Source organism: Salvelinus namaycush, chromosome 18 (assembly GCF_016432855.1).
Source record: "Salvelinus namaycush isolate Seneca chromosome 18, SaNama_1.0, whole genome shotgun sequence".
NCBI lineage: Eukaryota > Metazoa > Chordata > Actinopteri > Salmoniformes > Salmonidae > Salvelinus > Salvelinus namaycush.
The window spans coordinates 14502365-14646543 of record NC_052324.1 but is presented as its reverse complement, the minus strand read 5'-3'; the positions used below and the strand labels follow the sequence as shown (position 1 = coordinate 14646543).

General features: G+C 42.7%; 6 protein-coding genes and 1 pseudogene across 9 annotated transcripts; 6 read left to right on the top strand and 1 right to left on the bottom strand.

Moving 5' to 3' along the window:
* Window positions 1-22222: 22222 nt before the first annotated feature.
* Window positions 22223-27539, top strand: LOC120063120. 3 transcript variants are annotated; one of them, XM_039013294.1, is made up of 5 exons: window positions 22229-22328; window positions 22461-22609; window positions 25290-25374; window positions 25500-25707; window positions 25869-27539. In XM_039013294.1, exons 2-5 carry the CDS (start codon window positions 22558-22560, stop codon window positions 26379-26381), a joined length of 858 nt encoding a protein of 285 aa, XP_038869222.1. In that variant the 5' UTR covers window positions 22229-22328; window positions 22461-22557; the 3' UTR covers window positions 26382-27539. The 3 variants fall into 3 exon arrangements, with proteins under 3 accessions (XP_038869223.1, XP_038869221.1, XP_038869222.1); XM_039013295.1 differs by having other exon boundaries at window positions 22223-22609; window positions 25305-25374; XM_039013293.1 differs by having other exon boundaries at window positions 22223-22609.
* Window positions 27540-33045: 5506 nt separating this feature from the next.
* Window positions 33046-61013, bottom strand: LOC120063119 (prostaglandin G/H synthase 1-like). The gene is made up of 11 exons (XM_039013292.1): window positions 60756-61013; window positions 60593-60682; window positions 58471-58587; window positions 57904-58044; window positions 54382-54525; window positions 54057-54238; window positions 41776-41859; window positions 37411-37657; window positions 36604-36890; window positions 34356-34503; window positions 33046-33594 (listed from the first exon to the last, which is right to left on the bottom strand). Exons 1-11 carry the CDS (start codon window positions 60871-60873, stop codon window positions 33245-33247), a joined length of 1908 nt encoding a protein of 635 aa, XP_038869220.1. The 5' UTR covers window positions 60874-61013; the 3' UTR covers window positions 33046-33244.
* Window positions 61014-77925: 16912 nt separating this feature from the next.
* Window positions 77926-81063, top strand: LOC120063570 (LIM/homeobox protein Lhx6-like). Its single transcript, XM_039013922.1, has 8 exons — window positions 77926-77934; window positions 78020-78202; window positions 78407-78528; window positions 79523-79743; window positions 79990-80090; window positions 80311-80406; window positions 80571-80751; window positions 80981-81063. The coding sequence occupies exons 1-8, from the start codon at window positions 77926-77928 to the stop codon at window positions 81061-81063; spliced, it is 996 nt and encodes a 331-aa protein (XP_038869850.1).
* Window positions 81064-90370: 9307 nt separating this feature from the next.
* LOC120063569 lies at window positions 90371-103655 on the top strand (annotated as a pseudogene).
* An 864-nt stretch (window positions 103656-104519) lies between these two features.
* Window positions 104520-111223, top strand: LOC120063118 (UDP-glucuronosyltransferase 2A2-like). Of its 2 annotated transcripts, none has more exons than XM_039013291.1 (2): window positions 104520-104708; window positions 109553-111223. In XM_039013291.1, exon 2 carries the CDS (start codon window positions 109567-109569, stop codon window positions 111148-111150), a length of 1584 nt encoding a protein of 527 aa, XP_038869219.1. In that variant the 5' UTR covers window positions 104520-104708; window positions 109553-109566; the 3' UTR covers window positions 111151-111223. The 2 variants fall into 2 exon arrangements, with proteins under 2 accessions (XP_038869219.1, XP_038869218.1); XM_039013290.1 differs by lacking the exon at window positions 104520-104708 and adding an exon at window positions 108479-108619.
* A 13534-nt stretch (window positions 111224-124757) lies between these two features.
* On the top strand, window positions 124758-126297 carry LOC120063568 (zinc finger and BTB domain-containing protein 26-like). The gene is made up of 2 exons (XM_039013921.1): window positions 124758-124898; window positions 125080-126297. Exons 1-2 carry the CDS (start codon window positions 124758-124760, stop codon window positions 126295-126297), a joined length of 1359 nt encoding a protein of 452 aa, XP_038869849.1.
* A 16053-nt stretch (window positions 126298-142350) lies between these two features.
* LOC120063567 (probable G-protein coupled receptor 21) lies at window positions 142351-143415 on the top strand. The gene has a single exon (XM_039013920.1). It carries the CDS (start codon window positions 142351-142353, stop codon window positions 143413-143415), a length of 1065 nt encoding a protein of 354 aa, XP_038869848.1.
* Window positions 143416-144179: the final 764 nt, after the last annotated feature.

Genomic DNA, 144179 nt, shown 5'->3' with positions numbered 1-144179 from the left:
TCAGAAATGAGAAAAGCATAGATACATTTGATCCTTTGTTTGATACTGTGTGTGTAGAGCTGGAGGCAGTGTTATTTAGTCCTCAGTCTCAGACGGTCAGTGAGGGTCAGGCAGTGTTCCTCCAGTGTGTCTCAGGGAACAGCTCACCCCCTGCACACATCACCTGGCTCAAAGACAACACACTCTTCACCAAAGGCACTCAGATTCAGGTATTGAATGCATTAGTCTGTGCATGGATTTGATTGCATGCCTTTTTTGTGTCTTTGTATATGTGGAGATTTGATTGTGTGTGGCTGTGTGTATGTCTAAATGCACACTGTGTTACTCCAGGGCCAATATGGAGGGGCTAACCAAAGGAAGACCTCAGGCACTCTGCACCTCTCTAATGTCTTAGTAGAGGACGACGGGGAATACGTCTGTGTCACACACAACGCCTTAGTGAACAGCAGCCTGGAGAGCAAGGCGGCTACACTCACTGTACAAGGTGAAACAATGCACAGCCTCTTCCCTACTTCCTGCTTACCCCCTCTCTCTGCCCTGTCTTCTTAGAACAGCATGGATGACGGAACTAGAGTTGGTGCCAGTCTTTTTCTGTTTTAGCCAGCTCCTGTGTCAATCTACACCGCCTTCAGAAAGTATTCATACCCCTTGACTCATTCCACATTTTATTGTGTTACAGCCTGAATTCAAAAAAAGATTAAATAGATTTTGTTCTCATCCATCTACACTCAATACCCCATAGTGACAAAGTGAAAACATGTTTTAATATCTAGTCTACTAAACTATATGGAAATGTTTTAAGAAGGTCATACCTAGGACCATTTAACTATTTGATTGTGAATTCTGGCGTTTTAAAAACATATATTAAAAAAATATTTGATAAACCGTGTGTATGTGTATGGCCTTACTGCTATTAGCCCATACACAAGCACGGAACAACAGATAGTCCCAAAAACAAATCAAAAGGAAGTTTGTTCTGAAGAGGCTGTCCTTTATCTTAGAGATATAAGAAAGATCAGAAAACACTTGTTTTAGTTTTTTTCTTGTATATTTAACCCCATATTTTTGGCACTGAACAGTCTCCATGTATACTTCCATATATTTTTTCAACTGGTACCGGGGGACCTTCAGATGAGTCTTGTGAGGCCTGTTTCAAAACAACCCACATGTACATGTTTGTGAGTCTCAGAGGGGTCATAGTGTGTAGCCCAAATTGTTCGGACGGTACTGACCGAAGTTGGCAGATCGGAGGTACCGACTTCAGAGGAGTCCCAAGACGCTTGTGGGGGTCGTAGAACAAAACAGAGAACCCCATCGTGTTCGTGATAGTCTCATATTTTCATAGAGTGGTAATTTGTAGACCAGAATACTTTGTAGGCTAAACCGACGCTACAGGTAATTTTGTGAGAAGACTGATTTTCGGGATGTCTCATGGTCAAATAAAATGTATTGGTCACATGCACATATTTAGCAGATGTTGTTGCATGTGTAGTGAAATGCTTGTAATAAAGTATGTAAACATTATTAAAATGACTAGTGTTCCATTATTAAAGTCACCAGTGATTCCATGTCTATTTCTATAGCGCGGCAGCCTCTAAGGTGCAGGGTTGGATAACCGGGTGGTAGCCGGCTAGTGATAGCTATTTAACAGTCTGATGGACATGAGATAGAAGCTGTTTTTCAGTCTCTCAGTCCCAGCTTTGATGCACCAGGCAGTGGCTCGGGTGGTTGATGTCCTTGATGATCTTTTTGGCCTTCCTGTGACATCGGGTGCTGTAGGTGTCCTGGATGGCAGGCAGTGTGCCCCCGGTAATGCGTTAGGCAGACCGCACCACCCTCTGGAGAGCCCTGCGGTTTGCGGGTGGTGCAGTTGCCGTACCAGGCGGTGATACAGCCATACAGGATACTCTCAATTGTGCATCTGTAAAAGTTTGTGAGAGTCATAGGGGCCAAGACAAATTTCTTCAGCGTTCTGAGGTTGAAGAGGTGCTGTTGCGCCTTCTTCACCACACTGTCAGTGTGGGTGGGCCATTTCAGATCGTCAGTGATGTGTACGCCGAGGAACCTGAAGCTTTCCACCTTCTCCACTGCGTTCCCATCAATGTGGATAGGTGTGTGCTCCCTCTGCTTATTCCTGAAGTCCACGATCAGCTCCTTCGTTTTCTTGATGTTGAGGGAGAGGTTATTTCCCTGGCACCACACTCCCAGGTCCCTCACCTCCTCCCTGTAGGCTGTCTCGTCATTGTTGGTAATCAGGCCTACTATGGTTGTGTCGTCTGCAAACTTGATGATTGAGTTGGAGGCGTGTGTGGCCACGCAGTCATAGGTGAACAAAGAGTATAGGAGGGGGCTGGGTACGCACCCTTGTGGGGCCTTGTGTTGTGGATCAGTGAAGTGGAGGTGTTGTTTCCTACCTTTACCACCTGGGCGCAGCCCGTCAGGATGTCCAGGACCCAGTTGTACAGGGCAGGGTTCAGACCCAGGGCCCCGAGCTTGATGATGAGCTTGGAGGGTACTATGGTGTTGAAGGCTGAGCTAAAGTCAAAGAACAGCATTCTTACATAGGTATTCCCCTTGGCCAGGTGGGATAAGGCAGTGTGCAGTGCAATAGTGATTTCATTGTCTGTGGATACATTGGGGCGGTAAGCAAATTTGAGGTGGGTCTAGGGTATCAGGTAAGATGGAGGTGATATGATCCTTAACTAGCCTCTCAAAGCACTTCATGATGACATTTAGTTCAGTTACCTTTGCTTTCTTGGGTACAGGAACAATGGTGGACATCTTGATGCAAGTGGGGACAGCAGACTGGGATAGGGAGAGATTGAATATGTCCGTAAACACTCCAACCCACTGGTCTGCGCATGCTCTGAGGACGCAGCTAGGGAAGCTGTCTGGGCTGGCAGCCTTGCGAGGGTTAACATGCCGGCAAACACCGCTCTTGCTCTGTCACCTTTCACCGGAGATGCGGAAGTGCAATATCGGCGGATGCGGAGGATTGAGACACATCCAATACAAACATATCTCTAGCTTAAACTGACATGGGGATTGTTTTATTATGCTAATTTGATTTCGGTGGGGGAGTGGACATCGACTCTAGTCTTATTTTTCACCATTGGCCTCATGGTGAAATCTCTGAGCATTTTCCTTCCTCTCCGGCAACTGAGTTAGGAGGGACGCCTGTATCTTTGTAGTGACTGGGTGTATTGATGCACCGTCCAAAGTGTAGTTAATAATTTTACCATGCTCAAAGGCATATTACATTTTTTGACCCATCTACCAATAGGTGCCCTTCTTCACGTGGCATTCAAAAAACTCCCTGGTCTTTGTGGTTGAATCTGTGTTTGATATTCACTGCTTGTGTGGGGTACAGAGATGAAGTAGTCATTCATAAATCACGTTAAAGAGTGTTATTGCACACATAGTCCATGCAACTTATTATGTGATTTGTTAAGCACATTTTTACTCCTGAAGTAATTTAGGCTTGCCATAACAAAGGGGTTGAATACTTATTGGCTCAAGACATTTCAGCTTTTCATTTTCAATTAATTTGTAAAAATGTCTAAAAACATAATTCCACGTTGACATTATAGGGTATTGTGTGTAGGCTGTAACACAACAACATGTGGAACAAGTCAAGGGGTTAATAATTTCCAAAGGCACTGTATATCTGCTGTACTCTGCTGTACTGCTGTACTGCGTGGCGAAGTACAACACCAACTCCATCTTCAAGTTTGCGGACGACACCACAGTTGTAGTCCTCATCACTGACAAGGAGTCCGCCTACAGGGAGGATGTCAGAGACCTGACAGTGTGAGGCCAAAACAACAACTTCTGCCTCAATGTCAGCAAAACGAAGGAGTTGATTATCGACTTCAGGAAGCAGGGAGGAGGACACGCCTCGATCAACATCGACGAGGCTGTAGTGGAAAGAGTCAGCAGCTTCAGGTTCCTCGGCGTCCACGTCACCGAGAAGATCACATGGACTGACAACACCACAGCCCTGGTCAAGAATGCGCAACAGCACCTCTACTTTCTCTGACGGCTCTCCAAATTCTACCGCAGCATCATCGAGAGCTTCCTGACCGGCTGCATCACGGCCTGGTACGGAAACTTCTCTGTTCACAACCGCAAAGCCCTTCAGCAGGTGGTAAAGACAGCCCAGTACATCACTGGAGCCGTGCTCCCCACCATACAGGACATCAAAGGACCTCGCTCACCCCAGCCACGGACTATTCACTCTGTTACCGTCTGGCATACGGTACCAGAGCATCGGGTCCCGTACCTCCAGGCTCAGAGACAGTTTTTACCTACAAGCCATCAGACTATTGAACTCTTGAACATGGACTGACCGTCGGCACAACAACAGTCTCTTGCACTGTCTCCCTGCACCTTAACCAGTTAAATGTAACTAAATGTAATTTATTATGTCATCTAAGTAATCACCAAAAGTAATTACTCATCATGAGAGGGCCATAAACAATAACTAGTAATGCTGCATACTCAAAGAAAGATTAAAATCTCACCTTTCTGGAGAAAAATTTTATATATTGAGGTGTAGTCACTTTTCAGGACACTCAAATCTTTTTAGAAGGCTGAAGTACACAGTAGAAATATAATACAAATATAAAATATTTTATATGATATATCTCCTATTCAACTAAAGTGAATGAATAAGGCTTGAAATTACTTATGTGCTTTCTAAATATAGCATAATCAAATTTATAAAATGACTAACTATAAGATTTCACCTTCCTTATAACTGTACAATACATATTTGTATGTTTAGTGTTAGAGAAAATGTGCATATTTTCTAAAGGTCTCTCTTGATCACTGTGAACGTCTCACAGAGCTCTAGCTTGGCTTGCTGAACTCGTTAGGAACTCGTTGTTTTTGTTTAATATTAACGGATTAATGGATAATAAATCAATTTCTGAATGTGCTTCTGTGATGAAACCACTCTCTCCTGCTGAGCTACGATGTAATGATTGCAGGCATGTGCTTTGTCCGTGGCTGTGATGTAGGGTTTAGCCAGGAGTTGATGGACATTCAGAAGAGCAAATGAAATGGTAGGAGGGACATCCCAGCTTCAAGTGGTTTGGGATTTCACATCCTACGTCACACAGGCTCAGAAAAAAACAGGGGCAAACTTTAAGTTCATTACTACTGGAACTACACACTACTGCCTAATTCTCACTTGAAACATTGTGTTTGTGTTTAATTGGCTAAATTATACATTCTGTTAACATTATGACACCAACGTGATCTGTTCATGAATTTTGTAGTCTATGACATTTACATATGATCATTTTTCACTAAGTAGTTGGGTGTAGTGGACTACTTTTTCAAAGTAACTTTAGTTAAGTAAGCTATATTATTCTTAAGGGTCTTTCAGTGTGAAATAATTGGTAGCTTGGTAAACTATATTTTCAGAGTAGCTTCCCCAACACTGACAGGAAGCCACTGTAGAGTGTTGAGACACACCCCCATGTTTATCTGTTGAACATTACACAGGAAGTCTGTGTAGAGTTGAGACACCCACCCCCCACAAACACATGTACTGTATCTATTGCTCTTCAGGAGTCCCTACAGGGCTGCAGATCACCCAGGGCCCTGACAACCTCACCATCGCCATAGAGACAGAGGTCTCCATGTGCTGTGCTGCCCGAGGCTTCCCAGCTCCCACAGTGCAATGGTTCAAAGACAGTCATCTCCTGGTGAACAGCTCCGGCTTGAGTTTGCAGAACAAGGGACAGCTGCTTGTGTTCAAGTGAGGAGATCTTGAGGACATTATGACATTATCATTGTTTTTTAAATCTTTAAATCCAATGTAAAAAGTATCTGTGCTCCTCATTCCCAGGAATGTGTCTGAGGAAGATGAGGGTTCCTACCACTGTGAGGCCAGGAATGAGAGGGAGACTGTCAGATCTCAGCCTGCCTATCTCCTCCCAGCAGGTACTGTATACCATGCTCTGGTTGTTATTATTCCAACCTAAATATCAATACTATCACCTTAACTGACATACAATACCTCTCTCCCTCTCCACAGAGATGGAATGGAACTTTGTCCTGCAGCCCACCAACCAGACAGTGAGGATGGGAGACTCTGTTACTCTGGTCTGCAGACCCCCCTACAGCAGGCCTCCAGCCACGGTGTCCTGGTTCAAGAACAACCGCCTCCTCACTCCCAAGACACACTTCACTGTTGGGCCTAATGGAGACCTCATCTTCCACAGGTGTGTGTGTGTGTGTGTGTGTGTGTGTGTGTGTGTGTGTGTGTGTGTGTGTGTGTGTGTGTGTGTGTGTGTGTGTGTGTGTGTGTGTGTGTGTGTGTGTGTGTGTGTGTGTGTGTGTGTGTGTGTGTGTGTGTGTGTGTGTGTGTGACTATGTTAATGTATTGTATGATCAAATCAAATCACATTTATTTATATAGCTCTTCTTACATCAGCTGATATCTCAAAGTACTTTACAGAAACCCAGCCTAAAACCCCAAACAGCAAGCAATGCAGGTGTAGAAGCACCTAGAGAGGAACCAGTCTATGAGGGGTGGCCAGTCCTCTTCTGGCTGTGCCGGGTGGAGATTATAACAGAACATGGCCAAGATGTTCAAATGTTCATAAATGACCAGCATGGTCAAATAATAATAATCACAGTCGTTGTCGAGGGTGCAACAAGTCAGCACCTCAGGAGTAAATGTCAGTTGGCTTTTCATAGCTGATCATTGAGAGTATCTCTACCGCTCCTGCTGTCTCTAGAGAGTTGAAAACAGCAGGTCTGGGACAGGTAGCAGGTCCGGTGAACAGGTCAGGGTTCCATAGCCGCAGGCAGAACAGTTGAAACTGGAGCAGCAGCACGGCCAGGTGGACTGGGGACAGCAAATAGTCATCATGCCAGGTAGTCCTGAGGCATGGTCCTAGTGCTCAGGTCCCCCGAGAGAGAGAAAGAAAGAAAGAAAGAAAGAAAGAAAGAAAGAAAGAAAGAAAGAAAGAAAGAAAGAAAGAAAGAAAGAAAGAATTAGAGAGAGCATACTTAAATTCACACAGGACACCGGATAAGACACGAGAAATACTCCAGAAATAACAGACTGACCCTAGCCCCCCGACACATAAACTACTGCAGCATAAATACTGGAGGCTGAGACAGGAGGGGTCAGGAGACACTGTGGTCCCATCCGATGATACCCCCGGACAGGGCCAAACAGGCAGGATATAACCCCACCCACTTTGCCAAAGCACAGCCCCCACACCACTAGAGGGATATCTTCAACCACCAACTTACCAGACAGGAAGACCACGTCAGTGACTCAACCCACTCAAGTGACGCACCCCTCCTAGGGACGGCATGGAAGAGCACCAGTAAGTCAGTGACTCAGCCCCTGTAATAGGGTTAGAGGCAGAGAATCCCAGTGGAGAGAGGGGAACCGGCCAGGCAGAGACAGCAAGGGCGGTTCGTTGCTCCAGAGCCTTTCCTTTCAACTTCACACTCCTGGGCCAGACTACACTCAATCATATGACCTACTGAAGAGATGAGTCTTCAGTAAAGACTTAAAGGTTGAGACCGAGTCTGCATCTCTCACATGGGTAGGCAGACCGTTCCATAAAAATGGAGCTCTATAGGAGAAGGCCCTGCCTCCAGCTGTTTGCTTAGAAATTCTAGGGACAATTAGGAGGCCTGCGTCTTGTGACCGTAGCGTACGTATGTACGGCAGGACCAAATTGGAAAGATAGGTAGGAGCAAGCCCATGTAATGCTTTGTAGGTTAGCAGTAAAACCTTGATATCAGCCCTTGCCTTAACAGGAAGCCAGTGTAGGGAGGCTAGCACTGGAGTAATATGATCACATTTTTGGGTTCTAGTCAGGATTCTAGCAGCCGTATTTAGCACTAACGGAAAGTAGAGCATTGCAGTAGTCTAACCTTGAAGTAACAAACGCATGGATACATTTTTCTGCATCATTTTTGGACAGAAAGTTTCTGTTACGTAGTTGGAAAAAAGCTATCCTTGAAACAGTCTTGATATGTTCGTCAAAAGAGAGATCAGGGTCGAGAGTAACGCCGAGGTCCTTCACAGTTTTATTTGAGACGACTGTACAGCCATCAAGATTAATTGTCAGATTCAACAGAAGATCTCTTTGTTTCTTGGGACCTAGAACAAGCATCTCTGTTTTGTCCAAGTTTAAAAGTAGAAAGTTTGCAGCCATCCACTTCCTTATGTCTGAAACACAGGCTTCTAGCGAGGGCAATTTTGGGGCTTCACCATGTTTCATTGAAATGTACAGCTGTGTGTCATCCGCATAGCAGTGAAAGTTAACATTATGTTTTCGAATGACATCCCCAAGAGGTCAAATATATAGTGAAAACAATAGTGGTCCTAAAACGGAACCTTGAGGAACACCGACATTTACAGTTGATTTGTCAGAGGACAAACCATTCACAGAGACAAACTGATATCTTTCCGACAGATAACATCTCAACCAGGCCAGAACTTGTCCGTGTAGACCAATTTGGGTTTCCAATCTCTCCAAAATAATGTGGTGATCGATGGTATCAAAAGCAGCACTAAGGTCTAGGAGCACGAGGACAGATGCAGAGCCTCGGTCTGATGCCATTAAAAGGTCATTTACCACCTTCACAAGTGCCGTCTCAGTGCTATGATGGGGTCTAAAACATGACTGGAGCATTTCGTATACATTGTTTGTCTTCAGGAAGGCAGTGAGTTGCTGTGCAACAGCTTTTTCTATAATTCTTGAGAGGAATGGAAGATTCGATATATAGTTTTTTATATTTTCTGGGTCAAGGTTTGGCTTTTTCAAGAGAGGCTTTATTACTGCCTCTTTTAGTGAGTTTGGTACACATCCGGTGGATAGAGAGCCGTTTATTATGTTCAACATAGGAGGGCCAAGCACAGGAAGCAGCTCTTTCAGTAGTTTAGTTGGAATAGAGTCCAGTATGCAGCTTGAAGGTTTAGAGGCCATGATTATTTTCATCATTGTGTCAAGCGATATAGTACTAAAACACTTGAGTGTCTCCCTTGATCCTAGGTCCTGGCAGAGTTGTGCAGACTCAGGACAACTGAGCTTTGGAGGAATACGCAAATTTAAAGAGGAGTCCGTAATTTGCTTTCTAATGATCATGATCTTTTCCTCAAAGAAGTTCATGAATTTATTGCTGCTGAAGTGAAAGCCATCCTTACTTGGGGAATGCTGCTTTTTAGTTAGCTTTGCGACAGTATCAAAAATAGATTTCGGATTGTTCTTATTTTCCTCAATTAAGTTGGAAAAATAGGACGATCGAGCAGCAGTGAGGGCTCTTCAGTACTGCACGGTACTGTCTTTCCTAGCAAGTCGGAAGACTTCCAGTTTGGTGTGGCGCCATTTTCGCTCCAATTTTCTGGAAGCTTGCTCGGGTATTTTATGTATACCAGGGAGCTAGTTTCTTATGACAAATGTTTTTAGATTTTAGGGGTGCAACTGCATTTAGGGTATTGCGCAAGGTTAAATTGAGTTCCTCAGTTAGGTGGTTAACTGATTTTTGTCCTCTGACGTCCTTGGGTAGGCAGAGGGAGTCTGGAAGGGCATCAAGGAATCTTTGGGTTGTCTGAGAATTTATAGCACGACTTTTGATGCTCCTTGGTTGGGGTCTGAGCAGATTATTTGTTGCGATTGCAAACGTAATAAAATGGTGGTCCGATAGTCCAGGATTATGAGGAAAACCATTAAGATCCACAACATTTATTCCATGGGACAAAACTAGGTCCAGAGTATGACTGTGGCAGGGAGGTCCAGAGACATGTTGGACAAAACCCACTGAGTCGATGATGGCTCCGAAAGCCTTTTGGAGTGGGTCTGTGGACTTTTCTATGTGAATATTAAAGTCACCAAAAATGTGAATATTATCTGCCATGACTACAAGGTCCGATAGGAATTCAGGGAACTCAGTGAGGAACGCTGTATATGGCCCAGGAGGCCTGAGTAGGCTGCATAGATTTCATGACTAGAAGCTCAAAAGACGAAAACGTCATTTTTTTTTTTTGTAAATTGAAATTTGCTATCGTAAATGTTAGCAACACCTCCGCCTTTGCGGGATGCGTGGGGGATATGGTCACTAGTGTAACCAGGAGGTGAGGCCTCATTTAACATAGTAAATGCATCAGGCTTAAGCCATGTTTCAGTCAGGCCAATCACATCAAGATTATGATCAGTGATTAGTTCATTGACTATAACTGTCTTTAACAGCCAGTGTAATAGCCATTTTTAACTGCTTGTTTCTCCAGTGCCCATGACACAGACAGGGGAGTGTACTTCTGCAGAGCGTCCAACATCCACCTGTACAGATCTGTGACCTCTAGAACAGCCAGACTGACCGTTTTTGGTAAGACATCACACATGACGTAGGTTTATTATTCACTAGCCTTGTGTCTGTATAGGAGATATTATATTCTGTGTCTGTATAGGAGATATTATATTCTGTGTCTGTATAGGAGATATTGATAAAGCATGTTTACATTCAGTACGCATATACAATTGCAATCATCATCTGAGACACAGTCCATTGTCTGAGATATATTGATACAGAAGTAAGACGTTCAGCCTACTCTTCCTCCTCCCCCTGATCCACTATTGTCCTGCCAGCCCCTCCCTCGGTGAGGCTGTGGCCCCCAGTGGTGATGGTCCCTGTGGGGGCCCAGGTGGTGTTCCACTGCCAGGTTTGGGGACATCCCCTTCCCTCCATCGTCTGGTCCAAACAGGGACGCTCTATGCAGACTGGTGGAAAGATCACTGTGGGGTACGTTCAGTGTAACAGAACTGGTTCTGTGAGGTTTTAGCTCAGTGGGCCAACACAGTCTTGTGTTACTGTACACTAGAAAACATTTTTGATGTCATCAACCAATCTTTTGTCAGGAACCTTTAGCTTGACAAGGACAGGAGACCACTTTCCTTCCTGTGATAATGACCGAGCAACTTCTCTGTTCTCAGGGTGAGAAACGCTACCCTCTACATCCTGTCTGTCAGGAGCTATGACGAGGGCACTTACACCTGTGCAGCCTCTAACACTGTGGGGCATGCCCGGAGCACAGCTACTTTACGTGTCGCTGGTAACTTCCCTCACCCAGTACAGTACACACATTCTGTTTGATGTTAAACTATAGTACTGCGTGGCTCATGCATTTCTGGATGCCAAATAGAGCAGACTAATGTAGAGACACAGGAGAGGAGTTCTTCTTTGGTTGATAGTTAATCCATGAGGTGCTCTTTGATCATGGAATTAAATACTTCCAGAAGTAATCAAGGCACTGTAATGTAGTGGAACAATGTAAAAGCCTTTATTGTTTTAATTTAAAAAACACCGATGTGTTTCGGCTACAACAGCCTTCATCAGGGTGGCAAAGAATAGTGGTGGACAAACGTGTGTATCCCAACTCTAACAGGAAGTGACTAAATTCATGACCATATGTACACTGAATAAAAATGTAAACACAACATGTAAAGTGTTGGTCCCATGTTTCATGAGCTGAAATCAAAGATCCCAGAAATGTTCCATACGCACAAAAACCTTATTTCTCTCAAATTTTGTGCACAAATTTGTTTACATCTCTGTTGGTGACATTTCTCTTTTGCCAAGATAATCCATCCACCTGACAGGTGTGGCATATCAATAATCTGATTAAACAGCATGATCATTACACAGGTGCACCTTATGCTGGGGACAATAAAAGGCCACTCTTAAATGTGCAGTTTTGTCACACAACACAATGCCACAGATGTCTCAAGTTTTGAGGGAGTGTGCAATTGGCATGTTGGAATGTCCAAATGGAATGTCCACCAGAGCTGTTCCCAGAGAATTTAATGTTAACTTCTCTACCATAAGCCGCCTCCAATGTCGTTTTAGAGAATTTAGCAGTAGGTCCCACCGGCCTCACAACCGCAGGCCACGTGTATGGGCGAGCGGTTTGCTGATGTCAACGTTGTGAACAGAGTGCCCCATGGTGGCGGTGGGGTTATGGTGTAGGCATGCATAAGCTACGGGCAACGTTCACAGTTGCATTTTATCGATGACAATTTGAATGCACAAAAATACCGTAATGACCCATTGTGAGGCCCATTTCATTTAAGGTACTATATCTGTGACCAACAGATGCATATCTGCATTCCCAGTCATGTGAAATCCATAGATTAGGGCCTAATGAATTTATTTAAATTGACTGATTTCCTCATATGAACTGTAACTCAGTAAAATCAATGAAATTGTTGCATGTTGCATTTATATTTTTGTTCAGTATAATTGATTAAGTTAACAAAAACTTGATCATGCTGAATATATTGGCCTATATCCCAGGTATGGACAACAAAGTTAACTTGATCAACATTACCTGGAAGTGAAGCTCGGGCATATGATTAAGGTGTTTATTACCTGAATTAATGTACTGAGACGATGATAAGGATTGTCTGATGTGGTGCTCTCTCCCCCTTCCCCCCCTCTCTGGCTCAGTGAGCCCCATCATAGTGTCCTTCGTTGGAGCAGTGAGCAGCTCAGAAGGGTCCTCCGTGGTCCTGCCATGCAGAGCAGTGGGGGACCTCCCCATCAGGTACACCTGGACCAGAGGACACTCTCAGACCTCCATCACCACAACCCTGGAGAGGCATGTAGATGGTGAGCCAGTCACATTTAAAAAGTACACCTGCTAAGAAAGAAAAACAAGCACATTCCCCTATAGAGGCAAAGCCCTTTCTACTTCTATAGAGGCAAAGCCCTTTCTATCTCTATAGAGGCAAAGCCCTTTCTACTTCTATAGAGGAAAAGCCATTTCTACTCAAGTAGAAGAGGTCAGATTAGTGAAAGCAACATGTTGAAGCTCTCCTTAGCTTTTTAGTGGTCTGAACAGCTTCTGCAATATTGGTTAGGGGAATGTGCTATAGGCTAGGGGTTATTTTTGTACCTGGCTATAAAGGCTGTTGTTGCAATGTTCATTAATTGTTAGGTGAATGTGTGACTTTGTGCTTTCATGTGTGTGCAGATGAGGGGGCTCTGCATATCTCCAGTGTTCAGTTGTCTGATGCAGGGGACTACCACTGTGCCGCTGAGAACCGAGCGGGACAACAGCAAAGAAGAGCCACCCTCACCATCTCTGGTATTATCCATGTCTTTATGATATCTACAGTAGAATACACACACACTGTCAACCTATCTATGCTCATCATTATCTCCTCTATCTAAAGCTGAAGATGACCAGGCTGATAGAGACAAGCAGCATAGACAGATTGTGTCTGCAGTGAGTAATAATGAGGTTGATGTGAAAGTCTCTAACGCTTGTTTGCTGAATTGTTTACCGTTGTTGAACATCATGAGTCACATCTTTGTTGCTATCTCCAGTTGTGTGTTTATTTCTAACGGCTTTCAGTGGTTCAGTTGGTATGCGTTTCTGACAATGTCACATCATGAATCTGACAAACATCTTTCCACAAATTGCAGGTTCCAAACACTGAAGCAGAGCAAAGAATTCCCCTGCCCAGTAACGTCCTGAGTTTAGCTCAGCGTTCTGAGATGACCCAATTACAGGCAGGACGCACAGGTGTGTACAGCCCAAAACTTAAATCATAGTATGCTATGCATGCGAATCCTTGTACTAACTACCTTTTTCAGTATTTACAAGGCTGAGGCCATATTGTAATGTGTTATGTTATGTAATATGCATGTGTTGGGGTTCGTTTCCTTGTTCCTTGTGTCGTGTCTTTGGCTATGCCGGATTAAGTGATATGACATGCTATTCTATAAAATCCTTTCTCTGTAATTAATATTACCTGATTGAGCTAATCATGTAAATGTAATTAACTAGAAAGTCGGGGCACCACAAAAAAAGTGTTTATAGAGCTGTTATCTTCCGAATAAACTCTTAAAGATCTAGTAATATTTTACATCAATAGCAGTCAATATTAATCGTCACCTTATTTCAGTCTCATCTGAAAGTTGTAAATTCTTGGTTATCTTCACGAACTCTGGCTAACAAGTTGAATCAGCAATACAAAATTGGGTTGAATTATTTATTTACTAAATACCTAACTAATCACACAGAATTACATATACACAGAATGCAAATTATGTCATACAGAAAACGTCCATGGTGGACGGAGCCGACATGACGGCTGGTTACACAAAGGAAAGGGGGTTGGGTTTGAGTGAAAGAGCGGGAAGACTGAAGAACAAAGGGAGAAGCCATGCTATCGTAAATACAGTATCTTATGCATTCTAAATTACCGCCCATTTGGAAAAGGAAAATACAATAAATATTTACTCTGAGCTGCGCTTCGGTAGGTTGGTCGTAGGTGTTGGCCAACAGAGATCTTCATGTCCTCAGAAGAATGTCTCTGTTGGTAAATTAGATACGTTGTAGTATCGTCGTTGTGTGTTAGACTGGATACGACGTTCGTCCTTTCCTAGCCCACGTTTACAGCTGCTGTTGCTAACTCAACGGCTAGGATGTCTCACTTCTTTAGTGAATAAGAGTTCAAAGTTCATACCATTCACAACCAAAGCTCACGCTGAGGTTGGCTTAGTTCTGTAGTTGACATGTTAGTCCTTTTTAATGTATGGACCGTCATCCTCTCGTCCTCGGAACAGAAGGTTACATTTTCGTCAAGGGCTTATATAGTTGAGGGAGAGAAGGGTGTGTTTCATAGTTTATAACCAATGTCTCTTCACAGGGGTGGCTCACTGATTGAGCAGAGCTCTAACCTTATGAAAACCCAATTCTCTCATTTGGAAGCAAAAATTACATTTCATCTTTTCACAAATAGTTTCATATTCAAACATTTAAATTGCACAACAATTCCATGTGAATCTGATAACTAGAATGTGTAGACTTTCCCAGATACAGTTTATGTCGTCCTGTCATCAGTCATAATGTCTCAGATGACAACCGAACTGACATCATATTCATTAAGTACCAACGCATATTTTCCACTGGTTGGATTACCGAAATATGGTTCCTTTCCCCCCACAGTTTGATGTTCCCAGACTCTCTACGTTTAACAAAGGCTATTCAAGAGTACTTCAGTAGAGTCAAGAGAGAGAGGGGAGAAAGGTATTTATGGGGGGGTCATAAACCTTACCCACAGGCCAACGTCATGACACTTGTCAATCATTGACTCATTGGTGAAATTAGCATTTTGACAATATCTTTAATTAAATCATTCAAAAACCTTTATTAATGCAATTGCAGACAGAAGTTGACAACAGGAACATAACGCATGTTTCCGAGTAAGTTCTGCATCAAAGAAAAGGTCCCAAGTTATTTTATTAAACCCGAAGTCCAGCCCTAGTGATGTCACTGCCTACGTCATTATCTTCTACTCCTGAGACCAAAACCATGCCTACTCAACACTAAAACTCTTGTTTATATAGCTATCTAAAAGCTTAGAAGTAAATGTCCAAGTTGATTTATGGTGGAATGTCTGACTAATCTCTTATCTCTTACACTCCCCTGCAGAGTTCTGTCTTCACAGTCACACATTTCTCAGACAGTTTCTTCATAAGAGGCAGTGAGCCTAGAAAAGTACTGTGGAACAATATTAAACCTCATAATGTATATATATTGTTAATCTGTAGTCTAGGACCCTATAAATGTAAGGAGGGAGGGGTCGTATAACCCTTCTATTAATACAACATAAGCATAATCAATTATTATAATACATGCTTTAGATTTAGAACACTCTTTGAAAGCAAACTTTATACAGTCAACTTACAGTTTTTTTCCCAATCACTCCCACATAAAAAATGCCACAGTTTACTATAGAATACAACAATACTTACTATAGAATTCTGTAGTAAACTGCAGTATACTATACTACACACTGTAGTAGCCCTCAATCATGTGTAGTACTTAGTGTAGAATTTTGGAGTTTACTGTAGAATACTACCCACAGGTTATGGAAGATGTGCTTCTTTAGTATTTCTCCAGTAGGTTTCCTCAAGGAAAACCTCAAAGATAATAAAACAGTAACACTTCATTAAATATTACAGTAATGTCCCCTAAAACACTACAGTAAATACTACAGTATACTACAGTCTGCAAAAATACTCCAGCAAATACTACAGTATACCATATTACAGTCTGCAAAATTACTATAGTATATACTACAGTATACTACAGTCCGCAAAAACACTACAGTAAGTACTACAGTATCTACAGTCTGCAAAAACACTACAGTAATTACTATAGTATATGCTACTCTTTTTTACTATAGCATTTATACTATAATAAACTGTAAATACTACAGTAAGTCTGTAAAAACACTACAATGAATACTATAGTATTCCTACCATAGTATACAGTATAGTATTTTTCATGTGGGCTTTGGTGCAATTTTCACAAGTATGTGGTACATTGTCACAACTCTAAGCACACAAATCAAAATAGATCATCAAAATGGCTTGCATTTCAAAACTCTAAGCACATTTTAAATTGACTGAGTACAAGAAACAAATTCACAAAGTCACTTGTTCATTGCACCAAATCACTCTTTCAATTTGTATACATATTCAATCCAGATATCTGCTTTTCAAAATGCTATACCTTTTGATACGATTTTTTTGTAATTTGTAAACAATACAATTAACTATCACTTAATCAAACTGCTCGAAACGGATAACTACTGAACCAAAATAATGTAGTGCCTAGTTAACGTATAGTGCTGTGAAAAAGAATTTGCCCCCTTTCTGATTTTCTAAATTTGTGCATATTTTTTTACACTAAAGGCTATCAGATCTTCAACCAAAACCTAATTTTAGGGAACCTGAGTGAACAAAATATGATACTTATTTCATTTATTTAATAAACAAAGTTATGCAACACCCAATGCCCCTGTGTGAAAAAGTAATTGCCACCTTACACTCGATAACTGGTTGATTGCAACAAAACAATTCCTGTAGTTGTTGATCAGTCTCTCACATCGTTGTGGAAGAATTTTGGCCCACTCTTCCATGCAGAACTTAGCGGTATTTGTGGGTTTGTGAGAATAAACTGCTTGTTTCAGGTCCTACCACAATCGGGTTTAGGTCTGGACTTTGACTATGCCATTCCAAAACGTGAAATGTGTTGCTTTTCAGCCATTCTGATGTAGACTTGTTTGTGTGTTTGCCATCATTGTCATGCTGTGTGACCCAGCTGCAGCTCACGGACGGATGGCCTGACATTCTCCTGTAGAATTCTCTGATACAGAGCAGATTTCATTTAGCCGTACATTTATATTTTTTACCTAATAAATGTATCAATTTGATAAAGATAAAACCAAATCATATATGGATGTGGCTGTAAATACTACCTCATAATTCTCCATCAGCCAGGCTCTAAAGTGGAAATTGTCACTATGTGCTACAATTTGGAATTATATTGTGGTGTACAATGCACTGCTGAAATACCTGGGTTGTACAGTTGAAGTCGGAAGTTTACATACACCTTAGCCAAATACCTTTAAACTCAGTTTTTCACAATTCCTGACATTTAATCCTAGTAAAAAGTCCCTGTCTTAGGTCAGTTAGGATCACCACTTTTATTTTAAGAATGTGAAATCACATTCATCACATTCCCAGTGGGTCAGAAGTTTACATACACTCAATTAGTATTTGGTAGCATTGCCTTTAAATTGTTTAATGTTTCAGGTAGCCTTCCACAAGCTTCCCACAATAAGTTGGGTGAATTTTGGCCCATTCCTCCTGACAGAGCTGGTGTAACAGTCAGGTTTGTAGGCCGCCTTGCTCACACAGGCTTTTTCAGTTCTGCCCACAACTTTCCTATAGGATTGAGGTCAGGGCTTTGTGATGACCACTCCAATACCTTGACTTTGTTGTCCTTAAGCCATTTTGCCACAACTTTGTCCATTTGGAAGACCCATTTGCGACCAAGTTTTAACTTCCTGACTGATGTCTTGAGATGTTGCTTCAATATATCCACATAATTTTCATTCCTCATGATGCCATCTATTTTGTGAAGTGCACCAGTCCATCCTGCAGCAAAGCACCCCCACAACATGATGCTGCCAGTCTCGTGCTTCAAGGTTGGGATGGTGTTCTTCGGCTTGCAAGCCTCCCCCTTTTTCCTCCAAACATAACGATAGTCATTATGGCCAAACAGTTCTATTTTTGGTTTCATCAGACCAATGGACATTTCTCCAAAAAGTACGATCTTTGTCCCCATGTGCAGTTGCAAACTGTAATCTGGCTTTTTTATGGCAGTTTTGGAGGCGTGGGTTCTTTCTTGTTGAGTGGCCTTTCAGGTTATGTCGATATAGGACTCGTTTTACTGTGGATATAGACTATTTTGTACCTGTTTCCTCCAGCATCTTCACAAGGTCCTTTGCTGTTGTTCTGGGATTAATTAGCACTTTTCGCACCAAAGTGCGTTCATCTCTAGGAGACAGAACGCGTCTCATTCCTGAGCAGCATGACAGCTGCATGGTCCCATGGTGTTTATACTTGCATACTATTGTTTGTACAGATGAACGTGGTACCTTCAGGCTTTTGTAAATTGCTCCCAAGGATGAACCAGACTTGTGGAGGTCTACATTTTTTTCTGAGGTCTTGGCTGATTTCTTTTGATTTTCCCATGATGTCAAGCAAAGAGGCACTGAGTTTGAAGGTAGGCCTTGAAATACATCCACAGGTACACCTCCAATTGACTCAAATGATGTCAATTAGCATATCAGAAGCGTCTAAAGCCATGATATCATCTTAGGGAATTTTCCAAGCTGTTTAAAGGCACAGTCAACTTAGTGTCTGTAAACTTCTGACCCACTGGAATTGTGATACAGTGAATTATAAGTGAAATAATCTGTCTGTAAACACCTGTTGGAAAAATTACTTGTGTCATGCACATTTTTACAGTAGCCAACTGCTTTACAATACCCCATACTGTGTTTGATCTTGTCTAGACATCTTGTCTCAAGAGGACCACAATGGAAATAAGTCCCAGACTTTGTGTGTTATCCTCAATGATTTTATTCATGTGCATGTATGGCTTTTAAGTTTTATGTGTGCTTGTTTTTTTAAATGGTCGAATTAATAAACTAAACTAAACTAAACTGATCAACAAGATCTCACGGTTTGACTAATTTGACTTCAGATTCTGACGCTTGTCAACATTTCTCCAAATGTCAAATTTCGAAGTTGCTCCAAACGTTTCGAGGTGTTTTGGACACCCTGGGTTTCTCCTTCTGCTGCAGCTGCACCCCACATTGTTAAGGCATTCATTCCGAATGGTTCATTTAACAGTTAAGGTTTGGGACATTACAAGTGTTATCAGTTTAGAGCTTTGTACTTAGAGAATATACCACTGAAAAATATGCTTAAGTGATTGACTATTGTGCCTAGAAACCCACAGGAAGCAGTGGTACTCTTGTTTTTCGACTAGCATGCATTGTTTTGTTTGACACCATTCTTTTCATTATTTTCTTGTTTCAGTCCAAGCATCTCAAAAAGACTTGAGCAACGACATCACCCAAGTGTCTACCCCTGGCACGTTACGACTGCTCTCGTCTCTCAAGAAGACAGCTTTAGGACTAGCAGGTCTCAGCGGAGGACAGACAGGATTGCTGGTACTACCTGACCTTCACTCCCAGCTCCCATTGGACCAGGCCTCGGCCAAACCAACCCAGCCCACAATCACACATATCCAGCTTCCAGTACTACAACCCCCACATCCACCTCTATATCAACCCTTAGACCTACTAAGCCAGCCTTCAGTAACTCATAGAGTCCTCTCACTTACCCAGCTTCCAATAATACATACCCAGCCAACATTAGCACATAATCCACCCCCAGTGACACAACGGCAGGTTTTAGTCCCACATAGCCAATCTCAATTAACACAGTTCGTATCCCAAAGCATCTACAACCAGCCATCAGTCATGCATATCCAGCATCAAGTCCCTGACCAACCAATTAAGCCACTAAAGCTCATTGCCAGTATTACCCAGTCTCTGGTCCCACGCCCACAACCTTCTCCAGACTCTCCCACCCACCTTTCAAACCCCTCTACCCAGAGTCCTGATTGTCCTACCCAGCCCAGAGAACCTGTGACTCAGTCTCTACTCATGCAAACCCTGCATCCTTCTGACTCAATCACTCAAACCCACCGTCCTGTAACGCACATTTATCCACATATACAGCATCCTAGCCCTGTCACCCTGTTTTCAGTCACACAAATCCAGCCTGAACCTACACAAACGCAGCCTGAACCTACACAAACTCAGTCTGAACCTACACAAACTCAGCCTGAACCTACACAAACTCAGCCTGAACCTACACAAACTCATCCTGAACCTACACAAACCCAGCCTGAACCTACACAAACTCAGCCTGAACCTACACAAACTCAGCCTGAACCTACACAAACTCAGCCTGAACCTACACAAACCCAGCCTGAACCTACACAAACTCAGCCTGAACCCACACAAACTCAGCTTGAACCCACACAAACTCAGCCTGAAACTACACAAACTCAGCCTGAACCTACACAAACCCAGCCTAAACCTACACAAACACAGCCTGAACCTACACAAGCCCAACCTGAACCTACACAAACCCAACCTCAACCTACACAAGCCCAGCCTGAACCCACACAAACCCAGCCTAAACCTCAACAAACTCAGCCTGAACCTACACAAACCCATCCTCTACCTAAACAAACTCAGCCTGAACATACACAAACCCAGCCTGAACCTACACAAACTCAGCCTGAACCTACACAAGCCCAACATGAACCCACACAAACCCAGCCTGAACTTACACAAACCCAGCCTAAACCTCAACAAACCCAGCCTACACATCTCCTGACCCAGCCTTCAGTCTCAATCACACATTCTCCTGACCTGAGCACCATACCACCCACCCCTGACCCCAAGGGCCCTAGTGCCCCATGGACCTCCACACCAGACCTCCTGCAGCAGAACATGAGTCAGCCCGCTAAGCCAGTTCATCCAGCCAAACCAACCAGGCACAATGACACAGAGCCCACAGAGTGGCTGAAGAGGAACACTTCTCAGTCCCCCATCAGGACCAGTGAGGACCCCAGGTAGGGCAGCATGTGGTACAGTGGCAAGAGGTGGGAGACGGAGTTGACTTTTATTTTGAAATCATCCCAGTCGTCTGCTTACAGCATAGATAGTTTATACTGTATCTGCCAGTGGTGGAAAAAGTACCCCATTGCCATACTTGAGTACAAGTAAAGATACCTTTAATAGAAAAGGGAGAGTCACCCAGTAAAATAATACTTGAATAAAAGTCTAAAAGTATTTGGTTTTAAATATACTTAAGTATCAAAAGTAATGTAGTTGCTAAAATATACTTAAGTATCAAAAGTAAAAGTATAAATATTTTCAAATTCCTTATATAAAGGACATAATTTACAAGCAAAGCATGTGTTTAAGTGAGTCCGCCAAATCAGAGGCAGTAGGGATGAACAGGACTGTTCTCTTGATAAGTGTGTGAATTAGACCATTTTTCTGTCCTGCTAACCATTAAAAATGTAACGAATACTTTTGGGTGTCAGGAAAAATGTATGGAGTAAAAAGTACAGAATTTTCTTTAGTAATGTAGTGAAGTAAAAGAAAAAGTAGTCAAAAATATAAATTGTAAATTACAGATACCCCCAAAAAACGACTTAAGTAGTACTATCCAGTATTTTTACTTAAGTACTTTATACCACTGGTATACTTACAGTGTGCATGCATTCTTTGCAAAGCAAAATATACAGTAATACTCAATGTTTTGAGTGATTGTGTGCTATGTGGACAATGGTGAATAGGGGGAATGCAACAGTAAGGCTTAATCAATGGAAGAACTTTCAAGACATAGCTTTCTGTGAATCTGAGGGGTTGTATCAGGATCTACAAGATCATTTACCACTTTATATATGGGGTTCACAGGCTTAAACTGCTGACAAGACTCCAGATAAAACTCTGCAACCACCACAGCTGCTATCACACTTGGGGATCTATTCAATTTGCATCGTGGAAGTTCAGCTTTACAGCGTGACTGAAATTTACAGGCAATTTTCCTGCTTTAGCGGAGACTGCATTCACGGTAAATGCTGCATATCTAGGCTCAATCGGAAATGACCTTTACATTTCTGTTGCCGAATCTGTAACTCTTCAGTAGTACAGACTGAATAGAACCTTTGGTCTTGCTTAAATATTTGCACAGTTGCGACAAAGATGTGGGTGTATTATTCTGTTGGCTGTAATGACTAACGTTTTTACACAGGAGGCCATGAGTTTGTTTTACTCCTAATTATTTTTATTGGATAATGTTGTACATCACAACTGAACCTCCTAATATCCAAAGTCTGTCTTTTACCTATTATATTTGGAGCTACTTCGACTAAATGCTGCATTTGGACATAATTATGATCACCATTAAGACAACAATGGAACAATCTTTCTCTTGCTCTCTGTCTCACTCCCTCTCTTCCCCAGAGTAAAGCCTCCTCCTCCGTGGCTCCCAGTGCTGGAGAAACATGACATCCCCATCGTGGTGGGAGTGGGCGTGTCTCTGGCCTTCATCTTCATCACCATGGCCTTCTACTCCCTGGTCCAGAAGAACGAGCCTGTCCCCGTGATTAGAGGTCAGTGGACTGACCAGCTCAATCTCTGCTGGATCTCAACCCTAATGCCTATCTTTTACCATACTGTTTTCATGGTTCAAATTACTCATGGGCAGGACACTTGTAAAAAACCAGGGCACCGCCTATTAAATGTGAGCACACCTACAATCATAAAAAATCTTAACAACCAGAAATTGCAAGATTCTGACAGTGAGTGTTGTTCCAATGTTTCACAAAAAGCTTATTTCTCTCAAATTTTGTGCGCAAATTTGTTTACATCCATGTTAGTGAGCATTTCTCCTTTTCCAAGATAATGCATCCACCTGACAGGTGTGGCATATCAAGAAGCTGATTAAACAGCATGATCATTACACAGGTTCAATTGGCATGCTGACTGCAGGAATGTCTACTAGAGCTGTTGCCAGCGAATTAATGTTAATTTCTCTACCATAAGCCGCCTCCAACGTCGTTTTAGAGAATTTGGCAGTACGCCCAATCGGCCTCACAACCGGAGATCACGTGTAACCACGCCAGCCCAGGACCTCCACATCCAACTTCTTCACCTGCGGGATTGTCTGAGACCAGCCTCCTGGACAGCTGATGAAACTGAGGAGTATTTCTGTCTGTAATAAAGGCCTTTTAAGGTGAAAAACGAATTCTGATTGGCTGGGCCTGGCTCCCCTATGGGTGAGCCTGGCTCCCAAGTGGGTGTGTCAATGCCCTCATGGTTAGTCAAGGTAATTGAGGTAATATGTAGGTAGAGTTAATACATGTAGGTAGAGTTATTAAAGTGACTATGCATAGATAATAACAGAGAGTAACAGCAGTGTAAAAGAGGGGGGCAATGCAAATAGTCTGGGTAGCCATTTGATGAGATGTTCAGTTGTCTTATGGCTTGCGGGTAGAAGCTGTTTAGAAGCCTCTTGGACCTAGACTTGGCGCTCCGGTACAGCTTGCCATGCGGTAGCAGAGAGAACAATCTATGACTAGGGTGGCTGGAGTCTTTGACAATTTTTTGGGCCTTCCTCTGACACCGCCTTGTATAGAGTTCCTGGATGGCAGGAAGCTTGGCCCCAGTGATGTACCCTCTGTAGGGCCTTGCGGTCGGAGGCCAAGCAGTTGCAATACCAGGCAGTGATGAAACCAGTCAGGATGCTCTCGATAGTGCAGCTGTAGAACCTTTAGAGGATCTGAGGACCCATGCCAAATCTTTTCAGTCTCCCGATGGGGAATAGGTTTTATCGTGCCCTCTTCACGACTGTCTTGGTGTGCTTGGATCATGTTAGTTTGTTGGTGATGTGGACACCAAGGAACTTGAAGCTCTCAACCTGCTCCACTACAGCCCCATCGATGAGAATGGGAGCGTGCTCGGTCCTCCTTTTCCTGTAGTCCACAATCATCTCCTTTGTCTTGATCACGTTGAGGGAGAGGTTGTTGTCCTAGCACCACACGTTCAGGTCTCTGACCTCCTCCCTATAGGCTGTCTCGTCGTTGTTGGTCATCAGGCCTACCACTGTTGTGTCATCGGCAAACTTAATGATGGCGTTGGAGTCGTGCCTGGCTGTGCAGTCATGAGTGAACAGGGAGTACAGGAGGTGATCATAATTGCAACTGAGCAACTACCCTTACCACCTGGGGGTGGCCCTGTCCATGAGAATGGGGCGTGCTCGGTCCTCCTTTTCCTGTAGTCCACAATCATCTCCTTTGTCTTGATCACGTTGAGGGAGAGGTTGTTGTCCTGGCACCACACGTCCAGGTCTCTGACCTCCTCCCTATAGGCTGTCTCGTCTGAGCAATTACTTTTACCACCTGGGGGTGGCCCGTCAGGAAGTCCAGGATCCAGTTGCAGAGGAAGGTGTTTAGTCCCAGGGTCCTTAGCCTAGTGATGAGCTTTGAGGGCACTATGGTGTGGAATGCTGAGCTGTTGTCAATGAATAGCATTCTCACACAGGTGTTCCTTTTGTCCAGGTGGGAAAGGGCCGTGTGGAGTGCTATAGAGATTGCATCATCTGTGGATCTGTTGGGGTGGTATCCAAATTGAGTGGGTCTAGTGTTTCTGGGATGATGGTATTGATGTGAGCCATGACAAGCCTTTCAAAGCACTTCATGGCTACAGACATGACTGCTACGGGTCGATTGACATTTAGGAGATTACCTTAGTGTTCTTGGGCAGGGACTATGGTGGTTTGCTTGAAACATGTTGGTATTACAGACTCAGACAGGGAGAGGTTGAAAATGTCAGTGAAGACACTTGCCAGTTGGTCAGCGCATGATCGAAGCACACCTGGTAATCCGTCTGGCCCTGCGGCCTTGTGAATGTTGACCTGTTGAAAGGTCTTACTCACATCGGCTGCAGAGAGCGTGATCACACAGTCGTCCGGAACAGCTGATGCTCTCATGCATGTTTCACTGTTACTTGCCTCGAAGCGAGCATGGAAGTAATTTAGCTTGTCTGGTAGGCTTGTGTCACTGGGCAACTCTCTGCTGTGCTTTCCTTTGTAGTCTGTAATAGTTTGCAAGCCCTGCCACATCTGATGAACGTGGGAGCCGGTGTAGTACGATTCGATCTTAGTCTTGTATTGACGCTTTGCCTGTTTGATGGTTTGGTTACATTTAACTGTAACTCAGTAAAGTTGTTGAAATTGTTGCATGTTGCGTTTATATCTTTGTTCAGTATATTAATCTTATTGAATCCCATTAGCCTTGTCTTCCACAGTTCCCAGGAACCTGGGAGTCCCCTTCAGACATGCTGAACGTCTGGCCACTGGGAGGACTTATGAGAACAGGTGATTGTTGTTGGCACTATTATTATGTTTGTTGTTCTTGTTGTTGTTGAGGATATCTCTATGAAAATAGGACTGTACTTCCCCTCATGGCTAATGTACAGTATATGTATCCTCGGTTCTGGAAGGGCGTTTGAGGATGATGATTTGGTGGCTGTGATTGAACAAAGCCCCAACACGTCAGATACATGTACCAGACTTCCTGCCCCCAGCCCAGTCACTGTGATGATAGACCCTGCCATTGATGAGACTCAGGAGACACAGCCTTGCCCCCCGCCCACTCCAGAACACTCAGTCATAGCAGAGACCTACACTGAGCCCATCGAAGACACACAGGTCAGTATATGTGTGTGTGTGTGGTGTGTGCGTGTGTGTGCATGTGTGCTTGCGCGTGTGTGTGTATGTATGTAAAATCATGTCCAACATTTCCCACACATTGCCATGCCAAGATATTACAAATTCAGGAGTAGCAGCTGTCTGGATCCTCTCCACCTCAGGTTGACCCCTTCCAGGATGAAGAGAAAGACTGCAGCCTGTCTCACCCCAGCATCCAGCTGCAGTGTGTGGAGGACTGGGGGGGTGGAGGAGTATACGGACAATGCCAGGGCCAGGACTTTCTCCCTGAGCCCCCCTCTCTCACTCCTTCACCTTTCCGCTCCCCGTCTCCCTCCTCCCCTCCTCCTGTGCGTGAGGAAAGCCTGCGCTCCTCCCTGACACTCCAGACCACTGAGCCCTGTGCCATGCCCGTCCGCCACAGCGTCAGCATCTCCCACGGTAACGCCCCCCTCCTCCTCTCCCACTGCGTCTCCCTAGGCCTCACCACCGTCGCCGTTGATGTTCACTTCTACCCAGCAGCTCTTGCGTCAGCCACCGCTGCCATGGCGACCGTGACAGCCGCCACACAGGTTAATGCTACCGCCGCTGCTGCTCCAGGGCCCCAGCTCAGCTCTCGATTAGCACAAGGTCAGGAGCATGACCAATCGGCTCCCAGCATGTGCCAGAGTAAGTAACTAGATAGAGGGAATGCCGGATGGAGAATTGGTTCCAACACAGATGTTGCAATTAGTCTCCACTTTGGACAGCTTGGCTGGATTGTTGGTTGTCTTCACGTGTCTCTCTGTGTTTATCAGCCTGTTTCCTCTGCCTTGATCTGATGCTGGTGTGGAGAATGTGTTTGTGTTGGAACCATCCACTGAAGACTATAGGACAACATCCTAAATGCACTACACATACTGTACCACAGTCAGCTATAAACATGTCAACTACAACTACATATTCTGTTTCTGTCCTTCATAAAGAAAAGTCATGAGATTTTCATTATTGATCATGTATATTATGGCTTCATTGTGTATTACAAATGTCAGTTACATAATGATGCTTGAGGCCTAAAATAATGCATTTATAGGAAGCAAAAACAAGAATATCTATAACTGCTTTCATAATCTTCTTTTACATGCCAATGTTTCTCTTCCTTGACTGAATATATAGCTCATTATATTTATATATATACACTTTATAAACTCATGTGTCAAATACATTTTATCAGTTGAATATTCTACAATGAAAAAGCCAAGGAGAAAACAGCTGTGTACAAAATATTGCAATCTTTGTTACTTTACACTTTCTAATCAGGCAATCCACAACCTCTCTCTGTTGCACCATAAACCGACTGTTATTTCTGTGCTGAAACCAAAGGAAGACGACGACAGGGCTTAACTTACTGTAAGTCTCAATTGACCTGAAATTTAATTTATCTGGATCAGTTCACTTTATGATCAGTGAAATGTCTATAACTTTCATGAATTTCCCTTTCCTTTGGTACTGCCATGAATTTCTTACTCTTAAATTAATGTGTTAAACTGAAAATTATATATTTTTTCCTGTATTTCTCATCTTATTTGTTTCAATAACATGTCCAGTATCAATTGTTGCTAACAAAAGTTAATGTATTTTTCTTTTTTTTAATCTTACATATTTATATTTGAGTGTATTAAATCAGTGAACTTATTACCTTTGTATGGGTGATAAAATGCCAACAAAAAAATATAAAAAGTTATTTGACACAGATCTAACATTCACATACTGTGATAATTATATATTTTTTAAGTATTGTATCAAATGGATTTTTATTTACTCAACAATGGCCAAAAATAAAAAGGGAAATAATACTGCTGTATTGGTTTTTGTTTGGTAGCTTCTGCAAAAATATAGTCAAATCAATTATCATAGCTATATCACTATGGATGTACTGTAATGTAGACCTAAATCAATGTCAAATAAACCTTATTACAGAGTGGATGGTTCCGGATGGATCCCACTTTCTCATACATAGGGCCGTTACTGAGCTAAGCAAGACCGCCTTTTCCTATTGTGCACCGGAGGCATGGAACCAGTGGAGGCTCCTCAGAGGAGGAAAGGGAGGACCATCCTCCTCAGTGAATTTCAAAAAATTTGAAATGGATAACTTTTTTTAAAATGTTGCAATTTCTTAGATAAAACTATACTAAATATATTCACATCACCAAATAATTGATTAAAACAATGTTTTGCAATGAAGGTCTACAGTAGCCTCAACAGCACTCGGTAGGGTAGCACCCTGGTGTTGCCAAAGGACAGTTAGTTTGGTTGACTTCAATACAAAACCTAGAAGGCGCATGGTTCTTACCCCCTTCCATAGTCTTACACAGTAATTATGAGAACTTCCGGAGGACTAACTCCAACCTATCAGAGATCTTGCAGCATGAACAGACATTAATCTAGTACTGAAAGCATAAGCTACAGCTAGCTAGCACTGCAGTGCATAAAATGTGGTAAGTAGTTGACTCAAAGAGAGAGAAAGACAATAGTTGAACAGTTTGGAACAAATTCATTTCTTCAAAAAGGAAGGAGACGCGAGAAAGAGATTTAATTTTTTTCACATTCACTTTCACTTGGCCAGCTCTAGCTATTGCTATCCAACACTGGAGCGCTTCCAAGCCAAGATAAGCTTTTGGTTTTATTAATTTATTGCCACCGGGGCCCGCTGGTGTAACTGCTAAACTGCTTGCTTATTGTACAATGTACTTCATGATTGTAGCGGGTTAACTGCGTTATTTCTGGTAGCTATGTTGACTATGGCATTAGCTAATACGGTGACAATGATGTAGGATGTGTGTAGCGTTTAGCGGTTATGATTCAAAGTTTTTTTTGCCTGGTCACAGGCAGATGTGTTGTGCAATCAAGTCCACAAGCAAAGGGAAAAGGTGAGAGGAGGAGAGTGCGTAGATGCAAGAAGGAATTATACAACGAGCAAAATGATCATGCTGTTTGTTGGTGGCTGCCATGAAAGTGAACTATGTTTGCAAACAGACCGAAACTGGGATAAACATAACTCGTTTGCAACTGTTGCACTAATGATTACACCCTAGATCAGCGAGATGCAGGCAAGAGTGTGCAAGGCAATATTGAATGTGTCACTGTCTATCACCATGATTACTCAAATTTCTCTCACAACCGGTAACCCTACGTTGTAAACTTTAATTCATAGGCTAGGTTGTAGCAAACTCATGATGGGAGAAGGGAAATTCATGTAGTAGCCTAAACCTATCGATCTTACATTGAGCTGGGTGAATGGATATGAATGATAGTCTTCCAGTATACTGTAATAGAAATAAGGCCACGCTCATTAAAAAAAAAATATCGTCCTCCCTCCTCTTAAACGTCACCGACCACCACTGCATGGAACAGTCTGCAAAATACCCTTCACCTAGATGTAAACTCAGCAAAAAAAAGAAACGTCCCTTTTTCAGGACCCTGTCTTTCAAAGATAATTCGTAAAAATCCAAATAACTTCACAGATCTTCATTGTAAAGGGTTTAAACACTGTTTCCTATGCTTGTTCAATGAACCATCAACAATTAATGAACATGCACCTGTGGAATGGTCGTTAAGACACTAACAGCTTACAGACGGTAGGCAATTAAGGTCACAGTTAGGACACTAAAGAGGCCTTTCTACTGACTCTGAAAAACACCAAAAGAAAGATGCCCAGGGTCCCTGCTCATCTGCGTGCACGTGCCTTAGGCATGCTGCAAGGAGGCATGAGGACTGCAGATGTGACAAGGGCAATAAATTGCAATGTCCATACTGTGAGAAGCTTAAGACAGCACTACAGGGAGACAGGACGGACAGCTGATCATCCTCGCCGTGGCAGACCACGTGTAACAACACCTGCACAGGATCGGTACATCCGAACATCACACCTGCGGGAAAGGTACACGATGGCAACAACTGCCCGAGTTACACCAGGAACGCACAATCCCATAATCAGTGCTCAGACTGTCTGCAATAGGCTGAGAAAGGCTGGACTGAGGGCTTGTAGGTCTGTTGTAAGGCAGGTCCTCACCAGACATCACCGGCAAAAACGTCGCCTATGGGCACAAACCCACCGTCGCTGGACCAGACAGGACTGGTAAAAAGTGCTCTTCACTGACAAGTCACGGTTTTGTCTCACCAGGGGTGATGGCCGGATTCGCATTTATCGTCGAAGGAATGAGCGTTACACCGAGGCCTGTACTCTGGAGCGGGATCGATTTGGAGGTGGAGGGTATGTCATGGTCTGGGGCGGTGTGTCACCGCATCATCGGACTGAGCTTGTTGTCATTGCAGGAGATCTCAACGCTGTGCGTTACAGGGAAGACATCCTCCTCCCTCATGTGGTACCCTTCCTGCAGGCTCATCCTGACTTGACCATCCAGCATGACAATGCCACCAGCCATACTGCTCGTTCTGTGTGTGATTTTCAGCAAGACAGGAATGTCAGTGTTCTGCCATGGCCAACGAAGAGCCCGGATCTCAATCCCATTGAGCATGTCTAGGACCTGTTGGATCGGAGGGTGAGGGCTAGGGCCATCCCCCCCCCCCCCCAGAAATGTATGGGAACTTGCAGGTGCCTTGGTGGATGAGTGGGGTAACATCTCACAGCAAGAACTGTCAAATCTGGTGCAGTCCATGAGGTGGAGATGCACTGCAGTACTTAATGCAGCTGGTGGCCACACCAGATACTGACTGTTACTTTTGATTTTGACCCCCCCTTTGTTCAGGGACACATTATTCCATTTCTGTTAGTCACATGTCTGTGGAATTGTTCAGTTTATGTCTCAGTTGTTTAATCTTATGTTCATACAAATATTTATATGTTAAGTTTGCTGCAAATAACCGCAGTTGACAGTGAAAGGATGTTTCTTTTTTGCCCGAGTTTACTAGTGCCCCTTAGTGAGTTTAAAACTCTGGTAAATGTTTTCTGTAGGCCGTGGTTTTGTGGTTTTTGTATTGTAAATTGTGTAATGTTGTATTGACTACTGCTGCTTTCTTGGCCTGTGTCTAAACGGGTTTTTGTTTTCTCGTGCAATTGCATAGCCTATAGCAATGTTGCGCAACATGAGTTCATGGGATCTCATGAAGTGTTTGATTAGATTTTCGATTACATTTGCATTGATGTCAGAGTGATTAGACAGACACGAGTACTGAGTACCAGGCAGTTAGCAAGTTTGGTAGGCTAATAATGACCATCAGCAGCATCAGAGCTTGGAGAAGCCTAATTACCGTGACTAAACAGTTACGTGGAATTTGACTGCCTTCATGGCAATAATATGGTCACCGCACAGCCCTAGATGCGATGACCTATCTTCCACGAGAAATTCCATCATTTGATGTTTTGCTGATGGTGGGACTTGATCCAGCAACCTTTCGGTTACTATCCCAACGCTCTAACCACTAGGCTACCTGCCACCCAGGTGGGTTGATATACAGAAAGGCCAAGTCCATGTTATGGCATGAACAGCGCAAATAAGCAAAGAGAAATGACAGTCCGTCATTACTTTAAGACATGAAGGTCAGTCAATCCGGAACATATCAAGAAGAACACTCCTAAAGTGCAGACGCAAAATCCATCAAGCGCTATGATGAAACTGGCTATCATGAGGACCACCACAGGAAAGGAAGACCCAGAGTTACCTCTGCTGCAGAGGATAAGTTCATTAGAGTTACCAGCCTCAGATTGCAGCCCAAATAAATGCTTCAGAGTTCAAGTAACAGACATCTCAACATCAACTGTTCAGAGGAGACTGTGTGAATACTGCCTTCATGGTCAAATTGCTGCAAAGAAACCACTACTAAAGGACACCAATAAGAAGAGACTTGCTTGGGCCAAGAAACACGAGCAATGGACATTAGACCGGTGGAAATCTGTCCTTTGGTCTGATGAGTCCAAATTTGAGATTTTTGGTTCCAACCGCTGTGGCTTTGTGAGACGCAGAGAAGGTGCACGGATGATCTCCGCATGTGTGGTTTCCACCGTGAAGCATGGAGGAGGAGGTATGATGGTGTGGGGGTGCTTTGCTGGTGACAGCGATTTATTTAGAATTCAAGGCACACTTAACCAGCATGGCTACCACAGCATTCTGCAGCGATATGCCATCCCATCTGGTTGGTACTTAAGGGGACAATAATTTGTTTTTCAACAGGACAATGAGCCAAAACACACCTCCAGGCTGTGCAAGGGCTATTTGACCAAGGATTGATGAGTGCTGCATCAGATGACCTAGGCTCCACAATCACCAGACCGCAACCCAATTGAGCTGAATTTTTTTTGTCATTTAACCTTTATTTAACCAGGGCAAGCCCATTTGGGATGAGTTGGATTGCAGAGTGAAGGAAAAGCAGCCAACAAGTGCTCAGCATGTGGGAACTCATTCAAGACTGTTGGAAAAGCATTCCAGGTGAAGCTGGTTGAGAGAATGCCAAGAGTGTGCAAAGCTGTCATCAAGGCCATGTCATGTTTCATGTTTTGTGTGGACCCCAGGAAGAGTAGCTGCTGCTTTTGCAACAGCTAATTGGGATCTTAATAAAATACCAATACCAAGGCAAAGGGTGGCTACTTTGAAGAATCTCAAATATAATATACATTTTGATTTGTTTAAAACTTTTTTGGGTTACTACATGATTCCATGTGTGTTATTTCATAGTTTTGAGGTCTTCACTATTATTCTATAATGTAGAAAATAGTAAAAACAATGAAAAAGAGTGGGTGTGTCCAAACTTTTGGAACTATATAATGTACTGAAAATAAAGTTTGACCTTACTGGTATTAGCCAATACAAAAACGCATTGAATAACAAATTCACTACATGGAACAACAGAGAGTCCTCCCCAAGAAATCTAAAACGAGTTTGTTCGGAAGTGTTTGTCCTATATCTGAGATATAAGTAAGATCAGGAAACATTTGTAAAAAAATATTTTAAATGTATTCAACCTCTTATTTTTGGCATTATACAGTCTCCATATATACTTCCGTTCATTTTGTCAACTGGTACCGGGGGACCTTCAGACGAGTCCTGAGGCCATCCTAAAGCAAAATGTGAGAGTCTCACCTTTGCATTGAGGGGTCATAATAGTTTGTACAGTAGGTCAAACCCTTTAGACACTACAGAGGACTTTGTGAGAAGACTGATCATGGTTTGACAAACACCGCTCTAGCTCTGTCACAGATGCAGTGGACTGAGACTCATCCAAAAAAAAGATATCTGTAGCTTAAATTGACTGATTATTATGGGGATTATATTTCTACTGGGGTGCGGACATTGACCTTAGGGGGTTAATTAACTCCGAAACCACACTGCTTTCAACATACTTGTATTCCTCATTTACTCAAGTGTTTCCTTTATTGTGGCAGTCACCTGTACATAGGACATAAGCAACATGGGAATGATTCATAAATGCAGTCTATGCATTGTAAACATAGTATACAGTACAGGCATCCTAGGTGGACAAGGGCATTACAGTAAGACCATACCAAAAAAACTAACGTAATCATGGATACAGTAATTACAATGGCTTACAGTTCAGTGGACTGTTTCCTTGGTGGCGGCTCCTGCCCGGCTGGAGGGACATTGAAGGCTACGTACGGACACCAATTAGTGTTCAGACACACCAGTCTCTCAAGCGAGGCTGAGTTGACTATATCAAAGCCTGTCTGGCCTCCAAATGTGCTGGGCTTCCAGTACTCAGGGGAACAGATGGGGTTACCCAGAAGGCCTTTCAGGGAGAACGGAGCCCCCATCTCCACCATGCTCTCACCAAATATGGCGTTGGGGCGTGTCTTCTCCAGCATGAGGGCGGGGTAGAACTCCAGCGCATCGATGTCACCATAGAGCTCCTCCAGCTCCCTGGCCATCTCCTCCTCACCTGCAGGACAATATAAAATATAATTATTGTCCCAGAAGGGCACTTCGGTTGCAGCAAACTACACAGATAGGTCACATTTAAAGTAAATTAATACAAATACAATACAGAAGAGTAAAAGAGTTAATTAGAAACACATGATCAAGTTAAAGACTGGTTTGAGATGAGGACAACAAAGAGTGCAGTTGTCTTCTTAAGAGGCTAACCCATGTCAGGATGATGCTGTACGCTGAATGACAGCTGCTCTGAGAGAACGTTGGTATTTTACATATTTTCAATTTGCATGAGGGCAATTACACGGTGACAGAGTGATGCTGAGACTCTGATTTGTTACTTTAAAATGTATGCAGAGCTAAACTAATCGTTGCAAAGTTAAACAAGCCATACAACTCAATGCACAAGGATGACTTAATTTCCACTGAACATTTTATAAAAACACATTTACTTGCAGAACAGTGCAGATACAAAGTTTGGTAACAGAATGAGTTCATCCTTGTGCATTGAGTTCTATGGCTTGTTTAACTTTGCAACGATTAGTTTAGCTTGGCATACATTTTAAAGTAACAAATCAGAGTCTCAGCATCACTCTGTCACCGTGTAATTGCCCATGAGCATATATAGGAATATGTGGTCTTAATTATTATTATTTTTTTTAAATGTGATGGTGTAACAGACGTTCAGCTGCTTGCATAGAGAGTACCTCATTCTATAGAAGCCTTTTGTGGTGCCGGCATTTCTAAACTCTAAAATACATGTGGTCTTACCAGTGAAGTCAGAGAAAGATGTGTAGGGCTTCAGGTTGAACCTCTTCCTGTACTCGTTGAAGGGTTGGAGACGCAGAGTCCTGGACTCTTCAATAACCCCCTCGGCCACATTGGTCACCACTGGGTGGATGTTTCGACCTCCTCCTATCTGAGAAACAGGATTAAAATCAGCCAGACCGCATACACATTGTAGGCAATGGTGTACACTACACTAAGGGCTCGATTCAACCTGCTTCGTGGAAATTCAGCTTTACACTGTGATTGTAATTTAAAAAGGCAATAATCCCGCTTTATCGGAGACTGCATTCCGGTAAATGCTCCTTATGTCGGCTCAATCAGAAATGACCTTTACGTTTCTATCGCGGAATCTGTAACGATTCAGCTTTCCTGATTGAATAGAGCCCTGAAAGGATCAAACAGACATCCCCTGTATAAATATAGGATGCATGGGAACTACATGAAAAAAAGTCATTAAAATAAATGAATGACCCACCTATGAAGGGCCCGAAATGTGTTACTCCATATACACATAGGCACCTACTACCATACCACGTTCAAAGGCACTTGAATCTTTTGTCTTGCCTATTCACCCTCAATGGTACACAAACACAGATATCATGTTTCTACTCTCTAATACTGCATAGATAGCTGCTGCTCTGCTGACAAAGATTGATATCAATAAGCCACAGAGAAAAAACATTAATATCAGACAGATAGCATCTTGGTTAAGCCTCCTGTCATGATCTATCACAGCTTCTAATCAACAGAAAACCGCTCTGTAGTTGATTCTGTAGATGCCGAATGCAGAGCACTAACAAGTTTGCAGGGCTGTGGTAACAGTTACAACATGTGCTATTTTACTGCACACGGTTATGGACTTCACACCAAGTAGTGTCAAATTTACCATCAGGTTACTCAATCTTGCCTTGTTATTTGCCCTGTCCCAACCTCCCTTTCTCCTACCTCCATCTCTCTTACACAACATCTGCCTTGCTCAAAAGAAGAAGTACCAGAACACACAAATCAGGCCAATGTGTCCATTTGAATTCAAGTCACTCACCAGGTGACGTGGAGAGGATCTGTGTCTGCACCACGTACTCTCACTACTGGTGTCCCCCAGGGCTTGGTTCTAGGCCCTCTTCTTGCTATACACCAAGTCACTCGGCTGTGTCATATCCTCACATGGTCTCTCTTATCATGGCTATGCGGATGACACTCAACTGCTTTTCTCCTTTCCCCCCTTCTGACACCCAGGTGGCGACACGCATCTCTGCGTGCCTGGCAGATACCTCAGCTTGGATGACGGCTTACCAACTCAAGCTCAACCGCTACAAGACGGAGCTACTCTTCCTCTCGGGAAAGGCCTGTCCGCTCCAAGACCTCTCCATCCCGGTTGACAACTCCATGGTGTCCCCTACCAGTGTGTAAACTACCTTGGCATGACCCTTGACAACCCCCTGTTGTTCGCTGCAAATATCAAAGCAGTGACTCGCTCCTGCAGGTTCATGCTCTACAACATCCATAGAGTTCTCCCATGTCACCCCGCTCCTCCACACACTCCACTGGCTCACATCCACTACAAGACCATGGTACTTACCTACGGAGCAGCAAGAGGAACTGACCCTCCCTACATTCAGGCTCTGTTTAATCCCTACACCCCAACCCGAGTTCTCCGTTCTGCCGACTCTGGTCTCTTGGCCCTCCCACCCCTACAGGAGGGCAGCTCCCACTCAGCCCAGTCCAAGCACTTCTCTGTCCTGGCACCCCAATGGTGGAACCAGCTTCCTTCCCTCTGAAGCTAGGACACCAGAGTCCCTTGCCCATCTTCTGAAAACATCTGAAACCCTACATCTTCAAAGAGTATCTTAAATAATCCCACAGCAACCCCAAAAAAAGACTTTTGTGAACTAACACTCACACTTGACTTTTCCCCCTTTACTAGCTCTGACTTTGCTGATAGCTACTTTATTGAGGAAAATGTACTTACTATGACTGAGATATGTGGTTGTCCCACCTAGCTATCTTAAGATTGTCTGCAAAAATTACAAAAAAACTAAGATTTTAAATTCAGGAAGTGATTTCAAATAAATAGCTTCTCCTTGTCAGTTTATTGAGAACTCTTAGAAAATAAGTGCCATATTATCATTGACCCCAACCGACTTATGTATGGTATGACAACATTATCGAGACCAGGGTTTATCATTACACCACTTCATATGAAATCCCGTAGTCACCACACAGCCCATACCTGTCCAGCATACTGGCGTGAGAAAGCGTCCACCAGTTTCTCCACCCCGTAGTGTGTGACGATGGAGGTGTTGAAGATGAACTGGGAGTAGGACACCACGTCTCCGTCTATGTGGAAGCTGTCTGGCATCAGGGGGTGCCAGTGGTACAGCTGGTTGAACTCCACAGCGATGCGGTTCCTGTACTGGAACGTGGACTTGAAGAGCAGGACTGGGTCAAACTTCAGATCCAACAGGTAGCCGCTCAGGTGCTGCACGTACTCCTCAATCACTATCCGGATGGTCTCACCTGGAATATAAACTAAATATGGATCTACACCCAAGAAAATACATTTTGGGGAGAATCTACTAGAGAAGTGTGTTGATTCTTATTCCTCCCAACTATTCACACAACCAAGCAGGGACAGCTCTAGTCTTTTGGGGGTCCTAAGCGAGATTTGGTTGGGGACCTCCTGAAGGTCAGGTCACTTGTCCTGCGTGACCGGTCGGTATTCGGCCATGAGTACTACAAGTTTAGATAGCTGGGAATAATAACATACCAATCTAAAAACTGTTAGCTGACATGGCTAATTGAGTGACTGTCAATGACTGACAAAACAAGAGTAAAATTGCTGATGCACAACCAAATTTCGAACTTGCACCTACTATTCTAACTCGCAACAGTAAGTTGAGACCCCGCTAGGGGGCCCTAAGCAAACATTTCCTAGAAATGTATATTCTGCCTAAAGCACTTGAGTGTCTAAAACGGGCAATCTCTGGTGGTATGAAAGGCTAGAGAGACATCCCTATCCAGTCAAGTATGTACTTACCTATTACGATGAGCCTGGCGGTCTGGAAGAGCTGCTCGTCCCCCCAGGTGGGGTGCTCTGCCTTCAGGATGTCACAGATGCGGTTGTGTTCTCTCAGCCACAGGGTGGCGTACATGGTGAGGCCTGGCAACAGCCCAAACACCTCCTGCCCGATGGCCATACGCTGCCCCACGGGAGTCCCTTGAGGGTATCTCATATTCACCGGTGCCTCGGCCACCGTAGGAGGGTACACCTCACCTTTAACCACCTGGAAGAGAAGATAGTATTAGCCCTCAAGAGCTTTACTGATCCATTAGCACAATGTAGTAACTTGTGAGCATGCTTAAGGAATTGGTGTGCATAATGGAAAAAATTCAGTTATGTGGTGTCCCCTTTGGGTTTTTGTGGAAAAGCGATGTCAAAAGGTTTCAAGCGAGTCACTGTCAGGACTGACCCTCCCGAGTTAGATAATGTGAATTTTATTGTGTGGCCTTTATACAGAAATGATGCCTACAGTAAATGAGTTGTTCACCAATGTCTATGCAGCGACTCAATTTCCCCAGCAACCTGCCAAACCAAATCAAATGAACATGTCTTGCCAGAGCCCAGTCTTGAGCAGTGGAAAAATGGGTCATGACCCCAACATTTTGGAAACACTACTGTAAATAATGACTATCTGACTATCTGAACCCATACAGTGCCTTCGGAAAGTATTCAGAACACTTGACTTATTCCATATTTTGTTACGTTACAGCCTTATTCTAAAATGGATTACATTAATAAAAACTCCTCAATCTTCACACAATACCCCATAATGACAAAGCGAAAATAGGTTTAGAAATGTTTGCAATTGTATTAAAAATATCTTATTTACATAAGTATTCAGACCCTTTGCTATGAGACTCGAAATTGAGCTCAGGTGCATTGTTTCCAGTGATCATCCTTGAGATGGTTCTGTAACTTGGAGTCCACCTGTGGTAAATTCTACTGATTGGACATGATTTGGAAAGGCACACACCTGTCTATATAAGCTCCCACAACAGTGCATGTCAGAGCAAAAACCAAGCCAGGAGGTCGTAGGAATTGTCTGTAGAGTTCCGAGACAGGATTTTACCGAGACAGGATTATACCGAGGCAGAGATCTGGGGAAGGGTACCAAAACATTTCTGCAGCATTGAAGGACCCCAAGAACACAGGGGCCTCCTCTATTCTTAAATGGAAGAAGTTTGGAACCACCAAGACTCTTCCTAGAGCTGGCCGCCCAGCCAAACTGAGCAATCAGGGGAGAAGGGTCTTGGTCAGGGAAGTGACCAAGAACCTAATGGTCACTCTGACAGAGCTCCTCTATAGTAGAGTTGCCAGGCAGAAGAGACTCCTCAGAAAAAGGCACATGACAGTCCGCTTGGGAGTTTGCCAAAAGGCACCTGAAGACTATCAGACCATGAGAAACAAGTTTCTCTTGTCTGATGAAACCAAGATTGAACTTGGCCTGACTGCCAAGCGTCACATCTGGAGGAAACCTGGCACCATCCCTACGGTGAAGCGTGGTGGTGGCAGCATCATGCTGTAGGGATGTTTTTCAGCGGCAGGGACTGTGATACTAGTCAGGATCGAGGCAAAGATGAATGGAGCAATGTACAGAGAGATCCTTGAAGAAAACCTGCTCCAGAGCACTCAGGACCGCAGACTGGGGCGAAGGTTCACCTTCCAACAGAACAACAACCCATGGCACACAGCCAAGACAACGCAGGAGTTGCTTCGGGACAAGTCTCTGAATGTCTTTGAGTGGCCCAGCCAGAGCCCGGACTTGAACCAGATCAATCATCACTGGAACGACCTGAAAATAGATTTGCAGCAACGCTTCCCATCCAACCTGGCAGAGCTTGAGAGGATCTGCAGAGAAGAATGGAAGAAACTCCCCAAATACAGGCGTGCCAAGCTTGTAGCGTCATACCTAAGAAGACTCGAGGCTGTAATTGCTGCCAAAGGTGCTTCAACAAAGTACTTAGTTAAGGGTCTGAATAGTTATGTAAATGTAATATTTCTGATTTTTATTCTTTAAAAAAAAACTTTTTGCAAACATTTGTAAAAAAAACTTTTTGATTTGTCATTATTTGGTATTGTGTGTAGAGTGATGAGGGGAAAAAACTATTTAAATCAATTTTAGAATAAGGCTGGAAAAACTGGAAAAAGTCAAGAGTGTCTGAATACTTTAAGGCACTGTAAATAACCAACAGTTGCTCAGTAATCTCATCCTGAGTTTCACAAACATACCACTGCCAAAAGAGACAATCAATGGCGTTCTTACAACACAACCTCTCCCTGATTCTGAACCAACACCTTTGCCAAAAACAGATACCATTCCCTAACATCCTTCTTTGGAGTCGAATTCAGCTTATTCAACAGATAAAGAAAATGGGCCTCATGGGTGTACTTCTTTATCCTGACACGAATCAGGATTTTTGGTCACTCAAATGATACACTAACTGGCATCTGGTCGCTGAACAATGGCTATGCGGTTACCTGCTACCTCTGTGCAGTGGTGGGAGAAGCACCCAATTGTCATACTTGAGTAAAAGTAAACATACTTTCAGACTTACTTACTTTGCTGACTTTCACGTTTACCTTAATAGAAAATGACTAAAGTATCTGGTTTTATATATACTTAAGTATTAAAAGTAAATGTAATTACAAAAATATACTTAAGTATAAATCATTTCCCACTCCTTACATTAAGCAAACCTGAGGGCACAATCTTCTGTTTATTTTAAGTTATGGATAGTCAGAGGCACTCTACCAACACTCAGACTTAATTTACAAACTAAGCATTTGTGTTTAGTGAGTCCACCAGATCAGCAGCCTGGATGTAACAGAGTAAACGTAAATCCGTGACACCAAAATTAGTATGATATGTTACATTTGGTATGGTTACATATGACAGATGGTTACTTAAGACAATGTGAACGTCTAGCAAACCAACGTTTGCGAGTTCGAATCTCAGACAACTTTTGCAACTTTCAACTACTCTGCAATTACTTAGCATGTTAGCTATCCCTTCCCCTAACCCTTTTAGCTAACCCTTCCCCTAACCCTTTAAACTAACTCCTAAACCTTAACCCTAACCCCTACACTAGCTAATTTGTAACATACTGTACATTTAGAAAATTGGTAACATAATACGAATGGTAATTTGTAACCTATCATACGAAATGGGTGATAGACATTCATGATTTGGAAATGTGAAGTTCACATTTCGACTCACGGGTGTTTGGCTTGCTTGTATGATATCATAGCAGTATCTTTTATAATCCTCAACTTCAAATTTTTCAAAATACATTGAGTCCTCAATTTACAGCACTTCCCTCCCTCAGAGAACAAAAAAACATGCAAAAGCTGCCCAATTAGCGGGAGGGAATGAGGCAAATTCTTGTCGCACAAGGTGCTCAAGTTCAGAATGGCAGTCAGTCAAAATCCATACAGAGCTGTGAAGCGCAGTGCCAGACCTCTGACGTCATACAGCCACTGCGTTCCAATGTAGGTGTTAATCGGTGCCCAAATCTGCCATTTTAAACCTGTATATAGAAGAGCAAATCCGTTTTGAGATTTTTCTTTAAATGCAATTTATGTTGGTTCCACCTTCTTTTGATATATTTAACCACATTAGTATGAAAAGGGTTGGAAAGGGTTAAAAGTGTAAAGAGTTGAAAGCACATGTACCTCAGAGTGGAACACAGAGTGGTACCGTGTCTACAGTAACATTCCAGTGGAGACTTGTTGTTAAAGTAATTTAAATGTTGAAAGATAATGATGAAATAATTCCACTCTGAAACCTTATAACTGTATGAAATTGATTAGAATCATACATTTATTATCTGATGGGTTTGTTTAGGTTTAGTCAATAAAAGTATATATCTGTACAATATATCTTTATAATATCTTAAACACATATATCTGTACAATAGATCTTTATAGTATCTTAAAAACACAGACTGTCTGAGCAAAATTCGGTGCCGACCTTGGCTAGGGGCCGCTGAGAGATTTGGGAAAGGACAGGGAGTGCTTCTCACGGTCTCTCTAATCTTTGTCGGCTGGGTAGTGATACAGTATGTGCGTAGGACACCTACTGTTTGTGTGTGAATGTAAGTGCGTAAGGAGCCAGTATAAAATGAATGGTTTTGTACAACGGACTAGCGCTCTCGTAAATAAACATTTTTGACTATCATAGCTGGGCCTCCGTCTGTTTCATTCAACCAGAATCTTACAAATTCTGGGTTGCAGACCGAGTAGTTTAATTGAAGTGGTTTATGAACATTGAGAACATAATTCTCGTAACACTTGTTCGTGCTTTCGCAGAGCTGGAGTGGAGTTACGCATTACTCCACATACCTGATATTTCATCTTTCCGTCTTTAAGAAGCCGGAGGTTCAGTTGACGCACCAGATTATCTCCGTAGACATTGCCGGCATCCACCTGGTTAGAGATGAATAACATGAGATTAACATGAAATATGAGATTAAAAAAGAGATTCACATTCGTGAGACAGGATGCATGCAAGAGACATAGATGAATATGACTCCCATGTATCTCGCAGAGCGTGCAAGACTTGGTTCCAGCAAGGAACAAGATTATATTGCGGCTGTTTGAATAGTATGGAGGGGGGAAAAAGTATGGAAATGTATTGACTCACTACTGTAAATCGCTCTGGATAAGAGCATCTGCTAAAATGACTGAAAAGGTAAAGGAAAAAGTGCTCTAAAGATTGGAGTTGTCCACCTCTCCCTAACACCTAAATACATCACTTACTGGTCATCCTCCCCTAAATATAATAGAATAAATACAATCATTCTATCAAATTGAATAATATAATATACAGTGCATTCGGAAAGTATTCAGACGCCTTGACTTTTTTCACATTGTGTTACGTTACAGCCTTATTCTAAAATGGATAAAAAAATATATAAATTCTTAATCTACACACAATATCACAATTACATAAGTATTCAGACCCTTTACTCGGTACTTTGTTGAAGCCCCTTTGGCAGCGATTGCAGCCTCAAGTCTTCTTGGTTATGACGCTACAAGCTTGGCACACTTGTATTTGTGGAATTTCTCCCACTCTTCTCTGCAGATACTTTCAAACTCTGTCCGGATGGATGGGGAGCGCCGCTGCACAGCTATTTAAGTCCGAGCTCTGGCTGGCCCACTCAAGGACATTCAGATAATTGTCCTGAAGTCATCCCTGTGTTGTCTTGGCTGTGTGCCTAGGGTCATTGTCCTGTTGGAAGGTGAACCTTCGCCCCAGTCTGAGGTCCTGAGTGCTCTGGAGCAGGTTTTCATCAAGGATCTCTCTGCACTTTGCTCCGTTCATCTTTCGCTCAATCCTGACTAGTCTCCCAGTCCCTGCTGCTGAAAAACATTGCCACAGCATGATGCTGCCACCACGCTTCACCGTAGGGATGGTGCCAGGTTTCCTCCAGTTGTGACGCTTGGCACACAGGCCAAGTTCAATCTTGGTTTCGTCAGACCAGATAATCTTGTTTCTCATGGTCTGAGAGTCCTTTAGGTGCCTTTTGGCAAACTCCAAGCAGGCTGTTATATGCCTTTTATTGAGGAGTGGCTTCCGTCTGGCCACTCTACCATAAATGCGTGACTGGTGGAGTGCTGCAGAGATGGTTGTCCTGGAAGGTTCTCTCATCTCCACAGAAGAACTCTGGAGCTCTGTGAGAGTGACCATTGGGTTCTTGGTCACCTCCCTGACCAAGGCCCTTCTCCCCCGATTACTCAGTTTGGCCAGCTCTAGGCAGCGTCTTGGTGGTTCCAAACTTCTTCCATTTAAGAATGATGGAGGCCACTGGGACCTTCAATTCTGCAAAAAACATATGTGGTAACCTTCCCCAGGTCTGTGCCTCGACACAATCCTGTCTTGGGGGCTCTACGGACAAACCTTCGACCTCATGGCTTGATTTTTGCACTGACATGTACTGTCAACTGTGGGAATTTATATAGACAGGTGTGTGCCTTTCCAAGTCCAATCAATTGAATTTACCACAGGTGGACTCCAATCAAGTTGTAAAAACATCTAACGGAAGATCAATGGAAACAGGATGCACCTAAGCTCAATTTTGAGTCTTATAGCAAAGGTTCTGAATACTTATGTAAATAAGGTGTTGGAATCGGCTAAACTTTGAACATTGAGATATTAAATAAATGATAGAGACGTAGCCATGAATAGAAAGAATCTGTAGCAACCCAGAAATCTTTGGAATGTGTTTGATGGAGGAGAGAAGAGCGATGTGTTGATATAGGGAAGACAGATGGATATCTTTGGATTAGGTGAAGGAGGGGTTGAGGTCAGGAGGTGAGGGGTGAGGTCAGTTCCCCTTAAGGGAGTAATCAGGGTTTGTCATCCTGTTACCCTCTTTATTAGTTTCCTGTGGAGCCATAAACTGTAAGGAGAAGGAGTGTCTTAAGTAGGATGTATATAACTGTGATGGAAAGAAATGTTTTGCTGTCTGATTACAGCTGTACAGAACCTTTGGGAACGATTAAACTCGGTTAAAGCGTCTCTAGTGTCCGTGAGTTATTTACTCTGAAAAATTAGAACCTAACAGATGGTACTGCAAGCAGGGTTCACCACGATTTCAATCAATCAATCAAGTTTATTTTATATAGCCCTTCGTACATCAGCTAATATCTCGAAGTGCTGTACAGAAACCCAGCCTAAAACCCCAAACAGCAAGCAATGCAGGTGTAGAAGCACGGTGGCTAGGAAAAACTCCCTAGAAAGGCCAAAACCTAGGAAGAAACCTAGAGAGGAACCAGGCTATGAGGGGTGGCCAGTCCTCTTCTGGCTGTGCCGGGTGGAGATTATAACAGAACTATGCCAAGATGTTCAAATGTTCATAAGTGACAAGCATGGTCAAATAATAATCATGAATAATTTTCAGTTGGCTTTTCATAGCCGATCATTAAGAGTTGAAAACAGTAGGTCTGGGACAGGTGGCGGTTCCATAACCGCAGGCAGAACAGTTGAAACTGGAATAGCAGCAAGGCCAGGTGGACTGGGGACAGCAAGGAGTCATCATGCCCGGTAGTCCTGACATATGGTCCTAGGGCTCAGGTCCACCGAGAGAGAGAAAGAAAGAGAGAAGGAGAAAATTAGAGAGAGCCAAGATTTGTAGTCAAGCCATGGAGTCCAGATTAGTGAAGCAGAGCTGGCAACAAACAAAAGGTAGGTCAAGTTCCTATATCAGTTTACACTCATTTTGACATCTTGGGGAGATGAGAATCGTTGGCTGAACTAATTATGGGATACGGACCTGGAGAGCCTAAGTTTAATTCTATAGGTCCATTGTGTGACGACCGGTCATAGCTTTGTGGTATAGGCTAGTACCATATAAGTTCAAGAGTAAGTCCCGAGCAGAATAGATCTGTGGAGGGTAAGTCTCATGAGTCCCGAGCAGGATAGTTCCTGTGGAGGGTAGATTCTCAAAGTTCCGAGCAAATGCCTGTGGAGGGTAAAATCTAAGAGAGAGGGGAAGTCCTGAACAGGGTAATCTTGTGGAAGGTAAAACAATCGTGTAACGGTATATAGACCCGTAAGAAGGGCAAAAGGAGGAGTAGCAGTGGCCGTGAGGGTGTAAAAAAAGTTTGGTATGGGGAAAGGGTGCGATGAGAGATGATGTGGGTTATCAATAATAGTGATATTTGAGGAAGTACTGGAATAGGACATAAGTTCCTGTCCGTATTCTCCAGTAATAAATTCGCAGACGCTACGGTATTGCTACTAATAGAAGGTATTAAGTGCCGTGACCAATTAACTTTATCCGGGGAAAAGTGTGTAGTGCTATCTTAGAAAATAGTTAATAATATTAGTAGTGTGTAGTGTGTATTATAGACGGGAGTGAAGAAAGCTAAAATACCCTGAACACCGACGGGAGTGTTTAGGAATAATAACTATTGGCAGGGCAACAAACGGACCCGTTTCTCCCTGTAATATAGAGATAGCAGAATTTAATAAAGCCATGGAGGTGCTAAAAGATGTGCACGAGCATTCTACCAATTCGTCTGGAATATGGCAAAAGTTTTGCAAATTAGATAAAATTGGACAACATGTGCGCTGACGGTGAATTCAAATCATATAAATAATTCAGGGAGGCAATGATGACTTGGCACAAGGACATAAAACCAGAATCAAAAGCTCAATATACCAGCGTTGATGTCAGCATTCTATCAACAGAAAATGCATAATGATAAACCCATGAAGTGTAACACCAGTACTTTACTACAGAAGGCCTGGGAACGGGAGTGTATTGAAAAAAAAATTGCGCTTCTGCTTTGATGACGGGGTTGAACGCTGTGATCAAAACGGTAATTGCGGGGGTAGATTTGGTTTGAGACGATGTTTTGAGAGTGGAATATGACTCCGCTCACCTCGCAGACGTGCGAGGGGTTAATAAGGCCATAGAGAAAATCACTAACTATGGTTTCAATGGTCAGGATAAAACTAAGAACCGTAGCGGGAAAAAAACATCAAAGCGTAAGGAGATAGTCCCACATCTAAAACAGGGAGCTATCGGGCATCAGAAGAATGAGTGTAAGGTGATACTGGAACCTAGTGCATTAGCAGGAAATGCAGCTATACAAGAGTTTGCATCTTTTTCAAAAGAGCAACAACTACTCGTTTTGAAGTTAGCAAGAATGGAAATTTCACAAAGCGGTGAATAATTCCGTTTGATCAAATGTGGTTCATAGAGATGACGGTTTTTATGTGAAAGGAGACGTAGGAGGTCACGTCTCATACAACTTTCTAATAGATACAGGTGCTCAAATATTTGCGACAGGGAAAAGTATCACGGGGCACAATCTAAGGCGATACAACTATACCCATGTCATTACATGGCTACGGGTATAGAACCGATTTTGGGGTTGGATAAGGTTTGCGAGATGCCGAGGGAATGGATTCTGAAGGGTAACAAATTAAAATTGGCAGTAAGAACGGTGAAAGTCGAGCAATTGTTGTTTCAGGACCATCCATTACAGATTTTGGTCTGTGCCGGTGGCTGAGGAGTCACGACACTGGTTTGGGTTCTGTAGCCAGGGGGAGCAATTTACGTGGGCTAGAGTACTGATGGGATTTACAAATAGTCCCACTTGGTATCATTCTGCATTGAAACAATCGTTAAAAGGGTGTACATTTGAAGATTCTAGGCGAAATGCCAAGGGAATGGATTCTAAAGGTAACATTTAAATTATATGACCGAACACTCATTGCAAATGCAGAAGGCCTTAGGGTATGTCTAAATCATTAGACAGTTTGTGGTTTTATTTTTAAATACATTTAATGTCGTCTTATTCTGGAATGGGATTCTAGAATGGACGAAAGGTTGGGGTGGTCACGAGGAATTAGCATTGAGGTACCAAACCTAAAATGAACTTACATGTTTTTTTGATATGGTATGATGGTTATGGAGAATCATGGGGAAAAGGAGACCAGTGAATCGTTAGACTCGGTGGAGAGACACTATCGCCGTGTTGTGGGATTTATTGGAAGGAGTCTTTTCAATTCAGTTAAAATTGTTATGCAGGAGGATGAAATGATTTGAAGAGGTATTTAAATGGTTTCCGAAGGACAGGGATAGAAAGGGAAAACATTTTAAATTGTACCATTACTTCAGGAGATTATTATTATTTCTGTAGGGAGTTATAAAGAGTTGTAATTCTAAATTGTTCATTTTTGATTTAACGTGTTTGAACGGGGTACTGTGTTCAGGCTGCATATAGAAAGGGACATATGTTAATAAGGGATGACAGTAACTTCCAATGGACTGTGAAATATGTGTTGCTATCTTCATGATCTGGTAACCATCATAGAGGTCGCCAATAGAATAAGGGAGTATGACTCATTTAGATTTATTTATATATATTTTTTGCAGTAACATTATGTTATGCTTTTTGACATTTGTCTTAGTATAAAGGAAAGGTTAATGTCATAATTCGTCATATAGTCAATGTTTGTCTAATTTACTGAAACAGAAATGTAATGAACTTAACTGTTGTTATGATCTGTGTTGTTTTTTTTTTAAATTTAGGTTATCATGGAAGGTGACGTCAGATCGTGTTTCAATGCATGGTAGAAATACTTTGACCATAGACGGTGGGTGTTAACCTCACAACCCTCCTTAAAAACGGCTGAAGAAAAAGCGACGAAGGCGTGCTATAAGAGACAGTGACTTTTACCACTCCTATCTGAGTCCGAGCCATAAAACAGGGCCGGGGTGCTGAGAGACAGTGACTTTTACCACTCCTATCTGAGTCCGAGCCATAAAACAGGGCCGGGGTGCTGAGAGACAGTGACTTTTACCACTCCTATCTGAGTCCGAGCCATAAACCAGGACCGGGGTGCTGAGAGCGCGTGTGGAGTGAGCGTAGAGAGAGAACAAGCTCAGGTGAGAGACTCGTGTACGTGGGAGAAACGGAAGTATCTACTTGGATATTAAAATCGGGACATTATCAAGGGCCATGAAATGTGACAGGCAAAAGTTAAATGTGCCGTTGGGAAAATGAACTGTAAACGATATCTGAAGACGACACGATAGAATGATAAGTGCCGGGTGAAGGAAGGAAGGGGGGGGGGGGGGCTGGAATACGCCCTGCTAACTATTTAAACTGAAAATGCATTGAGATACTGGTCTTTCTTTACCAGGCCACTCATGACAGGAAAACAGGGAAAGGGGGGCTGTAATGAGAAGAGTTATGTCCAGCAATAAAAGGTGGTTTATAAATGTGTTCTAACAGGGATGATGTGTGCGGAGTTGATAAACTGGAAGTTGAGCCTTAGTCTCAAAGTAAGCACTGAGGTCAGTCATTCTAAATTCAGGTTGGATAAGTTATAAAATGTTTTCGTTGTGATTGGACTACTGAGAGAGAGAATGGATAAAGCACGATGAGGGGCTGGGCACTGCTAACATTTATGTGGCCGAAAGGGTTTCAAGAAACCTATCTCTAAGTGTCATCGTGAGGGGAGGTAATTTGTGTGGGAGACTCACTGGATGACAGCATGGGACAACCATGAAAGTTTTTTGTTTTATCCTGTATTCAGAGTTTTTATGTTACGTCGCATCAATGAGTGGTGCAAAGTTATTAAACATGTACTTTGTTTCTCTTTTCTTTTCAAGTCAATATGTTTTTAGGTTTTGTGGAACATGAGGGCGTTTCATTGTTCCAGAGGGGGGAAGGATGTATATTGACTAAATTGATTTGAGAATGTGTTAGTAGGTTTGTAAATGTAGAAAATGCATTTGGATTATAGTGTGTTATGGGTTAGATGTAATGATATAGGAGTATCATTCCCAGAGACTGAATACTGTTGCAGGAGATAGCTCATAGAAGGAGAGTAGCTAACTGTACACAATATGGGGATTTAATTGAACGTTACACATACCCAGATCATGGTGAAAGTAGAAGAGATAGTGTTGTCATTTCAGACACTATTGTCAACTTTCAGTAATGAGTTTGTCACAGAAGGCATAACACTTGAAAGAATAGCAACTGATCCCTGTATACAGGAGGCCACATCGCCAGAAGGACTAGCTACAGATCCCTGTATACAGGAGGCCACATCACCAGGAGGAAAGTTTGCTGTGATAATAGCATCACATCTCCTGCAGAGTGTGATTAAGAAACATGTGACTCAGAGTTGTGTACGGTTGGATACTCTTCCAACGCCACTAATCTCGCCCCCATTTCTGACAGATAGTAAACACTTGACATGCCTCCCAGTAGATTGGGACCGAACCACGGTAAATGGTACGTGTCAGAAGGTGGCTGCTTATCAACCGTTGGGACCCAAAGTCTACACTGTAACAAAGGTGTTTACAAATGGGTGGGGGGTAGATTGGCCTTGGGATGAGAGATGTGTACCTAACTTGAGCACAGGGATGTATTATCCATAGGTACCAACTGTAGCAGAATACAGGAGGTCAGTGGAGATGTTGGTGGCTAGAGAGCAAGGGATAAACTGGGAAACAGATAGGGGGTATCTGAAAGTTCAGTCCTAGTCTTATCAGTAAAACACGAAGACAGTAGGAGAGCAGGAGACAAATTCCAGGCAATAGCTAGTCTCACAGCAGTCCCTGTAGGGACAGTAACAGAAGGAGCAGTAGAAGAAGCGTAGAATGCTATATTGATAGCATGGAATTGGACTACTGCACAAATGAGGGGTATTGTGAGACTATAGTCATGGGCCATGTTGGAAGTAGCAATGGTTACTTGTGTGGCATTGTTGGGATATCAGTTTATGACGACTTATGTCACATGGATTGGTTACTGGTAACTAGGGGACCGGTGGGAGAACAGGGGATGCGGTTATTCAAATATCACAAATGATGTTGTCAGGAAATAACCCATGTGTTGCAGTATGCATATCCTCAGGTGGAACCAAGATATAACCAAGGGTACGGGCTGAATTCTGGAGATTGAGTGTACATCAAGAGACGCCAGGCGGGGGTGTTGGAACAGCATTGATTTGAGAGACACACTACTTCGAACAGTACCTGCAGTGGTTAAGATCGTCATGTCTCTCCTTGGGGGGTGCATAGATTTCACGTGAAGTGAGGTCCAACTGCATAATGGGTGAGTGAAGACACCATGACAGAGGAAGCGGAGCGAGAGAGAGAGAGCGAGATAGCGAGAGAGACTAGATTCCACTGTAAGACATACAGATGGGTGGGGTCTGGGAGCTACTATAAACATCATAGTTGGTTTGGGATTTAGCTGCTTTATGGGTTAATGCATCATATGATAGAGGATAGAGGGGTAATTGTACTGTGAACAAAATGTTGAAGGCATTGATGTAAAAGCAGATAGTGCTGAGGTCCCTCAAGAGGATGGAACGTGGATTAGGGATAGACACTTGCATATCAGGTATTTGTGCCTATCAGGTGAAACAGAGAAGATGGGGAACAAAGTGAAAATGACATGGGAACACTTCTCGGAACCTGGGGCCTAAAGGGGAAGACTGGGCGAAAGCATGAGGAAGCTTTTTAGAGCTTTCATTTTTGTGGAACCCAGCAGGAAATTCTTGGAGGCATAGAGTCAGGTGAAGAGAGAGTGGGAATTTTCATGGTTTCAGACTTTGGTTTTCATGCATATATAAATATGTAAATCACATTCTTAATACTGTTATGTTTTTTTTTTTACTTTCCAAGTCTTGTGCTATCACTCTCGTAGGAAAGTGGATAAGGGGAAAGTTGAGAAACCAAAGCTGCTCCATCTGACATATAACAAGACTGCAGATTCAGCTGGAATGGCATTTTGTTATGTGATGATAGATGGGAATAAAATTGTGTGATCATAGTACAGAGGCCATAAGTATCTTACATATGTAAACCTCGCGGGGACGGTTTGTTCAATGTATGTTCATTTGTTTGTTTGTTTAATTCATGTTTTATAATCATTTGTTCGTTTGTTTAATTCATGTTATTATTATTGTTCATACTTTTAAGTAATTTCCAAGTTTATGTAAATTGAACATTAGGAAGCTATTGTTCAAGAGCAAGTCCTGTTGGAATCGGCTAAACTTTGAACATTGAGATATTAAATAAATGATAGAGACGAAGCTTTGAATAGCAATAAATCTGTAGCAACCCAGAAGGCTTTGGAATGTGTTTGATGGAGGAGAGGAGAGCGATGTGTTGATATAGGGAAGACAGATGGATATCTGTGGATTAGGTGAAGGAGGGGTTGAGGTCAGGAGGTGAGGTCAGTTCCCCTTAACTTCTTTCAGCTAGGGGGCAGAATTTTTATGTTTGGAAAAATAACGTTCCCAAGGTAAACGGACTATTTCTCAGGCTCAGATATTAGAATATGCATATAATTGACAGATTAGGATAGAAAACACTCTAAAGTTTCCAAAACCGTCAAAATATTGTCTGTGAGTATAACAGAACTGATTTTGCAGGCGAAAACCTGAGGAACGACAACCCGGAAGTGCATTTTCATTTTTTTAATCCCTGTTCCATTGCTTGCCCCTCCTCCATTTAAAGGGGTATCAACCAGATTCCTTTTCCAATGGCTTCCTCAGGCTGTGACCAGGCTTTAGACATAGTTTCAAGCTTTTATTTTGAAAAATGAGCGAGATTTATCAAAACGCGTCAGGTGTCCTTTGATTAGTTCCTGCGCAGGAGAGATGTGGCTCGACATTTTCTTTCTCTGTAGTATTGAACAGTTTACCATCCGGTTGAAATATGATCGATTATGTATGTTAAAAACAACCTGAGGATTGATTATAAAAAACCTTCGACATGTTTCTACGAACATTACGGATACTTTTTGGAATTTTCGTCTGCCCTTCAGTACCGGAACGAGCTTGTGGATTTCTGAACATAACGCGCAAACCAAATGGCGGTTTTTGGTTATAAAACTAACCTTTATCGAAGAAAAAAAACATTTATTGTGTAACTGGTAGTCTCGTGAGTGCAAACATCCGAAGATTATCAAAGGTAAGCGATTCATTTTATTGTTTTTCTGACTTTCGTGACCAAGCTAATTTAAGGCTAGCAGTTCTAGCAGTGATTGATACACTCAAACGCTTGGATTGCTTTCGCTGTAAAGCATATTTTCAAAATCTGACACGATAGGTGGATTAACAACAAGCTAAGCTGTGTTTTGGTATATTTCACTTGTGATTCCATGATTATAAATATTTTTCGTATTATTTTTGAATTTGGCGCTCTGTAATTCAGCGGTTTACGAAAATGATCCCGTAAAAGGGATCCGTGCGGCAAGAAGTTAAGGGAGTAATCAGAGTTTGTCATCCTGTTACCCTCTATTAGTTTCCTGTGGAGCCATAAACTGTAAGGAGGAGTGTCTTAACTTCTTTGGGGTAGGGGGCAGTATTTTCACATCCGGATGAAAAGCATGCCCAGAGTAAACGGCCTGCTACAAAGCCATAAAAGCTAGAATATGCATATTATTAGTAGATTTGGATAGAAAACACTCTGAAGTTTCTAAAACTGTTTAATGATGTCTGTGAGTATAACAGAACTCATCAGGCAGGCAAAAAACTGAGAAAAAATCCAACCAGGAAGTGAGAAATCTGAGGTTGGTCGATTTTCAACTCAGCTCCTATTGAAGATACAGTGGGATATTGGTAATGTTGCACTTCCTAAGGCTTCCACTAGATGTCAACAGTCATTAGAACCTTGTCGGATGCCTCTACTGTTTAGTGGGGCCGAAGGAGAGAGGAATGAGTCAGGTCTGCCATGACTTGAACATGCTCTGACCATGCGCGTTCACGTGAGAGCGAGCTCTGTTCCATCACAATTCTGAAGACAATTCTTATGTTAAAAACATCCTAAAGATTGATTCAATACTTCGTTTGTCATGTTTTTACGGACTGTAATATAACTTTTTTAACTTTTCGTCAGTACTTTCCGCTGGACGTGCCCGTGCGTCGTGAGTTTGGAAAGTGTACTGAACGCTAGAACAACAAGGAGGAATTTGGACATAAATGATGGACATTATCGAACAAAACAAACATTTATTGTGGAACTGGGATTCCTGGGAGTGCATTCTGAGGAAGATCAAAGGTATGTGAATGTTTATATTGTTACTTCTGACTTCTGTTGACTGCATAATATGGCGGCTATATTTGTGTCTTGATTGGGCTCTGAGCACCGACTCAGATTATTGCATGGTGTGCTTTTTCCGTAAAGTTTTTTTGAAATCTGACACAGCGGTTGCATTACGGAGAAGTGCATCTAAAATTCCATGCATAACAGGTTTATCTTTTAGCAATGTTTATTATGACTATTCCTGTAAATTGATGTGGCTCTCTACAAAATCAAAGGATGTTTTGTGACTTCTGAACGTAAGGCGCCAATATAAACTCAGATTTTTGGATATAAATATGAACTTTACCGAACAAAACATACATGTATTGTGTATCATGAAGTCCTATGAGTGTCATCTGATGAAGATCATCAAAGGTTAGTGATTCATTTTATCTATATTTCTGCTTTTTGTGAATCCTCTCTTTGGCTGGAAAAATGTCTGTGTTATTCTGTGAATAGGCACTCACCTAACATAATCGTTTGGTTTGCTTTTGTCATAAAGCTTTTTTGAAATCGGACACTGTGGCTGGATTTACAACAAGTGTATCTTTAAAATGGTGTAAAATACATGTATGTTTGAGGAATTTTAATTATGGGATTTCTGTTGTTTTGAATTTGGCGCCCTGCACTTTCACTGGCTGTTGAAGAGGTGGGACGCTAACGTCTCACGTACCCTAGAGAGGTTAAGTAGGATGTATATAACTGATGGAAAGAAATGTTTTGCTGTCTGATTACAGCTGTACAGAATCGTTGGGAATGATTACACTTGGTTAAAGCTTCTCTAGTGTCTGTGAGTTATTTACTCTGAAAAATGAAAACCTAACAAAGGTATTTCAGTTTTTGTTTTTTTATAAATGTGCTAATTTTTCTAAAAACCTATTTTGGCTTCGTCATTACGGGGTATTGTGTGTAGATTGATGAGAATAATTTATGTAATCAATTTTAGAATAAGGCAGTAACAAAACGTGGAAAAGTTCAAGGGGTCTGAATACTTTTCGAATGCACTGTATAACATACTGTACTGTACAGTACAGGGAGTACCAAGTAACTCACCCCATGCCCCAGAGCGCTGGTAAAGCCCAAGCCCATGCTGTTTCGGGTCTTGAAGAACTGATGGGTGAAGTGCTGAGCGAAGAAAGCAAACATTAGGTTGGTTCCCTTTGGATCCGGCCTGAATTGCCTCCTCAGAAGAAACTTCTCCACCACCAGCTTTGGGTCTGGAAGGACAGACTTTCCTGGAGAAAAGAGGAACGAAAGTATGTTAGCTATGCATGTTGCAGTTGGGAAGATTTATTTCACTGGGTAATCTCCAGTAAAGTCTTTGTGGGATGCCTTCATCCTATTTTCTGATAGGAACTTTGGATGCACTCCATCTCACCTTTGGTACCCATAGGGGTGGGGCAGTCTTCAGGCACAGGGGGTAGGATACGGGTGTAATAGGAAACATTGGAGTAGGACTCCCAGCTGAGGTATCCATACTTGGAGTTGAAGGTAGGAGGACTGGGAATAAGGTTGGATCTGACTTTGGGAGGGAGAAAACATAATTGCTTGACACATGGATCATTATAGCCCTAAAGCTTTACTGAAAATGCAATAACAATGTTAGGAGGAAATACAACCCATGGGATTGGTGTGTGTGTGTGTGGTTGTACTATCCTTGTGGGGACCAGAAGTCCTCACAAGCAGTGGAGGCTCCTAAGAGGAGGAAGGGGAGGACCATCCTCCTCTGTGAATTTAAAAAATAAATAAATTGTGAAACATTTAAATTGATCCATTTTAGATAAAGCTACACTAAATATAATCACATCACCAAATAACTGATTAAAAACACACTATTTTGCAAAGGTCTGCAGTAGCCTCAACAGTACTCTGTAGGGTAGCACCATTGTGTAGCCGGAGCTCAGTTAGCTTCTGTCCTCCTTTGGGTACATTGACTTCAATACAAAACCTTGGAGGCACATGATTTTCACGGCCTTCCATAAACTTACACAGTAATTATGACAACTTCCGGAGGACATCCTCCAGAATATCAGAACTCTTGCCGCATGAACTGACATGTTGTCCACCCAATCAAAGCTACAATGAGCTAGCACTGCAGTGGATAAAATGTGGTGAGTAGTTGACTCAAAGAGAGAGACAATAGTTGAACAGTTTTGAACAAATTAATTTCTTCCAAAAAGCAAGAGAGACAGAGATTGAAAGTAACAAAAATGACACTTACTTACCTAGAAAATGCTGCTAGCTAGTTTAGCATACTGAAACACCCTGCTCAAACAGAGGTACACTATGTTAGCTAGCCGGCTATGACTTTCCAACACAACACTGGAACTCTTCCAAGTCAAGGTAAGCTTTTGGTATTATTAATTTATTGCCACTGGGACCCGCCGGTGTAACTGCTTACTGACTGTACACTGTAACATTACTGCATGATTGTAGCCGGTTTACTAACACGTTAGTTCTATTAGCTATACTGACTATGACTTTACTCAGGCTAATATGGTGACAACGATGTAGACTGTGTGTAGCGGTTTGGCTTGGAAAAGTTTTCGCCTGGTCACATACAGCTGATGTGTTGCGCATTGAAGTCCACAAGCGAAGGGAAGAGGTGAGAGAAGGAGAGCACATAGGACGTGGCTGCCATGAAAGTGAACTGTGTTTACGAGTGATCAGGGGTGTACTCATTCGGCCGATTCTGTTAAAAAACGGAAGCAAGCGGAATAAACATACCTGAATTTGTCCAATAGAAACTCTTGTTTGCAACTGTTGGACTAATGATTACACCCTGTATCAACTAGATGCAGGCAAGAGTGTGCAAGGTGGTGTTAAATGTCACTGTCTGTCCATATGTCACTGCCTGTCACACATTTGTCTGTGGACATGTGTGCACCTACATTGTAAACTTTCATTCATAGGCTAGATTGTAGTAACCTCATGATGGGTACAGGGAGAATTTGAGTATCATGTAGTAGCCTAAACCTATCGCTGTTACATTGAACTGGGTTATTGGAATATGAATGAGAGTTATCTGATATGCTGTAATAGAAATAAGGCCATGCTCATGAAAAAAAAAAAACTTGGCCTCCCTCATCTTACACGGCACTGACCGCCACTGCTCACAAGGATAGTAAAACAAGCAAAATTCAGACAAGTGGGGACATGTCGCCATTCCCCACAATGAAAAGGCTATTTTAGGCTTAGGGGTTAGGTTCAGGGTTAGAATTAGGGTTTGGGATTAAGGTTAGGGGTAAGGTTAAGGGTTAGATTTAGGGGTTGGGGAAAATAGGATTTCGAATGGGAATCAATTGTTAGTTCCCCACAAGGATAGCAAAACAAGCGTGTGTGTTTGTGTATTTTAGATGAAGAGATGTCACTTCTCTCATACTCATAATGTCAGAAAATAACTGTAACAACCCAGATGATAATCAGTTTTTAAAACTGCAACTCCAGCAGAGTTAAGACATTCTCAACTTTGAAGAAACTTCCAATTTCAGTGAGTTGAAGAAACTTTCAATTGAAGTTAAGAAACATTATCAACGTTCAGTTTAAGACCATGGCTCAATCCAAGGCACATTATAAAGCAGTACAATAGACGCCCCCTTTAAGGACAATTTCTTCGCTGTTCACGGAGATTGCACTCACGGTAAAAGCTACGAATGTCGGCTCAAGCAGAAACAACCTTTAAAAAGGGGCAATGCTGTCTAGTGCCCCGCACTATAACACACCATGGATTGAATCCCAAATACAACGAAGAAACGTTCAGTTAAAGAAACACGCAGACCAAAAAATATGATTTAATTAATTTGAAGTGTAGCTTGATTTGGAAAGCCTCAAGCAAACATTCGAGGGATGAAAGTATCAATGTGATGTAACTGAAAAGCAATTCACATTATAGTACATAATATCAATAAACTATACTTTAACTTTTTGTCTTTCACATGCAAAGCAAAATAAACCTGGGGGCTCTATCATTATTATTTGACACACAAGTCTGGTTTTGCATTTTAGCCAGGGGTTGGAACAGGGTTATTTTCCAAAATGTTTTTAGTTTTGTTCCAGTGTTCCGACCAGCAAAATAACATTTTTTTATTTCTCAACATTAAATTACTTTGCCAATCAGTGTGGATAGAGCAGCTTGCTATGGTGGCGGCAAGCTATAATAGTTCTGTAGGGCGCGAGATGCGACTGAAATTTGGTGGGTGGGGAGAGAGCAAGAGAGGGTGGAGGAAGAGGCTTGGCATCTTGTTATGATGACATGCATTATCAGAATTCAGCCTAAAGAGGAAAGGCTTCTATGAAGGAACTTTGAACTTCTTTGAACTTCCGAAAGTTTGCTTAACTTTAGACCAGAGCTAGCTAGCTGACAACATCACTTTTAATACCTCGCCACGCCCCTCAGATTTTAAACCTTGTAAATACGCCTAAAACTGCAGTTCTAGCGAGTTAAACAGAAGAACTCAGAGAATGGTGATGACACCATGGGCCAATGTGTGTGATCCAAATATTTACATGTTGAGAAAATAACAGAAACCCTGAAGCAAATGGACACAAGTTGTAAGCAAACTATCCAATAAGTGCATTGGTAGGGAAGAGAAACTCTTCTCTTAAAGTAACAGCATAAGAGTAGATATGAATATGTACAGTACAGGTCTGAGTAGTGATAATGGGATAAGGATGCAATTCTAGAAGCACCTTGGAGAGCATTTATGCATTTTCAACTGTTACAACAGCACAATGGATCCATGCATGCACTTCTATCATCATAGCATGTGTCACCTGGTTGCAAAACGCTGTACATTTTATGGTACTAAGTTAGCCCTTCCACCACTTATACACAGCGCCCACTATAGCAACCATTTTGTGCCAGAATGCTCAGGGCTGCATTGAATGTCAGGCGACTAACCTGTGAGGACCATCCTCATGAGCCAGTCCCGCATGAAGGTCCTGTTGATGAGGTTCCACAGCCAGTGGAAGTGTGTGAGGATGTAGTGGACCACGTCAGGGCTCGGCTTCAGCTGCTGGTGGATCCTCGTCCAGAACTCAGCTAAAACACAGAGATAGAAGACAAACCTCACACTGTATTTTTTTTTAAATAAATCTAGTAATTTCAACTAATCAGTATTAAGTAACTGGTTCCACAGCCTTTTTTAGATTACTCAACTTTTCAGTCAGTGTTACCTGAACTTAAAATGTTTAGTTGGCCCAAACTTAGCTCCAACTTGAGAAAAATTAGGCAAAAATGCAGTCAACTTAAAATGTGTTTGCTCAACTTGTCTCATATGTTCATTCAACTAGAAATTATTATTTGGGCAGCTTCATTTAAAAAAAAGGTTGTGGAACCAAACACACGGTGCTTTTTCTTTTCATCTTGTTACAAATCCTTCTGCACATGAGGAAAGGATAAACTAGAGAGGAAAATTGAGAATATAACTTGAATCAGAAGAATGTAGAAGCAAAACACTTAACTTACGGATAGTGCAATTCTGTCCATAGAAGCCGGTGCGAGTGCAGTCACATTCATAGCGGTCAATGCCAAACCTGACACACAAAGCCCAGTTCTGACAGGGGTAATAGCAACAGGGATTCACTGCAAATGATAAAACATACACATGTCAATTAAAGTATAGTTTAGGCACTGAGCTTTTCCTGACCATGTGACCTTACCAGGAATAACAGAGTTTTTCCTAGTGGTGCACATACTTTTTCCTGATCAGATTGCCAAGACACAATAGATGGTGTCCATTTGTCCAATGTCTCTCTAGCTTGGGTTCCAGCCTGAAAACTGTGCTTACAGCATCAGCGGAACAATAATCTTAGGCTGGAACTTGATGTGTTTCCCTACTCCCTTTTGTTTGATGAGGTAGAGAAGATATTTATTACAGTAACTGCGTGACATCATCTGACGAGGATACTCACCAGAACCACAGCTTAATTACCTCTGAGCATGGTATCTTAGTCAGGTACAAATCCAAATTTGAGATGTGTGCACAACCTAACCTACTATTGTCACACAAATCTCCCACTGGCAGCAATGCAAAATTGCATTTACAGTAGGTTAAATAATCTCAAATTAAGATTCAGCCTAGAATAAACTAGCAAACTAGGAAAGAAGAGGGTTAGGACTACTGGGAGTCTGGGGCTGTGGTAACAGAAATGTCTGCTGCCATGAGACAAGCAAGATGCCAACTCTCACATCCTTGGCCCTGCCATCTCTATCATGTTACAGCTTCCTGTCCTTCCCTCACAGACAGACACACATCCATTGAGATGATCATAAATAGCATTTATCATTTTCAAAAAAAAGAGTGTATGTATGAATGGCAGTAATTCCGCAAACCCTTCCTAATTGAGCAGGATTCTTTAGTCATGTCATTTAGATAACTGGAGTCTTTCAGTCAAAAGGAAACTCTGTCTTCATGATAGGAGACAAAACCCTGTACTGTGCTAGTAGTCGACGCATTCAACTGACAGCACAGTTATTGGTGTGAATATTTATAATATAACATTTGTATTAACACCATGGTGTGTCCCCCCTAACCCTTTAAAATGACCAAATAATGGAAGTTAAAGATATGTACAATTAAGGCTGTCAATTTATTTGTACAAATAAATTGCATGATCCTTCCATGCAAATCGTCTTGCTTATTTCAAACTAGCTTCCTCCACTTGCAAATATGTTTACTTGTGTCATCTGTGTTGCCATACAAACAAATATGTCTGGATGCCTGTTCATTGTAGCTTCATATTAAATGTTGTATAAAGACACAATGTGCTCTTTAGAGATGTTTTGTATATTATTTTCAGCAGTTCTAAATAACTGTATACATCTCATATAATCTGGTTGATAGAATTTCAACATATTGATAGTAGATAATAATGAAACTATAGTTCAGGGATGGGCAACTTTGATGGGGTTGGGGACACAAAAAAATCTACTCATGATGAGCCTCAGTGGCTAGCAGGTCTGTGTACCCATATTGTAAGGAATTGTATTAGATATTGGTAACTTGTTTTAACAACTTCTCAACATTAGCTATGGTTGACACAATATACACACTCCCTTTTATATTGGACATAAGCTGGACTCATTGGACAAATGCACGACACCCACAACTCCCCTCCCCCATGACAATCACTCAGACACACACAACTCAGGGTTGGAGCTCCAGACAAAGAACTACCTCAGGAACCAATGGAACGTGGACACCAGGCCTGTACAGGACTACCCAAGACCCAGATCGTCCAATCGGAAGGCCAGACTCGCAGATCAACCTACTTTGCTTGTTGTCTATATATAAAACTGTACTACTGTGGAAACTCTCTCTTTTCCTGACGACCCCATACGGATCAGATAGAAAGAGCCGTGCTGCACGCTTTGCATAATATTTTTACACTTGAATAAACCTGCCTTATTATAAAATTATCCACCTCGTCCTATGTCTCCACTTGGTCTCCTGTCTCAAGTAAAACGAATTATCAACAATATCCATAAAGGATTCCCGAGCCTTTTGTCAGAGTCGGCAATTCCACCTGTTGCCCATCGCTGCAAGTTGCCCGCTCCTGCTATAGGTTTTAAAATATTAGACACCTACCAACATTTGTACTGACGTCTTTCACCTCCTCCCCGCGACATGTTGGTAACCTTTGCAGCAGGATACATGCCCAGACGCACACGACCAAACCTAAAATAATGTGAAGGTTTGGTGCCATTGGTAAAAAAATATATATATATACATTTAATTGTCAAAAACTCACCTCTCATTGTAAGATTTACTGCATAAGCACCTTCAGCGGGCGCGTCTTCCCAATACAGCAGTGCAAAAATAATATATGCTGCACTCATGAAGAAATACACATAACCAATACGATGCATTTCCTTCCAGGAAGTTGTTTAGATAACATCTAAAAACAAGTCCACACATAATTGCATACGTGAAAGTTCATTTTGGTAGGGGCGAAACAAATGGTAAGCAACTTCCCCATCTCCTGGTTCTCTTCAATACAACACATGGGACTGCTTCATCTTCTTTGGGATTGGGTTTGCGGATCGCATCCAACTTTGAGGTGCTTACACCGCCACCTACTGTACTGGAGTGTGAGGCCAGTCACGGCCTACCTAAATTACTTTCCGGTAATACAGAATTGGGGAAAAGGAAAATTAGCCTGCCAACTATTAGCCCTCACAAAAAAACAACACCCCTCCATTCGCCCCATTTAATAACCCTTCTAATCCTTCTCAAGGCGAACGGTCTGGGAGGACAGAATCACATTGGACTTGATGCAGTTGCGCATATAAGGAAGAGGCAAAGGAAGAGCATCCACTCCCTTCAAAAAGACAACGATAAGCAGAACAAGTGGAGATGTTTTGTATGGAGGTCTGAGAGTTTTGAATTTGGTCTTCAAAAAATGTAATTGGTAATTTGTTAAGTGAGGCGTATTTGATAGAATAGAAGTTACGTCATGTTTAGGTTACAAATGTACTGATATTAGTGGACGCAATTGGCCTCTGCAACTTTGAGAAAATTATTTTATATCGGAGTTGTGTCTGCTGTGCACATGTGTATCTGCCCTCTGATTGGCTAGAATGTTCCCACCTGATCTTGCCTCCTCCCGCCTGCCAGCGAGAGTGTCCCTTCCTGTCAAAATCTATCCACGCGGGAATACAGCTATAAGCAGGGGCATCATGCACCCAAAAATCTGAGTGGGAACAAAGTATGTGAGGATGGCTGGGGAGTGGAACGGAGGGGGCTAGGCCCCACATCGTTAAGATGGAGAATTTAGAATTTTTCAAGCAGCTTTTTCCTGCACACTAGAGCTGTAATCATTATGCCCAATTCTATGTAAAAAAAAAAAGGTGTCTATTTTTCTGTATATCTAAGCATAACTCTTGAGCTGCCTGTATTCTTATGACTGGTTCTTTTTTTAAATAAACTGCATATACTTCTCTGCATACCTGCTAAAATCTGGGTAAAAGATTGAAACTAATGTGAGTCGTATTCAGTACATTTCGTTTTTGCTTGCTTTTCTGAAGTCTACCAACCTTGCAAGCAGGCATGAGCTTGTAACATGGCAATCAACTCTAACTTGATTGATAGCCTGAAATGAAGTCTTGGTAGCTAGTTATGAGGTTGGGAGATTGGGAACCTAATAGAATATATAAATACATATACAGTACCAGTCAAAAGTGTGGACATCTACTCATTCAAGGGTTTTTCTTTATTTTTACTATTTTCTAACTTGTAGAATAATAGTGAAGACATAAAAACTATGAAATAATACATGTGGAATCATGTAATAACCAAAAAAGGGTTAAACAAATCAAATAGATTTTAGATCCTTCAAAGTAGCCACCCTTTTCCTTGACAGCTTTGCACACTCTTGACATTCTCTCAACCAGCTTCATGAGGTAGTCACCTGGAATGCATTTTAATTAACAGGTGTGCCTTAAAAGTTAATTTGTGGAAATTCTTTCCTTAATGAGTTTGAGCCATTCAGTTGTTTTGTGATAAGGTAGGATGGTATACAGAATATAGACCTATTTGGTAAAAGACCAAGTCCATATGATGGCAAGAACAGCTCAAATAAGCAAAGAGAAATAACAGTCCATCATTATCTTAGGACATGAAGGTCAGTCAATACAGAAAAATTCAAGAACTTTGAAAGTTTCTTCAAGTTCAGTTGCAAAAACCATCAAGCGCTATGATGAAACTGGCTCCCATGAGGACCGCCACAGGAGAGGAAGACCCAGAGTTACCTCTGCTGTAGAGGATAAGTTAATTAGAGTTAACTGCACCTCAGATTGCAGCCCAAATAAATGCTTCAAAGAGTTCAAGTAACAGACACATCTCAACATCAACTGTTCAGAGGAGACTGCGTGAATCAGGCCTTCATGGTCGAAATGCTCCAAAGAAACCCCTACTAAATGACACCAATAAGAAGAAGAGACTTGCATAGGCCAAGAAACACAAGCAATGCACATTAGACCGGTGGAAATCTGTCCTTTGGTCTGATGAGTCCAAATTTGAGATTTTTGGTTCCAACTGCTGTGTCTATTTGAGACGCAGAGTAGGTGAACAGATGATCTCCACATGTGTGGTTCCCACAGTGAAGCATGGAGGAGGAGGTATAATGGTGTGGGGGTGCTTTGCTGGTGACACTGTCAGTGATTTATTTAGAATTCAAGGCACACTTAACCAGCATGGCTACCACAGCATTCTGCAGCGATTCTCCATCCCATCTGGTTTGCGCTTAGTGGGACTATCATTTGTTTTTCAACAGGACAATAACCCAACACACCTCCAGGCTGTGAAAAGGCTATTTTACCAAAAAGGAGAGTGATGGAGTGCTGCATCAGATAACCTGGCCTCCACAATCACCTGACCTCAACCCAATTCAGATGGCTTGGGATGAGTTTGACCGCAGAGTGAAGGAAAAGCAGTCAAGAAGTGTTCAGCATATGTGGGAACTCATTCAAGACTGTTGGAAAAGCATCCTAGGTGAAGCTGGTTGAGAGAATGCCAAGAGTGTGCAAAGCTGTCTTCAAGGCAAAGGATGGCTACTTTGAAGAATATATACACTGCTCAAAAAAAAAAGGAAACACTAAAATAACACATCCTAGATCTGAATGAATGAAATATTCTTATTAAATACTTTTTTCTTTACATAGTTGAATGTGCTGACAACAAAATCACACAAAAATTATCAATGGAAATCAAATTTATCAACCCATGGAGGTCTGGATTTGGAGTCACACTCAAAATTAAAGTGGAAAACCACACTACAGGCTGATCCAACTTTGATGTAATGTCCTTAAAACAAGTCAAAATGAGGCTCAGTAGTGTGTGTGGCCTCCACGTGCCTGTATGACCTCCCTACAACGCCTGGGCATGCTCCTGATGAGGTGGCGGATGGTCTCCTGAGGGATCTCCTCCAGATCTGGACTAAAGCATCCGCCAACTCCTGGACAGTCTGTGGTGCAACGTGGCGTTGGTGGATGGAGCGAGACATGATGTCCCAGATGTGCTCAATTGGATTCAGGTCTGGGGAACGGGCGGGCCAGTCCATAGCATCAATGCCTTCCTCTTGCAGGAACTGCTGACACACTCCAGCCACATGAGGTCTAGCATTGTCTTGCATTAGGAGGAACCCAGGGTCAATCGCACCAGCATATGGTCTCACAAAGGGTCTGAGGATCTCATCTCGGTACCTAATGGCAGTCAGGCTACCTCTGGCGAGCACATGGAGGGCTGTGCGGCCCCCCAAAGAAATGCCACCCCACACCATGACTGACCCACCGCCAAACCGGTCATGCTGGAGGATGTTGCAGGCAGCAGAACGTTCTCCACGGCGTCTCCAGACTCTGTCACGTCTGTCACATGTGCTCAGTGTGAACCTGCGTTCATCTGTGAAGAGCACAGGGCGCCAGTGGCGAATTTGCCAATCTTGGTGTTCTCTGACAAATGCCAAACGTCCTGCACGGTGTTGGGCTGTAAGCACAACCCCCACCTGTGGACGTCGGGCCCTCATACCACCCTCATGGAGTCTGTTTCTGACCGTTTGAGCAGACACATGCACATTTGTGGCCTGCTGGAGGTCATTTTCAGGGCTCTGGCAGTGCTCCTCCTTCTCCTCCTTGCACAAAGGCGGAGGTAGCGGTCCTGCTGCTGGGTTGTTGCCCTCCTACGGCCTCCTGCACTGTCCTGCACGTCTCCTAATGTACTAGCCTGTCAACTGGTAGCGCCTCCATGCTCTGGACACTACGCTGACAGACACAGCAAACCTTCTTGCCACACCTCACATTGATGTGCCATCCTGGATGAGCTGCACTACCTGAGCCACTTGTGTGGGTTGTAGACTCCGTCTCATGCTACCACTAGAGTGAAAGCACCGCCAGCATTCAAAAGTGACCAAAACATCAGCCAGGAAGCATAGGAACTGAGAAGTGGTCTGTGGTCACCACCTGCAGAACCACTCCTTTATTGGGGGTGTCTTGCTAATTGCCTATAATTTCCACCTGTTGTCTATTCCATTTGCACAACAGCATGTGAAATTTATTGTCAATCAGTGTTGCTTCCTAAGTGGACAGTTTGATTTCACAGAAGTGTGATTGACTTGGAGTTACATTGTGTTGTTTAAGTGTTCCCTTTATTTTTTTGAGCAGTGTATTTTGATTTGTTTAACACTTTTTTGGTTACTAGATGATTCCATATGTGTTAGTTCATAGTTCTGACGTCTTCACTATTATTCTACAATGTAGAAAATAGTAAAAATAAAGAAAAACCCTTGAATGAGTAGGTGTGTCCAAACTTTTGACTGGTACTGTATATACTGTATATGGTCTTGTCGTTGTTCCAAAAATATAAAAAAAAAAAAATTTAAAACATGTATTTAAATATACATATATTTTTTTAAATGTTTTTTATATATTTTTTATATACTATGTATTCTTTTAACACGGCAAATCTGAGGGGGCAGACTGATAAGCAGAACGCCTGCTCTCCCACCTTTGGAACAGCGACAAGACCATCTCATCGTTATATAGAGTGTCTCTGGTGCATTCTAAGCACCTTGGGTAGTGTGCAGTGTAGCTTACTGGCTCCATCTATTGGTTGTTCTATGAGCATTACCGTTCATTTTGTAGATACTAGTACGGATACTTGCTTTTCTTGCAATTGTAATATCCTTGAATGTTACAAATTACACAACACAAAATTCATCATTATCTTCCTCATTATCGTCGTTTTCGTCGTCATTGTAAGGTGGCCCAGCAGTAAGGCTTGAAAGGATCGGAACGGAGGCAGCAGTACTTGTGGAGTCACCATTTAGGGTGGGAATTTACATTGCAGGATTTTTTTATTTAAAAAAAACATTGCACCACGCTTTTTGGGATTGAAGGATGTCATAGGCGAGGAGTTACACAGAGCTGGAGAAGTTCTTTCCTCTCAGGTCCCCGGTTATGCATTCCGTTACCTTTCATTTTTCCACATCCAGTAGTGGGCTGCAATACACCATTTCGGGATGTAGTCTGCCCTAAAAACCCACATGACTGAAGAACCCTGTATACACCTCCTTGGAATCTCCCGCCTCAGTTCAAACAATGTATTGGAATTACTTTTACAAAACTGAGAGACTTGTTCAATGTTTGGTTATACAACTTTCCTTTTGAGTTGTTACTCATAAGTTAAACTTTGGGACAAAGAAATGCCTTTACAGTTAAATATCTGGATATAAAGTGATGAGGTCACTTTATGCCAACAAATGTTTTCCTGTGGTGTGACCTTGGAGGGGTGACCTCGAAACCAGGGTTGCGTCCCAAAGGGCACCCTATTACCTATGGGCCCTGGTAAAAAAGTAGTGCTTTTAGGGAATATAGGGTTCCATTTGAGACGCTGACCAGAACACCCCTGGTCAACCTGTGTGTTCAAGCTAATGACATAATTAGCTAATATAAAACATGTATTTAATTGAGATAGTTTAATTGTACACACATATAATGATAAATATGTAATGATAAAACATAAAAATTATGTGCTGGGCAAAATTAATGTGTTTGTAGGCCTTTCCCTACTACAAATTTGTGCTATATGACCATGGAATAAAGTGCATGGATTATGTGAGCAGTGCTAACAAATACACAGATAAGTATTACAAACATGTTATTTAATGTGTGCCGCCATGTCGGCATAATGCAACTGAGATAGACATGAATGAAAATGGCTTGTGTGTGTATATAGTTGCTTCAGGAGCAAGGGCTGATTTCAAGGTTTTACTGTTAACCTATAAAGCGTTACATGGGCTTGCTCCTACCTATCTTTCCGAGTTGGTCCTGCCGTACATACCTACACGTACGCTACGGTCACAAGACGCCGGCCTCCTAATTGTCCCTAGAATTTCTAAGCAAACAGCTGGAGGCAGGGCTTTCTCCTATAGATCTCCATTTTTATGGAACGGTCTGCCTACCCATGTGAGAGACGCAGACTCGGTCTCAACCTTTAAGTCTTTACTGAAGACTTATCTCTTCAGTAGGTCATATGATTGAGTGTAGTCTGGCCCAGGAGTGTGAAGGTGAACGGAAAGGCTCTGGAGCAACGAACCGCCCTTGCTGTCTCTGCCTGGCCGGTTCCCCTCTCTCCACTGGGATTCTCTGCCTCTAACCCTATTACAGGGGCTGAGTCACTGGCTTACTGGTGCTCTTTCATGCCGTCCCTAGGAGGGGTGCGTCACTTGAGTGGGTTGAGTTACTGACGTGATCTTCCTGTCTGGGTTGGCGCCCCCCCTTGGTTTGTGCTGTGGTGGAGATCTTTGTGGGCTATACTCGGCCTTGTCTCAGGATTGTAAGTTGGTGGTTGAAGATATCCCTCTAGTGGTGCGGGGGCTGTGCTTTGGCAAAGTGGGTGGGGTTATATCCTTCCTGTTTGGCCCTGTCCGGGGGTATCATCGGATGGGGCCACAGTGTCTCCTGACCCCTCCTGTCTCAGCCTCCAGTATTTATGCTGCAGTAGTTTATGTGTCGGGGGGCTAGGGTCAGTTGGTTATATCTGGAGTGCTTCTCCTGTCTTATCCAGTGTCCTGTGTGAATTTAAGTATGCTCTCTCTAATTCTCTCCTTCTCTCTTTCTTTCTCTCTCTCGGAGAACCTGAGCCCTAGGACCATACGTCAGGACTACCGGGCATGATGACTCCTTGCTGTCCCCAGTCCACCTGGCCTTGCTGCTGTTCCAGTTTCAACTGTTCTGCCTGCGGTTATGGAACCCCTACCTGTCCCAGACCTGCTGCTTTCAACTCTTAATGATCGGCTATGAAAAGCCAACTGACATTTATTCCTGATTATTATTTGACCATGCTTGTCATTTATGAACATTTTGAAAATCTTGGCTCTCTCTAATTCTCTCCTTCTCTCTTTCTTTCTCTCTCTCGGAGGACCTGAGCCCTAGGACCATACGTCAGGACTACCGGGCATGATGACTCCTTGCTGTCCCCAGTCCACCTGGCCTTGCTGCTATTCCAGTTTCAACTGTTCTGCCTGCGGTTATGGAACCCCTACCTGTCCCAGACCTGCTGTTTTCAACTCTTAATGATCGGCTATGAAAAGTGCTTCTACACCTGCATTGCTTGCTGTTTGGGGTTTTAGGCTGGGTTTCTGTACAGCACTTCGAGATATTAGCTGATGTACGAAGGGCTATATAAAATAAACTTGATTTGATTTGATTTCTTTCACATCAGTGCAGGTTAAGAAAAGGAGACAAAAATACTTCAGACTATTAAAATGCATCCCTCGATAAACTACAATAATCCAATAGAGGGAGAGGTGGTCTTTTTTACTTTAAAAAGTAATCATCAGCATAGTCGGTCTTGGCCATAGAGAATGATCGAGAGAGCATCTTTAGATATGTCCCATTATGGCGTCTGTGAGCGCAAGGGCAGCACCATTGAGGAAATCTCCATTTTGAAGTGGTCAATTTTCTTCTTCAACAACTTCTATGAAAGGGTGCATACTGCCACCTAGAGTGTGTTGTTTGAACAGGTATAAAGCCAAGGTTGGCAATTTACTGCAACCTACAGTCATGGAACATTTGTTCACGGGTATAATTCATTGCCTGATCCCTCATGATGACCGGATGGAATCATGTGATCCTTCCTTAACCCATAGGAAGTCCCAACCAGTTGACTACTTTAAAATAGTGGGAGCCGTCAATGGCAACGTCTATGCCAAAATGGGTTTTATCCATATAGAGTCCTCTATCTAACTATGGTCTTGTGTTTCAATGGAGCTCAAGCATGAGCATGAGCGGTTCTAGACCATTTCAACTGGGGGGGCAAGCTGGGGCCAGTTGTACTGTTAGAGGGGCCAGTTACATTAGACATTATTGTTGTCATCGTTTTCTTCACTGCATTGCAGGCATTAGCAGGCAAAAGACCATGTTCATAATTATCATTGTTGCCACTGTCTAATAACGGATGTAAAAAAAGAACGATAGCAAAAATTAGTTATGTAAAAATTATTTCATACTCCACATTTAGGGGGACCACAAGGGGGTCCAAAATTGTTGTCACAGGGGCACTGCCCCCCCCACCGCCACTGAGCATGAGCTAATCATCCCAACCCTCTTGAGTCTGCCAAATTAACTTGGTATGTTCTGAGGGAGAGAGAGATAGAAAGAGAGAGCGAGAGAGTAGGGGAGAGAGCAAAAGAGGGGGAGAGAAAGAGAGAAAGGGGGAGGGGTAGCTGTGTCACTTTGCAGCCCAGAGACTGCAGGAGAGAGAGGAGACCCAGCTGGTCCTGTATCCTTCATGTCCAAGAGCCCAAGACTGTGTCAGTAATACATCCACTCTGAAAATGGCTGCCTCTCCACCAGGGAGAAGATACACATGTTAAGCAGCTTTTCTCTTTTTAGGCTTTTCACAAAATGGGGATTTTAAATCTGACCACTGGAGTATTGCGAGCTAAACTAATTGATTTCCAATTAAGCTGTGCCAATACAGTTCCCTCCGGATTGTGATTATATAGTACCCACCATAGAATAAGAATGTTTCTATTCTATTCACCTCAGAACAATCCGTCTGAACTTGACTATGTCTGATGTTTCTGCAAATTGAGCTCGCAGCCGCAAAATCACAATCATCTCGTGATGGATATAAAAAGGAATGAAAAAGCACCGGGAACCAATTATCAAATAATAATTTCCCCCTTTTCAAGATGCATGAAAAAAATGCTCATACCGTATCTGAATAGGGCTATAATCTCGCTATTGGTTAAAATGGCCGCACTGCACTATTTGGCTCATATAAAAGCTCTTATAGGTCTCCCAAGCAGCAGTAATTGAGATCAGATGCGTGATAGGTCTCTGACCTGGGCTCTGACTGTGACTGAGTAACCTGGAAGCATTTATTTTATGGAATAGATGTTTAGTTAAGAGCAGCAGCGTAGCTTAATGAGTCTGGACCCAGGCGGCCCGGCCTGGTGATGAATATGATTGGTGAAAGCACTGAAGGCTGGTTCCTGAGTCCTTCCTTCCCCCTGGATCAGGTTTCAGATTAGCAGACTTCCTGTCCAGTTGGTGAGAGAACCGAGTGGACTGACTCTTCAGTTTTAACTGATGGTTTCTGGTAGTGGTGGGGAGCATCATGTATTATCTCAGATGGGGTTTACGACAGAGCCACACTGCGCTGGTGCTCTAAGAGGCCCTCCGAATCTCATTTGTAACAACTTTGAGGAGAAGCAGCTGATTCAAAATAAGTTCTTCCCTTTTTTTTTGGGGGGGGGGGGGGGCAGAAGTACGTTGATGGCCCTCTTTGGAGATGTGGTGTGGGATTTCGATAGTGTAGTAGGTGGTCTCCGACTGCATAAGGTGCCCTCTCCCCATTTCGGTTCTTTGTGAGTTTGTAATAGGATCAACTTGAGTTTATATAGGTTTACCTGCTTTATATACATTGAGTGTACAAAACAATAGGAACACCTGCTCTTTCCATGACAGACTGGCCAGGTGAATCCAGGTGAAAGCTATGATCCCTTATTGATATCACCTTAATTCTACTTCCATCAGTGTAGATGATGGGTAGGAGACAGGTTAAAGAAGGATTTTTAAACCTTGAGACAATTCAGACACGGATTGGGTATGTATGCCATTCAGAGGGTGAATGGGGAAGACAAAATATTTAAGTACCTTTGAACGGGGTATCGTAGTAGGTTCCAGGCACAGCGGTTTGAGTGTGTCAAGAACTGCAACGCTGCTGGGTTTTTCACGTTCAACAGTTTACTGTGTGTATCAAGAATGGCCCACCACCCAAAGGACATCCAGCCAACTTGACACAACTGTGGGACGCTTTGGAGTCAACAGGGGCCAGCATCCCTGTGGAACGCTTTCGACACATTGTAGAGTCCATGTTCCGACGAATTGAGTCTATTCTGAGGGCAAAAGGGGGTGTCCCTAATGTTTTGTGCACTCAATGTATGTTGACATGCATAATGATGTCTACAACACAAGTGACAATCCAAAATGTATTTTATAGACAGGAAGTCTAGTCAACGTATAGCCTAAGAGTATATCGTCACCAAACAAAATATAGTGCTGCTAGTAGTAGCCCCCCCCCTGCGGTGTGTAGTGTGAAATGATCTGTAGGCTGACTGACGAGCCAGTATTGTGCGCATTTATCATCTGTCAGAAAGTTGGCACAGTTCACTGCAAGAAAACACAGAGGGCCCTCATTATAATGTAGTCAAAGTGAGCTCCAGGACAGGGGCCGTGCCGTAAGAGCCTGGGTTTAGGCGTTCAAAGGCAATTAGTGAAGGAGTCCTTTAGGGATTTTCTCTGCTCAGTGTGCATCAAAACAGAATACACACAGGAGCACATGAGTTGCTCATTTGCTGTAGCACTTTGGTTGTCTACTCTGTGGGTTATGTCACTTGATGATGTGTCCAAAATTCTACACCGGGAGTGTATGGCCTGTCAACTAAAGTCTTTGCCCCTCAGTCCCTGATAAATGTTCAATTGTCTATATCTATCCTTGTGCTGGGCAGTTGAAGGGTGTAGACTTGTATCACATGTTTCGTCTCCTTCTCAACAGTGGCGAATGAGCAGGGGGACTCATTGAAACCCAACTGCTGTGGAGGAGAAATGACTCTGACTTTGGTCCAGGTTACAGACTCTATCCAGTCCCACTCTTATAAATACTCCTCTCCTTCCTGTCCCACCTTGAGTATTCCCTCTGGTTGTTTAGAGTATACGAGTGGCAAGCCTCGGCCACCTCTCCTTGACAGTGCTAGATTGGATACACTCTGAGTTGTTAGGATCAACAGGAGGAGCAGGATATTGCAGCCGGCATTAAAACAAACATACAATGGCCTGCTGCACAAATAATCTCCAAGTTGAGCCGATATGATCTGACAGTTTAAACACTTGAACTCAAAGACGCCCTGTTTTGAGGGGGATTGCTCAGTGCCAGGGTGTATTCTGGACCCAAGGGCTTTTTCTTCTGATTAGGGCTTGTTTCACTGTGAATTGATCGGGTCACTGTAGGTAAGTGTCGGAAGGAAACCATTTTCCTCCTCTAGCTAGTTACCTGATTGTGTAAATAGCTGACCCCTGACCCCAACCCCACTCCACACGTATCTGTGGCTGGGGCTGAGGTTAGAAATGGGGCTGGGGTTAGGGCTGGGGCTGGGGTTAGGGCTGGGGCTGGGGTTAGGGCTGAGGTTAGAACTGGGGCTGGGGGTTAGGACTGGGGCTGGGGTTAGGGATGGGGTTAGGGCTGGGGCTGGGGTTAGGGCTGAGGTTAGAACTGGGGCTGGGATTAGGGCTGGGGCTGGGGTTAGGGATGGGGTTAGGGCTGGGGCTGGGGCTGGAGTTAGGGCTGAGGTTAGAAATGGGTCTGGGGTTAGGGCTGGGGCTAGGACTGGGGCTGGGGTTAGGGATGGGGTTAGGGATGGGACTGGGGTTAGGGATGGGACTGGCATGTTTCCCAAAGGCAGGATTTCTGCAATACAATAACTGTGTCAATGTTTACCACAGCGGTTGACAGTCAGTCAGTCTGTCAGTCAGTCACCTGGACACCTACCTGCACACGACCCCCGAAACGAGTGGACAATCCATTACCATATTTACAGAGTCCCCTTACAGCCTGTATATTTTACATCCTTCAGAGAAAAAAACATGAACTCTCCTTGCTGCTCAGCTCCAACCTATCGGCTGCTTCCTAGTCATAAACACGGAGGCATACTGTAATCCACTTGATAAATATCAACTAAAATAAAGCAATCAGCTGAAAGCAATTTGCATGTCTGTGTTGGAGCCAGCGGCTGGTGATTTTCTCTGCTGTCATCCATCATGGGCTCCCGACTCAGGCCAAGATACACAATGCCTTTAAATTGCTGTCATATGGAGCCTAAGTTCTGAAAAACCCACCATTTCTCCTGGTCTGTACTTCAAATAAACTTGTTTGTCTAATGACTGTAGAGTTTTTGTTTTTCCACTTACAGTACAACAATGATTCAGAGAGAAAGTTGGTGTAAAGTGTTATTTCCTTTGTTTGATGTAAGGTGTATGCAACCTCAACTAGAGGTTTTTATTCTGAGCGTAGCGCCAGCCCAGCGTCACAGTAAACTCCTCATGGGGATTGACAACCATGGGCCATCACCTGTACCAGGTCACAATTCAATATGTCATTATCAAGGCAACATGTGTCCACCCGTTAGCTTACTTATCAGAGATCATTTTTGAGTCATTCCCATTACAATAAAGGGTTTCAGGAATCTCCGCACCAAACCAAAAATATAGAGAAAGCTGTATATGAGCTGCGGTGTTTACCCAAAAAAGTATCCAAAAGGGGGCTGACTGAAATATATTGAATTAATAGATGTAAAGTAAGCAAGAACAAACTTGTATTTTCTTGCTCTACAATCAAATCAAATCATATGTACTTATAAAGCCCTTCTTACTGTCACGTTCTGACCTTTATTTCCTTTGTTTTGTCTTTATTTAGTATGGTCAGGGCGTGAGTTGGGGTGGGCAGTCTATGTTTGTATTTCTATGTTTTGCTATTTCTGTGTTTGGCCTGATATGGTTCTCAATCAGAGGCAGCTGTCAATCGTTGTCCCTGATTGGGAACCATATTTAGGTAGCCTGTTTTGTGTTGGGTTTTGTGGGTGGTTGTTTTCAGTCTTTGTGTGTCTGCACCAGATAGAACTGTTTCGGTTGTCACTTTTGTTGTTTTGTATTTTGAGAGTTCACCTTTATTAAAACAAGATGAACAATTACCACGCTGCGCATTGGTCCTCCGATCCTTCTAACTTATCCTCCTCAGACGAGGAAGACGACAGCCGTTACACTTACATCAGCTGATATCTCAAAGTGCCGTACAGAAACCCAGCCTAAAACCCCAAATGCAGGTGTAGAAGCACAATAACTGACCAATGGAAATATGAATATAATAAACTGCCAACACCCATTGGTTCACCCATCATTTTCAATTCCACAATGTTTATCAGTGTGTTCTATGGTGAAACAAGCCCACAGTGGCAGAGGTCCTACAGAAACAAGATAAGGTCCCAGTGTTGGGTTTGGGCTTCGCTGCCTCCTTCCCCAAACATTTTCTTTCAGCGAACATGCCAAGCAGAGCATCTGTCATTCTGTCAGGCTGTGTGTGTGTGTGTGTGTGTGTGTGTGTGTGTGTGTGTGTGTGTGTGTGTGTGTGTGTGTGTGTGTGTGTGTGTGTGTGTGTGTGTGTGTGTGTGTGTGTGTGTGTGTGCAGGACGTCTGTAATCGACACCATCAGGGGAAAACCCTCGAACGATACAGAGGGGTGTGAGTTTACCTCAACTGCACAGGAAAGATCAACATACTTTAGTGAGCCTTGTTCCACATTATGCTGAAGGGGACATAGACATCTGGTCAGAAACATTTCTTGATATAGAGGCCAACTTTAATGGGATACTTTTCAGTTAAACTGAGCTGGAAGCTATTCCAAATCCTGTACTAGACTAGTATAACAGTTTTGGACTAGACTAGTAATAGATTGATTGTGCCATGGCAATATGTGATAACTGGTATTAACCATGCGATGGGGCTGTTTGTTTCACCCACTCAGAACAAAGCAAATACCGTAGCCTACACGAATAGGCATTAGAGAAAATAGCTATCATGATGAGAGAATCTATAAAACGTAACATCTTCTGAATCCCATCTCTCCCCTGTCACCTCAAATAATGATGTAACGCTTCAAGAGCCTAGTTTACCTGTTAGATACTGAAAGACGGACAGACTAGAAGATGTTGTTCAAGTTTACTTGTTTTCCAAGTGCAACAATAGGACTCCTCCTTAATGCTGATAATTCCCCTCTATGCACTGAGCGCACAAATAAATAACGTCCTCAAATAACCCCTCCTCATCTTACACACGCGTTCACACAGACCCAACGACACATGTAGTCTGTCCTCGACGTACTGCCCCATGGACTGTCCACTGGGGCCTATTCAGTGACTGTGATGGCTTCAGCATGTGTAGTGCAGGTTGATGTTTTTGAGGTGGGGTACTGAACACTTATTTTCTGTGTGGAACATGGACCGATGTATTCTACCTACCGGAAAGGCAGGGCAACAGGAACATGGTCTTGTCGCTGCACCTCATCTCATACATCCACAGAACAGCACAGGATGCAGCAGGTGATACATCGCCATCGGCGAACTTTCCTATTATCTGAGGTTACAGCCAATCTTAACACACTTCATAATTTAGTTTGATTTACAGTAAGTCCTTAGAGCAGCAGCTGAAGAAGCAAACACAAAGAAATTGATGCAGTGTAGAATGATTAGTCTCTCTAGGCAGATGGGTTGCCTCCCACAATGTGAACCATGTTCCAGCATAGATCTGGGATTTCCGAGGCTACAGAATGACTAAACAGAAAAGAGAGAATCATCTATTCTATTTGAATGTATTACAGTAGGATCATAGGTTACAGTTAATTGCATGAATATTCTCCTTCATAATATAGAGGGACTGAAGGAGACAGCAGAAGCCTGTTACTGACAATCCCATGCTGTGCCATTACAGAGCTGCATGGATGGCTTGCAGGTGGAGTCTGGGAAAGTGACACTCCCCTGAATTGATACAGTTGAATATATTGTTGTAACACTCTGGACAATGACGCTCCCCCGGTTCATACATAATCACCGTTGTTTATTTTCTTTCAGAACAAGTAAGCAGGCCTAAATCAATGGAGGTTCCTGAAACAATCCCAATGTGCAACAAATCATACCTCCAAGGAGCACTTAATGTCTTCACAAACACGTTGAGCACTGTTTGCAGTGTGTTCTCTGGACATGAAAGATGGGCGGCATGGTTTTATGGGGAGGCATACTTTGATGGAACACACGCACACTTCTGACATGTCCACGTATATTGAGAGATTTTTAAATGAAGAAACCAGACCAAATAAGTAGACCTAGATTTTGTGTTTGATATTATGTGTATTTGAACATTTTCAGTATCTTTCGGGTTAGCAAGAATGTAAGCATTCAACTGATTCAACCCTCAAATCATCACAAGTAGGCCTACTGCACACAATGTGAATGTGAAAAACCATGTTCTACATTTTTCTAAAGCCACATTTTTGAATTTTACATAATGGTATTTATTTAATCAACTGTATATCTCATATTTATGCTTCTGTTGTATGCAAAAAAAAATCAGAATTCTGCTCTTTTTGCCACCCACCTATTCCTATTCTTCTCAAAGCAGACGGGGAGTAACTTCCATTTTGAAGAGGTGGAGGGGGAGTGCCTGAAGGACCAGTTATTGCCCGTCCCCAGCCGCTCAAGAGCTTTCTTGAATGGACACCGGTCGCTGAATTTCTTGAACGCACCGATTGACACAGAGGAGAGCGCGCAGGATAGGCCTACCCAACTCAGCGCATGCCGATACATCGCACGCCACGGCTCACTCGATTTGGACTAATTCAGAAAGTGGCTGCAGCTTCAACAACACAATGCAAAGAACTGTATCTTGGAAATAAACACCAACAGGCAGTGACAGTAAACTAAACAAAAAAGGCTAACTGTCCTAGATAATTCAACTTATATTTATGGAGTTTCGAGCCAGGGAAAATGCATTTTGCTGTTTGTAATTTTTCATGAGTAAAATCATAATTCGCTACTGAACCCATCCCGGGACCGATTTGGATACCGCCTGCCTCTTAACAGTGTTAACGGGTCTCCTGCATGTACTGGAAAAATGAAGCTCTGTCCCCACACCCAGAGGAGAACAAAGTTTTATTGGACAATGTTTTCGTTGATCAGGTACATCACATGACATATAATTTGAAAATGTGCCTATGCTCTATAGGCTATCGACTCATTACAAGTGAATACTTATTTGCTTGCGCTGCTCTCTGAAATATCCTAGCGGATTGGCTTTTTGTTTTCCACGCTCCAGCCTATGTTTAATGACAATTATATAGATATTTCACATTTGTGCTAGCGTAATTTCGTTTAAACGAAGGCCAAAATGGATTCTGAATCCCACCCAAACCCAGATTTTTGGCACTCTTGAATACCGTTATAATCACCAAGAGAGCTTCAAGTGGCCTATCATAAGCGAAGCCGAGACAATCACGCTCCTTTATGTTGCAAGTTATGTACATTGTCTCCTATGAATAGTGCGACGTTCAAGAGCCTCTTCACATCCTAGTCTTGTGTACAGAAATTCGATTTTCGATTACGGCTATTAAAATTAAAATATGCAATTCTTCTGGTGGCGCGATGCCTTCTCTGATTGACAGTTGAAATTGACACCCTGGCTGCCTCTAATCTCGAGCATTTGAAGCCATCACTAATTGCAGGTAGTCCATCTTTTCAGTGTTTTCGATTGCATGGGAACTATTAGGCTATGCGATTATTTTAGGAGGTAACCTACGGGTTGTACATAAAGGGGAAAATAAATCCTAATTCTAATTGCTTCATCAAAATTATCTTTTGTTGCCAGGATTGAAATGCCTGAGAAAGTATTATTCATTGTTTTGCACCGGATATAGCTTGAGGTATGGGCTGGTAGGGATGCATAGCCGAAAGCGCAAAGCAGAGCAGGGTGCAGAGCAGACTTCAGTCGCAGCTCCAGGCTTCATCTACACGGCTGTTTTTCCACAAACAGAATAGCTTCATAATGGTGAGTTATTAAAACATAAGACATTAACGATTTTATTTAATCAAAATAGGAACTTCGACATGATCATAGGAGACTTGGCCGAACTTGGACACCCTTTTTTCATTTCCCAACCACATTTTCATAGTTTACTTTTGTGACAGGCCTTTGAAGTTTTGTTTTCAGTAGCATAATGTTGTAGTAAGCTAATTTCATTCGATTCTCTTTTGCATTTAGGCCTACTCTATACAATGCTTGTTTTCTTGTAACCTACGAGGGCTTGTCCTGTACGGTGCCATGTGTCCTGTAATTCATACGAGTCTATAGGCCTTTTACCTTGCATCCAGGTAGCTATAAGATTATGACATGAAAAATCTATCCCAAACCTCAGTCTCACTCCGACGGGGAGCTTCACGAGGATGTGAAAGTAGAGGCTCCTTTCCTGCCCAGTCCTCCGGTAACACCGTCTATGTGCTCGCCTCCGACCCTGGCCTCCCCGACGCCGGTTCGTTCCACCGGGAAAAACCAGTGTGCCAGCTGCGGCACAGAGATCCAAGACAGATACCTACTGAAGGTAAGCATTATAATGCCTTTTATTACACCGGTCAAATCAAGTATCATTTACGATTCAATTTCAAACCTATTTCTTCCTCACAAGTTGCCTGCATATTTGCATAATCTTTCAAGTTACTTCCATTTTATAAAATAAGTACACCAAACAAATTATTATTTTATTATCATTATTATTATTACTACGAGTATTTATTTCTCATGGCAGGTGAATAATTTGAATTGGCACGTGGGATGTCTGGAGTGTTCAGTCTGCAGAGTATCATTACGTCAGCACAATAGCTGCTACATCAAAAACAAAGAAATCTTTTGCAAATTGGATTATTTCAGGTAGGGTAAGTTTTGCTATTTGTTTTCCATAAAATTAAGGCTGCTGTATATTCTATGTTTGGCTCTAATGTTCACAAACAATGGATTACTTATCACATCTTATTGCAGGGAGATGGTTTAAGATCGACCATACTGAGCCTATCCTATTTATAATCTGTTCCGTTGGTATATAGATTTTTTTTAAACAAAAAATACATTGTGTCAAGACAAGTGTTTCGTTATGTCTCGGGGCAAGTAAACAGGAGTGGACTGTTTTTTTTTGTATCGTTGTAACGTCTAAATCACACCAATTCATAGACACGCATTACCTTTATTAAAGCAAAAACAAATATGTTAACAAGGCTATCCGAATAAACCCATAGTCCATTTTTAACATCATAAATATGCACACTTTTACACCCAATACCCATTTTTCGTCAAAGTTACTTCGGAATGTTTCTCTTTAGATATATTTAAATTATGGTCTTTACTGATAATGTGGTGGACATTATCAACATTTTTACTCTCAATCATGATTCTTACAACTTTGAGATCACTACATTTAAGCTATTCGTTTTCGTTGTTCTTCATTTATCAATTCATTATTCCCTCCTTCGACCAGGACGATTGCTAAAATACCGTTTAATTTATCAAGGGCTATTTTTCTCACTCACAGAAAGTTCAAATTTTCGTCATACACTGGCGGTCTATAGGCTATTTGTAGCATGCCAACTAATTAAACACTATTTATTGTTATATTATCATTATTCTATAGTTATATTGCTATTGTTATCCTATTGCTGTTGCTATTATTGTTTTAATTAACAGTAGGCTCAGTTATATTTGACTAAAGTGAAATTAGATTGGAAAAGCAATGCTGTTTATAATCTTTTATAATAAGAGTTTCTTTCTATTTCTGGCCTGCACAACATTTCCGTTGATTACACATTTACTTTAACTAGTAGCAGTGAAAGACGACTAAAAATGTCCCCTTCTCCTCTCTGTCTCATCACAGTAGGTTTGGCACCAAGTGTAGCCAGTGCGGGCGCCAGGTGTATGCCACTGACTGGGTACGGCGGGCACGGGGCAGTGTGTACCACCTGGCCTGCTTCGCCTGCTACTCCTGTAAGAGGCAGCTGTCCACGGGGGAGGAGTTTGGTCTGGTGGAGGGCAGGGTGCTGTGTCGGGCCCACTACGACACCATGGTGGAGAACCTCCAGAGAGCGGCAGAGAACGGTAGGGTACCCAAATATGAGCCATGTATGGGATATTCTCAAGTTAGGATTCGTCCCTGTGGGAAACTGTATTGGGGAAGAATTCAGACATAATTCGTGTCATACATGTCTTACCCCGAGGAATTTAGTGTTCGATATCCAGCACCTGCACAAATTGCATGTGTATGATCTCTTTCAGGTTAGTTATAAAGTGAACAATATTAAACTGTGTGGTGATGTTTCTTTCCTTCTTGTTCCTGGGACTTAGGGACAGGTCTCACTTTAGAGGGAGCCTTGCCCTCTGATCAGGATGGCCAACCCAAACCAGCCAAGAGAGCACGCACTTCCTTCAGCGCTGAGCAGCTACAGGTACGGTAGGTGTGTGTTTATGTGTGTGAGTGTCTGTGAAAGTATGCGCAGTATTTGTGTGTGACAGAGCGAGACGGACGGAGTGACAGGGTGATATAGTTTTAGTATTACATTTTCCATAATTCAGATGAATGTGACTGTCTGACTGAATTTGCTTGATTCAGTGAATATACAGCTGAATATGTAGCTTCATGACTGAGTTTGCTCGGTGTGTTCTCAGGTGATGCAGTCTCAGTTTTACCAAGACAACAACCCTGATACCCAGACCTTACAGAAGCTGGCAGACATGACAGGACTGAGCAGACGGGTCATACAAGTATGTATGATAATATCAAACTAGTGGGTGTAATGTTGTTAGACATATTGAAAATGAATGTATGATGTAATAAAATAGATAATATGATCAAATAATTCATCTTTACCAGATTACTTCTTGCATACACCATTCAATGATCTTTAGTAATGTTACATTTTCAATAGGTTTGGTTTCAAAACTGCAGAGCAAGGCATAAAAAGCATCCTCCCCCCCAGCACAACGGTCACCTCCAGGGCGCCCCTTACCCCCACTCCAGAATCCCCCCCCCACTGCCGGACAACCTCTACTCCCCCTTCAGCAGTCCTGACAGACCACACCTGCTGGCTCTGCATGGATATATAGACAGTGAGTTGGTTACTCCCTCTCGATGGACAAAACATACATGTACATTGAGGTGACTTTGGCTCTAACAGAATTTTCGAATTTTTTACTCTGCCAATTAACATTATCAAAGATATGATTCTGCCCATAGTGTATTTCAGTTCACGTCACATCACATATGACTTCTTGTGCGATGTATTTAGTCTTATTGCATTTAATAAAAATATATATTTCTGTTGCTTCCTGTGCACAGGTCATCCCTTCTCGATGCTGTCCTCCCCTAACCACCTCATCCACCCAGGCATGACCTTACCACAGTTGCCCATCAGCCACTAAGTAATACCCCTGAGACCACCTCCTCCACAAGCCGTCTCTCTCGCGGACCTTTCCATCCCAAAACTTTGAGAACAGTTCAACATTTGTCTCTTCCATTTTACTATACAAGAGGACTTTTACTGTCTCCATAGTATGCCAAGGTGGAGATATCACATATTCAAATGGATGGACGGTTTTATAAAGGCAGCTCGACTTTAGATCGTCGTTGGAAAAACATCCCAGTTCAATACAAATGTGGTAATCATCAGGACCAGATTACACCACCCATTCCTTGACAGGGAATGAGTTGGATCTCCAGGACCAGATTACACCACCCATTCCTTGACAGGAACAGGAAGACTCTTCCAACAGAACATCTCAATTCACTCACTGCGGATTCAGATTTTTCATTGTCTTATTCATCAACTTATAGTACTGAAGGTATTTTATGTTTCAATTCCATTCATTTTAAATATGACTTTTTTTCTGTTACTCCGTCTGCTTGTTTTCCTGTATAAAACCCTCCCATGCATGGACTACATATTTCTGTGTAAGGTGAGGATGAAGACTCTTCTGATCTTGTGTGTTTAGAGAGAGGCGGTCTTGTGTGTTGTATTTACTTATTTCGCTCGTGAAATGGAAAGCTTGTGTCCATTTATTTATTTAAAAAAAGATACTTCACCTAGAAGCACTTTTAAAAATGCTTTCAAATTAAAGAAATAATTTATTGTAAATTGTACATATTTTACCGATGTAATAAAATGTGCCTAAAAGAGTGTTGGAAAAATAGATCGGTTGAAAAATAGATAATTTCACGTAAATTCACATAGAAATAAAACACTTTGGTTTCTCAGCAAGACATGAAGGATTTAAGTGCCGTAATCTTGTGTAATAGGGAGAATGCTGTGCTGAAGATAAAATACACACTTGAACTTATTATTTCACAAATGCGCATGCACACATCCACCCACCCACTCACCCCGCTGATAGAAGCACCTTACACTCATTGAACAACATTAAATCCATCAGGCCACCCGGTAAAGGCCAAGTATCCTTTATAACCTGTATTTAACAGCAATATTCATAGGTATGTAATGATCAAGCTACAGGTTGAGGGTCCCCAATTTAGTCCCTATGTGTTTAACGTCCGCAACAATCAATCCGATGGCAAGAACCATTCAAAGCGTTTAACTCTGTGGATAGTATTGATCTAGCACTCTGTTTAATTCCATATGTCCATTTAACTGTGTTAATCTGAAATTGTTGTATTGATTGGCAGCACTCAAGCTGCATTTGTGGCAAAAAAACTGAATAATGAACTCAGGAAAATATAGTCTTGATCGTTTCCTTTGTTAGCGACCCCAGTCAGTTATCTGTTTTAACACTTTGCCTGGATCAATTCCCATTTTAATGCTCTCTTCAAGTAGGTCGACGGTCTGTCTTCCCTGATATTTTAGAATTTGACAAAATGAGAGAAGAATTCAGCTCAACCCACCTTGATAAAAAGCAGTACAATGCTTCAACATGTTTTACTACCTGTTATTCTTTGCCTTATAAAATTGAAGTGAAACACGGATTATACATCACAGTAATTCAATTAACAAACCTATTCAGACTCATATTGCATACAGTGTTTTCAGCTCACATAATCACAATTCTTGTGAAATAGTACATTGAGTTAAACAGGTCTTATCATATGCAATGAAAGTGAGACAGGAACAATACTCTGACAGGCCTCACACGCACGCGCACAAGCACACACACTCACACACACACACACACACGCACACACACACACTCGCACACACACACACTCGCGCACACGCACACTCGCACACTCGCACACACACACACACACACACACACACACACACACACACACACACACACACACACACACACACACACACACACACACACACACACACACACACACACACACACACACACAAATACTATAGTTAAATCCCTTCCCAGTAAACAGCTCTGATACTCTTGCCACATACTGTGGAACAAATGGAAACCACAATCATTCCATGCTAAAATATCAGCAACAGACATCTCTGTCTGGAGCTCACATATCTGGCATCCCAGTCGCAACCTCTCTCTCTGTAATTCTGTCAGAGGGAATTCACTTGAAATCAAAGAATCTTGTTGTTGGCATTCAATGAAGGGACATGTGCTTTGAATTTGATGCATGACAGCACCAGCAAAGTATGTTTGACCAAGAAGAGGATGTACTGTAAGGTTTCTGTCTGTTGTTTGAGAATCTCAAGGATTCCAAATGTTTTAAGTGTATTGGTAAAGGCCAATAGGACCAATTGAAATTAAGATACATCCAGCCTCACCGGCCCTCTATTATCAAAGTTTCCTGCAGACACAGATCTGGGATCAGAGTAGTCTTACTCAATCGATCCTCAACCATTAGGAAGGGGAGAATGCATAACTGACCTTAGATCAGTGTTTAGTGGTATCAACCTACACATGCATGCACAGAAGGACCACTCTTCACCACAAGAGGGCACACATCCAATAACCACATCATCCCAAGTAATCGACTGACCATTGGTGCTCTTGGGAGTAGGAGTAGATGAGTTTCCCTTTGACACTGATTTAAGGTCAGGTTAGCATTTTCCTTCCTAATGGTTTAGGTGTAGGATTGAGAGAGTAAGCTGATCCTAGATATAGGCTTATGGGAAACTTCTACCCAGAACACGTTCTTGCTGCATTAGGAGACAAAGAATGTTAGATACATGACTGCATGTTTCTTGACCCAGTGACACTGTGTGTGGAAGGACACAGAAACCAGAGCTACAGTAAAAAGAGGGGTATATATTGTAGATAGAAGCAGCAACAATGGCTTCCCTTGTGCTCTGATTTGACTATTGAAGATTTAATTAGAGATGGGCATGCTTTGACTGAGCCAGGTGTGGTTCAGGGGAGATACGAAACCCACCCAACATCAGTGGAGCATCGAAGTGGACATTGACACATCTAAACAAAGACAAGGAGGAGGAAACGGAATCTCAATATGTGGTCGATTACAGAGAGAGATGGGAAAGAAGAACAGTCAGGTACTACAGTTGAACAGTTTGGAACTTTAATATTCATTCTAATTACTCAATAATTATTATTTTGAAATAAAAATTGCATAACTTTGTCTCTACATTATATTCAAAGTCACTTTTTTGGTTATGCTTTTACAATCAAACCAAGTGAAATAAAAAATAAAAATCTTAATTCCTTGATGTGACTGGTTTTGCGAGACACCACCAATAAGCAATGCTATCAACTATATGTATCTGATCTGCCTTTCTTGAACCTTACTAGATGTAATCTGTGAAACGACCTTTTCATTTTATTCCATGCAAAAAACTGCCTTTGTGTAGAATAATAAACAGATGATTATCAATCAGGCATATTCTGGGCTACAGTCCAACTAAATGAGATGTAAACGCAAATTAGATTTTTTTTTTTGTCAAATCAAATTCTCCAAAAGCATGAAAGCATGAAACAGACAGAATAGAGGTTTTAGAGCCACGGTTCTCCATGCACAAGCATCTCTGGTAGTTAGAACACTCATTTTGTCATAATGTCATGCGTCTGCCCTGTGATTGGCGGGCTCAAGTGTTTACAGATGAAATGAGGCCCCTGTGCTAATGAATAGGCCTCTGATTGCAGGATTCCTCTTTCAGAATTACAGCGTAGCTCCACTGATGAGCAATTACATCTACAGTACCTCTCGTCTCTGCTCTGCTGCGTATTCACATCACATCACTGCTCCTGCTATTCATCATCATACTGATCAGCAGCACTCAGCTCTCGCAACAGTCAACAAAAGTGTGCTGACGGGTGCTAAGAGAATCTTCATCTTCCTCCTCTTCCTCTTCCTAATACAACGTTTATTTCTGAACTCTCATGTTCATTCTCTGTCTGCTTTTTTTGTATGTGCGTCTTTTTTTTCTGTTGTGAGAAACCCTCGTCCATACAGTGTATCACAATGAAGTACAGAGAACAGCTAATGACAAAAACAGAATAATGCTCACAGAAGGGTTTAGACTATCTAATATAGGTACTGATGATGAAATACTGTGGGCTAGTAAAAAGGCAAGCATATTTTTCTAGGAATGCCTCAGCTTGTTGACCTCGCTAAAAGGCTTCTCTCTGTCATTCTCCCCAGAGTATTCACACCGGATATCAAGAATAATACAGGGATTCCCAGTCATGCAAGTTCAACACAAAATATGGGGTGATTGTGGCTTTTTTTTAAGCATTAGAGAAATGTTGTTGTTGGAACACTACAGTTGTACTTTAACCTCGTATTTAAGGTCTTTCTGACATGTAGCGTTATTCATCAGTTGCTTTTGTGACAAGACAGAAGAAATGTCTTCATGAAGGAAGTTCAACCCCACTCTCTATTTTGAAACCCAAACTAGCTGGCTGAGGGCCAGTGGTTGAAAACCAGACCACAACGGTCTATAGCAGAGCAGTGCTGAGAGAAACACTTCACTTTGAGGCCAAGAGCATCATGGTTATGGACATTGTGTCGAGTTCGTTTAAAAAAAAAAATGCTGAACGGCATCAAATGTGGGAGAATTGTGAGAATTTTCGAAAAATGTAGACTGTACACAGTGGATTCTAAATGCTAGAACATAAATAGCATAAGCTTAGATTTCTACAGTAGCACACAGTACTACACTAAGAACCATACAGATGTGAATTCAACATGAGGAGTAGCCTACCCCTGAGGAAAACTGAGGAAATAGCTAACACAAATGATTAACTTTGGCTCAAAGCCCACCCTCCACTTTGCAAAAATAAATATGAAACTTCAGCGTGAGTCAAAATGTGTTTATTTATCAGGCTGACATCTTACAACTGTAAAGCAGTACTTGAGTTTGATTAATGATTGGCTACACTCACTACCCTATAATTCACTGGTAACATCTTGGAAGCATCATCCCGGCTGTGGCTGCTGAATTGTATTGTTCTGGCAGGGACCGGGGATCAGGCATCTGGAAGACTGGGGAGTAGACGTTTCCAAACAGCCTTTTAGCTTACAGAATATACCCCTGCCCTCTCAGACAGAATTAGGGAAGAGTGGGGTAAGTTGAGACTTTTTTATTTTTTACATTCAGTATCACGTCAAGGGAAGTATTCTAACAAAGATATCTACATATATTTCAGGATGTGTATCCCTGGAAATAATCAGAATTCATGTAAACATACATTTTGAAAACATAGCTTTTCAAAAAAAGTGGTCTCTTGGTATGGGGTAAGTTGAGCATAGGGACAGGGTAGGTCGAGCCGACCTCGGGTTAAGTGCGTGTTGTCCTGTGACAGTAGGTCAAAGTTTAATTCATGGAATGGGGGTGTGGTACATTGTATAATCTTAAATGTATGCCTATATTCAGATATAAATCTGTTCAATATCACTTACCCTTCCATTTCTTGACCAGTTGTCTGGGACGTTGTTCCGCTGTGCCAATTCATAGTCAAGTTCTCTGCATTTGAGGCTATTAAGCCAGTGAAACTGGTCCACGAGATTCTTGATATGTTTAGCAAGCTCAGACTTCATGTCACTGTGTGCCTATCATAGCCTCTTTCGCACAGGTATGTCAAATGCAGTTCCAAAATCCCACGGCAAACAACCAGAGACTGGCCAAAGTACAAGCAAAGGTTCTTTATTATAAATTCAGCTTTAACAATGACAGTATCACTACATAAAAATGGGCTAGGATTTAGGGCTATAGGCTAACTATGAGCTAAGTTAAACACCAGCTGATTCACAGAGCGGTGGCTAATGTTGGTTCGGCTCTTTCCCAGCAAGGTTCGTTCATTCGGTACTACCTCCTGAGCAGGGCTGGCTGGTCACCAGCTGTCCCGCTGTCCGCACCAGCCCGGCAACGTGGTAGCCTTGGTTGTAACCTCTCGCAGCTGCATTGGGAGTGTCCCCCAAACATTTCGAAAATAGCACCTTCCTTAGTGCTATTGATAGTGTTGTGATTTGCCTTTATCCCAAAGCAGGCGAACAGACGCAACAAGGTGGCCGTTTGTTGGTCGAGAGGTCTCTGGTCCAAATTGCGTGCCAAAGGTAAGTTCCGGTTCCTTTTAACTCTAGTTTTGGGGCATATTTAGATATTAGTTTGGGGAGGGAGGAGGTGATAGGGAATTGGCAACATCTGTCTGAAATCAATGTAGTCCATGTCAATTTTGGGCATGCAATTCAATTTCACACGTGAGAATGTCAGAAGTTAAGTAAAAGGCAATCGTGGTAAACAACACAGCACATGTGATTAAAAGGCACTTCTAAACAGGCATGTAATAAAATAATAAGACCTGCAGATACAAAATCTAAAAAATTATGGGAGTCTATAAAAAATAATGGCAGTCTCTAAAAAATAATGTCTGTCTCTAGCAAGAGTCATTGTCATTTGTGACAGGTACGTATTAGTTTTCTTTTTTGTCAATGTACCTCTTCAATGTCATTCAGTCTATTTCTCATCCCTTGCTGCTGCTTGAATGGACTTATTCCCTTCTCTCACTTCCTTGGCTGCTCTCTCAAGAACCTCAAGGGGTCTAAACCTCTGCTTGTTTACATGTGTATACATGGGGCATGATGATGTCTGCTCTGTACTGTAAAAATGCATCTTGAGTTCATGTCAAATGTTATTTTTCACCAGGTAAGTTGACTGAGAACACATTCTCATTTACAGCAACGACCTGGGGAATAGTTACAGGGGAGAGGAGGGGGATGAATGAGCCAATTGTAAACTGGGGATTATTAGGTGACCGTGATGGTTTGAGGGCCAGATTGGGAATTTAGCCAGGACACCAGGGTTAACACCACTACTCTTACAATAACTGCCATGGGATAATTAATGACCTCAGAGAATCAGGACACCCATTTAACATCCCATCTGAAAGACAGCACCCTACACAGGGCAGTGCCCTGGAGCATTGGGATATTTTTTAGACCAGAGGAAAGAGTGCCTCCTACTGGCCCTCCAACACCACTTCCAGCAGCATCTGGTCTCCCATCCAGGGACTGACCAGGACCAACCCAGTTTAGCTTCAGAAGCAGGCCAGCAGTGGTATGCAGGGTGGTATGCTGCAAATGTAGCTATAAAGCCCTTTTTACATCAGTAGATGTCACTAAGTGCTTGTACAGAAACCCAGCCTAAAACCCCAAACCTCAAGCAATGCAGATGTAGAAGCATTGTGTCTAGGAAAAACTCCCAAGAAAGGCAGGCACCTAGGAAGAAACCCAGAAAGGAACCAGGCTCTGAGGGGTGGCCAGTCCCCTTCTGGCTGTGCCAGGTGGATATTATAAGAGCACATGGCCATTAAGGGCAAATCGTACTTCAAGATGTTCAAACGTTCATAGATGACCAGCAGGGTCAAGTAATAATCACAATGGTTGTAGAGGGTGCAACAGGTCAGCACATCAAGAGTAAATGTCAGTTGGCTTTTCATAGCCGAGCATGACACATTGCAAAAATACTATGCATGTAACATTTGTATGGGGTTTGGTGGCCATTGGCTCAACATACCCCAAGGCAAACATTTAGACTAAATTAGTCCACACAGTTACAAGGATTCACTTTCAGGCTAGGTTTAGGACCTCATATGGTAGCTCCTAGAGACCCCAACTGATGTATAGAACAATCTTAAAACAACCTACTCTGGTCTAGATGGAAGTATCATGAAACCTATAGCACAATACAATAATTTTACTTGGTGAAAACATTTTTTGGGACCTAACCTGCTTACCATTTTTTCCATGTGATTTCTTCCTTCACAGACCCCATGAAATGATGACCTCTTCCTACTAATTTGATCACATGATTCATTATGTGTATGCTTTCCTAGAAACAAGGAGTGGCTCAACTAACCATTTGGCTCAACTTACCCCACTCTCCCCTAGAAATCAGTGTCTGATTTCTAGTTTAATTACATATGATTAGGCCTACAAAGTATTTGATTTCTATATTACACTAAATTGTTTAATTAAAGTGCATCTAAATAATAAAAATCAGTTTTGCTATTTCAGAAAAGGAATATATTTGCCCATAAATACAATAGACCCTTTTTTACCACTGAGTGACACTCTTTCCTTAAGTCAAAAGCAACACCTATCAACTTTGCATATTGGGTATGTAAATAGGTCTGTCTCCACACAGTGTTTAGGTGTTCATTATTACATATGATTGTCCAGACTACAGCTGTAAGAATGTAACCAGTAACCTTAACATCTTAATTATCCTAACCATTTCGTTTTTTATTGCTCGTGACTTCAGATTTCCTCATGTGGTCCATGTATGCCCCAGGGAACCACTTCAAGGTTATTCACTTCTTCCCAAATATTACTAAAAAAGAACCACTTTTTTTATTGTTTAATACAGATGTTGTTCAATCTGAGAGGTTTTAGATGTCAACGATAACGACTGCAGACAGGCACAGATAGACATTACCGAAACCTACACTTGCAATGCTTAGGTCCAGTTTGTGTGCGTTTGTAAGCCAGAGCTTAGGCCCAACCCAACCTCCAACCTCTGCCCACCTCGGTAGCATTTCTCAGGGATTTTTCTATTTTCTTCCTTTGTCCACCTCATCTCTCTCTAGCCCCTCAGCCCATCCTCAGGTAAAGTAGTTGTTTTAGGTTTCTCTGTATTGTGCTAAGGCTCAACAGGAATCCCTGTGCAGTGTGTGTGCTATTTCCCCCCTGTCTGGCCTAGCTACACTCTCCATTGTAGCTAATCAGGTCAGACAGGACAGATGCTGTTACTGTACTGAGATTTGAAGGAAATTCACAGGCAGTGCTGCTGATCTGAACACCACACAGTAGAGCCTGTCTGTGTGACTCCTTACTTTGGCTTTGTACTTTAGCCCAAGCATTATTGTTACATCACTGGTGTGCTAGCCTTGATTTCTGGTATAATTGTAGTTTTATTAATATACGTCTATTGTATTTATATATTTGTGTCATACTTGTTCAGTTGGTGGTGTTGTAACATTGTGATGATGAGAGGTTATATTAGCCTCCATATTTGTTAACTGATGATTGAGCTAAGAAAGAAGAGATGCGATTTAAAAATATTTTAGGGGACTTCAATAATGATATACAGTATGTCATTTATTGTGGTGACACTTCCAATTTTTCTCATATCCTCTACTCTGGTTAGTAATGTTGGTTGTGGTTAGGTTTACAATCTGATTTTTACGGGAGAAATTGTAGAACTTCTGGCTTTGCAGCTTGGCCAGTTAGTGACAATTGACAAATCTCTACTCTCTCCACCACTCTGCCTCAGCGCAGCAGAAACACATCATGGCCTCTACTTTCTCCTCAAGCAGCTACTGTCCGCCATCGCTCCTTCTCCAGCATGTCTCTGAGAAACAGCAGTGGTGGCCGAAGTCACTCCAAGGCCCCTGTCTTCCCTGTCCTCCGTCAGCACCCTGTCCCTCACCCACTCCCTCTCTGTGGGCAATGGGCTCAATGTCCTGGGCACCCTCTCCTCCCTGAATGGCAAGGGTGTGGACGCAAGCGACAACGGAACCATGCATTGCCTGAACGACCGGCTGTCCAACTACCTGAACAAGGTGCGTTCCCTGGAGAGACCCAACGCTGAGCTAGAGTTCAAGATCAAACTACTAATGCTGGAGCGGGCGCCCAAAGGTCACGATATCGAGGGCATGATGGCCCAAGCTCACGCCATTGGAGAGAAGGTCAGCGCCCACATGGCCGTAATGATAAATATATGTAATCAGCCAGTCAGTAACTGTATACCATTATAGCTTACAATACACACAATTATTGTTAACATTTGTGTAGACCTATTCCATAAACGTCTCATGTATGCGCCCTGCTGTGCTCCTCAACATTTTGCTTTCATAATGACATTCAATCCGTCTTCGCTTTCCTGCGATGGAACACTTACATATGTGTACCTGTGTGCTTTAGTATCTAACTTTAAAGTAAATATTTTCCTTCCTGCTACTCCTCAGGTGAGAAAGAAAAACCTGGAAAATGCTCGCATCATGCTGGAGATTGATAATGCCAAGCTGTCTGCCGATGACTTCAGGGTCAAGTGAGTGCCAACTTAGAGGGGCTTTTCTTCTACCTCCCAGTCTGAGAAATTCACATGGGAGTGCTAAACTGCATTGCACTTTGGATAAATGACCTCTCTGTCATGCTGAGAAAAAAGAGCCTGTTCCCACAGCGCTCAGACAGAAAGGAGGCCATCAGTTCACACTGGCCATGATAGATAGGATCAAGGAGACATCATCCGTTTCAGAGGTATCTGCGGTCGGCAAGGTGAAGCACAAATCAAAAGGCACCAGAGTACAGTCTGTGTCGAGGTCTGTAAGTATTCACAGTGTACTGATTTTATACAGTCAAATGTTGGAATGCAGCAATGTTCACAGTATGTGTCGATTTATCTGTTGACCAAGGTAGGGTTACAGGTGTGTGTGTGTGTGTGTGTGTGTGTGTGTGTGTGTGTGTGTGTGTGTGTGTGTGTGTGTGTGTGTGTGTGTGTGTGTGTGTGTGTGTGTGTGTGTGTGTGTGTGTGTGTGTGTGTGTGTGTGTGTGTGTGTGTGTGTGTACCTGCCTGTGTACATATGTGAGTGTGTCTATGTCTCGGTTACCATTCATCTGTTTAGATGTGAGGCAGAGGCCCCACTGTGCCAGTCTGTAGAGAGGGACTGTCTTGCTCTGAGGATGGCCAGGTCAGACCACGTCCAAATCATAGCTACCCTCAGAGGAAATCTGGACAGCCTGAAGGAGGACCTCTGCTTCCTCAAGAAGAATCATGATGAGGTGAGAGCTCCACTGCACGGGTCAAAGGTCAAGTCATAACAGGTCCACCTATTACTGATGAGTATTTACACATCAAGCTAATCACCTCAAACATTGTCAAACAGTTTTTGGTTCAGTGGAGGGTCGCTGCAGGAAACAGAGTTGGATTCTGGATTGTCCCATTGCACATACTCTTAAATATGAATTACATCCTCAAAAAAACATGAGGATTCATATGGTATTTCCCTAAGGCATATTTTTTACCTTAAAATTATGTTTATTATTATAGACAAATGGTGCTTTTTGTAACAGAGGTATTTGTGTTAAAATGTAAAAATATTTCAATTTGGTACAGTTTCTCTCCGCCAGGCATGTTGAATGTCACTGAAATATGATTGTGAGTAAAATGACCCTGTACTCTCTGTAGTTTCTGTCTGTAGATACCATGATCAGACTAGTGCACATACACACAAACACATCACGCAAGCACAGAGAGTGTGTTTAGACAGCCATGCGTGGTGTCCAGAATGTGGCCAACTACGCATGCGCCTTAGTAGAAGGGATATCTCACATGCGCACACACACACACACACTATTACATCTGAACAGTCGGATACCTTTTTTAAGGCAGCTCACCACCTGGCTGCTTCCCCATAGAGCCAGCAACAACACACTGACATGAACTACCGGCTGAACTATCTGGGTGTTAGTGTGTAGACATTGATTTGGACCGGTCAGTATCAACCATTACAGTTTTAAATCTCCAGGCCCACTGAATGTGTCTCTCACCATCAGGGTTGGGTTTATTTTCACTTGTAATTCCAGTTGAATTCCTGAGGTGCCTGAATTGAAATGGAGTTGACCTCAACCATGCTCTCATGTGCCTGTAGGAAATGGGCGTGTATCCATGAAGGCCTGTATGACCAACAAGCAGGTGGCGGTGGATGCGGCCCAGGGCCCAGATCTTGAGGCCATAATGGCTGAGCTGCGGATCCAGTATGAGGGCATTGCTCGTAAGAACAAGGAGGACTCAGAGATCTGGTACCTGAGGAAGGTCAGTGAGAAGTCTGGCATGGTAATGATGAGGCTCTCAGCTGAGCTCAGGAGCATATCACTCTTAAGACTGAGTAGAAGTATTCTTCAGTATATTGTCTGTATTTGTGTACATTGTACTGTATGTGGGTACAGTGGGGCAAAAAAGTATTTAGTCAGCCACCAATTGTGCAAGTTCTCCCACTTAAAAAGATGAGAGAGGCCTGTAATTTTCATCATAGGTACACTTCAACTATGACAGACAAAATGAGAATTTTTTTCTCCAGAAAATCACATTGTAGGATTTTTAATTAATTAATTTGCAAATTATGGTGGAAAATAAGTATTTGGTCACCTACAAACAAGCAAGATTTCTGGCTCTCACAGACATGTAACTTCTTCTTTAAGAGGCTCCTCTGTCCTCCACTCGTTACCTGTATTAATGGCACCTGTTTGAACTTGTTATCAGTATAAAAGACACCTGTCCACAACCTCAAACAGTCACACTCCAAACTCCACTATGGCCAAGACCAAAGAGCTGTCAAAGGACACCAGAAACAAAATTGTAGACCTGCACCAGGCTGGGAAGACTGAATCTGCAATAGGTAAGCAGCTTGGTTTGAAAAAATCAACTGTGGGAGCAATTATTAGGAAATGGAAGACATACAAGACCACTGATAATCTCCCTCGATCTGGGGCTCCACGCAAGATCTCACCCCGTGGGGTCAAAATGATCACAAGAACGGTGAGCAAAAATCCCAGAACCACACAGGGGGACCTAGTGAATGACCTGCAGAGAGCTGGGACCAAAGTAACAAAGCCTACCATCAGCAAGAGCATTGAAGATGAAACGTGGCTGGGTCTTTCAGCATGACAATGATCCCAAACACACCGCCCGGGCAACGAAGGAGTGGCTTTGTAAGAAGCATTTCAAGGTACTGGAGTGGCCTAGCCAGTCTCCAGATCTCAACCCCATAGAAAATCTTTGGAGGGAGTTGAAAGTCTGTGTTGCCCAGCAACAGCCCCAAAACATCACTGCTCTAGAGGAGATCTGCATGGAGGAATGGGCCAAAATACCAGCAACAGTGTGTGAAAACCTTGTGAAGACTTACAGAAAATGTTTGACCTCTGTCATTGCCAACAAAGGGTATATAACAAAGTATTGAGATAAACTTTTGTTATTGACCAAATACTTATTTTCCACCATAATTTGCAAATAAATTCATAAAAAATCCTACAATGTGATTTTCTGGATTTTTTTTACTCATTTTGTCTGTCATAGTTGAAGTGTACCTATGATGGAAATTACAGGCCTCTCTCATCTCTTTAAGTGGGAGAACTTGCACAATTGGTGGCTGACTAAATACTTTTTTGCCCCACTGTAGATGTACTCATGACTGCTTTGTGTTCGCAACACTGCTGGTGCAATGGAATACTTCTTCAGTGTCAGCCTGATTGTTTACTGCCTAAGCACTTATGATGAACGTGTGTGTTTTGCCGCTGGAGTCAGTGCAGTTGGAGGTAAAGGAGAGCGGTGAGGTGCTGCACTGTGCTCAGAGCGAGCTCAGCGAGAGATGCCGCTTCCTACAGGCTCTGGAGGGGGAACTGGACAGTCTGCGCAAGCAGGTACTGCAGCTCTCCTCCAGCTGTCCAAACGCCCCCTTCTGTCCATACACGCCCACTTTCAGTCCAAACACATACCCTTTAGCTGTCCAGACACACACCCCTTCTGTCCAGACATACACTACCGGTCAAAAGTTTAGGAACACTTACTCATTCAAGGGTTTGTCTTTATGTTACTATTTTCTACATTGTAGAATAATAGTGAAGACATCAAAACTATGGAATAACACATATTAAACAAATCAAAATATATTTTATATTTGAGATTCTTCAAATAGCCACCCTTTGATGACAGCTTTGCACACTCTTGGCATTCTCTCAACCAGCTTCACCTGGAATGCTTTTCCAACAGTCTTGAAGGAGTTCCCACATGCTGAGCACTTGTTGGCTGCTTTTGCTTCACTCTGCTGTCCGACTCATCCCAAACCATCTCAATTTGGTTGAGGTCAGGGGATTGTGGAGGCCAGGTCATCTGATGCAGCACTCCATCACTCTCCTTCTTGGTAAAATAGCCCTTAAACAGCCTGGAGGTGTTTTGGGTCATTTTCCTGTTGAAAAACAAATGACAGTCCCACTAAGCCCAAACCAGATGGGATGGCGGTAATTTCCATAATTTATGTCCAAATAGCTACGTTTGTTAGCGCGTTTGGTAAACAAATCCAAAGTCACGAAGCGCGTTCACTAAAAGCAGACGAAATGTCAAAAAGTTCCGTTACAGCTAGTAGAAACATGTCAAATTGAATCAATCTTTAGGAGGTTTTTAACATAAATCTTCAATAATGTTCCAACCGGAGAATTCCTTTGTCTTCAGAAATGCGATAGAACAGAGCTCGCTCTCACATGAACGCGCATGGTCAGCGCATGTTCAGGTCATGGTAGACCTTACTCAATCCCCTCTCATTCGGCCCCACTTCACAGTAGAAGCATCAGACAAGGTTCTAAAGACTGTTGACATCTAGTGGAAGCCGTAGAAAGTGCAAAATGACCCATATCCCACTGTGTATTCGATAGGGGCTGAGTTGAAAATCGACCAACCTCAGATTTCCCACTTCCTGGTTGGATTTCTTCTCAGGTTTTTGCCTACCATATGAGTTCTGTTATACTCACAGACATCATTCAAACAGTTTTAGAAACTTCAGAGTGTTTTCTATCCAAATATACTAATAATATGCATATATTAGCAACTGGGACTGAGGAGCAGGCAGTTTACTCTGGGCACACCTGGGCACCTTTTCATCCAAGCTACTCAATACTGCCCTGCAGCCATACGAAGTTTTAACACTGTGTTATAGTCTCCTACCATAATGATTCGATCCTTTGTTGCCTGTAAGTTCAATAAGTTGGTATAAATGTTTTCGAAGAAGTATGGATCATCCTGATTTGGACCATATAGATTAACGAGCCAAATCTCTTTTTCGTCCACTTTCATATTCAAAAGGATCCACCTTCCAATCATTCCTGACTATTTGCACATTCAGATCAACATTTTTGTTAATTAATATCATCACACCCGTTGAGTTCCTTTGTCCATGACAGAAAATTATTTCACCACCCCATTCCTTTTTCCACACAACTTCTTCTAAGGATGTAGAGTGAGTTTCCCGTAAGTATATGTTATATTCCTTTTCTTTTAGACATGTAAAGACTGATCTTCTTTTTTATAATCTGCTAAACCATTACAATTACAACTGGCTATACTTATTTCACCCTTTACCATAACTAGATACTATTCTCAGTCTAAATTGACCATAATTAGTGCTTTTAAAGTTACTGCCATCAGAGATATTATGACGGTCTAAACTAGAGCTTTCAAATGTCTGATATTTAGAATTCAAGAAATAGGTTCTAGCAGTATTTGTTTTATTCCCTTGCCTGTTTGCCTGTGAGCCAATACCACAGATGTTAGAAAATTCAGACAAGATATTATGTATGTAGTAAATCTGAGTAGGGTGATGTGTATGATATTGGATGTGATTTAGTGAGAGTGTGTACGATGACTGTATAAGAGTAATACTATAATTTGTGATGTCCAGATAAATAATTACTCTGCCAGTTTGCATGGTTGAGTGTCTGTGTGTAACATGTAGTGCATATATCCTTAATATTCATGATGATAATTGTAATCCATATCATATCACCATCAAAGTTGCATCATAATTACCTTTAACATGTTTGAAAAACACATCCCAGCATTTCCATAGCAATTGACATTTCACATGATCATGAAAGAGACCTTGCATTACTCTAGAGACGGCTTTACTACAGTACAAATGTATTCCGTACAATATGTTATTATTCCCCAATGCCACTATTCTGATATCTTCCCCTTGCTTGTTGTAAACATAAATAAACTTGTAGACAAATACATAATAAAGATAGACAAACAATAAACACATTAAATTATAAAACAGTTCTCGACAATAGAGAGAGGGGGAGAAAAGAGAGAGTGAGAGAAGAGAGCGAGATCAGGTGTGTATGTATAAGTCCATATGTGTAAGCAAGCATGTAATTGAGTACGTGTGTGTTCATATCCACTTCATAATGTTGTGATATTTTTACAGTTCCCATTCCTTTTTTTTGTAACCTGAAGTCCTTGCAGAATTTAGTACAGCCACGGTGTTATGGAGCTGTCTCGGAATAGCTGTCCATCTATAAAAAGTTTGTCCATAATGATAAAGGCATGCTTACCCTTCTCCCTTTGTTGTCTTTGTACTGGATACAGTCTCTTACGACGTTCGTTTATCTCCCTTGGAAATTGGTCATTGAGACCAAATTTGGTCCCTTTAAGCTCCCTTCCCCTGCTTTTGATCAGCTCCTTTTGTTGGTAGTGTTCAAATTTTGCGATGATCAGTCGGGGACCCTTGGTCTTGTCGTTCCGAGCTCCAAGTCTGTGTACTCGGTGGAAAGCCATCTTGTTTACAGTCTCTATAGGAAGTTTCAAGGCGGATTGCATGAATTCTCTGATCGTGCCCTCTGGATTATTGGATGCGAACCCCCGAAAAAAATATGATATTCACGCATGCTACGACTTTGTATGTCTAGTAGCGACTCCTTCATCACCCTGTTTTTCCTGAATAGACAATCCATGTTGGAATCGTGGATTTTTACCTTGGCTGTGAGTGTCTTGTTTTCTCTTTGGAGCGTGAGAATTTCACTCTGGCTGAATTCCAAACTCCCCCCAAACCCTGCTACCTCCTCACAAAACTTTTCCAGTGTTGCATGGATTCCAGCCAGAGCACTAGCCTCTACTTCAACGGTAAGTAAATCGTCTGTGTCTGTAGATGAATCTGTTTTTCTTTTTTTGTCGGGTTGAACTGCATTGTTGGTTAAGGGCTTGTAAGTAAGCATTTCACAGTAAGGTGATACCTGTTGTATTCGGCATGTGACAAATAACATTTGATTTGATTTTGATATTAACGTTTTAGGTTGAACAGGCCTCTTCTGGCTGTGTGTGCATAATATTAACATGTTAGTTGAAACAGTGGTGAGCCAGGTGTTTACTACAGTTACCTGATTGCTGTGTCAGTGCAGGAGCTGGGTGTTTAACAAGCCACAACAATTTGGCAGCCATGTCTGTGTACAACATTAGCATTCGAGTGATGAGTGGTGTAGTAGTAAGCAACTATCACATTGCTACCATTTCTGAGTATAACACTAGCGTCATAGGTTAGTGATGATTTCAATTTCTAGCTAAACATAGAAGGCTAACTTGGCTGCCGTGGGCTGTCCTGTCTGTCCACATGCAGGTGGGTGTGTTGGATGGGAACCTGGGAGAGAGCAGCCATAAATATGCTCTGGAGATGGACCGTCTGCAAGCCACTCCATGTCAGCTGGAGGAGGAGCTGTCCCAGCTGTGTCTGGGCATGCAACGCAACAAGACTGACTATGAACAGATGCTCCGCATTAAGCAGAACCTGGAGCTGGAGATCACCACCTACAGGCGGCTGCTGGAAGGAGAGGAAGTGTGAGTCCCTTTATTTCAGCCTGGTGTCGTAGACTAGACGTAATATAGTCAAAGTAAATCCGGAACACTGAAATTAGTGTGATATGTTACGTTTGGTATGGTTACATAAGTCATACGGTTGCTAATTAGCAACTTTTCAACTACTTACTACTTTTAAGCTACTTAGCCAACCTAACCCATCCTCTAACCTTAACCCTTCCCCTAACGCTAACCTTAACCCTTTAGCCTAACATTAGCCAACATTAGCCACTTAGCTAGAATTCCTAACATATTGTACGTTTTGCAAATTTGTAACATATCATACGAATTGTAATTCATAACATATCATATGAAATGGGTGTTGGACATCCACAAATGAATACATACCATACAAAACGTAAAATATACTAAATGGCGTGTTTCGGATTTACCTACAGAATAAAATGAAATGCTCTGAGACCAGGTTGTCTATTTATTTATTTTAAATATTTGTATATTTATATATTTTCAGCTAAGATTTAAACTCAGAAATAATTAGTATGCAGATTAACATTCCCTCACTTTAGATCTGAAAATGAATACAATAAGATTTGGTGTAGGCTTATGTTTCTTGGTATTAGTAATTTGGGAATCACCGTCTTGGTGAATTGTAGCTGAGAGAAATCAACTCCAACATATATACATCTCAATGGAGTTGCGTTGCGATGGGTGTCGGGGTGGTATACCCCGACTACATCAACTCACTGTCAGTCGATACTTGTAAAAATAACAATTGTTTCATTTTTGACCGTGTACCTATGTTTGTCCTGTTTAACTGTGAGCTTTTCTTTGGGTGCTGCACTCCGTAGTTTTCGTAAAAAACGTCATTCTATGTGACGTCTGTCAAATTGCGTCGCATAATCCACTGTTATCCAATCAGGTATGAAGTTAGCAACTTCAAACATCCACTACCACTAGATACTTTTAGAAATATAAACAATGTATAACTTACTGTGTACCTGTGCTTGTCTTGATTGTTATAGAGTTATCAGTGGGAGTAGGAATCCATCTTTTTTTTTTTTAAATTATAATGGATTGAAGCATCCAAAGAAATGTTTGCAGTTACACAGGACAAACATACAGACCAGATAAGCATTAAATAATAGACATTTTTAAAAGTATCGACTGACAGTGATTCGGTGTAGTCAGAAATACACTCCGACAACATTCATCGTAACTCAACTCCATTGAGATGTATATACAGTGCGATCGTAAAGTATTCAGACCCTTTTACTTTCTCCACATTTTGTTACGTTACAACCTTTAAAATGTATAAAATAAAATAAAATCTCATCAATCTACACACAATACCCCATAATGACAATGCGAAAACAGGTTTTTTGAATATTTTGCAAATGTATAAAAAATACAAAACAAAAATACCTTATTTACATAAGTATTCAGACCCTTTGCTATGAGACTCAAAATTGAGGCCAGGTGCATCCTGTTTCCATTGATCATCCTTGAGATGTACCTACAACTTGATTGGAGTCCACCTGTGGTAAATTCAATTGATTGGCCATGACTTGGAAAGGGACACACCTGTCTATATAAGGTCCCACAGTAGACAGTGCATGTCATAGCAAAAACCAAGCCAGGAGGTCGAAGGACTAGTCCGTAGCGCTCCGAGACAGGATTGTGTCGAGGCACAGATCTGGGGAAGGGCACCAAAAAATGTATGCAGCATTGAAGGTCCCGAGAACACAGTGGCCTCCATCATTCTTAAACGGAAGAAGTTTGGAACCACCAAGACTCTTTCCTAGAGCTAGCCACCCAGCAAAACTGAGCAAACGAGGTCAGGGAGTGACCAAGAACCCGATAGTCACCCGATAGTAACTCTCCAGAGTTCCTATGTGGAGATGGTAGAACCTTCCAAAAGGACAACCATCTCTGCAGCACCCCACCAATCAGGCCTTTGTGGTAGAGTGGCCAGGCTGAAGCCACTCCTCAGTGAAAGGCACGACACCCCGCTTGGAGTTTGACAAAAGGCACCTAAAGACTCTCAGACTCTTAGACCATGAGAAACAAGATTCTCTGGTCTGATGAAACCAAGATTGAACTCTTTGGCCTGAAAGCCAAGTGTCACTTCTGGAGGGAACCTGGCACCATCCCTACAGTGAAGCATGGTGGTGGCAGCATCGTGCTGTGGGGATGTTTTTCAGCGGCAGGGACTGCGAGACTAGTCAGGATCGAGGAAAAGATTAATGGAGCAAAGTACAGAGAGATTTTTGATGAAAACCAGCTCAGGACCTCAGACTGGGGCGAAGGTTCACCTTCCAACAGGACAACAATCCTAAGCACACAGTCAACACAGGAGTGGCTTCGTGACAAGTCTCTGAATGTCCTTGTTTGGCCCAGCCAGGGCCCGGACTTGAACCCAATCTAATATCTCTGGAGAGACCTGAAAATAGCTGTGCAGCGACGCTCCCCATCCAACCTGACAGAGCTTGAGTGGATCTGCAGAGAAGAATAGGAGAAACTCCCCAAATACAGGTGTGCCAAGCTTGTAGCAACATACCCACGAAGACTTGAGGCTGTAATCGCTGCCAACGGTGCATCAATAAAGTACTGAGTAAAGGGTCTGGATACTTATGTAAATGTCATATTTCAGTTTTTATTTTTGAATAATTTGCAAAGAAATCTAAAAACCCGTTTTTGCTTTGTCATTATGGGATATTGTGTGTAGATTGATGACGGGGGAAAACAATTTAATAAAATTTAGAGTAAAGCTGTAAGGTAACAAAATGTGGAAAATGTCAAGGGGTCTGAATACTTTCTGAATGCACTGTATGGTGGAGTTGCATTCTCATTTAGATGAATTGGTGTATAATTCAGGCAAGGATGAGACAAGAGCCTTGTCATAAACTGTATGTGTGACTATTTTATTTATTTTTTCAGTTAAGAACAAATTCTTATTTTCAATGACGGCCTAGGAACAGTGGGTTAACTGCCTTGTTCAGGGGCAGAAAGACAGATTTGTACCTTTTCAGCTCGGGGATTTGAACTTGCAACCTTTCGGTTACTAGTCCAACGCTCTAACCACTAGGCTACCCTGTCGACTAGTAGGGCTGTCCCCAACTAAAAACTATCTTGTTCGCCTGTTTTTTTCGATGTGAAATGTGTATTTTCCCATACATAGACACAACCTATGAGTTTTAATAAAATCACCAATATATGCATTGAGCTTGTCTGATGCTGTAAGCTCACTGTTTGATGAAATAAGAAACAAATGACTCGATGGAGTCAGACATCCAGATAACCTATTCCGACCATCCTCCTCCTGCTCCTACTGGCTGTCACAGATTCTGCCAATACTCTCCTGAAGTTGTCGATAATAGGCTACTTGAGGAGTCGGCAAACTTTCTCATGTGGAATGTCAATTTATCTTACCATTCCTACCGATCTGCATGCCAGTTATGGTTTTCATATGCACATTTTCGTGGAACAGTTTAATATATAATGACGTCTTCGTATCTCAAAAGCATTGATGTGGTTAATCAAAATGATATCCAAATCTAAATGAAAATGATACTAGCATAAATACTAACTTCTATTGCCATAGCCAACTATGTAAAAATAGCCTATAAAGTCAACAAATAAAAACAATGCAGCCTGCAGGTAGAAAATATCCTGTTAAAAATAAATATTCTATAAATCACATTGACTATGCATGGCCCGTCTGCAACAAACTTGAAACATTGTATCAACTATTAACTTGGGACTGGCCTGAAGCTCCTTGCAACATTGTATCAAATATTCTGGGCCCTCAGAGTTTCCTGCACCAGTGAGCTCCTGACAGACACACAGCTGTAGGCTATTTGCGCAAGGGAGAAGTAGTAATTAGGTAGGCCTATTTTATGTTTCCACTGTCATTTTTTCCCCCTTTCAGCTGAGTGGTTATCGAAAGAGAGCTGGAAAGATTTTTCAAATAGCCCACATTGAGGAATTATTGTCATTCTCAATGGATGTAAAAACAGACTTAGTTTGCTTGCTGTTTTGAGGTGAATAAAACGTTACTTTGAGAAGCTCCACAGCTCATTGGTGGTGGTGCATGAAGCCAATCAGAAATACTATCAGGTTCCCAAATGGGCACATTTATATGCCTACATTTACGCGCAGGCCAGGTATCCTATAGGCTTATTTATATGCGTAATCAGGTGAGTGTCTTTACTCAAAATTGACAGGAGCTCTCCAAACAAAAGACAATGACTAAATTGACAATTTGTAAATGGAATGAAATAAACCAAAACTTGTTTCTCACAAGTGTAACATATGTTGTGCGCTCTGCAAACAACGGGTCCACTCTGACAACAAGAACGGTAAAAGACTGGAATAATAATATATTAAACGCATTAACAGACATCACCAAACAAACATTGTACTGTGGATTAGGAATTAAGGGTAAATGTTCTACTGGTGATGATATATATAATGGGGAATTGATAAACACTAACAATCAAACCCAAACAATTCACACAATAAAGTTATGAAAAAATGAATGTGCACAAATTGGCGGGAGTGCATTCTGGAGAGAGACTTGCATTGTGCTGCCACACTCCCCTTCTTCATGGACTGTGCCATCCAGCAGCCTCCGCAATGGAGGTTCACTGAGACCATGATCAACGGCAGGGTAGTGGACGAATCCAGCTGCTCCAGCTTCAACTGTTCTGCCTGCGGCATGGAACCCTGACCTGTTCACCGGACGTGCTACCTGTCCCAGACCTGCTGTTTTCAACTCTCTAGAGACAACAGGAGCGGTAGCGATACTCTCAATGATCGGCTATGAAAAGCCAACTGACATTTACTCCTGAGGTTCTGACTTGTTGCACCCTCGACAACTACTGTGATTATTATTATTTGACCATGCTGGTCATTTATGAACATTTGAACATCTTGGCCATGTTATATTATAATCTCCACCCGGCACAGCCAGAAGAGGACTGGCCACCCCTCATAGCCTGGTTCCTCTCTAGGTTTCTTCCTAGGTTTTGACCTTTCTAGGGAGTTTTTCCTAGCCACCGTGCTTCTACACCTGCATTGCTTGCTGTTTGGGGTTTTAAGCTGGGTTTCTGTACAGCACTTTGAGATATCAGCTGATGTAAGAAGGGCTATATAAATACATTTGATTTGATGGAGCAGATCGAGGAGAGCAAGAAATTAGCTAATCAGCTCCATTAGTTTATCTACATTATCTTCATCATCACACACACACAGAGCCGTGGACCTCCACATTCTGGTTGGAAACACGGAAAGATTGCTTTTTATTCACTAGCCACATTGACTAAGGACGGTCTGAGAGTCGACCAAGGAGATGTCTGACGACCTGTCTCTGGACATACAGTAACTGTAGACTAGTGTGATTACTGTTGGAATATGTGTGGGGTCAATGTATAATCAATATTGGGAATATAAAATCTTGGGGTTTATTTGAGAAATAGTCAACAGATTTTCTGCATCTTTAATGGTGTTTTTTGTGTGCTTTAATTGGTGATGGGGTGAGAGTAAGTCTGGACTAGAAGTGTGTATGTTTTTATGTGAGCAGGAGGGCATGAGAGATCCCTTCAACATCCTCCTACTTTACATTTAGTTTTCATGGTGTGTAGTAGCTTTGTAACTGTGCATTCTTAACCAAAATGTAACTATAGTATAGTTGCATACATTTTGTTATCCAAATCCCATGGAATCACATGGAATTGTAACTGTGCAACTTTATGCAAAGTGTGAACTCAGCTTGAATATAAAAAAGGTCAGCATAACAAGCATTCATTTACCCACCAAATTAGAGTATTGTTGTAGATCTTAATGCTTTCACTTCTAGCACAGTGGTGAAACAAGGCTATTTGGAAACCCTATGGTAGAAGAAGCAGGAACTGAAAATAATAGGGAGGCAGAAACCTCGCTTGGACCTCGCTTTGTGCACAGGGGCATTGTCATGCAGAAACAGGAAAGGGCCTTCCCCAAACTGTTGAAAAAGGTGGAAGCACAGAATCATCTAGAATGTCATTGTATGCTGTAGTTTTAAGATTTTCCTTCACTGGAACTAAGGGGCTTAACCCGAACCATGAAAAACAGTCCCAGGCCATTATTCTTCCTCCAACAAACTTTGTATTCGGGAAGGTAGCATTCTCCTAGCATCCGCCAAACCCAGTTTCATCCTTCGGACTGCCAGATGGTGAAGCGTGATTCATCACTCCAGAGAACGCGTTTGCACTGCTCCAGAGTGCAATGGCGGTGAGTTTTACAACACTCCAGCCGCCGTTTAGCATTGCGCATGGTGATCTTAGTGCGGCTCCTCGGCCACAGAAACCCATTTCATGAAGCTCCCGACGAACAAATATTGTGCTGACGTTACTTCCAGAGGCAGTTAGGAACACCGTAGTGAGTGTTGCAACCGAGGACAGACGATTCTTGCGCGGACAGACGATTCTTGCGCGCTACGCACTTCAGCACTCAGCGACAACGTTCTGTGAGCTTGTGTGGCCTATCACTTCGCGGCTGAGCCGTTGTTGGTCTTAGACGTTTCCACTTCACAATAACAGCCCTTACAGTTGACCGGGGCAGCTCTAGCAGGGCAGAAATGTGACGAACTGACTTATTGGAAAGATGGAATGCTATGACCGTGCCACGTTGAACGTCACTGAGTTCTTCAGTAAGGCCATTCTTACTGCGCCATTCGGCGTGCTCGATTTTATACACCTGTCAGCAACGGGTGTGACTGAAATAGCTGAATCCACTAATTTGAAGGTGTCCATATACTTTTGTATATATAGTGTATCTACCTTTATTAAGTACCCTATGTAACAGTATGCAAATCTCTACCGATAATCCATCAGATTTACAGTATGTATGCTGATGTCATGATAGTAATTTAGAGTCTAGTCTATTGACAATATTAAATATTCATTTTCATGTTCTCTATATTGTTGAATGACTCAATGGGCCGCTGACATACATTTTCACAATACAAAGACTATGACATAGTATCAGTGGTGAACCAGGAGGGCTTCGTGTAGCAGAATAAAGATAAAATATCAGGGTGAATAGCAGCACCATAAATAGACTCATGTGAGTCACATCCATGTTGAACATAATTTTCTATTCTTTTTTTAACTGTCAATGTGAGTTATATGCCAAACAAAAGTTTATGAATGGCTTTGTCTACAGTCATACTTTTTGAGAACAATTGAATGGAAGCTGAAACAATGTCATGGAGGGGCTGTGGTTACTCATGGCATTCATTTATGAGGTCACACACGCAAGCATGCACACATGCACACACGTAGCTATGTTCGCACACACACACACACACACACACACACACAAACACACGCGCAGTCTGTACAAGGTGTAAACAGACAAAGATAGAAAGACACATATACAGTATATTATCAAACAGGTAATAGGCATGAAGAGTCGGCAAACTTTCTCATGTGGATTGTAAATGTATCTTACCATTCCTACCGATCTGCATGCCAGTTATGGTTTTCATATGCACATTTTCGTGTTTAATTTATAATGAAGTCTTATCTCAAAATCATTGATGTGGTTAATCAAAATTCTATCCAAATCTAAATGAAAAGATACTAGCATAAATATTATTGCCATTGCCAACTAAAAATAGCCTATGAAGCGAACAAATAAAAAACATTGCAGCCTGCCGGTGGAAAAGATAGAAAGACACACATACAGTATATTAGCAAACAGGTGCAGTTCAAATGATAAAATATATTTCTTCCTAAAAAGGTATAAGAAGGTGTAATTACATGAACCTGACTGTCACCAAAACTTTGTTAATTCTGTGCTTTCCTGTCCAACAAGCTTTCTCTACCCTTAACCTTGTTCTGAACACCTCCAAAACAAAGGTCATGTGGTTTGGTAAGAAGAATGCTTAGGGCTTAGGGCTTAAGGTAGTCACATACAAGTACTTGGGAGTATGGCTAGACAGTGCACTGTCCTTCTCTCAGCACATATCAAAGCTGCAGGTTAAAGTTACATCTAGACTTGGTTTCCTCTATCGTAATCGCTCCTCTTTCACCCCAGCTGCCAAACTAACCCTGATTCAGATGACCATCCTACCCATGCTAGATTATGGAGATATAATTTATAGATCGGCAGGTAAGGGTGCTCTCGAGCGGCTAGATGTTCTTTACCATTCGGCCATCAGATTTGCCACCATTGCTCCTTATAGGACACATCACTGCACTCTATACTCCTCTGTAAACTGGTCATCTCTGTATACCCATCGCAAGACCCACTGGTTGATGCTTATTTATAAAACCCTCTTAGGCCTCACTCCCCCCTATCTGAGATACCTACTGCAGCCCTCATCCTACACATACACACCTGTTCTGCCAGTCACATTCTGTTAAAGGCCCCCAAAGCACACACATCCCTGAGTCGCTCCTATTTTCATTTCGCTGCAGCTATCAACTGGAACGAGCTGCAACAAACACTCAAAGTGGACAGTTATCTCAATCTCTTCATTCAAAAACTCAATCTTGAACACTCTTACTGACAGTTGTGGTTGCTTTGTGTGATGTATTGTTGTCTCTACCTTCTTGCCCTTTGTGCTGTTGTCTGTGCCCAATAATGTTTGAATTTGTTCTTAACTGACTAGCCTAGTTAAATGAAGGTTAAATAAAAATAAAACGTCAAATATGTAGTTACAATACAAGTATATAACCACATCACAGTCTGCCAAATCCTGGAAACTGTGTAAAATCACGAAAGTAGTTTGCACAATGACACTACTAGGGGTGTTAATTGATGCCCACTTCTGCAGTTGCATTTGTCGGTGTGGTGTGGGAATAGTGCTTTATGTAGTGTGTCCTCAACTCATGGAAGCACTATTGTGCAGAATATATCTGTTGAATATTTTCGACAGTAGCCTGTATTATTTTGTATGAGAGGACTGCCACCCTGTGGCAAAGTCTGACCTGTAATATTCTAGACTCAATTCAACCCAAACCTACATTGCTGTATCTCCGAAGTACTGTAGCTCTTTTTCCCATGGTCAAATAAAATCAAAGAATAAACAATGTAAAAACCTCATACTACTACCAAGTAGACTCCCTTTCACAGGTAAACACTTTTACTTTTCAGAATAAGAAGTGTGCACAGGCACGCAGTAATTTGCATATAGACACTGAAAACACTGCTAAGGTGTTATGCAAACTGACCGTATTATCCATGAATTATGGCCCATCATACTTACAGTATAACCTGTGACTGTATTCAAATGACATTGATATCAAACTTCATTTGGAGCAGGCTACACAGAGTACTTAGGAGAATAGCAATGAATGACTGAAACATGTGGAGCCAGCCTACTGCATATTTTAATCTTACAAAGACATCTCTGAGACCTTTTCTTAAAGGTACAGTACAGTCTTATGTGACATTATGTCATCAGTTCAAAGGTATGACTTTCCCCTGGTACTCTGTTTTCCTACTTTCTTTACAGTAAGTGAGCCAGGTTCAATGGTCGCCATTGGATCCTAATCAAATCCAATCAAATGGTGTGCCTTTTAACCAATTGGACACAGGGTCAACCTAAAGCATTATGGGCTGGACCAAATTGCATTTGAATCATGACTAATCATAATTTGCCTTAGTTATACACACAATGTAGCCTAAATTATTCCTGTACTACTGTATGGTTACTGTTCATTTTAAAAGCAACGTTTGTTAATCTTCATTTAATAATAGACCAAAGGCATGTTGTAACCATGCAAGGTTCATGAAATCAAATGTGTAGTTATTGCCCCCCAAAAATCTGAATTATACCTATGCCAGGATTTATTCAACCTGGGTATGGCTAATGGAGACAAACATTATCTTTGAAAAAAGTTTATTTTTGATATTCTAACTAACTCCATAATTATGTGCATGTTGATCTAGTAACCATTTCTTAATACAGAACGGGAAGCCAACATGTGAAAGCCTTATGTAATTACAGGAGTATTATGCTGCATGCTAGAACCTGTGAACTTTGAACAAGAGAGCACAGATTAGTTGTGGCAGCATAGGTTAGGTTACAGCCAGATGACTGCTTTCACTCGGATGTGAGGTGAAGAACTGCTGTTTGGGAGGTTGGCCAAACATCACTTTGGATTTTAGGCTACCTGCAGACATGTTTTTTGGTGAGTGTTTATGTGAAGCAACATTTCTAGTTGAAAGTAACAGTTTTAAGTAGTGGAATATATGTGGAATATGGGAATAGTTTAGCCTGTTGTTAAAACAGTTGCTGAGTACCTAGTGTTGAAAACATGGTATAAATCAGACTTACAACGTTTTCAAATGAACTAATATCTACCGTATGTATACAGAGAACTATAGAAGCGATATAAACTTATATAGAAGAACTACAAACTTGACTTGATTCAATAGCTTTAATACAACATAAATGTCTAACATGTTCACATCTCAAGAAGCATTCTCCAAAAACGTTTGTAGTTCTACAAATCCAAATAAAACTCAGTATTTGTAAAAACGGCTAGCAGGACCATGTAAAAACGGCTAGCAGGACCATGTAAAAACGGCTAGCAGGACCATGTAAAAACGGCTAGCAGGACCATGTAAAAACGGCTAGCAGGACCATGTAAAAACGTCTAGCAGGACCATGTAAAAATGGTAAATACTGCCAAATTCTCTAAAACGACATTGGAGGCAGCTTATGGTACATAAATTAACATTAAATTCTCTGGCAAAAGCTCTGGTGGAAATTCCTGCAGTCAGCATGCCAATTGCACCCTCACTTAAAACTTGTGACATTGTTTGTGTGACAAAACTGCACATTTTAGTGGCCTTTTATTTAACCCAGCACAAGGTGCACCTGTGTAATTGTCAACTTTACATGTTGTGTTTATATTTTTGTTCAGTATAAGTAAATATGTATAAGCTAATCACAACAATATAAGAGGGTTCACTAATAATTACGTTTTTCGTTGTAATTTCGAGTATTTTTTTTAGAATTGATGTGTTTGAGAATAACAGGCAACCAACTATAACCTATTAATAGGAAATAAGAGATGTAGTAACTACTAACTACTCTTCCCTTGTATCTTCTATCAAAGGACTCACCTTAGAAATGCATCAACCAGCCCTGATCACGGTTACTGTGCTGCTCTTCTCTCTGACCACTGTCTATGGGGGGAAGGTGCTGGTCCTCCCATTGGATGGAAGCCACTGGGTGAACATGAAAGTCATCGTTGAAGAACTGCACTCCAGAGGCCATAGCATCACAGTGATTCGTCCATCCGCCAACTGGTACATCAAGGAGAAGTCCCCTCATTACTCATGTATCACCATCCCTGCATCTGGCGGAGGAATTGACGAGAAGATCTTTAGTTCGTTTGTGACCAGATTACTGCAGATCCAAAGGGAGGGTGGAGGTTTCTGGTCTCGTATGAGTCTGGAGCTTGAGGTGGTGAAGCAGTTCTCTGAGTCAAACAGGGATTTGATTGAGATGATGACTATGATATTTGAAGATGCCGAGCTAATGCAATCGTTTCACGATGCAAACTATGATCTGGTTCTGACGGATCCTGCCACTGGTGCGGGCACGTTACTGGCACACCGCCTTGGTCTTCCTCTTGTCTTCAATGTCAGATGGACAATCCAGGGTGAGGGTCACTTTGCCATTGCCCCCTCACCTCTCTCATATGTCCCAGTACCAGGAGCAATGTTGACGGACAAAATGACTTTTCAGGAGAGAGTCATAAATGTTCTGTTTTATCTTTTTACAAAGGTTCAAACTGCATACATCACAGACCCTCACTACATTCCGTTCGTCCATCGATACTTTGGCCCGGATGTTCACTTCATGTCATTGTTCCAGGCAGCAGACATCTGGCTCATGAGGAATGACTTCACCTTTGAGTTTCCTCGTCCCACCATGCCAAACGTGGTCTACGTGGGTGGCTTCCAGTGCAAGCCCTCCAAGCCGCTTCCCCAGGACATGGAGGACTTTGTCCAGAGCTCCGGGGACCATGGGGTCATCATGATGTCCCTCGGGACCTTGGTGGGACAACTTCCTGAGGACATCGCTGAGGACATCGCCACTGCTTTTGCCCAACTGCCTCAGAGGGTTGTCTGGAGGCACACTGGGAAGAGACCTGCCTCCCTGGGTAACAACACCTTACTGGTGGACTGGCTCCCCCAGAACGACCTCCTAGGACACCCCAAGACCCGAGCCTTTGTCGCCCACGGCGGCACCAATGGAGTCCAGGAGGCCATCTACCACGGTGTCCCAATCGTCGGCCTCCCATTGATGTTTGACCAGCAGGATAACCTCAACAGGATGAGGGCTAAGGGAGTGGCTAAGATAGTGGACATCGCCACCGTAGACAGAGAAATCTTCCTGGAGGCAGTGAAGGCTGTTCTCTATGAGCCGTCCTACAGGGAGGCAATGCAAAGGCTCTCCAGGCTGCACAGGGACCAGCCTATGAAGCCACTGGACCGCGCCATGTTCTGGATCGAGTTTGTCATGAGGAACAAAGGTGCGGCACATCTGAGGACAGAGTCCTACAAGATGTCCTGGTTCACCTACCACTCTGTGGACGTCATAGCCACGCTACTGGCCATTGTGTTGCTCATAATACTGGTTATCACTTTTGCAGTAAGGTTTTTGTGGTGTATGGTGTTTTGTAGGAGGAAAGTGAAACATGAATGATATAGATGTGTTTTGAGGTGTTTTTGAATATTTATAAATTACGAAATGATCAATAAATATATCATTAATCAAATATTGAAATTATTATTTTCTGATATTCTTTCTAAAACCTTATTTTCAGCAACATCAAGAGGGCCACAATAATCTATGCTGGTATTTGAAACAATACAGTAGGCTACCTTTAGCAATATATCTTTGCATTCCATTTTTTTATGTCACCCTCACATTAAGTTTTGTGGTCCAAATATAATATTACCGTATGCTGTTATTGTTGTACTACAGCAAAAAAAACTGACTTGAGTTGTGTGGTTGAGAGAGAGGGATAGAGGGGTCTCTTGTTGGGTGGTCCTTTGCATGCGGTGATGTAAGTTTCCTTCAACAATCAGTCTTCCAGATAGATGACACAGGAACCTTGGTATAAAACTCTTTAGTAATAAAATGCAATTGCAGACAGAGATTCACATATAGAATACCTCAGTAGTCTATAGTAAAGATCTGTGTGGTGAAACAGGAGACAACACTCTTTATACTAGTTGGTGTGGACAACCTACCATCAATCATACCTTAACATTGTTGCATTGGATTATCTAAGATGAGAAAAACATGTCTAGACTGTGGTTTCTCACTCTACTATAAGCCATCAACCACACCTGTGTAGTCTCAGGCCCTTTGCTACTTTCGGAACATCTCGGCCTTGAGGCTGCATGACTATCAGCAGCTTTTCCATCATTGCGCATTGCAAGCATACAAAGGTTATCACATATATATAGAGTGATCATGGCATTGGTGTAGCCCCAGCGTAACCTCCAACATTCCCCCCTTTGAAACTACCTAGTCTCATATAACCATGTACAGAAATCAACGTTAGACATCTGGAACTTTTAACCATTCACATATAGGTAGTATAGTAATCATCCTCTGGGTCCATTGGGCAAGCAAGAGGGTCATAGTTGGGGTCAACACCAGTGGCCTCATAGTATTCATCATAGGAGGCAGGTAAAGCCAATACCATTAAACCAGGCATGGTCTTCTTCACTGCCCATTTACCAAGACAACAAAAAATCTAAACACAGCAAAAGCATATCAACACAGGAACTACAAATGATAAGATACCCATTAAAATCTGGCCCATAACATTTCCAAAGTTCCCAGTGAACCATTTACTCATCCTGGTCAGAACGTCATCGTCACTAGGGCTGGGAGTATTAGAGAGCTTAGACATATCAAGCAGGATTTTGGTCATGTTATCGGAGGAGTCAGGAAGTAACATTACGCATTCGTCATCGAGGTCCAGTCCCAGGGCCTTACACTCGCCTCCCTGTGCTGCCAGCAGGTAATCCAAAGCCAAAATGTGCCTAGCCGTGACTGCTTTAAGATTCTGGACATCCAGGGAGAGCTGGCTAAAACCCTTGTAGGCCAAATTAATATGAGCTTGTAGCGAGTAAGTCAAATTATTAATCCATTTACCTAAAATGGATACACCAATGCTAGGAATAATGGAGATACCGAATATCTCAGCTGGTTTAAGGACATGGTGTAACGGTATTCATCGTCTGAAGAAGAGGAATCATCGGACCAAAGCGCAGCGTGGTAAGTGTTCATGCTTGTTTTATTAAAACTGAACACTATAACAAAAATAAACAAGAGAATAACCGAAACAGTCCTGTAAGGTGAAAACACTAAACAGAAATTAACTACCCGCAAAAACCATGTGGGAAAAAGCTACCTAAGTATGGTTCTCAATCAGAGACAACGATAGACAGCTGCCTCTGATTGAGAACCACGCCCACACAAAGAAACACAAAGAAATACAAAACATAGAAAATGAACATAGAATGCCCACCCAAATCACACCCTGACCAAACCAAAATAGAGACAAAATAGAGATAAAAAGCTCTCTACGGTCAGGGCATGACAACCCATAGGGGAGGGTCTGGGTGGGCATTTTTCCGTGGTGGCGGCTCTGGTGAGGAACGTAGACCCCACTCCACCTTTGGCCCAGCCCACTTAGGTGGCGCCTCTAGAATGGGGACCCTCGCCTCCGACCCTGGACTGGGGACCTTCGTAGCGGGCCCCGGACTGGGCACCCTCGTTGCGGGGGCCGGACTGGGCACCCTTGTAGCGGGCCCCGGACTGGGGACCCTTGTTGGGAGCTCCGGACTGAAGGGCGTCTCTGGAAGCTCCGGACTGAAGGGCGCCTCTGGAAGCTCCGGACTGAAGGGCGCCTCTGGAAGCTCCGGACTGAAGGGCGCCTCTGGAAGCTCCGGACTGAAGGGCGCCTCTGGAAGCTCCGGACTGAAGGGCGCCTCTGGAAGCTCCGGACTGAAGGGCGCCTCTGGAAGCTCCGGACTGAAGGGCGCCTCTGGAAGCTCCGGACTGAAGGGCGCCTCTGGAAGCTCCGGACTGAAGGGCGCCTCTGGAAGCTCCGGACTGAAGGGCGCCTCTGGAAGCTCCGGACTGAAGGGCGCCTCTGGAAGCTCCGGACTGAAGGGCGCCTCTGGAAGCTCCGGACTGAAGGGGGCCTCTGGAAGCTCCGGACTGAAGGGGGCCTCTGGAGGGTCCGGACTGAAGGGCGCCTCTGGAGGGTCCGGACTGGAGGGCGTCGCTGGAAGCTCCTGACTGGAGGGTGACACTGGAGGCTCTGGACTGGAGGGTGACACTGGAGGCTCTGGACTGGAGGGCGACACTGGAGGCTCTGGACTGGAGGGCGTCGCTGGAAGCTCCTCACTGGAGGGCGACGCTGGAGGCTCCGGACTGGAGGGCGTCGCTGGAGGATCCGGACTGGAGGGCGTCGCTGGAGGATCCGGACTGGAGGGCGACTCTGGAAGCTCCGGACTGAAGGGCGCCTCTGGAGGGTCCGGACTGAAGGGCGCCTCTGGAGGGTCCGGACTGAAGGGCGCCTCTGGAGGGTCCGGACTGGAGGGCGTCGCTGGAAGCTCCTGACTGGAGGGTGACACTGGAGGCTCTGGACTGGAGGGTGACACTGGAGGCTCTGGACTGGAGGGCGACACTGGAGGCTCTGGACTGGAGGGCGTCGCTGGAAGCTCCTCACTGGAGGGCGACGCTGGAGGCTCCGGACTGGAGGGCGTCGCTGGAGGATCCGGACTGGAGGGCGACTCTGGAGGGAGGAGACGCAGAGACAGCCTGGTACGTGGGGCTGCCGCAGAGCCCACCAGGCTGGGGAGACCTACAGGAGGCCTGGTGCGTAGAGGAGGCACCGGATGAACAGGGCTGTGGGGGAGCACTGGAGCTCTGGTGCGCAGCCTTGGCACCACTCCTCCAGGCTGAATGCCCACTTTAGCCCGGCCCCTCCAGAGTGCATACACAGGTCAAACCGGGCTGTGGGGGAGCACTGAAGATCTGGTGCTTAACACTCGCACCTCTCCATTAGGCTCAATGCCCACTTTCGCACCGCACGGGCGGAGCGCAGGCATAGGACGAACTGAACCCTCCCAGCGCCCTGGAGACACAGGACGCAGAGCCGGCGCAGGATACCCTGGGCCGAAACAGCGCACCGGAGACAAAACGCGCTGAGCTGGCACAATCCGCCCTGGCTGGCTGCCCACTCTCGCATGGCACTTGCGGGGGGCTGGCATATAGCGCTCCGGGCTATGAGCGCGCACTGGAGACACCGTGTGCTTCACCGCATAACACGGTGCCTGATCAGTACCACGCTGCTTCCGGTAAGCACGGGGAGTTGGCTCAGGTCTATCGCCTGACTCCGCCAATCTCCCCGTGTGTCCCCCCCAAAAAAAGGTTTGGGGGGCTGCCTCTCGTGCCTACTGCGCTGCCCTGCCTCATATCGCCACCTGTCAGCTTTAGCTGCCTCTAGCTCCTCCTTCGGGCGGCGAAGGATATCTCCTCCCAAGCATATCTCCTCCCAAGTCCAGGAGTCCTGAACCCTCTGCTCCTCGTTACCACGCTGCTTGGTCCGTTTGTGGTGGGTAGTTCTGTAACGGTATTCATCGTCTGAAGAAGAGGGATCATCGGACCAAAGCGCAGCGTGGTAAGTGTTCATGCTTGTTTTATTAAAACTGAACACTATAACAAAAGTAAACAAGAGAATAACCGAAACAGTCCTGTAAGGTGAAAACACTAAACAGAAATGAACTACCCACAAAAACCATGTGGGAAAAAGCTACCTAAGTATGGTTCTCAATCAGAGACAACGATAGACAGCTGCCTCTGATTGAGAACCACACCCGGCCAAACACAAAGAAATACAAAACATAGAAAATGAACATAGAATGCCCACCCAAATCACACCCTGACCAAACCAAAATAGAGACATAAAAAGCTCTCCACGGTCAGGGCGTGACACATGGCCATACGCCTCATTGTTAATTGGAATCTACCTTTTCATACGTGTAGAAATGGGATCATTGGAACGGTTAGTTAGTATAGCAGAGGCGGGGACTGAGAGCATTGGTAAGATAGTTTCACCGAGGAAACAACACCAGCGCCAGTTATTTGGAATTACCAGATAACCTCTACCTCTGCAAATCCACATAAACCCCCAGGGTGATCCCATACCATCGTTTAGAGCAAGATAGGTCACTCTAGTAATTAAACATGAGACATCCACTAAATGCCACCCATAGGGTGTACTAATATTTCGCCTGCGTTCTTCTTCAGGGAGGTAGCCTGCATAAGATTTACAATGCACTGTTACACCCACAGCCAAAGAGCCATTGTTACAGATACATAATGGCGGAACACGTTCTTCCTTCAGATTCTCTAAAATTGGTTGAGCCACAGTGATCCCCAGGTTTTCACACCAACCACACATCGTTGGGTGAGTACACATAAGCCTTTTCCTAACTATCTTCCAATTATCATCATCCAGGGGATTATGCCGTGGCCAAAACCCACGAGTTATAGTCCCTATTTCATCCACAGCTTCTGGATCCCCATTTGTCAAACACCCTCCCCAGATCTTGTATCCCCCAGTCCCTTTCGATACTTTCTTATTACCCTGATCAATTAGCTCATGTCCATAAAAGAGTCCTTGGGTACAGTTACGCTGACTCTGCTTGTATTTTGCCCTCCTCATAAAATTCAAAATTCCAAAGGCCTGATCTGTCTCTACCATTGGTCTACTCATTGAACCAAACAACTCTTTCATGGATTTGGGTTTAGACAAAATTAACACTGCAGTCCCGTTTGGGGACACTTTTCTACCTAAGTACAACCATCAAATCTGTTAGCCCTGCTTTCCCGCCTTGTACTATCTAGCTAGCAACTAAGTTAGTGTTAAGGTTAGTTAGCTAGTTAGATAGCATGCAAGTATCCAGGCAGAGTTGCTAGAGAAAATAATAGTTTGCGACATTAACAGAAACTGATCATTAATATAACAACCTACAAAAGTTTTCAGAAATGTTGACGCTTACAATTATCCGCGTGTTGTCACGTTCCTGACCTTATTTCCCTTGTTTTGTTATTTATTTAGTATGGTCAGGGCGTGAGTTGGGGTGGGTTGTCTATGTGTGTTTTTCTATGTTGGGATATAGTGTTCGGCATGGTATGATTCTCAATCAGAGGCAGCTGTCAATCGTTGTCCCTGATTGAGAATCATACTTAGGCAGCCGGGGTTTCACGTTTGGTTTGTGGGTGTTTGTTTCCTGTGTCAGTGTTTGTGCCACACGGGACTGTTACGGTTAGTTCGTTCGTTATTTTGTATCGTGTCTTGTTTTCGTGTATATTAAAAGCATGGAAACTTACCACTCGGCACATTGGTCCTCCGATCCTTCTCGCCTCTCCTCGTCCGAGGAGGAGGAAGAAATAGACTGCCGTTACACGTGTCCCTGTGTTACTGTCTTGAGGAATAAATGGCGGGTGAATGACTTGCTTGTTCTGCCTCTCCCAGTTTGGTAATAAATTGTAATACATTCCGTTGTGAAATTGTACACTAATGATTTGAAATTACAGGTAATTTTCAGTCATTCTGTCTATATCAGAACATGTAATAAGCTATTTGAAAAAAAAGGATTTTAAATCAACATATTTTATTATATTGTGTATATCAACAACAAAAATCAAACGTATACTATATGCAATATTGTGTAATTGTGTTTGTGTATCTCATGCATTTCAATGAGTACACGCTGATCAGGCTGACCTTCGGCTATATTTGGACCAGAACGGACGGACTAAATAGAGCCTGGTTTTTGCGAAGACAATTTTGGGCGAAATAAAGTCCATGACGGATGGACCTGACATAGCAGTAAATTCGCAGTCCGTGAACGTCACGTGCTGAGTGGGATGGGTCTATTAATTTGAATGTGTTGACAATTGGAAAAATTGCTTGAGCTGCACTGAGAATTAGAAAAGTATGAAAGCCAACAATCCAATATCCTAGAACATACAGTGCAATCGGAAAGTATTCAGACCCCTCGCATTTTGTTACCTTACAGCCTTATTCTAAAATGGATGAAATTGTTTTTTCCCCATATCAATCTACATACAATAATAATAAGTCCTTAAGAAGGTTTATTCATTGGTTTTGAATGTTGCAGAATCATCCAGGGCTTCTACTAGCCAGTCCCACCTCCAGATCAGAGAGCACAGACATTCTCCATATCCATCCTGTTACTCTACCAGACAAGGTGAGAGCAGTTGTTTAGTAACTAAAGAGCACACACAGACAACACGCACACGACGGGGACGCGTTCGCTCATCAGTGCTAGTTTCCTTACAATGAGCAGAAATTATACACATCATGTTCAGTCTTGTTAACTGAAGATCAAAACTATCCTTAAAATATGTATTGTAGTGTGTAGGTTTAGAAAAATGAAGTGCTATTTATTTTTGCTGTTTACCTCTGGGTTTACACTGAGTTGGCTTTGCATTTTGCAGATTCATCCAGGGCTTCTACTTGCCAGTCCCAACGGAGCCAAGAACATCGCAGCTCTCACCCTCCCATTACCTCCGCTAGACCAGGGCTGTTTCCCATTAATAATGGCAGTAAGTGAATTGCTCCACAAAATGTGTGCCTTTTGATTCCCTTTGATATTTTATGTATAAATGATGCACTAATTCAAAAGGCACCTATCTTGTGGAATGACTCACAATTTACTACAAACACTGAAACCTTGTGTTAAAGTTAAACACTGAATCCATTAGAATATAGAATGTTATTGAAATGTGGAACTATATGTATTATTGCAAGGAACATTTCACTTGTATTTGCAATCAATCTTGTTTGTCAGGATCCTCTTGTGTGTAACAACCCCATATTTCCACAGTATCAACAAAATGTTCTCCTTTCAGAATTTCAGAAGTGTGTACTAACTAAATTGCTGGAGATATTGGAGGAGGTGAAACGTGTTGGGAGAGCAGAGCCCCAAGACTCTGAGTTCCATGTCAATAAAATGGAGACGGAGCAAGTCTTTGAGTTCCATGTCAAAAGGATGGAGACGGAACAAGACTTTGAGCAACTAGAGAAGCAGCCTCAAAGTGTGGATGCACAGAATCTGATGGTGAAATAGAAATGTATTTTGACATTTCATTTACACTGTAGACTTAGTCAGCATTTTTCACACTACCTAAAGTGATACAATTAGTTAATTCCACTCTTACAAGCAATGCCTGTAGAATTGTATTTTTAAAGTAGTCATACTGAGACAGAGGTTACTGGATAACTTCCAGCGTTTCAAACAAAGTCTCTTGACACAGATTGCAAGGTTAAGCAAAATTGGTGGTAAGGACACAAAGGATTGTGCCAACAAGGTCATGAACAGGTATGTCATATCTTTAGAATGGATCAAATAAGAAAGTCATTTTAAAGGTATCGTTAGTGAAACAAACTGTCTGCAACAAAGACAGTACATCCAAGAGCTTTATCTCCTCAGCAGTTTGAAAGTGTTCAATTCACAAAGTACATGCTATGTGTGCTTGACTTTCAGTCTCTTTACCAATGGCCTGATGTCCTTGTTCAACTTCAACGGCCATCGCGCAAAGCGGGGATTAGGAAACACAACTGTGTACTCTGTTGTCAACGATACCTACAAACATGTCATTATTCTGTAGTATATTTTGTATTAATAACTGGGTGGTTTGAGCCTTGAAAGCTGATTGGCTAACAGCCATGGTATAGTTAAGCAATAATACATGAGAGCCCATGTGTTATGATGACATTTTTATCATGGCTGTGAGTGTCATATCAAAAAAGTAAAGTCCTCTGGGTTTTGTGGTACCGTAACCACAAAATACATGGTTACAGTCTGTATCCAGGCATGCTGAGTTGCGTTGTGCATAAGTAAAGCCTTTACTACACCCTCCCATTGCTTAGAGGGTCACTAAGGTCGCACAATCAAAATAACATGCTCTGTCTGTTTTAATAGACTAAATTCTTATTTTGTCTTATAAACCTGTAACGCCCTGATCTGTTTCACCTGTCCTTGTGCTTGTCTCCACCCCCTCCAGGTGTCACCCATATTCCACATGATCCCCTGTGTATTTTTACCTGTGTTTTCTGTCTGTCTGTGGCCAGTTTGTCTTGTTTGTCCAAGCCTACCAGCGTTTTGTCTCAGCTCCTGTTTTTCCCGAGTCTCTCTTTATCCCGTCCTCCTGGTTTTTTACTTTTGCCTGTCCTGACCCTGTACCCGCCCGCCTGACCACTGCCTGTCTCTGACCCTGAGCCTGCCTGCAACTTTGCTCCACCTCTGGATTACCGACCTCTGCCTGACCTGACCCTGAGCCTGCCTGCCGTCCTGTACCTTGGCCTCTGCTCTGGATTATCGACCCCTGCTTGCCTTGACCTGTCGTTTGCCTGTCCCTGTGGTTACAATAAACATTGTTACTTCACACAGTCTGCACTTGGGTCTTCCCTTGATTCCTGATAGTACGAACTGGCCATTACTGACCCAGTAGACTTGGACCAGCTCCGCAACGCCATCTCCTCCAAAGGAGCCCTCATTGGTAGACACGAGGAGATGCTTCGTTCTCTGATGGAAGGGTTCCAGGACGTGGCCAAACGTCATGACCTAGCATTGGATGCTTTGCGGGAGTAATTCCGTGGGTTGCCTACTAGGCAGCCTACCACCACGGTAACCTCCCAGCCCCTCAGTAACCCGGCTGGTAGCAGCGCCGTCACCCCGGTTTCCCGGGAACCCCGCTTACCTCCCCCGGAGTGCTACAATGGAGATTCCAGAACCTCCCGGGCCTTTCTATCCCAGTGCTCCCTTGTTTTCGAGCTGCAGCCTTCTTCGTACCCCTCAGCCCGCTCGAAGATGGCGTACATTATTACGCTGTTGTCCAGGAGGGCACTCGGCTGGGCCACGGTGGTGTGGGAGCAACAATCTATCGTCTGCTTCAGTCTGGAGGCATTCGTGGCGGAGGTGAGAAAGGTTTTTGAGGCTCCGGTGTCCGGGAAAGAGGAAGGAACCTGGAAGTGCTGTTCAACACGTTCCTGCACGGATTATCGGCGGGGGTAGTTTCCCCGAGCTTGCAGCCCGGGAACTACCAATGGATCTCGACTCACTCATCGCCTTAACCATCCGGATGGTTACGGGAACGTAGGAGGGAGAAGAGGTCTGATTGCAGTCACTCAAGGATCCCACTTTGCATCTGATGAACTCCAGAAGTCCTCAAGAGGATTCGAGCTTACCCGAGTTCCTCCAAGAGTCTCCGAAGACTGCCGAGGCCGGGTCACAGTCTGCACTTGGGTCTTTCCTTGATTCCTGATCAAATCCAATTATTCATTTACATGGTGGTAATTTGTGTGGTCCTTTTTGAGAAGAAGGGTTTTAGGAGCTTGGCAATTTTAAATGAGGTGATCATGTGACCTTAATGGCCTTTTAACCTATTGACACGCAAGTTCTAAAAATGTATAACGGTCCGCCCAGCGTGACATCTTCTCGAATTCAGTTTTTTTTATTTTGCTCTGCTGTAGCCTTAATAAATGCTTCATCATTTTTTTTCTTCGTTGGAGCAGACTCTCTAGTATGTCATTATGCTGGTTTTGTTTAGCTTTCTGGCCTGTTATCAATTAGTCCTTATTATTACTTCATTTCATCACACTGTCTACTTGTCATGCATTTAAATGCAGTCAAGCATTCTCTTGAATAATTAGCCTACAGTATACAATGGACTAAATAATAATAATAAAGGCTTGATAAATGTTTTCATTCGTACAGATCAACTCTCTAGTACACCTATAATTTATTTTGTGTTGTTTACACTGTACCAAGCAATCAGAAAAATATATATAGTAGCCTACAGCACTTGTTTGGCACATGCATGCAACCCTGGCTCCTTCCTCTTTCTATGAGCTCAAGTCAAATGTCTTCCATACGTCTGACATTGCCTTTGTCTCCTGAGCAACCAGTCGGCTAAACATTCCCCCATTTCAAGATGATTTTTTTTACTTGCGATCTCCGCATACTGACAAATATATTAGGCTACAGTGTTCAGAGTTTACCAATGAATATGATTATAATAGCATATTAGGAAGGAGTGAAAGAGACAACTTGCCCCATTCAAACAGGCCCTCGTCTTTTCTACACTGCGTGCAAGTTTGAGCCGGGCCCTAATCAATTGTCAGCCAACTTTAACCAAATGTATCTTGTAAATTGCTTTTTGTCTTTGATAGACACGGAAAAGCTAACACATTTATCCACTTCTAAATGATTCAGAAAAAATGTAATACATTGTCATTATGAGGGTGTTCTAGCAAACAACCAGCAGAGACCTGAGGACACCATCCAACCTGGAACTGAGTGAGTAGTGTTAGGTCTGATGCTATTTTGAAAGCCAAGAAGAAAAAAAATGTAAAAAAATAAAATAAAGTATATGTGATAGATGATAGATTTTACTTCATGGGGACTGAATGCTGAGTTAAAACTTCTTCAGGCTAGGGTCCTTTTTTCTCAATTTCCACCTGACTGACGTGCCCAAAGTAAACTGCCTGTTACTCAGGCCCTGAAGCCAGGAATGACACTACATGTTGTAGCTGGGACCCTTTGGATGACAAATCAGAGGAAGATTTTCAAAAAGTAAGTGAATATTTAATCGCAATTTGTGAATTTTTGAAACCTGTGCTGGTGGAAAAATATTTTGATGTGGGGCGCCATCCTCAAACAATCGCATGGCATGCTTTCGCTGTAAAGCCTATTGTAAATCAGACAGTGCAGTTAGATTAACAAGAATTTAAGCTTTTAACCGATATAAGACACTTGTATGTTCCTAAATGTTTAATATCCATAATTTTAATGATTATTTATTTGAATTGCGAGCCCTCCAGTTTTACCGGAAGTTGTCCCGCTAGCGCTAGTACCCCTGCACACTGGTGCCCCCTGTATATAGCGTCATTATTGTTATTCTTATTGTGTTACTTTTTATTATTACTTTTTATTTTAGCCTACTTGTTAAATATTTTCTTCTTCTTGAACTGCACTGTTGGTTAAGGGCTTGTAAGTAAGCATTTCACGGTAAAGTCTACAATTGTTGTATTCGGTGCATGTGGCAAATAAAGTTTGATTTGAATGCTGATTTAAGTGCCGTGGGGAACCTGTAAGATGCTCCATGTCTATTAATCTTTTCTATTACTTACAGTGTTTATTTTGGTGTTACAGCTGCAAGAAATGGAACAGCAAGGCCACCATGATGTTTGGAGAGCAGTGGCAGACCACCTCAAGCATGCTCCTGGTAGAGCTGGAGTGGTGGTTTCCACGTCACCACCACACAGGGACGTTGCTAACGCAGCAAAATATATCTAGCATTTTGATAGATAATTATTCAATGAATATTATTCATTCTATTAACTTAAACGTAACTGTATTTTGTCTGTTATCTCTGTACTATATATTATTTGAATGAATGTTTTGTGCAAATACTGGAGTAATGTAATGAGTAGTGTGATTGTTAATGGAAAGAAATGACAGACCATTTTTTGGTTACTGCGTCCTTGTGTATAGGCTACAAGTACATTGAAATTATGTTCTTTGCAAGTCGTTAAAACAAGACCTAAAACAATATGTCTTTTCAATTTCACTTTCAACCGAAACGGGCCGTAGAAGGACGTCTTTTTATAGGTGTCTTTTCAACGACATGAAAAAATACGTATTTTCATCTTTCACTTTCAACCAAAACCGAAGGTATATTAGCCATCGGGCATAGTCGTCTTTTCAACGTCTTTTTAACAACCGTTTGATGGGTGGGATACCGGAGACGCGTTGGTTGGGAATTTTGGGAAGGAGGTGAGTCAGGCTGTGCGTCCCTTCTCAGAGCCGCGAGGCTATGTCACAATGGGACGTCGGACTATCCGGCATCAGCGTATGTGGACTATGACATAGCTTTAGGTCCTTGGGACCACTAGCTGTAATGGCTCTCTACCGCTTTAAAAAGTCATCCCTCTCTAGACCGCTCTAGTTGAGAGAGTGGCGCCCCTCCCTACTCTTCCGCACTGTTTTTTCAAGACGATTCTATATTGAAAAGTAGATCCATCTAAATCGATTTTACCGGGAGAAAGCCAGATTTCGTGGAGGGATTTTCCTATTGGCAATAGACGATAGGTGAATATTTTCTCTAGCGCTGAAATGTTGTAATGCTGTTGTCTTTACATTCGGCACACAGTGGTGAAATATGGCCACTGTTTTAGAGCAGCATCTAGATTCCCGTGAAGAAAATGAACACCGACTAGACATTGGATTTTGCTAGGTCGTTTCTCTAAACAATGAATGACGTTTCACTGTGTTTGTTAGATTTTACTCCAAAGGGACTAACATTTTTTGTTAATGTTCATCAAACATTAGTTTGTCTTCCAACGAATAGGCTATCGAAGGGTCGCGCGTTAACCAGGCTATTTATCCTCTCCACAGCAGCCTAATAACAATCCTCATATTACCACATGAGATTGGAGATTTTGATATTGTTTTAGTACCTGATATGTTGGATTTTTCATATTGATCTCTTATAATTACAGCATTATTGTTCAATTATCTATTTTGTAATATGTTATGTCATGAGCTTATATTTTGTCAAGTTTGGGACTGCTTTATTGCACCCTCGCCAACCACTGTGATTATTATTATTTGACCCTGCTGGTCAACATCTTGGCCCTGTTCTGTTATAATCTCCACCCAGCACAGCCAGAAGAGGACTGGCAACCCATCATAGCCTGGTTCCTCTCTAGGTTTCTTCCTAGGTTCTGGCCTCTCTAGGGAGTTTTTCCTAGCCACCGTGCTTCTACACCTGCATTGCTTGCTGTTTGGGGTTTTAGGCTGGGTTTCTGTACAACACTTTGAGATATCAGCTGATGTAAGAAGGGCTTTATAAATAAATTTGATTTGACTATGAGTTTTGAGTAATTGTGCACTTCTTCACATGATACTGCATTGCTCAGAAATCCAAATAAAAGTTGTACTCCTGCTCATGCTTTGAGCCTTTATAATGTCTTATGAGCATTTATGACATATTCAACTGGCTCAAACTGGCTGTTATTAAGTCAGGATCATTCAGATAATTATACCTTATAAGGGGGTCATATGCTTATGACAAGTCATAAAATGCTTTTAAACTGCAGCATCTTCCATATACCTGTTATCAAATGTATTGCCATTGTATCTGCTCCCTTCCACCAGGTCTGCAGGCAGCTGCAGTAAGCCACCATGTCCATGGCCCAGCAGCAGAACCAGGTGATCCTCCAGTTCCACTTCGGAACCTTCGGAGACTCCATGCTGCAGAAGATGAACCTGCTCCGCCACCAGACCAGATTCTGTGACGTCACTGTGCGCATCAATGACCTGGAGGTGCGTATCCATCAATCACCTGTGTTTTTGTACTTTTTAAGCATTCTATGCTGCTTTTACTGTTTACCATGTTTTTAAAATCTATTTAGGTTATTATTGTATTATGCACATGACCTTGAGTTGCAGTCTCTGTATGAATTGTGTTATACAAATAACGTTTTTCTAACAATATTATTATTAGGTCCCAGGTCACAAGGTGGTGTTGGCAGCCGGTTCTCCCTTCCTCCGGGACCAGTTCTTTCTGCAGGACTCATCCACGAGGGAGGTCCAGATCTCCATGATCCAGGAGGCGGAGGTAGGCCATCAGCTGCTCCTGTCCTGCTACACGGGAACCCTGGAGCTGCCTGAGATAGAGCTGGTCAACTACCTAACTGTGGCTAGCTTCCTTCAGATGGGCCATGTAGTGGAGCAGTGCACCCAGGCTCTCAAGAAGTTCATCCAGCCGCGACCCTGCCAGGTGAAACAGCAGCCTCGGGAGGAGGAAGAAGATGGAGAGACTCTCAGAGCCTCTCATGCCCAGAGAGTACAGGAGCTGCCCCAAGCACAGGTAGTGTATTGTGAGGTGGAGGAGGATGATGAAGACGATGATGATGATGTGACAATTCAGCTGATGACACCTCCCCAGAGGCAGAAGCGAGACAGGAGTGAGGGCGAGGAGAGCCCCATCACCATCGTAAAGGTGGAGTCCGTGTGTGAGCGGGTGTCTGAACGCCCCTCTACCTCCACCGCAGTGAGCATCCCCACCAGCCCCCCATTGTCGATACACTCCCCCGAGCCCCAGCACTCCCTCATCAACTCCACAGTGGACACCCGGGCTAGCGAAATGACCATGCCACCCATGCCAGGATACCCACTCAGCCCCCTTCCACTACCCACCTCAGCCACAGGGAGACCCAATCTGGGGGGGCACCTACGAAACTCAGACAAATCCCTTCAGTGGTACCACCAGTGCCCAAAGTGTGCCCGTGTGTTCCGCCAGTTAGAGAACTACGCCAACCACCTCAAGATGCACAAGCTGTTCATGTGCCTGCTGTGTGGCAAGATGTTCACCCAGAAGGGTAACTTGCACCGTCACATGCGGGTCCACGCTGGCATCAAGCCCTTCCAATGCAAGATCTGTGGCAAGACCTTCACTCAGAAATGCTCTCTCCTGGACCACCTGAACTTACACAGCGGAGACAAGCCCCATCGCTGTAACTACTGCGACATGGTGTTTGCACACAAGCCCGTGCTCCGCAAACACCTCAAACAAATCCATGGCAAGAACAGCTTTGACAACGCCAACGAGAGGAGCCAACTACACGACGGGATTCTAGACTTTGAGTATGGGCGTCTGCAGGACTGTAGCATGGACAATAGCATGGACAATAAGCCTGTTCTTATGGGTGACTCTCTGTAGCACTATCGCTTTACATTTCTGCTGAGTCACAAATTAATAGCTGCGTAGTAGTGTTAGCTGAATTGTAAACCACACTAAGGTACTTGAAGGTATAACACTGAATACTAGAAGAGTTACTGTAAAATTAGTACCAAAAATATGAACTGAAAGGATTTGTCCTCATGAGTATTGTTTTGGCTAAGGAAGTCTAAGGTAGAACCAAAGTGATGATAGTGTGTCTGTAGAACATAATGTTTTTATTGTCAATGATGCCTCTTTTGGAAATAGGGTAGACGATATACACTACCGTTCAAAAGTTTGGGGTCACTTAGAAATGTCCTTCTTTTTGAAAGAAAAGCACCTTTTTTGTCCATTAAAATAACATAAAATTGATCAGAAATACAATGTAGACATTGTTAATGTTGTAAATGACTATTGTAGCTGGAAACAGCGGATATTTCATGGAATATCTACAGTTGAAGTCGGAAGTTTAATTACACCTTAGCCAAATACATTTAAACTCAGTGTTTCACAATTCCTGACGTTTAATCCTAGTAAAATTCCCTGTCTTAGGTCACTTAGGATCACCACTTTATTTTAGGAATGTGAAATGTCAGAATAATAGTAGAGAGAATGATTTATTTCAGCTTTTATTTCTTTCATCACATTCCCAGTGGGTCAGAAGTTTACATACACTCAATTAGTATTTGGTAGCATAGCCTTTAAATTGTTTAACTTGGGTCAAACATTTCAGGAATCCATCCACAAGCTTCCCACAATAAGTTGGGTGAATTTTAGCCCATTCCTCCTGACAGAGCTGGTGTAACTGAGTCAGGTCTGTAGGCCTCCTTGCTCGCACACGCTTTTTCAGTTCTGCGCACAAATTTTCTATGGGATTGAGGTCAGGGCTTTGTGATGGCCACTCCAATACCTTGACTTTGTTGTCCTTAAGCCATTTTGCCACAACTTTGGAAGTATGATTGGGGTCATTGTCCATTTGGAAGACCCATTTGCGACCAAGCTTTAACTTCCTGACTGATGTCTTGAGATGTTGCTTCAATATATTCACATAATTTCTCTCATGATGCCATCTATTTTGTGAAGAGCACCAGTCCCTCCTGCAGCAAAGCACCCCCACAACATGATGCTGCCAACCCGTGCTTCACGGTTGGGATGGTGTTCTTCGGCTTGCAATCCTCCCCCTTTTCCCTCCAAACATAACAATGGTCATTATGGCCAAACAGTTCTATTTTTGTTTCATCAGATCAGAAAACATTTCTCCAAAAAGTACAATCTTTGTCCCCAAGTGCAGTTGCAAACCGTAGTCTGGATGGTGGTTTTGGAGCAGTGGGTTCTTCCATGCTTAACAGCCTTTCAAGTTATGTTGATATAGGACTCATTTTACTGTGGACATAGATACTTTTGTACCTGTTTCCTCCAGCATCTTCACAAGGTCCTTTGCTGTTGTTCTGGGATTGATTTGCACTTTTCACACCAAAGTACGTTCATCTCTAGGAGACAGAACGTGTCTCCTTCCTGAGCGGTATGACGGCTGCGTGGTCCCATGGTATTTATACTTGCATAGTATTGTTTGTACAGATGAACGTGGTACCTTCAGGCGTTTGGAAATTGCTCCCAAGGATGAACCAGACTTGTGGAGGTCTTGGCTGATTTCTTTTGATTTTCCCATGATGTCAAGCAAAGAGGCACTGAGTTTGAAGGTAGGCCTTGAAATACATCCACAGGTTCACCTCCAATTGACTCAAATGATGTCAATTAGCCTATCAGAAGCTTGTAAAGCCATGACATAATTTTCCAAGCTGTTTAAAGGCACAGTCAACTTAGTGTATGTAAACTTCTGACCCACTGGAATTGTGATACAGTGACTAATTGAAATAATCTGTCTGTAAACAATTGTTGGGAGAATTACCTGTGTCATGCACAAAGTAGATGTCCTAACCGACTTCCCAAAACTATAGTTTGTTAACAAGAAATTTGTGGAGTGGTTGAAAAACAAGTTAATGACTCAGACCTAAGTGTATGTAAACTTTTGACTTCAACTGTACATAGGCGTACAGAGGCCCATTATCAACCATCACTCCTGTGTTCTAATGGCACGTTGTGTTATCTAATCCAAGTTTATCATTTTAAAAGGCTAATTGATCATTAGAAACCCTTTTGCAATTATGTTTGCACAGCCAAAAACTGTTGTCCCGCTTAAGGAAGCAATAAAACTGTCCTTTAGACTAGTTGAGTACCTGGAGCATCAGCATTTGTGGGTTCGATTACAGGCTCAAAATGGCCAGAAACAAAGGACTTTCTTTTTTTTGACACCATCTGTCAAGCATGGTGGAGGCAATGTGGTGGTCTGGTGGTGCTTTGGTGGTGGTAAAGTGGGAGATTTGTACAGGGTAAAAGCAATCTTGAAGGCCATCACTCCATTTTGCAACATCATGCCATACCCTGTGGATGGAGCTTAATTGGAGCCCATTTCCTCCTACAACAGGACAATGACCCAAAGCACAGATCCAAACTATGCAATAACTATTTAGGGAAGAAGCAGTCAGCTGGTATTCTGTCTATAATGGAGTGGCCAGCACAGTCACTGGATCTCAACCCTATTGAGCTTTTGTGGGACCAGCTTGACCGTATGGTACGTAAGAAGTGCCAATCAAGCCAATCCAATCCGAAATCTCTTCAGATTACCTCAACAAATTGACAACTAGATTGCCAAAGGTCTGCAAGGCTGTAATTGCTGCAAATAGAGGATTCTTTGACGAAAGCAAAGTTTGAAGGACACCATTTCAATTAAAAATCATTATTTATAACCTTGTCAACATCTTGACTATATTTCCTATTCATTTTGCAACTCATTTCATTAATGTTTTCATGGAAAACAAGGACATTTCTAAGTGACCCCAAACTTTTGAATGGCAGTGTATGCTTGAATATTGTATAAGGACAAGACATGTGGGTGAGGATAATGAGTATGTTGTGGTTCTACTGTGACACAGTATCAGATTCCCAACAGGAAAACAATAAGTCACACTTATCTTTAAAAAGAATCAACGGGATCTTAAGCACTTACAAATGTGTAATGTATATTGTACAAATTAGAATTCATAACATATTGTATGAATTGCAGGAGGTAACATATCATACCGAATGGATGACGTTGAACACAATTGTGCACAATTTTCAGGGACCCGTTTTGGCTCATGAGCACTACTTTCAACACTACTGGCTGAAAGTATACAAAACCTTTATAACGCATTTTAAGTGACACTAAAAGCTGATCTATTTGCTATGTTTTTACATTGGTAGGTACAGGATAATTACAGTGTGTGCACACATTAGTACTTAGTGTGGCCTGTTTGGGCCAACTGTCAATTTGCTAGTCTAATTGATAGCCTATAAAGTCCAAACAGGAATAGTTGTAAGTACTATGTAACAATGTGTATCTATACTGTTGTTACGAATCCCTTTGGCCCGACAGTCTAGGGGGGATGGTAATGGAACCCGTAACATAACTCATGCAAAGTGTAACAGTGACAAAGTAACGGTGAGAACGAAATAACCACAGACAACTTAATTACCGTCAAACACTCAAGGTTTATTTCTAAACACACGGTAAAGGGGGGCAGGAAAAGGGGCTGAGCTGGACCCAAGGAAAGAAATAATAAGTATCCAAAAATACCACTAAGTTAGACTAGCCTACTTCACCAACAGCTAACTAACTCACCAAAAATACAGTGGGTGGTCCACCCAGGTCTAACTAGTGTATTTAACAACGTTTACCTACGGGTAGTGTATGCCCAAGGGCGACTTGCATGGTTACCCCCTTTTCCCACCATCAAACACTAAAACACCATAACCAAAACAATACTCACAGGTGGGGACAAAGTGACATGTAGTTGCAAACCAAACAAGAGATCTACAGACAGATGGCATTGACAGAGAGATTGAGCTCTTGAGAAAACAACTGACAGGGGTTTTAAACCAAGGGAAATTAACTGTGATTGGGTAGGAGAAAAGGAGCAGGTGTCTTCTGATTAGCGACTGATTGATGACTGATTGGGGAATGATGATTGTCACCTGTGAGTAGGGGAGAAGGAGAGAACAGAAATACACACAGGATACTTGTATCTGTAACAACTGTAATAACACTGTACCTGCCAATGTCACCACCATGTAAATACTGGTAAATGTTTTTCAGCACAATGGAACAAATCAAGTCAGCCTGAAACCTCAAAAGCATTAGCTCGCTTTCTACAGTAGATGGAGCCATTGTATACCATGTCATCGTACAGCATGATGAGTTGTCATTTAAACCCTCTGAGCTCTAGCTGGCCATTGTTGTGGGTGTATCACTGGGGTTACAGTACTGTCATTCAAGATTGGAACATGATTTAGACCACTCCCAATGCCACAGCACCATGGTGGTTATTATAATGTAGTAAATGAATGGACTCATAATATTGACACTATTATTTTTCTCTGCTCCATTTAGATAGCAATATCCCTATTGTACTTCATACCATGCATTATGAATATATGTATTCACTGTGTAACACTTATCTCTGTTTTATTTACATAGATCTGAGATTAAGGGGCCACATCAGTTGATTGATTACTTGACCAGTGATTACAAATAACCTACAGGCTTCCAGCCGCCCATCTTATTATGCCATATTGATGTGATTTCTGAGACATTAAACACATCACCAGTCATGGCAAAGATGTACAATTCTGAGCATGCCTGCACAGAGTCTTTGTATATGAATCTGGAACCCGCCCTCTGTGTGTGTGCGGGCGTGCACGTGTGTGTGTGCACGTGCGTTGGTGCATAGATGCATGGTCTATGGGGCAACTGGCGTATCTTCCCGATCCTAGCCCAATCACTCAGGCAGACAGGGTCTGCTTGGCTGACGCTCTGCAGTGCCACTGTGTAGCCAGTCGCAATCCTAACTCTTGGCTCACCTACACTTACTGCACGAGCTCTGTGGGCCTATGCGCCTGTCATCGATGTCTATGTTTAAAATATATATATATATTATATAATTATTATATAATTTTGTCAGTAATCCTCCAAAAATTCATTCATAAACCTTTTTAATTTCCATATCTACTAGGAAGCTAAGTATTTGTTTATTGGGCTTCAAGAATGTGACTGATCAAAGTGCTCCAGGAATTAAAAATTAAGTAATTGAACTGATTGAACGTAAGGTGATATCGGCGAACAAATGCCATGGTCAAGGCTACGACTGCGCCAGTGCAGTGAGAGGAGCTTACTCAGGTGATCAAAAGCTCATATCAGATCGAGAGCCTAGTGCTTCGTTCTTAGGTAGTTCATTATGAGTTTTAGTTTAGAAAACGTTCTCTGCGCATTAGCGACTTACAGCACAGGTGTCAAACTCATTCCACGGGGGGCCGAGTGTCTGCGGGTTTTCGCTCCTCCCTTGTACTTGATTGATGAATTAACATCACTAATTAGTTAGGAACTCCCCACACCTGGTTGTCTAGGGCTTTATTGAAAGGAAAAACCAAAAACCTGCAGACACTAGGCCCTCCGTGGAATGAGTTTGACACCCCTGACTTACAGGGATGGTAAAAACAGCTTGAAAGCCGTAGCAACACCAGGGTGTTGGGGTGGGCATTCTATGTTTTTGTTCTATGTTGTCTATTTCTATGTGTTTGGTCGGGTGTGGTTCTCAATCAGAGGCAGCTGTCTTTCGTTGTCTCTGATTGAGAACCATACTTAGGTATCCTTTTCCCACCTGTGTTTTGTGGGTAGTTGTTTTCTGTTTTGTGTCTTCACCAGACAGGACTGTTTCGTTTTTTTTGTTTTTGTTCTAGTGTTCAGTGTTATTAAAAGTCATGAACACGTACCACGCTGCACCTTGGTCCTCTCCTTCTTCCTCAGACGAACATCGTTACACAGGGAAACTGAGCAGAAGGGAGTGGTGATTCAAATTTCAAATTCAGCAGTTCTGCAACATCTTTAATTGAGCCTTTCATTCTACAAAATTTCCGGCCTCAACACGTTACTTAAAGATAACTGTATAGGAAGCGCTGGGACAGGTCGTCTGGATACTGGACATCCAATAAATTGGCAGATGCAAATAGAGTATTATATTTAACGGACAACAGTTCTTGAGGGCTCAAACAAAAAAAGCGGTTTACGATGATATTCATATTGGTGAACCGGTGTTTGAGTTGTGGTTGCAATATCAACAGTGCTTTATATCTGGTATATATTGGCATGCATCATTCAAGACTAAGTTTAAATTGCAGCACAATGGACATATAACGCACAATGTCTCAGGGGGACTTCAGAAGATCAGCAGAGTCTCTCAAGTTGGATTTCATTTCATTTACCTTGATTGCAGTCCATTTGTGTAGGCCAGACACAACCTGAGATCAACAATAAATAGTGGCAACATTCATCCTCAAGCCGAAGATTTTTCCTCATTCTTAGGCTATTTGATGTGTAATATTTATAAAAGGTTTATAAATAAGAGCTAAATTGCAGCTAAATACTGCTATAAATAGTAGGCTATACTGCATAATGAAACAATCCATAATAAGCTAGTGTTTTGAGGGTGGACTGACATTATTTGACATTAATAGACTGGTTTTACCTACAACAACTTTCTATCCAAGCTGGGAGAGAGCGAAGGATGGCTCATGTCATGCAGGTTCAGGTATGCTATACAGGACAGTTGTATTTAGTTTTTTTATCAATTGATGAGTATTATGGTGTTGTATGGTGTTGTATCGAACATAGAGTTGAAGTCGGAAGTTTACATACACTTAGGTTGGAATCATTAAAACTTGTTTTTCAACCACTCCACAAATGTCTTGTTAACAAACTATATAGTTTTGGCAAGTCGGTTAGGACATCTACTTTGTGCATCACACAAGTAATTTTTCCAACAGTTGTTTACAGACAGATTATTTCACTTATAATTCACTGTATCACAATTCCAGTGGGTCAGAAGTTTACATACACTAAGTTGACTGTGCCTTTAAACAGCTTGGAAAATTCGAGAAAATTATGTCATGACTTTAGAAGCTTCTGATAGGCAAATTGACATAATTTGAGTCAATTGGAGGTGTACATGTGGATGTATTTCAAGTTCTACCTTCAAACTCAGTGCCTCTTTGCTTGACATCATGGGAAAATCAAAAGAAATCAGCCAAGACCTCAGAAAAAAATTGTAGACCCCCACAAGTCTGGTTCATCCTTGGTAGCAATTTTCAAACGTCTGAAGGCAACACGTTCATCTCTACAAACAATAGTACGCAAGTATAAACACCACGGGACCACACAGCCGTCATACCGCTCAGGAAGGAGACGCGTTCTGTCTCCTAGAGATGAATGTACTTTGGTGTGAAAAGTGCAAATCAATCCCAGAACAACAGCAAAGGACCTTGTGAAGATGCTGGAGAAAACAGGTACAAAAGTATCTATAGCCACAGTAAAACGAGTTCTATATCGACATAACCTGAAAGGCCGCTCAGCAAGGAAGAAGCCCCTGCTCCAAAACCACCATAAAAAAAGCCAGACTACGGTTTGCAGCAGCGCATGGGGACAAAGATCGTACTTTTTGGAGAAATGTCCTCTGGTGTGATGAAACAAAAATAGAACTGTTTGGCCATAATGACCATCGTTATGTTCGGAGGAAAAAGGGGGAGGCTTGCAAGCCGAAGAACACCATCCCAACTGTGAAGCACGGGGGTGGCAGCAGTATGTTGTGGGGGTGCTTTGATGCAGGAGGGACTGGTGCACTTCACAAAATAGATGGCATCATGAGGCAGGAAAATTATGTGGATATATTGAAGCAACATCTCAAGACATCAATAAGGAAGTTAAAGCTTGGTCACAAATGGGTCTTCCAAATGGACAATGACCCCAAGCATACTTCCAAAGTTGTGGCAAAATGGCTTAAGAACAACAAAATCAAGGTATTGGAGTGGCCATCACAAAGCCCTGACCTCAATCCTATAGAAAATTTGTGGGCAGACGGGAAAAGCGTGTGCTAGCAAGGAGGCCTACAAACCTGACTCAGTTACACCAGCCCTGTCAGGAGGAATGGGACAAAATTCACCCAACTTATTGCCCCGCACCGCCTCAGTCTGTGGGTTTGGCCGCTGAACGGCATCAATGGTCCATGTTAGGACTACAGGAAGGCGTAATGTACACCATGCAGAGTGCAAGGCCACTGGCTACAACCGCGGTATACCAGTTGCGCTGGCGGTTGTTCTGCTCTTGGTGCACTACCATTTCATACCAAAGTACGTTCATCTCTAGGAGACAGAACTTGTCTCCTTCCTGAGCGGTATTGCGGCTGCGTGGTCCAATGGTGTTTATACTTGCATACTATTGTTTGTACAGATGAACGTGGTACCTTCAGGCGTTTGGAAATTGCTCCCAAGGATGAATCAGACTTGTGGAGGTCTACAATTTTTTTCTGAGGTCTTTGCTGATTTCTTTTGATTTTCCCATGATGTCAAGCAAAGAGGCACTGAGTTTGAAGGTAGGCCTTGAAATACATCCACAGGTACACCTCCAATTGACTCAAATGATGTCAATTAGCCTATCAGAAGCTTCTAAAGCCATGACATAATTTTCTGGAATTTTCCAAGCTGTTTAAAGGCACAGTCAACTTAGTGTATGTAAACTTCTGACCCACTGGAATTGTGATACAGTGAATTATAAGTGAAATAATCTGTCTGTAAAAATTACTTGTGTCGTGCACAAAGTAGATGTCCTAACCGACTTGCCAAAACGATTGTTTGTTAACAAGCAATTTGTGGAGTGGTTGAGAAACGAGTTTTAATGACTCCAACCTAAGTGTATGTAATCTTCCGACTTCAACTGTATGTACCCTTGCACATATGTGCCCTATCCCTGCACATTGTTAATATGGTATTGGCACTGACCCTGTATATACAGTAGCTTACTTACTTTCTTGTGCTCTTATTTCTTTCTCTCGTGTGTTTTTGTTCCAACATTTTTTTCTTACTTTATTTTATAGTACTACGGATATTGAATATTGTATTGTTGGGAAAGAGCTAGCAAGAAAGGCATTTCACTGTACATGACAATACAACTTGAAACCTACCAGCCTTGGGACATACTCTTCTATACACACAGCATCCCTCAGTCTCTTTATCTCTCTATTTCTTTTCATTCGTTCCATCTTTGTCACTTTGTCTTTCCCCCGTTCACATACATACATAATGCTAATTGAAGAAACCATTCATGGGGAACTTAGAGAGATATTTCCACTAATCTCTTATCTATCGCCAGGCAAAGCCACGGGTACAGAGGCTGGGAGGGATTGGTAAATCCACACAGCCAGCTCTGCTAAAATACGACTTCCATGTCCTACTCCTATTACTCTCACTCATTGTTCTTAATCAGAACCTTGAGATGAATTAAAAATGCTCTGGAATTTAATTAAAAAGGACAAAAAAAATAACCCTTGTCTGCAAGCTATGGCATTTAGTGCAGCTTACTGCCGGGGGGTTCCAATGTGTGTGTGTGTGTGTGTGTGTGTGTGTGTGTGTGTGTGTGTGTGTGTGTGTGTGTGTGTGTGTGTGTGTGTGTGTGTGTGTGTGTGTGTGTGTGTGTGTGTGTGTGTGTGTGTGTGTGTGTGTGTGTGTGAAAAAAATCACATATGCTTTTCAGACAAGTGTGAACATTTTAAAGTGACATTTTATTTTATATGTTTATGAGTTAAGACACTTATTTTTCGGACACATGAGAAGTTTCACTTATATTTTTCACCACTTCGAGCTACATCTCTTCTCCCATCCAGGGACTGACCAGAGCCAACGCTGCATAGCTTTAGAGGCAAACCAGCAGTGGATGCAGGGTGCTATGTTGCTGGAAATTAATGTGGCAAAACAGCAACTGGAAAAAGGCAGCAAAAGCAAAGGCCAGGGTAACATAACCAAAGATAGGGAAAATTGCAGGAACATTTTAAATCACAGCTAAATATTTTTGGGCATCCATGTACAGTGGCAAGAAAAAGTAGGTGAACCCTTTGGTATTACCTGGATTTCTGCATAAATTGGTCATAAAATTTGATCTGATCTTCATCTAAGTCACAACAATTGTCACGCCCTGGCCTTAGTATTCTTTGTTTTCTTTATTATTTTAGTTAGGTCAGGGTGTGACATGGGGAATGTTTGTGTTTTGTCTCGTCTTGGGTGGTTATATGGTAAAGGGGGTGTTGTGTATGGGGTTGTGTATAGTGAATGTGTCTAGGTATGTCTATGGTTGCCTGAGTGGTTCTCAATCAGAGACAGCTGTCTTTCATTTGTCTCTGATTGGGAGCCATATTTAAGGCAGCCATAGGCATTATGCGTTTGTGGGTAATTGTCTATGTAGAACGTTTGTAGCTTTTGTTATCGCACTTACGTTTGTAGCTTCACGGTCGTTTGTTGTTTTGTTTCGTTTTGTTATAAGTGTTCGTTTCGTGTTTCACTCGTCTCAAATAAAAGAGATGTATTTTTCACACGCTGCGCCTTGGTCCACTCATTATCCTCAAGACGATCGTGACAACAATAGACAAACATAGTGTGCTTGAACCAATAATACACACATTTTGTATTTTTCTTGTCTATATTGAATACATCATTTAAACATTCACAGTGTAGGTTGGAAAAAGTATGTGAATCCCGAGGCTAATGACTTCTCCAAAAGCTAATTGGAGTCAGGAGTCAGCTAACCTGGAGTTCAATCAATGAGACGAGACTAGAGATGTTGGTTAGAGCTGACTTGCCCTATAAAAAAACACTCACAAAATTTGAGTTTGCTATTCACAAGAGGCATTGCCTGATGTGAACCATGCCTCGAACGAACGAGATCTCAGAAGACCTAAGAATAAGAATTGTTGACTTGCATAAAGCTGGAAAGGGTTACAAAAGTATCTCTAAATGCCTTGATGTTCATCAGTCCACGGTAAGACAAATTGTCTATAAATGCAGAAAGTTCAGCACTGTTGTTACTCTCCCTAGGAGTGGCCGTCCTGCAAAGATGACTGCAAGAGCACAGCAAAGAACGCTCAGTGAGGTTAAGAAGAATCCTAGAGTGTCAGCTAAAATCTCTGGAACATGTTGACATCTCTGTTGATGAGTCTACGATGCGTAAAACACTAAACAAGAATGGTGTTCATGGGAGGACACCACGGAACAAGCCACTGCTGTCCAAAAAAACCCATTGCTGCACATCTGAAGTTTGCAAAAGTGCACCTGGATGTTCCACAGCGCTACTGGCAAAATATTCTGTGGACAGATGAAACTACAGTTGAGTTGTTTGGAAGGAACACACAACACTACGTGTGTGGAGAAAAAAAGGCACAGCACACCAACATCAAAACCGCATCCCAACTGTAAACTATGGTGGAGGGAGCATCATGGTTTGGGGCTGCTTTTCTGCCTCACGGCTCTGGACAGCTTGCCATCATCGATGGAAAAATGAATTCCCAACTTGATCAATACATTTTGCAGGAGAATGTAAGGCTATCTGTCCGCCAATTGAAGCTCAACAGAAGTTGGGTGATGCAACAGGACAACGACCCAAAACACAGAAGTAAATCAACAACAGAATGGCTTCAACAGAAGAAAATACGCCTTCTGGAGTGGCCCAGGCATGACCTCAAGAGAGCAGTTCACACCAGACACCCCAAGAATATTGCTGAACTGAAACAGTTTTGTAAAGAGGAATGGTCCAAAATTCTTCCTGACCGTTGTGCAGGTCTGTTTTGCAACTACAGAAAACATTTTGTTGAGGTTATTGCTTCCAAAGGAGGGTCAACCAGTTATTAAATCCAAGGGTTTACATACCTTTCCCCCCCCCCTGAATTGTGAATGTTTACATGGTGTGTTCAATAAAGACATGAAAACGTATAATTGTTTGTGTGTTATTAGTTTAAGCAGACTGTGTTTGTCTGTGACCTAGATGAACATCAGATCAAATTTTATGACCAACTTATGCATAAATCCAGGTTTTTCCAAAGGGTTCAATTACTTTTTCTTGCCACTGTACATGTTCTTGCATTTCATTTCGTTTTGCTATTAAAGGATCACACCCTTTTTTCCCAATTTTCGCCTAAAATGACATACCCAACTCTAACTGCCTGTACAGTAGCTAAGGACCTATGAATCAAAGATATGCATATTATTGATACCATTTGAAAGGAAACACTTTGAAGTTTGTGTAAATGGGAAATGAATGTAGGAGAATATAACACATTAGATCTCGTAAAAGATAATACAAAGAAAAAAACATGCGTTATCCAAATGTAGTTTTTTTCCATCTTTGAAATGCTAGAGAAATGCCATTTTATCACTAAAGAGTCTAGGCACAATTGAGATTTTCAGGTACATAACTATAGAGAACATAATGATATGGTGATAAAAATGTAAGTTTACACACTCCCAGGAATGTCATAATTGATGGATAATTAGCTTCCCCCACCCACCTCCCATCTGTAGGGAAGCTAATTATCCATCAACATTCTGGCAGACACAGCAGGGTTTTCAATATCATTATTTTTGTTTGCAATACTAAGAATTTTGTTCTTGATATTAATGGCACAAAAGTAACTCAGTCACTGGAGGACTAAACCATATAATAACACTATTACTCTAATAAAGGTGTTTAAAGCAGCAATCCATAATTGGAACATTATCAAAGTGTCTCCCTGCCACAGTTTCAGTAAAGGGATGGGACTGGAGAAATGCAACCACTCTCAAATCCACAGACTACGCTATTGATACAAGGACTGAACATCCATGATATCAAAATGATCGTTTTAAACATGTTTTTAGGCTATAAAGTGGTTGTTTACATTTACTTTGTATACAAACATTGGAGTAAAACCAGCTTCTGTTTTGGGTTCTGATGGGGTATGACAGCTGAACTCAGCTCATGAGGCATTTATATGTTATATTCTTCAAGAATCAATGGGTACATATCATTCCTTTAAAAGTCCAAAAATTGATGTAGCAATTTAGGATTGCCCCTTTAACAGGCAGTGACCTTCATACAGCAGAACTATGTCGCCATTTGAACATGATCCATTAACCTGCCCCCAAAATATGTATTCTGTCCACTGTTACGAGAATGTCCCGGAAATTTGTTCCCTTGTCCCACATTTTGACTTTTTAAATGTGGTCACCCCAATTCCATCAGTGGAAACATTGCTACTCAACATGTTAACACTATATTTTTTACATGTGAGGAGAATAACCTTATTTCAACTCTACAATTTTGCAATTCCACAACTGAAAGTGCGATTTTCACATGTGAAACAGCAAATTTCACGTGAGGTGAAAACATGTAATTCTCCTCATTTGAAAAGGTGGTGTTAACCCTATAGACTAGAGTCTAAGCCAAGTCTAACCCGGGGGGGGGGGGGGGGGGGTTCTATGCTAACATGTGGAATTGTTGTAAGATGGTCATACCGAGGGTCATTTAGCTATTTGATTTAGAATTTTAAGACCCCTTAAGTTGTAAAAAAAATTATAATGTTGGGATGAAACATTGAATTTGACATTACTGTTATTAGCCATTTGAAACGCATTGAATAACAGATGCACTACATGGAACAACAGATACTGTAGTCCAAAAAAACATTAGAAAGGAAGTTTGCTCTGACGTGTCTGTCCTATATCTGAGCGATATAAGACCAGGATACTATTTATCCCCTTATTTTAGGCACGAAACTATCTCCATATATATACTTAACAAAAATATAAATGCAACAAATTCAACGATTTTACAGAGTTACATTCCATATAAGGAAATCAGTCAATTGAAATAAATTCATTAGTCCCTAGTCTTTGGATTTGCCCCATGGCAGCAATGGGTGGGCATGGGAGGGCATAGGCCCACCCACTTGGGAGCCAGGCCCAGTTTTTCTCCACAAAGGCCTTTATTATAGACAGAAATACTTCAGTTTCATCAGCTGTCCGGGTGGCTGGTCTCAGACGATCCCCAGGTGAAGAAGATGTGTGTGGAGGTCCTGGGCCATCATGGTTACATGTGGTCTGCCGTTGTGAGGCTGGTTGGACGTACTTCCAAATTTTATAAAACGACATTGGCTTATGGTAGAGAAATAGACATTACATTCTCTGGCAACAGCTCCCTCGAAACTTGAGACATCTGTGGCATTGTGTTGTGTGACAAAACTGCACATTTTAGTGGCCTTTTATTGTCCGCAGCACAAGGTGCACCTGAGTAATGATCATGCTGTTTAATCCTTTTCTTCATATGCCACACCTGTCAGGTGGATGGATTATCTTGGCAAAGGGGAAATTCTCACTAACAGGGAGGTAAACAAATTTGTGCACAACATTTGTGAGATACACGCTTTTTGTGTGTCTGGAAAATTTCTGGGATATTTTATTTCAGTTCATGAGACATTGGACCAACACTTTACATGTTGCATATTTTTGTTCAGTGTACTTCCTTAATTTTTAAAAACTGGTACCGGGACCCTTCAGACAGTCTTGTGCAAACAGAAGTTGGCAGAAGAGGCTGTACCAACTTCAGACTAGATTTGTGGGCGTCCTAGAAAAAAAGCATCTTTCGATAGAGCTAGACATAATAATTTATAGACCAAATTGTTTGGACGCTACAGAAGACTCATTTTCTGGATATCTCATGGTCTGACAAACATCGCTATAGCTCTGCGATATCGGCGGATGTGGTAGATTTAGACGCAGCCCATGCAAATGAACAGATAGCTTATAAAAACAGACATATTTTGATGGGGATTCAACTTTTTTCTTGTTAGATTTCCACGGGGGCAGGTTAACAGGTGAACTCTAAATTGAATACATGTGAAAATATGGTTTCACGTTTAAAATTTAAGATCAACATTCAAAAACATATATTTCGCATGTGAATATGCGATTTTGTAAGAGTCTACCCGGCTACTCACTGGCTGGGTTCACAGACAGGGAGGAGCTCTTCCTCTCTGGCTGTTGTTGCTGCAGGCATAGTGAAGGAAAAAGACAGAGAGAGAGCACACGCAAGAGAGAGAGAATTAGGGGGAGGAGAGGACAGTACCATTGCTGCATCAGTGCCACAGCAGAGTGGAGCAGTAAACGACTGTGTCCTCCCTATTCTTCTACTCTAAACACTCAATGGCTCAGCCTCACAAGAGGTTTGGAATCAGAGACTGGAGCGCCTAGAGACATATCCGTCACAACTGGATGCTCTACTATCCTCCTATCCTCTTACTCTCTTGTCTGTGGATGCTGTGGGATTTTGGATATTGAATACGTCTTTCTTTGCATCTCTCCTGCTAGGCACGGCTGCTGCTGCTGCTGCTACTTTTAGAGGTTTGCGACACTGTTTTGGTTGGAATGTGTTTCTGGCTGCTGGCGACAGTTTTTGTCTGTGAAATCTCTCTCTATACTGGTTGTATTTTCACAGAGGAGTTATAGATCTAGACTTTTTGATGGCCTCCGGGACTCCTTGAACTCCACCTGCTGGTATTGTACAGGGCTTGCACAGAAGTTGCCGTCCAGAGATTGTGTTTGTGTGCAAGCTCAGTTTTTCTCACCTCTGCAGCTTATTGGTAAGGAGAGAAGAATAGAGGTGGAACCGACACAAGTAGTGAGACAGACTCTACTGCAGCCCCTGTGTACTGTACACACCAGAGCCTGCATGTGCTAGGTTAGCCCACCAGAAGGCTGGCCAGTACCAACACAAGACTCAAGCACGTACACACACACACCCAGAGACACACACTCCTAAACAGCAACATCCTCTGCTGTAAGAGGATGACGTTTGCTGTAATACTGCATTGCACTCTGGGGCCAGAAAAGTGAAAGAAGAGACGACTAGAAGAGGATCAGAAGAGAAGAGGAGGGGAAGAAAACTACCATCTGGTAGCAGCTCACCTCCATGGGGAAACGGAAGTAGAGGAGCACGTATTGATGAACTGACAGAAAGAGATAACGACCATTGTGAGAGAGCACAGCTAAACTGACGGTCTGTCTAAAGAGAGAGATAAAGACCGTAGTGAGATGAGAGCAGAACTGAACATGAACTCTTCCTCGTCCGATGTGAACCAAAGCAGCTCTCCTTTCTGCCTGCTGGGCCTGGGCTACTCCCATACCCTCAACATTTGCGTGCTGGAGGCGGCCGTCATTCTCTTCCTCACTATCCTCATCATCAGCGGCAACCTGGTGGTGATCGTCGTGTTCCACTGTGCTCCGCTGCTCCACCACCACACCACCAGCCACTTCATCCAGACCATGGCCTATGCAGACCTCCTGGTGGGGGTGAGCTGCCTGGTGCCCTCCCTGTCCCTGCTCCACTACCTCAAGGGGTTGGATGAGGAGCTCACCTGTCAGGTGTTCGGCTACCTGGTGTCCGTGCTGAAGAGCGTGTCCATGGTGTCTCTTGCGTGTATTAGTGTTGACCGCTACATCGCCATCACACAGCCATTCTCCTACGCCACACTGGTCACACCATGCCGCCTGCGCGTCTGCATTGGCCTCATCTGGCTCTACTCCGCCCTCATTTTCCTGCCCTCCTTCTTTGGCTGGGGGAAGCCCGGCTACCATGGGGACATATTTCGCTGGTGTGCAACCTCGTGGCAGACTGATCCGGGCTTTAGCTCGTTCATCGCGGCTATGCTGTATGCGCCGGCCGCCCTCACTGTGTGTTTCACCTATGGGAATATCTTCCGTATCTGCCGTCAGCACACCCGGGAGATCACCCAGCGCCATGCACGCTTCGGCCCCCAGGAGAGTGAAAGGGGCGAGCGTGGCGAAGGGTGCCCGGATAAACGCTATGCCATGGTGCTGTTCCGAATCACCAGTGTGTTCTACGTGCTCTGGATGCCCTACATCCTTTACTTCCTGCTGGAGAGCGCCGGACTCTACCGCCACCTGGTGGCCTCATTCCTCACCACATGGCTAGCCATCAGCAACAGCTTCTGCAACTGTCTCATCTATAGTCTCTCCAACAGCGTGTTCCGGAAGGGCCTGGGCCGCCTGTTCAGGCAACTCTGCTCCCCCTGTCAGGGACTGGGCTGCTGCATGGAGGGGAAGAAGGGTCCCGCTCTACCCAGGCCGCGCCCAGCCCCAGCCTGCCATGTGTAACAATCTCCTACAGACACTGACTAGTTGGTTAGCTACCCATTGGGCACAGACGTCAGTTCAACATCTATTCCATATGGGTTCAAAGTAATTTCATTGAAATTACGTGGAAACAATGTTGATTCAACCAGTGTGTGCCCAGTGGGTACAGTAAGCTTTGGCCTTGGCTTTGGCTTCAGCCCCTGGTGAGTGCAGTGTATTACTACTACATTGCATGTGACAGGTTGTATTTCTACAGCAGTAGTACATAGAGCTCCCTATGGCCAGGTCAGAGGGGTGGTTTGCAGGCAAGAGCTGGGGGCGTCTTCTTCTGGAGTGTTCCCCCAAGCGGGGCTGCCTATTTCTGGCTGGGTGGATCACCACCATGTGCGGAGGAGAAGGTTTGTGGTTGTATATATGGATATCAGAATGGAGCTGAGGGAAAAAAAGGCACACAGTTCTCTGTGGGTTTTGAAGAGGAGCAACTCCAATCTTACAGCTTTGGTGCCGAGTTTAGGTGTGCCTGTGAACCTAACATCTTCCCAATGCAAAAAAAGGACAATATCAGCACAACACGACTTGTACTGTGTAAACCAATGTAGTGCAAAAAGTTATTTCAACATTGATTCAAGACTGTTTAATCGTCTTTGTTCTTTCAGGGTAGACATGAGTGATGCAAAAAAGTATTTTAGAAACATAAAAGCACTTGAAATATACTGTTTTTCTTATCTCATATTGCGACAAATAGTTTACATTTTGTAGCAGTCAGATAATCTGATAATGATATT

What these genes read in the sequence shown, in the direction of transcription:
- LOC120063119 (XM_039013292.1), bottom strand. Translation starts at nt 60,873, where the DNA reads ATGCATCGTATTGGTTATGTGTATTTCTTCATGAGTGCAGCATATATT. An exon ending in AGTAAATCTTACAATGAGAG is followed by an intron (nt 60,683 to 60,755) that starts GTGAGTTTTTGA and finishes ACATTATTTTAG; the next exon opens with GTTTGGTCGTGTGCGTCTGG. An exon ending in ACGGAAAGATGAAATATCAG is followed by an intron (nt 37,658 to 41,775) that starts GTATGTGGAGTA and finishes CTTCTCTTCCAG; the next exon opens with GTGGTTAAAGGTGAGGTGTA.
- LOC120063568 (XM_039013921.1), top strand. Translation starts at nt 124,758, where the DNA reads ATGTCCATGGCCCAGCAGCAGAACCAGGTGATCCTCCAGTTCCACTTC. An exon ending in TGCGCATCAATGACCTGGAG is followed by an intron (nt 124,899 to 125,079) that starts GTGCGTATCCAT and finishes TATTATTATTAG; the next exon opens with GTCCCAGGTCACAAGGTGGT.
- LOC120063120 (XM_039013293.1), top strand. Translation starts at nt 22,558, where the DNA reads ATGGCCTTCTACTCCCTGGTCCAGAAGAACGAGCCTGTCCCCGTGATT. An exon ending in GGGAGGACTTATGAGAACAG is followed by an intron (nt 25,375 to 25,499) that starts GTGATTGTTGTT and finishes CGGTTCTGGAAG; the next exon opens with GGCGTTTGAGGATGATGATT. An exon ending in AGCCCATCGAAGACACACAG is followed by an intron (nt 25,708 to 25,868) that starts GTCAGTATATGT and finishes TCTCCACCTCAG; the next exon opens with GTTGACCCCTTCCAGGATGA.
- LOC120063570 (XM_039013922.1), top strand. An exon ending in CCAGAGAGCGGCAGAGAACG is followed by an intron (nt 79,744 to 79,989) that starts GTAGGGTACCCA and finishes CCTGGGACTTAG; the next exon opens with GGACAGGTCTCACTTTAGAG. An exon ending in TCTGCATGGATATATAGACA is followed by an intron (nt 80,752 to 80,980) that starts GTGAGTTGGTTA and finishes TCCTGTGCACAG; the next exon opens with GTCATCCCTTCTCGATGCTG.
- LOC120063567 (XM_039013920.1), top strand. Translation starts at nt 142,351, where the DNA reads ATGAACTCTTCCTCGTCCGATGTGAACCAAAGCAGCTCTCCTTTCTGC.